General features: G+C 39.5%; 3 protein-coding genes across 5 annotated transcripts; all 3 read right to left on the bottom strand.

The window, feature by feature from the left end:
* Positions 1–33,158: 33,158 nt before the first annotated feature.
* On the bottom strand, positions 33,159–35,715 carry DRD5 (dopamine receptor D5). The gene is made up of 2 exons (XM_072620224.1): positions 33,565–35,715; positions 33,159–33,468 (listed from the first exon to the last, which is right to left on the bottom strand). Exon 1 carries the CDS (start codon positions 35,027–35,029, stop codon positions 33,593–33,595), a length of 1,437 nt encoding a protein of 478 aa, XP_072476325.1. The 5' UTR covers positions 35,030–35,715; the 3' UTR covers positions 33,159–33,468; positions 33,565–33,592.
* Positions 35,716–80,093: 44,378 nt separating this feature from the next.
* OTOP1 (otopetrin 1) lies at positions 80,094–112,750 on the bottom strand. Its single transcript, XM_072620223.1, has 6 exons — positions 111,647–112,750; positions 96,246–96,382; positions 95,851–95,909; positions 88,761–88,891; positions 85,833–86,749; positions 80,094–80,795 (listed from the first exon to the last, which is right to left on the bottom strand). The coding sequence occupies exons 1-6, from the start codon at positions 112,020–112,022 to the stop codon at positions 80,625–80,627; spliced, it is 1,791 nt and encodes a 596-aa protein (XP_072476324.1). The 5' UTR covers positions 112,023–112,750; the 3' UTR covers positions 80,094–80,624.
* An 8,299-nt stretch (positions 112,751–121,049) lies between these two features.
* TMEM128 (transmembrane protein 128) lies at positions 121,050–134,226 on the bottom strand. 3 transcript variants are annotated; one of them, XM_072620220.1, is made up of 5 exons: positions 133,358–134,226; positions 129,792–129,933; positions 127,779–127,937; positions 123,640–123,747; positions 121,050–121,723 (listed from the first exon to the last, which is right to left on the bottom strand). In XM_072620220.1, exons 1-4 carry the CDS (start codon positions 133,488–133,490, stop codon positions 123,648–123,650), a joined length of 534 nt encoding a protein of 177 aa, XP_072476321.1. In that variant the 5' UTR covers positions 133,491–134,226; the 3' UTR covers positions 121,050–121,723; positions 123,640–123,647. The 3 variants fall into 3 exon arrangements, with proteins under 3 accessions (XP_072476321.1, XP_072476322.1, XP_072476323.1); XM_072620221.1 differs by lacking the exon at positions 133,358–134,226 and adding an exon at positions 132,719–132,830; XM_072620222.1 differs by lacking the exon at positions 133,358–134,226 and adding an exon at positions 132,719–132,830 and having other exon boundaries at positions 129,792–129,930.
* Between the last annotated feature and the right edge of the window lie 9,953 nt (positions 134,227–144,179).

Raw genomic sequence — 144,179 nt, 5'->3', positions numbered from 1 at the left:
ATATAGGAAACTGGTTCTAATTTATAAAACTAAGAGCCATTCCCCCAAAATAAATGGTCAAAGAATATAAACAGGCAATTTCCAGAGGAAGAAATGCAAGCTAGCAACAACTGTATGAAAAAAAATGTTCTAAGTTATTAATAATTAGATAAATGCAAATTAAAAGAATTTGAGTTTCCACCTCACACTCACCAGAGAAGCAGTGATGACAAACAAGAAAAGTAACCAAAGTTGGAGGGACTGTGGGAAAGCAGGAATACCAACGCACTGCTGCTAAAGCTGCATTTTAAGTCTCACCTTTCTAAAATACAAATTTGGAACTGTATTCCAAAAGCCATTAAACTTAGAATATGAATTAATTATGTATAAGGTCAGAATATTTGATCTCTGAATGTCCTTCTGTCTCTAAGTTTCTATGGGTAACATGTGGACACTCAACACTATTCTTTTTCATGTGACCCAATGGAATCAGTGCTACATGTGACCAGAGATAGAGGTAACAACCAGTACTTGCATTAAAATACATACTCTCTCCTTAATTGTGATGGCCAGATGAGATTTTCAGGATTTCATGTCTTACTAATTGAGTTTATGGACCTGTACCTTTTCAAAACTCAATGTTAGGATTTGGAACAGATCAAATCCAAAATCTTCATTTTGAAGTTGAAGAAATAAAGCTTAACAACTTGCCAAAGATCATCCATGTAGCAAGTAGTAGAAAGATTTGGGCTCCATTCCTGTCCACTCCAAATCTAATGCTTTTTTTCTTGATTTGGCTTCTCAATCACCGCTCTACTTCCAGCTTGAAGTCCTTCTCAAAAAGCTCTCTCAAGTTTGATGGCAGCTTGGTCAATCAGTCAGTCTATTAACATTTATTAAGCACCTTCAATGTGTTGGGCACTGTGCTAAGCTTGGTGCTTCCCAAACTGCTGCATTTCTACCATATTATCCCAATACCGGCTCCTTCCCGCACGTATCAAACACAACAATAGACCATAGCTTCACAAATGCTCTTCTTGGCCCTGGCTGCACTTGGACATGCCTACCAGCTTTTAATCTCTGATTTCCTTCCATCTAGTCGTCGAATATGATAACTTTACTCCCAAACCTAGAAGGCTGGAGAGGTATGAGCTGTTTGGGTGGAGCACAAGCATTGATATTGACCCTTTGCTTTCAACCTGTTGTCATACATCTTAATACTAACAAATGCAAAAATGGGAATGCAAATGATGTAGGAAAGGAGGATGAAAAAGAAGAGATGTTATTAAGCAATTCTTTTCATTTCCCCAGGCCTTGGAAAACAGGGATAACAGCCCATCTGCAGCTACCTTGATTTTTTTGTTGTGTATGTTGTTGCTCTCTTCTCTCTCTCTCTCTCTCTCTCTCACTCTCTCTCTCTCTCTCTCTCTCTCTCTCTCTCTCTCTCTCTCCTCTCTCTCCCTCTCCTTCTCTTTTTCCTTCTTCTTCTCCTCTTTCCTCTCCTTCTTCTCCTTCTCCTCCTTCTTTTTCTTCTTCTTCTTCTCCTCCTCCTCCACCTCCTCCTCCTCCTCCTCCTCCTCCTCCTCCTCCTCCTCCTCCTCCTCCTCCTCCTCCTCCTCCTCCTCCTCCTCCTTCTTCTTCTTCTTCTTCTTCTTCTTCTTCTTCTTCTTTTCTCTCTCTCTCTCTCTCTCTCTCTCTCTCTCTCTCTCTCTCTCTCTCACACACACACACACACACACACACACACACACACACACACACACACTGCTATTTTGAACTCTCTCTAATATTCTTTGACTAATTAAATCTGCCACCATGAGGCAGGATATCAGAACAATGATTTCTCATATAATCATGACATTGAGAAGTGACATTGGAAATAAATGAATAACTCAGGACCCCTTCAGGCACTTAACACGTCAGATCTTAATGCCCAGCCTAGGTATGGGAGAGAGAATGAGTTCAGCCAGTACAATCACTTAGGCAGCTTGAGGCTGAAATTGAACCATGGCTTCATCATGCCTACATTCCAACCACCCAGTATAGTGTACATTGTCTCTGGGCTCTGGAGTATAAATGACAACCCTCCCCTCAATCCACACACAGACTCTCAGAAACACAACACACTCAACACAAGTTTCTCAAAATGAAATAGCATATGTGCAGAGCTTTGCAAATCTTCAAGTGCTATATAAGTGCTCATTTTATTAATTATTATTATTGGATAGAACCCCAGCACTATGAGTATTGCAGTTACATTACTACTCCCAGGCTCACACAACATATATACAACACAAACTGCAGCTCACCACCATATATATGACAGCCTTATCACTGCCATACCAGCTCTGTTCTATTAGTCAGTTCCCTGGTTAACTGCAGACCTTGATGATATTATTAATTAACTTCACCCAGATGCTCCCATTGCACTAACCAGACAACAGAAATCCAAGGGCATCTATATCATACCACAAGAGACAAGAGCTATATCCTTTTCTATCTGACTCTATACTGACATAAGAAACACCCTTCTTACCCCACATTCATCATCTCATCTTCACTTCCACACCCCATTGTGGGAAGGCCAGCCTCCTTCTATATTCTCTCCCAGAACAGGGATAATGCTAGGCATCAAGATAAGAGACGATGTGGCCTCTGAGAGCAATGGGAAGAAATGACCCTGCTCTAACTGTAGATGAGAATTGTATGTGGAGATGGTCAAATAATGTGCGTTTCACATTGGTAACAACCTTTCCTTCACATAGCCTTCCATTTTGGACCTTTCTGGTTCACTTATGCCATATTAATTATATCCTATCATATCATCTCATATTATATATTTTAGGTATCTGTTTGTGAGTTCTATGAGGGACAGTCTTGCTCATCAGCCCCGTCTCAATACTTGGACCCAGAACTCAGGCCATCCAAGTCCAGGACCATAACCATCAGGAGGAGCTGGGGAAACACCAACTTCTGATCCTTCCTGTTAAATATGATTACATGTTTGACCATCAACACCAGTTGGTGGCTAATTATTTTACTATTTTTTTCCAGTGCCTAATCAAGGCTTCTGCACAGAATATCCCAGAATCTCAGAGTTGGAAAAAACCTCAATGGCTGTCTCATCTAGACTCTGAGGACTTGAAAAACTCCAGTTATGGGCTACCCACTATCTCCTGAGGCAGAATTTGTTCTACCTTTGAGCATCTGTAATTATTAGGAAGTTTTTCCTTACATCCCAGAGTTTAGCACAGTGCTTGGCACATAGTACGTGCTTAAGAAATGTTTATTGACTAACTGAATGCTTAAATCTTCCTCCCACAACTTCTACTCATTTTCCTGATTCAGATTTCTGAAACAGTAGGCAATGAGTGAACAAGATTTATACAAAAAGGCCTAGGAGTTGGATATTAACAGATATAGAATAAAGGTTCTTAAGTTGGAGTCTGTGAACATTTCAAAAATTATTTTCATTGGTTTCCTTTGTAATTCCAGGTATTTTATTTTATGCTATTAAAAATATTATTCTGAGAGAGGGTCCATGGGCTTTGCTAGATTAACAAAGGGGTCTGTGACACAGAAAAGGTTAAGAGCTCTTGATTAAAGATATTTCTCTGAGACAAAATGATCATGCTATGTCTTGATTAGATCATATTTGAGATGAGAGAAAAGAGAACTTTTCACCCAGAAATTTCAACCAGGCAATAATAATTAAAATGGGGATATTATAGGATGATTCTCATCTTCTATAACTCAATAATTCTGTACTCCTTGTGAGTTTGTTGCCCTTTTTTCTCCTTACTTATCTCAAGTTACAGTTCCTTACCACATACAGATAAATGGAAATACAGTACAGTATGCTAGAATAACATGTGCAGCTAGATGACATGGTGGATAGAGTGCTGGACTTGGAATCAGGAAGACTCATCTTCCTGTGTTCAAATCTGGTCTCAGAGGCTTACAAGCTGTAAGACCCTGGACAAGTCACTTAACCCTGTTTGCCTCAGTTTCCTCATCTGTAACATGAGCTGGAGAAGGAAATGGCAAGCTACTCCAGTATTTCTGGCAAGAAAACCCCAAACATGGTCACAAAGAGTCAGACACGACTGAAATGACTGAATAACACCAAAGAGCCAGAAGGGCTGGGACATTGTCCTTACTCCCCCAGTGACCATTTCGTGTGTCATTGGGAAAGTTTCTTTACTTCTTTAGACTTTCCCTTCATTTATAAAATAAGGGGGTTGAAATACATTGTCTCAAAGTTCCCTCTACCTGTCAAAGGGTCCCTTTAACTGTGACTTTCTATGTTGTAAATCCCTTCTATCTATTACAATCTCTGTTCCATAACCTCTGAACTATTTTTTCATCTAAAAATTTTATATTCATACTGCAGACTAATCATAAAATTATAGGACTTAAATGGGAAGAAAACATAGATTATCTAAGCCAACCTCTTCCTATAAATGGAAAAAATAAGGCCCAGAAGAAGGAAGTGGCTCTGACTCAAGATCATGCAGGTAGTAGTAACAAAGCCTTAGATCTTGCAATTTCAAATTCAGAGCACCTTCCACCACCCCACCCCCCACCAGCCCCCACGCCCATAGATGCCTCTTAATTGACATGGATCAATTTCCATACTTGGGGATGAAATTTGTTCCTCATTTACATTGCAACTTCCATTTTGAGACCTTTATAAATAGCCTACACCATAAATTGGATTTGTTCTGTATATGAATTTTGCCATTAGAAAATGACTAATATAGTAAATGATCTTGCCTGCCTGTGATTGGGAAGATGTCATTTATAATTCAACAGTGCTTAGTTCTTTACATAAATTGGATATTTGAGATAATGGGTTTATGTAGACTTTTTTTTCACTGCCTGCTGATAGAACAGAACATGATTACACCCTATCAGACTACAGAGTCTTTAACAGAACATATGAAACAAGAGCATTCATTGGCCAATATTTATTTTCTCTATTACACATGGGTGGCTCTATTATTCTGTTTGAGTGCTGTAGTTTTGAGATAACAGAGAGCTAAGATTCAAAATGGCTAAGATTCTTTCAATGGACTGAAAGGAGGAGGTGACAGAAATCTGGTTTTGATTGTTTCAGTTGATGAAGGTAGCATATTGAGAACAATTCAGTCAGCTATTTAGTCTTCTGAGTACTAAGAATCCACTGTGGCAAATTATATTATTTTTATTGAGAATATCATCCTAATCTGTATTAAAGTGGCTGCAGAAACCAGACTATCTATGGCTGCTTGCTTATTTAAGTAAGATAACTACTTGATCTCATTTGAGAGACTGGGTTTTAAAAGTTCCCCAAGTCCAAGATTCTATGAGGGAAGTCTAAGCTAAAGAGAAACAGTATGCTTTCAAGAAAGTAATTCTCACGTGACAGACAAAAATCAATTATTCCAATATCAAGGCAAGAAGGGGGAAAATGCTTAAAGAGAGCACTATAGACATGCAGGAACCTCACTGGCAAATTCAGACCTAAAAAAACATGTAGAGAAAACAAAAGCAAAATTAGTTAACAGGATAAATATAAAGAGTAGCATGTTATTTTAAGAATAATGCTAAAGAAGATGGAAGATGACATTTTCCCAGTCCCTACAATCTCTGAAAAGAAGAAATTGTGCACTGAAAATAAACCAACTTCAGCTATTTCCATGGTCTAGGGTATCCAAAAGTCCAAAGAAGGTGAAAAATAAAACAAAATAAAACTCAGGAACTAATGCTCACTGATCATAAGCTCACTCAATACTTGTCTTCTTCCTCCTTTGCTACTGGCATTAACTACACTAGTAGATCCAAGGACACAACACAGGCTTACATCAAAACCTGCCCCTGCACTCTGGTCCCACCTCCCTGTTTCTATCCTGTGCCATAGACACCCCAGCTCCAAGATATAAAATCAATAATAGAAAGGGAAATTGCATTCCAAATAGCTACAAGAAGCAAAAATATCTGGGGGTTAAGCACACAAAAGACTTGCCTAGATCCAATGACCAAAGGATCCTTTAAGAAATAAAGAACAAGGTAAGTAGCAGAAGGAAGATTCAGTGCTCAGAGCTAGACCATGCCAATATTATAAAAATGGCAATACTACCAACATTAATCTATGCATTCAATGCTATGCCTATCGGATTTCCAAAGGGATACTTTCTAGAACTTGATAAAATAATAACAAAATTCATCTGGAAAAATAAAAGGTCTAGAATATCAAGGGAAATGATGAAAAGAAGTATAAAGGGGAAATAGCACTTTCAGACTCAAACTGTGTTATAATGTAGTGGTCATCAAAACCATCTAATCTCAATTAAAGAACAGAGAGATGGATCAATGGAATAGACCAAGACAAAAGAAATTCAGAAACCGTAAAACTCAATAACCCAGCCTTTGACTTTATTAAGTCAAAAAAAAAATGAGTCACTTAGGGAAATAACTGGTTATCTAAAATTGAAAAGCTTCTGTACAGATAACATTAATACATCAAGGGAAAGAAGGAAAGTGGTTGAATGGAGGAGAAATCTTTTTATCATATTTCTCTGATAAGGGTTTGGTATCCAAGATATATAAATGATAGCTATATAAACAGAGGGATGGAAAGATACATACATACATAGATAGATAGATAGATAGATAGATAGATAGATAGATAGATAGATAGACAGACAGATTGATAACCAATATAGATATGACTAATACTCATTCCCCAATAGCTAAATGGCCAAAGGATATGAACAAACAGTTCTCAAAGGAAGAGCTGCAAAATACTCACAATCAAATAAAAAAATGCTCCAAATCACTAATAATAAAAGAAATGCAAGTCAAAACAAACCTGAGGTTTTATCTTAAACCCTGAAATTGGACCAAATGACCAAAAAAAAAATGACACCTATGTTGGAAGAGTTGTGGAAAGATGATACACTAATGCATTATTGGTGAAACTCAGACCACTTTGGAAAGAAATCTGGAATTATATGAATAAAATAATTAAAGTGTACATACATACATACATACAAACATACCCTTTGAACCAGAGATTTTGTTACTGGACTTATAACACAAGGAAGCTATCAACAAGGGAAAAAAAGTCCCTGTATTCTCCATAATATGTATAGCAATACTTTTCACAATATTAAAAATTGCAAATAAATTAGATCCCCATCTATCGGGGAATGTTTAAGCAAATTGTGGTACATGAATGCTGTGATAAATAATATATATGATGAATACAGAGAAGCATGAAAAGATTTATACAAACTAATTCAGAATGAAGCAAGCAGAACCAAGAAAACAGTATGTATAGTAATTACAACAATGTTAATAAAAATGAACAATGACAAGAAAAAAATTAAAAGTGAATATTATAAAATTATAAAGAACAAATGAAATTCAGATGAAGAGGTTTGATGGTAGGTCAACAGGTGAGGAATCTTTGCAACCTTTCCATTCATCAATTTTATCAAAGACTTGGGCATGATTATAGCATGCTTATCTGATCTGAAAATGGCACAGTTGATATGATGGATCTCAAAATCTGGTTCTGTTTCATTTCATTTTCCTTTGAGCAAAGAGGTATCAAGTACCTACTACATATAAGACATATGGTACATTATAATACAAAGATAGATTTTGCATTGTAAGTTCTTCATGGGCCTTACAATTTAACAGAAGGAGAATATGTGTACACAAATACTAATACACAAGTCAAAATGTGATAAAGTGCAAGACAGAGATCTGGGAAAAGTACTACAGTCAGACTAAATCACTGTCAGCATGATGAAGGGGAAGAGGGGAATTCCTGGAGGAACTAGAACCTGAAATGGTCTCTGGAAGAAGGGAAAGCTTACAGTTAGCAGAGAAGGATTTGAAGTAGTCCATGGACACCTGCGTGAGCAAAAGTACAGAAAATGAGAGATGGCAGGGTAAGAACAAGGGATGAGGAGAAGTTGGTGCAATGTATCTGAAATGTAAAGTATGTGAAAGGGAAAAATATAAATCAAAGTTTGACATGTATGTTGGAATATGTACATTGGATTATGATAGGCCATTTTAAGTATCAGGATAAATAATTGAGACTCTAGTCAGTAGACACTAGGAAGCGAATGAACATCTTTGAGAAAAGCGACATCATCAGCGTAGAGAATTCAGAATATTTATCAAGCAGGATTAAACAATAAGAGCCAGAAGTGGACCAATTGCAGGAGGCATGGATATCGGTCCAATAGGATGGAAATAAATTTGAATAGAACTTAGTAATTGAATGTGTGAGGTGAAGGAGAGGTAAGCATCAATCATGACTCCAAAGTGACAAACATAGGTGAATGGAGAATGGTCATGCCATTAAAAGAAAAAAGTTAAGAAAAGAGATAGATTTGAGGGGAAAGTTAATAAGTTTATTTTGAGATCTGTTGTAATGGAAATGTAGAAGCGACATCCAGATGGAAATATTCAACAACAAATGTATTAAATGAACATTTATTCAGCATAGTGTGCACTGTACTATACTGGGTTCCAGAAGCAACATAAAGATTAGCTAAGACTTAGTCTCTATCTTCATGGAATATTCTATAAAAAGATAATTAAAGTAAAGATCTCAAAAAGAGCTTGAAAGATAATAAATATAGGCCAAATCAAGATGAAACTTTAAGTGAATAAATATACTTGGTTTCAGCAAAAAAAGCAACAGATCTGGTGAAGGAGTGGGGAGATGTCACTTATGCAGCAATTTCATATGAAAAATACCTTGGGATTGTACAAGCTTATTATGAGATAATGGGCTCCCCATCATTAGAGTTCTTCAGTATCTGAATGACTAGGGATGTCATAGAGGGAATTCAGCTGTTGAGCAGGGGATTAGAATAGATGCCACTTCCTTATATCACCCTGAAATCTGCCTAAGAGAAATAAATGTTCACGTCAGTTCAGGTGACATTTGAAACAGAAGAAAAAGTAAATATTTTTACCAGAGCCTTATTAAGTTATCATTCATCTCTGTCTCTCACATTTACTTCCCTCTCTTCTCCCTCTCCCTTATCTCTTTTTGTAGTTCTTGATGTTTTTTCCTTACTTCTCCTCTCTTCTCCCTCCATTCCATGCATCCCCTGTGATTGTCTCTTTGCTTTGTCTATCCCTGCCGTACCCAACACATTTGCCCTCATTGCAGAGGTTCAGTATAATCTCTTAAAATTCATCTGCTTTTATGGATTAAATGTTACTCCCAAATCAAAATCTGCCATCTTGAGCTCTACTCCCATATTTCCAGCTATGGAACGGATATCTCTACTTGATTTTCTCATGGTTCTTTTCGATTTAATATCTCCCAAATTAAGCTCATCAAAGGAGGGAGATCAAAGAAAGGTTAGGACCTTGCCCAAGGTTGGACAGGATGAAAATAACTGATAAGAGACAGACAGACAGACAGACAGATAGACATAGACAGAGACAGAGAAAGAGAGAGTCAGAAATAGAGAAGGCAAAGCTGCTGGACCCACTTTTGTTTCTCTCCCAAGGAGAATGACTTTGGATGAGAAAGGAAAGAATAAAAATGACCACAAGGAAACTGATAACCAAGATCAGTAAGGAGATAGTAGGGGAGTATTTAGCTGCCCTTAATGAGTTCAAGTCACCTGGCCCAGATGAACTTCATCCTTAGATACTGAAGGAACTGACAGGTATTATAGCTGAGCCATTATTAGTACACTCTGAAAGGTCATGGAGTTTGAGAGGGGTACCACAGATTGGAGAAGGACAAATGCTATGATTTCAAAACAAGGACAGATACCGATTGTGCAAACTACGGACAAGTGAGTTTAACTTTGATTGTTGGCAAAGTTCTAGAAAATATCATTAAAGGAATGGTTAGTGAAATTCCAGAAAAGAAAAGGGTGATCCCAAAGAGCCAACATGGCTGAACCAGAGCAGGTAATGACAAACTAAGTTTACTGTCTTTTTTGACAGGGTTGATAAAGTGGTAAAGACGCAGCAAGGTATAGTGGATAGCGATCTTGACTTGGAGACAGGAAGACCTAGCTTCCAATTCTGCCTCAAATGCATATAAGTATATGATCAGGAGCAAATCCCTTAACTTCCATGTTCCTCAGGTAATTTCCTAGGACTTAACTATGAAAGCATAGATGGCACTGATAGCAAAAGTTCTCACACTATGAGTTTTCCCCATTCTAGCAAAATCACAGGTCCTTGGGGAACGTACATATTAAGATGATAAACCAGGGAATTCTGTGAACATAGTTTACTTAGATTTTTACTAAGCCTTTTAAAGTCTTTTTTGCTCGTCTTCTGGAAAAGATGGAGAAATAAGTGCTAGACAATAACGCAATTAGTTGAATCCTCAACTAGCCAGTTGATTTAGAAGGTGGTAGCCATGGAAGTGCCCTATGGATCTGTGCTTAACCCAGTGCTGTATAATATCTTTATTAAGGACTTGGAAAAAGTCATAGATAACTTCCTTATGAGATCTTCAGATGACATGAAACCAGAAAGTATAACTAACACACTAGATAACAGAGTGAGGATTTTAAAAGATCACAATAGGCTAAAAACAATGGACCAACCTAACAAAAAAAAAAACAAACAATTTCACAAATACAAAATGGAGAGGCAGGCATAAATAACAAATCATCTGAAAAAAATGTAGGCATTTTATTGGCTACAAGCTCAATATGAATCAACAGTCTGATAAGCAGCCTAGAAAACTAATACATTCGTAGACTGTATTAGTAGAAGTATGATGTCCAGGACCAGAGAAGTAAGAGTTCTATTGAACTCAACCTTGGTCAGATGGCACATAGAGTATTAAGTTCAGTTCTGAACAATGTATTTTAGGAACCATTTGACAAGCATTTATAAAGGACCTAGTATGTGCAAGAACATGTGCTAGGCTTTGGAAACACAAAGACAAAAATGAAACAGTTACAGCCCATCAGGGAGAGACCACACAGACACGCATCAGCACATCCAGAGCAGACACAAGGCAATTCAAGGGAAGGCTGCTAAGTGGTGCAGTGGACAAAATACTAGGCCTGGAGTCAGGAAAACCTGAGTTCAAATATGACCTCAGACAGCTGTGTGATCCTGGGAAAGTCACTTAACCCTGTTTGTCTCAGTTTCCTATAAAATGAGCTGGAAAAGGAAATGGCAAACCACTCTAGTATCTTTGCCAAGAAAAACCCTAAATGTGGTCATGAAGAGTTGGATATGACTCAAACAACTGAACAACAACAAAATTCAAGGGGGAAAGGAGGCAGTAATAAATGGAGGTGGGAGTGGGGATCTATAAAGGCTTCATGTATAATGTGGAGTATGGGTTGAGTCTTGAAAGGAAACTAAGGACTCTAGAAGGCTTAATAGTAAGATGGGATTGCAGACAAGCAAAGCTAGAAATGGTATGGATAAGCTGGAGAGTACCAGAATAGGATAATCAAGATTGGGGAAAATCTGAAATAAAAAGATTAGTTAAAGGAAGAGGGGTGACAGCCTCCCCTTGTTTTTCATGCCTTAGAGCAGCTGGTACAGAAGGACAGGAAAAACATATGAGTGGAAAAATCCTCTAGCCCCTGAAACACTGCCTACCCATGTTTTAAGCTGTCATCATCATCATCTTCATCATCACCATCACCATTATCATCATCATCATCACCATCACCATTATCATCATCATCACCACCACCACCACCACCATCATCATCATCATCATCACCATCATCACCATTATTATTATCAACATCATCATCATCACCATCACCATTATCATGCTTTAAGATTTAGTGATTTATTTATAAGATTATTTCATTTGATTCTCTCAACCCTGAAGGTTAGGAGCTATTATTATCTTATTTTGGACATGAGGAAATTGAAATGAAAGAAGTTGAAGGGAATTCTCTAGAGTTATACAGCTAGTAAATCTCACAGGCAAAACTGAGACTTGCGTCTTCCTCACTACAAGACTGGCCCTTTATCCACCATGGCACCCAGTATGCCTCCTCTATGAATCCTTTCCCCAAAAACTTCTTTCTTCTGCATCTTTCTCTGTCCCCCCTGCCTTTCTCCATCCTCTTTGGTCATGATGTCAGAAGTGATCTTTGGCTCCGGAGAAGTCTCATAGCATTTAGTCCTGTTTCTCTTGTCTCCTTACTGGGTTTGATTCTGTACCAGAGCTGTATGCATAGATCTTCTCTTCTCTCCTCCATTGCCAGGGCCCAGGGCCTATATCTTCTGGAAGAGAAAGGATCACAAAATGGAGATCAGAAAACCTACATCCAAACCATGGCCTGCCAATTGCTTATGGTGAGACTTTGGACAAGTCCCTTAAATTCTCTAAGCTTCTGCCTCCTCCTCTATAACACAGGTATCTACCTCACAGGGTTGTCATGAAGAAAGTACTTTGTAAGTCTTAAGTGCAATAGAAATATAAGATAGCATCTCTATTGTTCAGCAATATTTTTTAACACAAGGACTTGTACACTGAATATATAGAACATGCCCTAATGGAAGGAAGGATGGAAGGAAGGAAGGAAGGAAGGAAGGAAGGAAGGAAGGAAGGAAGGAAGGAAGGAAGGAAGGAAGGAAGGAAGGAAGGAAGGGAGGGAGGGAGGAAGGAAGGAAGGAAGAAAGGAAGGAAGGAAAGAAGGAAAGAAGAAAGGAAGGAAGGAAGAGAGGAAGGGAGGGAGGGAGGGAGAGACGGAAGGAGAGAGGGAAAGATCAAAAGGAAAAAAGAAAGAAGCTTTGATTAAGTAAATGTCATGTGGCAGACACTGTGTTAAGCACTTTACAAATATTTTCTCATTTAATCTTTACAACCCTGGCAGGTAAGTGCTATTATTATCCCCATTTTACAGTAGAGGAAACTGAGGCAGATAGAGGTCAAATGACTTGCCCAGGATTACACAAGCTAGTAAGTGTCTGAGGCTGTGTTTGAATTCAGGTCTTCCTGTCTCCAGTCCCAGCATTCTATCCACTGCATCATCTAGCTGCCTCATGAATGAACTTTACTTTATGGAAAAGTTTCAACTTTTTTTAAACCACCATTCATTAAAAATGTTAGCAAACATAAAAGCATCTTTAACTGGCAATGATACAAGGGAAACACTTGACTTTGGTAAGCCACATGGCATTTAGGAGGCTCACTACCTGACTACCATTGTCTCTGCAACTTGTCTTAAAGGAATATGATACAAGACCAAGGGTGCAGAACAGAATGGGGATGAAAATATATTGAGTACAGTGAAAGAACAGAGCCACAAAACATTCTTGAATTAAATTCTTTTCTCTTTCTTTTTTTATAGTGTCATGAATTTAATCACTTGGAATCTTTATGAATATGCCACATGACTCAACTTTAAAAGAAAGATTTCCTTTTATGTGGTAAAGAATGTTTGGTCAAAAAGAAGGAATGCAAAGATTCAATGATTGAAGATAACATGATATAACAGAAAGAACTCAGGAGATCTAGATTTGAGTTTGATTTTGACCTTGTATTTACTTTGGGACCTTGAACCAATCATTTAACTTCTCAAACCCTCAATTTCTCTGTTTGTAAAATAAGGATGATAAATTCCCCATACCACAATTCTGTACGGATTCAGAGATAAGGGATATGAAATGATTACATAAACTTCAAGGCACTATATATGAAAGTATTTTATAGAGAAGGCATAGCCTGTAGCCACCTGATTCCAAATTGGAGGAATATATACATACAGCCTGGAGTCATATGAAAAGAGGAGACACCGCAGTTCACCATTATTCATTCAAAGTCAAAAAGGCATTTAACATACACCCCTCTGAATATAACCCTTTGATACATGGTACACAGGGTATATTAGAAAGCCACAAGCTCTAGGTGCAGTAAGAAAACAACTCATCAAAAAGTGAAAAATTCATGAAAAGATGTTTTGTTGTGTTTTTTTGCCTTAGAAACATCGTTTGATGAAAGTTGGCCAAACTGATTTGTATGTACAAGCATAGCCCATATGAAGCCCATGAGGGGGCTATCTCCACCCACCCCTCCCATAATGAGTTGGATGGCCTGAGGAAATGCAGACACTGGAGAAGCTGGATCTCCTGTTACTCACGGCCTTCTGTATTTTTTATTTTATTATTTCTTTTTTTTCTGAGCACATTTATTTCTCTTAGGCAGATTTCAGGGTGATATAAGGAAGTAGCATCTATTCTAATCCCCTGCTCAATAGCTGAATTCCCTCTATGACATCCCTAGTCATTCAGACACTGAACAACTCTGATGATGGGGAGCCCATTATCTCATAATAAGCTTGTACAATCCCAAGGTATTTTTTCATATGAAATTGTTGTGTAAGAGACATCTCCCCCACCCTTCACCAGGTCTGTTGCTTTTTTTTTTTTTTTGCTGAAACCAAGAATATTTATTCACTTAAAGTTTCATCTTGCTTGATTTGGCCTATATTTATTATTTTCAAGCTCTTTTTGAGACCTTTACTTTAATTATCTTTTTATAGAATATTCCATGAAGATAGAGACCAAGTCTTAACTAACCTTTATGGTGCTTCTGGAACCCAGTATAGTACAGTGCACACTATGCTGAATAAATGTTCACTTAATGCATTTGTTGTTGAATATTTCCATCTGGATGCTCCTTCTGCATTTCCATTGAAACAGATCTCAAAATAAACTTATTAACTTTCCCCTCAAATCTATCTCTTTTCTTAACTTTTTTCTTTAAATAGCATGACCATTAAATGTCTAATGCACAAGTCTGAATTTAAGAAGTGGGTGCCAGATTTCAAAAAAGAGGAATGAATCCCTTAATAGAGGATAAAATTGTTATTCTATCTGATGTTTCATGATCCCATTTCGGGTTTTCTTGGCAGAGATATAGGAATGGTTTTCCATTTCCTTCTCCAGCTCATTTTATAGATGGGGAAACTGATACAAACATGGTTAAGTGACTTGCTTTGGATCACAGAACTAGTAACTGTCTGTTGCTGGATTTGAACTCAGGAAGATGAGTCTTCCGGACTCCAGGTCCCATCCACTGCGCCAATCGTTGTCCCAATAGGGAACAAAAGTCAGGCTAAAAAGGGGCAAGGAGATTTGGAGCCTGTTGTCCTTACATGATATAGTGGTGAGCTTCTTGGACAATGCAGATGTTTGCTCCCCAGGTTCACCAAGGCTCTTCACCTATAGCTAAATGTAACAGGCTATTGAATTGTCATGTTCCTATGTTTGTTCTGGCCTCCTCTCAATTTTTCATATGTTCTGCATGTACTGACTGAAAGGCTTGTTCCACATCCAGCATCTATATCACACGGGGAGTACCAGTGTGGAAATCAGGGACCTTGGTGCCCACTATTGAGGAAAACAAGACATGACCCATACTTCTGCTTTATTTTAGAGTTTCTCTTAGAGTTTTAGGGTGAGCACCAACCAAAGAGAAAAAAATGATCCCCTTGGGGTCAGCCCTCAGGACCAAACCTGGTCTATGCAAGGCCAGAACTTGATATAAAACTTTGGGAAGAGGGCTACTCACTTGAGACTGTCTATTATTTTCCAAAAGTCCTATTGTAATTTCTGTTTTATTTTCTTCTGTTAATTGTGTGAACTGAGCACTTACAAAGGAGATGATTTTGTTATGCTTGTGGGAAAAGGGGGAAAGGACAATGATAATCAAAAAACATTTCTGGACTTTACCAAGCAAGAAAGTGAAAGCATCTCCCAAGCATAACTGGGCCCTGCGTGTCACGGGACAGGCTTTCACAGAAGGGTTACATTTGGGGTGTTCTGCCTCCCTGTAACTTCCTTTTTTCCCCCGTAACTGTGTCCCACAGGAACTCTGCTCCAACTCTCCTTTGGGGCCAATCAGAAAAAGTCTAATCCTCTTCCCTATAACTGCCCCTCAAACGCTGGTTCCTTTATTTGCAATTTGTCTGACTTTGGAGAAGCCTTTTAGCCTCACACAGCCTCCTTTTCTTCATCTGTAAAATGAGGGGTTTGAAATATGAAGCAACCTAGAGTTCTCTGGGGACAGAATGTCACAAGACAGTGAGGCCTCCTCTGTCTGCACTTCTCTTTCTCCCTTCCCACTTCCTTGATCTCTGAACTCCCATGCAGACACCTTCCAAGGCACACATTCTTTTGAAATCATCCTGAAACTGTTTCCAACCTAGGAATCAGATATAGGAACTGGACCCTTAGTGGCCTCCGGTCATTTCTCATATTTTTAATGTCAGCACTGGAGCAATTAGAATGTAGTAAGCTTGCATAAGTCAGGTGACTGATTGCATTTTGTGCTTATATTCACAGTGTCTGACACATAATTGGTGCTAAATGAATGCTTGTTGACTGATTAACTAGAATGGTTCCCCAAATTTATTAAAAAAAAAGGCATGACCACTATGGAGGAATGAGTTGCCCTGGTATGGAGGTGATAAGAACCCAGGCATCGCATACTTGGGCTAGGAGGAAAAATAAAGTGCATGATGAAATTTGGTGTGTCCATTCTGAGGGCAGCTAGGTGGCACAGTGGGTAGAATGTCAGACTTTCAGTTAGGAAGACCTGATTTCAAATCTGATCTCAGACACTTACTAGTTGTGTGACCCTGGGAAAGTCACTTACCCCTGCCTTGGTTTCCTCATCTGTAAAATGAGCTGGAAAAGGAAATGGTAAACCACTCCAGTGTCTTTGCCAAGAAAAACTCAAATGGGGTCATGACAAGTCAGGCACAATGGAAAAACCACTGAACAACAAACCATCAACAACCCCCCTTCCTCCTTTTGTCATGGCCTAAAGACAGTTGTACGTGAGGCTCTGGTAACCGAGAGCTACTGGTATCTACTCCCTTTCTTTATTGAGACCCAGTGGTATTCTTTGCACTAGATTTCTCTTCCTTCACCTATTCCCTTATGCTCTTCCCCCAGGGTGTTCAATTTTAAGATGTATATATCTGCTTTCACTATAAAGCTGCCGTGATAAAGGTCTATTGCTTTAATTGTCATTTCTATGCAGATAATCCTCAGATTTATTTGTCTAATCTTACCTTTCTCCTGACATCTAGTCTCACATCTCCACCTGCATATTAGATGTTTCAAACTGAATGCCATGTAGACATCTCAAACCAGCACATCCAAAAGGAATCCCTCCAAACCTCTGCACATTTTCCTAAATTCTCTATTATTGTGGAGGGTACTCCCATCTTCCCAGTCACCCAGGCTCAAACCTAGGTGCCACCAGTGACTCCATACTCTCTTTCAACCTCTCCCTCCAAATACAATCAGGTGTTAAATGCAATCATTTCTATCTTCCCAATATCTCTCATGTACACTTCCTTTTCTCCTCTGACCTTGCCGCCATCTTGATGCTGGTCTTCATCACATCATGCCTGGGCTATGGCAATAGTCTGATGGCCAGTCTTCCTGCCTTATATCCATTTTATAGAGGATAAAACTGAGGTTCAGGGACATGGATCAGCTTGCCTAATAGAGCTAGGATTCCAACTTAGGTGTGTATCTATCTCTAGTGTATCTTTCACTCGGCTCTCTAATATATCTTCCTGAAATACAAGTTTGAACATCACATACATACACATGCACACACACATACACACACACACATACACACATGCACGCACACACACACTCATTTAATAAACTCCAGTGTCTCCCCATCACCTCCAGGATCAACTAAAATATCTTGTTTGGCTTTTAAAGCCTTTCATGACCCTTCTTACCTTTCCAGACTTCTTATTCCTTCCCCCTCTACCTCATCTTTCCCCATCACAGACTCTCACTGCTCTTCACAAAAGATCCTCCATTCTCTGACACCAGGTGTTTTCCCGAGCTGTCCTCATGTCTGCAATGCTCCTTCTCCTCTTCTTGACCTCCTGGTTTCCCAGATTTCCTTCAAGTCTCAGCTAACATCTTGCCTTCTACAAAGAAGCCCTTCATGATCCCTCTTCCCATTGTTTACAATCTCCAATTTATCCCATATATGTCTCATTTGTACAGAAATGTCTGTATGTTGTCTTCCCTAGCTCCTTAAATCCAGGAACTATCTTTTACCCTTCTTTGTATCCCCAGTGCTTCGTGAGTACTTGGCACATAATAGATAATTAATAAATGCTGATTGACTTCTTGTGTTTTTTGTTGTTTTTCTGTTCTCCAAGAGAACTAATAGCATCACGAGGGTGATGTCATAAGTTCAGAGTGAACTGTATTTAAGTGAGTCAAACTGACTGACTAACTGAAATCTCCTAGTTCCAGAGGAAATGAAGGCAGAAAGGATTGGGGGTTCTTAACCTTCAGTCTGTAAACCCGATTTTTAGAAAAATGACAGTTTGGTGACTGAATTTTGGTATAATCATTTCATTTGTAATCCTCTATATTTTTTTTATACACTTAAAAACATCATTCTGAGATCCCTAAGATTCCTTAGCTTTAACATTCTATGCTACGTGGAATAATGGATGAGCACTGGATTCAGTCTGAAGATGTGGGTTAGCTCTGTCACTTACTAGCTCTGGGCAAGTCATTTCCCATCTACGGTTCTCAGTTTCTTTATCTGCAAAATTAGAGGGTTTTATTCAATACTTTCTAAGGTCTCTCTCCTACTGCCAAATTTTGTTATCTGAAATACTTTGAAACAACACTTAGTCTTCTCTTCTCTAGGCTATTATCTACTATTTTTCTTCCACGTATGGCACGGTCTCTGCTCCCTTCAAAAGGAGAGCTGCTATCCAAAGTGTCACATAAATTAATAGTTCATTGGCTAGCTGGCGTAATATTTGTCTCTGTGATTTATTATCTTTTCTTTTATTCAATCTTTCTTCAAAGATTTACTATGCAATTCAAACTTGAACTTTGCACCATTCTGATAAACAGTAAGCGCAGAGGGTAACCAGGGAAGCTAAGGTTTCTAAAGTAATTCCAATGCCAGCCAGGGGAATGGCCAAGAATAATGGCCTGAAGGCACACTTCAAAGGAAATGTAAACACTGGGAAGACATCCTGGAAGGCTTCTCCAAAGTTGGCACTGGCTCTGATCTGTGCACATAATATGGGTCTTTAGTACTTGCAGGGGATGGTGATAAGGCACAGAAATGACAACTAGGGGCTCATTACCTACTCTGCCCCAGGGAGCATTTTCATAGCACTTTACGATTGCAAAGTTGCTTCTTGAACAATCGTAGGAGATAGGCAGGATAAGGATAGTTATATCCATTTTATAGAGGATAAAACTGAGGTTCAGGGACATGGATCAGCTTGCCTAATAGAGCTAGGATTCCAGCTTGGGTCTGTTGAATCCTCGTTTCATGCTCATTTAACTAAATCAGACTACAAGTATTTATTTTGGGGAAAACAACCCCTGATTTCATTTGTAGACAGAGAGAGAGCGAACAAATGAAGGTTAGCGAATGTCACCTCCTACATGAGGCAATTCCTAATCCTCTCCAGCTGTTTCAATAAAAAGAAAGCCCGTTATTTATATTGTATATACTAATTCTTTATGTAGCACCCCTCTAGGGCTACTTCCCCAATTCCTTCATTTGTCAGATTGGATCCTCAGAGGATGACTGATTACTTCCCTAAAGGTCCTAAGGGTAACCTTGAAAGAGAAAAGATTTCCTAATACTGAACTGTCACTCATGATCCTCCAGTTAATCCAAATTAGGGAAGGGCTTTTAGTAAGATGGAATAGTAAAAACAGGCAGGTAGGTGGCACAGTGGTTAAACCAATAATAGAGAATTTAGGGAAAGGTGGGGAGGTTTAGAGGGAAAGATAATGAATTTCCTTTTGGATGTGCTAGTTTAAGATGTCTACAGGACATCCATTTTGGAATGTCTAATATGCAGGTGGAGATGTGAGACTAGATATCAGGAGAGGTAAGACTGGACAGATAAATCTGAGGATCATCTGCATAGAGATGCCAATTAAAGCAATAGACCTTTATCATGGCAGCTTTATAGTGAAAGCAGATATATACATCTTAAAACTGAACACCCAGAGGGAAGGACATAAGGAAATAGGTGAAGGAAGTGAAATTTAGGGCAAAGGATACCACTGGGTCTCAATAAAGAAAGGGAATAGATAGCAGTGGTCCTTGGTTATCAGAACCTCAAGTACAACTGTCTTTAGACCATGACAAGAGGAGGAAGGGGACTGTGGATGGTTGGTTGTTAGGTGGTTTTTCTGTGGTGGGTGAGGTCGCATTGTGCATTAGACAAATTATTTTGACATCCCAGTGAAAGACAAACCTGAGAAGGGAGAGACTAAACACCAGGAAATTGGTTAAGAAGCTATTACCAGAACCCAGGTCAACGTTGATGAGAGGCTGAATTTGAACAGTGGTTATGCAAATGGAGAAGGAACGTGCAGGGTGGAGAGGAGAAAATCTGATTCAAAAAAAAGTGGGGTGGGAGAAAACCCAGTGATAAAAAATAAAGAAAGCTACAGAGGAGCCCTTCATTTCCCAGTCTCTGTGAATCTTTTTGTTTATTTTTAATTGCAGTTATATTCCTATTTCCTCCTCCTGTCTCTTCTTTGAAATACACTTGCTAACTGCCACTTAGCAAATAAATATTTGCTTTAATTCAAAGGAAATAATAATAACACCCATGTGTATTGAATTTTAAGTCATGGAGGTAGGTAATACATACAGGTCTCTTCACCTTTTTTTGATAGATGAGGGGACTAAGGCTGAGCTAAGGCAGAGACTTGCCCAAAGTCACCTAGTTAGTCAATGTGGAAGATAGAACTGGAGTCCAGATCGTCTGACTCCAGTTTTAAGTTTTTCCCTTCACTGTACTACAACACTGAGGTTATGTGTTCCTTACCCAAGATTTCACATTTCTTCTACCTGAATTGCTATGTTTTTCTCCAAACTTCTTTCTGATCTCTATGTACTTTTGTGGTTCATTTTCAGTTGTGTCCAACACTTTGTGACTCCATTTGGGGTTCTCTTGTCAGAGACACTGGAGTGGTTTGCCATTTCTTTCTGTAGTTCATTTTACAGATGAGGAAAATGAGGCAAAAAAAAAGTTAAGTGCCTTGCCCAGTCACACAGATAGTGTCTGCATCTCTGTGCATAGAAACTAATAAAATTAGTGTTTGCTCCAATAAGAAACATAAGATACTATGTACTTATTTTATATGAAGCTGTTTTAATAAGAGGGAAGGGGAAGTATTATAAATTCCCTTAGAAGCATAATAACTCAAGAATACTAATGATGAAGGCAGGATGGAACATATAGCGACAAATGTAGTAGACCTAGCCCAGTTCCTGAAGCTATATCAATGTCTCCATGCTTCAGTGTGAGTAAGACCCTTAATCTCTTTAAGTTCCAGCTTCCTTAACTGTAAAATGAAAAGATAGGACTAACTGATTTCTAAGGTCATTCCTAGCTTTAGCTGTCAATGTTCCAAAGTACTGTTCAGTTCTTAAATCTCATAACTATAAGTGAGGATAAAAATGAATAAAAATATATTTGCATCACATTAGGCTTGAATTAGAGAGCTTTCCTATGAATTTATTTGTTTGGCTTCCTAAAATGTGGCAGATCATTCTCTGAATCTCTTTGGTAGGCAGAGAAGAGAACAGGGAGAAATGTCCTTTTAAAGTTAATCTCAGCAACTAATGCTTTCAGATTGCTGTGTACAAAGGTTTTAATGAGCTTTATAAAAATTTTCTAACATCAACACTATCCACTGCATTGTTGATTTTAAAGGTGGATAAAATATCGTTTGTATTCTATTTATTTGGAGAGGGTTGGATTTGCGCTGAAAACCTGTACCTAGATAATTTTGGTAGATACTCTGTTTATTTACAATAACAACAACTAAACAGAGTTGGGTTGGATGTTAATATCTTAAAGAAAACTGCATGAGCCAGCCTATCATACAAAATATATATAATGTCTGACATATAGATAGGACTTTCAATTTTTTGTTTATGTTGAAATAAATGGGGTTAGCAAGTATCATTATCTCCTCTTTTAAAGGTGAGGATTACTGAGGTCTTCTGCCCTTTTAGTTCCAAATCCAGGGCTTTACAGGAATAGAGCCTGGAGACAGTGTGGTGCAGTGGTGAGCTGGACTAGAGAAAGACAAGACCTGGATTCAAATCCTGCCTCAGACGCTTAGTAACCCTGAGCAAGTCACTTCATGTCACTAAGCTTCAGTTTCCCCATCTTTAAAATGGGGATAACAAGACTTGTAGTATCTATTTCATGGGGTTAGTTGTAAGAATCAAACAAGATAGTGACCATTAAGAGCTTTGCAAAACTTAAAGTACTATTTAATGTTGCTATTATACTATACTAGTCATACTATATTATCATTATTAACATAGAAGGGAGTTTAATTCTTTCATTTTATCAATACAGAAATTGCGGCCCAAAGTTGCATAGTTGGCCAAGGTCACCCAGTAATCTGGCAGAGCTGGGACAGGGACCCAGAACTCCTGATTCATAACAATAGCAGCTGGTATTTACGTGGGCTTTAACATTTGCCAAGCATTTAGCATATGTTATTCTACCATTTGAGAACCAACCCTGTGAGACAAGTGCTAGTTATTTCCATTTTATAGATGGAAAAACAGACTTGCCCAGGGTCACACAAATAAGTATCATAGGCAGAATTTGATATTTTCTTCTGATTCTTGGAACAATGGTCCATCCATTCTGCCTCCCTATTGGTTCTTTCCACTACATTTTGCTTCTTCCTCTGTACAAATACCTAAGGAAGGAATGGGGACATCAATTAATTAGACATTATTGTCCAAAAGAAGAACGAAAGGAAATTCCCCTTTCAGTACAGAGATATATGTCTATGCATTCTACGCTAATAGTCTTTGAGTCATTAGGTTTTTCAAAAAAGAAAGTAGCGAAATTCTCCCCATCCAACCCAGCATCAGATATTAGGTTCTCTGACTTACTTTTCTTTGACTCCAGATAAATAAATTAATCAGTATTGATATGGTTCTGCTATTCCCTTTATACCAACATTTGAACTGTTTCATTCTAAATATGGATCTGAGTATGTGATTCCCCTGCTTAAAAATCGTCAGTGACTGCTTTTTGCCTACAGAAGCAAATATGAGCACCCAACTAACTAGCCTCGAATGGAAGGTCTTCCACCAGAAGAACCTGACCTACTTTTCCAGTCTCATCTCATGCTACTCCACTTCATGTAGTCTATATTCTAGCCAAGCCAATCTATTATCCTTTCCTCAATCTGATTGTGCTTTCTCCTGCCTCCTCTTTCATCCATCCTAGCCAATTCTAATCATTCCTTTCTTCATCTCCATCTGTTGAAATGATTTTTTCCTTCAAAGCCCAGCTCAGATACCACTTCCTCCAATTCCCGCCACTCTACCTCCCCAGATAAAGTGTTTTTCCCCCCTCAAATTTGTATGTACCCCCTGCCTGGATATCTCTTTGTTTTATCATATTCTTGTATCTCACTAATTGTTGTACATACTATTTTCCCCTATTAAATAAAATAAAAAAACTCCTCAAGGGTAAAGACTTTTTCATCTACCCTCAGCACTACTACAGGGATGAGCACAGAAGTACTTAATGAAGCTTCATTTAGTTTGATTATTCACAATTCTGAAAAAGGTGAATCCCAAGGAATGAACAGCTTTCAAAATTATTTTAGGTTGGCAAAAGAATATTTTAGTTATCAAAAGATTGGTAATAATCTTGGCTGTTTCTTAATAGCTGGACAAAAAAAAAGTGCATTCACTGTTGTAGTCAAAATGTTATTTGGTTTAAATTAGTTCCAGAGATCAAACCACAAGCAAGATGAATGATTCCCAACCATGCTCAGTGCCAGCATAGCTGTTGGCAGCCTAGTATAGGGCCTTGTAGACAACAGTCGATCAATATTTATTGAATGAATGAACGACTTGACTGCCAAGTTAGACATAGTTTCCCAACACTGATGATTATAGTCATGAACCCCTATAATCCATATAATCTTGAAAGAAAAGTTCTGAGCCTAACCAATGAATGTGTTACCTTATATAGCGTAGCTAAAGAAGAAACTTCAACTAATGTTTGTAATGAGGAAAGAATAATAAGAAAATGCATACATGGTTCTCTTTTGAGTCTTTTTGTCCTTGAAACTATTTGGTTATTTGTTAAGTGAGATTTTCTGCCTTAGAACCCTGACTACATGAAAGAACATTAAAGTCAACACTGTATGTAAAAGATTCCCATTGTTACCCTCTTTCCCCTTCTGTCTTCTTCCATCTGTGTGTAAAGATTGTGTCCTCCTGAATTTAGAGACCACTATTTTTTGTATTTTAATTCATTTAGCTCCTTTTTTACATTTGTACTCTCCTCCTCTACCCAACATTCCCTATTTTATAAGTAATTAACTAATCCTAGTGGAGGTCAGGCTTCAACTTTTCCATGAGGCTACAACCACATTGGTAAATTTGAGAGCATCTAGTTATTTTTGAAGGCTCAGACACCAATTGAAGATTCTCCTCTCCCCACACTTACTTACAGGGTAGACCAAGACACTAAGAAGCTGTCAGAAGAAAATAATATTAATAATAAGCTGAAATTTATATAGCACTTTAAGGTTTCCAAAATGCTTTATATAGTAGCTCATTTGATCTCCTGAACAATAGCAGATATCTTTATCTGCTATTGTTATTCCCATTTTACAGATGAAGAAACTGAGGCAGACATGAGGCAAATGATTTGCCCAAGGCCATACAGCTATCAAATGTCTGGGGCAGGATTCCAAACTCACATCTTCTTCACTCCAGGTCTGGTACTCTATCCACTATACCACCTAACAGTCTCTTGTGAATTGTACTTCCACTACCTCTAATACTGAAAACACTTTTCAAACTCCATTTGCTGCCTGGTGACTTTTTTTTTTTTTAAGAAAAGAAGGCAAAAGATAAAGGAAAGATGTATCCAGAATCCCCTAACTTGGAACCTCAGTCACAATTCCCAGAGTTGTCCATCAGCATTAGATTAACAAGCATTGTCATAACCAATTAAAACTATCACAGGCTGATCTAGTGCTGATGGACAGCTCCATTAACCAATGGTGAAAAGGTGAATTCTCCTTTATCTGGGAACCAATAAAGAGGCTTTTTTTTTTTTGCATGTAACCTTGATTTACTAAATGGTAAATTGGGTAATAGTGCCATTTGTTGTCCACTTTTCCATTGAAAAAATAATGACAGCTAACATTTATGCAAAATTCTATGGACACAAAGAAGTTTGTGTATATTGCCTCATTTAATCCTCACCAATTTAACAAATACTTCTTTTGTTGATTGAATGATTGAAAACTTACCACAAGCTATTAATTGGCCCAATCATTCTAGAAAGCAATTTGCAACTCTACCCAGAATGTCATCAAACTGTGAATATTCTTTGACCTAGTAATAGCACTAGTAAGTCTATTACTCCAAAGAAATAAAAAGAAAATGAAGAAAATTGCCCATATGTACAAAAATACTCATAGTAGCTGCTCCTGTGGTGGCTTTCTGGAATGCTGTGATGCATTCCACCAGAAAGAAGCTAAGAACAATCACCAGGCATAGTTAAGGATAAACAGCAATTTTAGCATTAGAGGAAGTGGTAGGTAAAATCTATGACTGATCTGTTTTTGAACCAATGAATTTCTCTTCAGAGACAGTGTGCAGGTCAGTCACTTTTCCTAATATTGTATGGAAGATGGCAACTCTAAATCAATTAGTGGCTATTTGATGGGTTGAAGTAGGAATGAATTCCAAACAAGTGACATTTGTCAACTAGGGTAAATGTGCTTTGGGAAAGTGAACATGACTGAGTCCATAGACAGTCATATGCTTAGGAAAGCACGATGTAATGTATTGATTCATCTAATATCTAAATGGAATTTGAGTATAGACAATGCTCAGAGGTGAATCGTAGGATTTCAGAGTCCAAAAGAACTGGCCCAATCTCCCATTGAATTCTGTAATCCCTTCTGTAGTATCCCTGACAGGCAGTCACCTAGCCACACAAGGATTAATTAAAGGAACTAAGGATTTTTAGCTTAGAAATCTGCTCTAAAGGGCATGATAGCTGTCTTCAAGGATATAGAGAGTTGTCATATGGATAAAAGACTAGATTTCCTCTGGTTGGCCCTAGGAACCAGAACCAGGAGCAATAGGTAGAAACTGCAAAAAGGGAGCAGCTAGGTGACACCATGAATAGAGCACTGATTCTTGAGTCAAGAGGACCTGAGTTCAAATGGAACCTCAAGCACTTACTAGCTGTGTGACCCTGGGCAAGTCATCTAACCCCAATTGCAAAAGAAGGAAGGAAGGAAGAAAGGAAGGAAGGAAGGAAGGAAGGAAGGAAGGAAGGAAGGAAGGAAGGAAGGAAGGAAGGAAGGAAGAAAGAAAGAGAGAGAGAAAGAGAGAGAGTAAGAAAGAAAGAGAGAGAGTAAGAAAAGAAGACAGAGAGCAGAAAAAGAAAGGAAGAAACAAGGAAACTGTAGAAAGTTAGGGCTTGATGTAAAAAATAATCTTTGTGACAATTAGACAATGGGCTGTCTCATGCAGTATTGAGTTCCCCATCCCTGAAGTAGAAGATATAGGCCTGCTTCTTGGAGAAGGGGGGTGCTTTAGAGCAGATTCCTATTAAAGGCATCAAGATGGTGCAGCATGTACAGTATAGGAAGTGCAGTCAGGAAAATCTGAGTTCAAATCCTGCCACAGACATTCCCTAGCTGTGTTATCCTGTGCAAGCCACTTAATCTCTCTGATCTTCAGTTTCTCTATCTTTTAAAAGGAGGATCATAAAAGCACCTCCTTCCCAGGGTGGTTGTGAGGATCAAATGAGTTAGTATCTGTAAAGCATTTTGCAGGCCTTAGAAGAAAATAAAAATGTTAGCTATGATTATATCAATAAATATAAATAAAGGCTATACTATATTGATCTCTGAAGTTCATTTTAACTCTCAGATTCTATTATCAGTAATAAAGAGATCACTACCATGTGAAGCAAAGCATTCCATTGCTGGACAGCACTAATTGTTAGACATTATACTTGCTTACACTAGACATAATTTGCCTCCTTGTAACATGAATCCATTGGTCCTACTTCTCCTCTGTGAAGCAACACAGAATAAATCCTTCCTTCTTTCACCAGTCTTTCGAATTTTTGAAAACAGTGATTGTGTTTCCCTCTAAATGTAATCTTCTCTAGACTAAAATTTTCCCAATTCTTTTAACCCATTCTCATGCCATGTGGTTTCCAGACTTTGTGGTGTCCTGGATACAATCCCCAGGATCATCTTCAGCTTGATGAAAGTGGTCACTCATTGCTCCTTCTGGATACTAAGCTCTAAGATAACAAGAACTGGCTGAAACAAAGTGGAATGTGCCAAGTCAGACTTCTTTAGAACACAATAAAGTTTACATTATTGGAATTTAAAAGATAACAGTCAAGAGATTACTATCTAGCAAGCATGTAGAATAAAGACAGCTCATAGAGATGTACATTTGGTGAAGTCTTGTACCAAAAGAAGTTCTACACCAACCAGTATCTCAGAGTCGTCACCCTCTCCTCTGAGGTCCCACAGAACAAGTCTAGTTCCTCTTCCCAATACCTGAGGACAACTTCTGCATCTCTCTTGTGCCCCTCCCCTGCCCCCCCGCCAAATCATCTCTTCTACAGCTTACAACTCCCTGGGTTTCTGATTGCCTAAAAATTAGAAGTGGTCAAAAGTGGAATCGGTTGTCAGAAAGGTAGTAGACATCTGCATCACTAAAGGTTTTCCAGTGAATTCTGGATGCCCACTTGTTGAGAGTGTTGTAGAGGGGATTCTTGTCCAAGTTTGAGCTGGGTTTCATAGCCTCTGAGGTGATTTCCAGCTCTAAGACTTTGGAGTTCTATAGGACTCATTCCTCCAAATTCAAGGTCAAATTATGAAGTCAAATAATGAAGTAAAATTCTAACCTTAAGTCCAAAGCATCTTTGGTTCACTGTCCTGCCTAACATAACAAAGCATGAGTTATAATAACTTTAAGAACAAGCATGGCTAAAGCTCTGCACTTGAAGTGAGAAAAAACTTGTTCAAATTCTACCTTAATTACTAACTGTGTGATCCTGGATCAGTCACTTAACTTTTCTGAGTCTCAGTTTCCTCCTCTATAAAATAGGTATTCATAGTAGTGCCTACCTCACAAAAGTGTTCTGAGGACTATTATGAATATGTTTTGCATGACTATATATACAACTTGCATAGAATCGCTTGTCTTTTCAAAGTGGGTGGGGAGGGAGGAAGGGAGAGAATTTGGAACTCAAAGTTTTAAAAACAAATGGTAAAAATTGTTATTTACATGTAATTGGGGAGAAATTAAATCATAAATGCAAAAGAAGTGTTTTGAGGATTATATAGGATAAAGTATGTACAATGTCTTCTAAACCATAAAACACTATATAAACAGGAGCTATTATTATCATCCATTGAAAGGTAGCACAATGTAATGGAGAGAAGATTTTTACGGAAGCCAGGAAAACTTGGGTTTTAAGTCCTGCCATACTGGCTGTGTCACCCTGGGCAAGTCATTTATCCTCTCTATGTTTTAGGCAACTCTTAAAGATTCTATGTTTCAGAGAGGTTGCCAGTCTACACTGGTAGAGGCTGCTTCCTCACCTTATGGCCTCTCATGCTAATGAAAGCATAGGCTCACTTCCTATCCCCTAAACCTGAAACCATATATCACTTGATCCTATCATTAGCCTTTTCTAATTCTGTTCCTCCTACCTCGGTTACCCTTTCCTTTTCTCTCTACAAGTCCAGAGCCTTCATTTATTTCCTTCCAGACCCACCTTGACATCTCCTTGAAGCCTTCTGGGACAGAGCCCCACCTGTCCCAAAGTTTTCCTTGCTTTGAGTTTTCTCAGCCTTGGATGAGTGCAGTCTGCCTCCATACTACTGTTCAATTACTATGTAGTCTCTGGGCTTGTTCTTTAGTGTCAACTGAGTTGCAAGCAACCACATTATACTCTCTGCTTCCTTTGTGCCCCTTAGGGACCCTGGGTCATGCAAGTATCCAGACTTAACCAATGCTTGTTAAATCACCGTATCTCTAATATATATATGTATACCTTTGCACTTCTGTTCAAACGTTGATCCTTACCTGGAATATAGTCTTCTTAACTGTCAAAGATCTCAAACCTCAGTCTGCAGACATGGGGATGCTTCCTGATCTCCAAGCTATAGTGTGCAAGCCTTTTACCTTTGTTCAAGTTCAACCCAGAAAACATTTATTATGCAGTAGGTGCTTAATTTATTAAGGCACTATGCTAAGTACTAGGAGTGCAAAAGGAAAATAGAAAGTGCCTACATTGGAAGAGCTTATGGTCTAATGAGGTCTAGAGGCAGGAAGGATACAGCACATATCCCCAATTAGTATAAGGTAGATTGAGCTAGACATGAAGGAAAGATCAAGCTGAAGGACTTTAGGAAGATTTTGGAAGAAGAGAACACCTTCAGCTGCAAAATTCAATAAGGTGTCAACTGAGAGGAACCTGGGAGAAAGAAAAGATTTTAGCAGGTTGAATTCGGGTAGGAGATACATGGCATCAATAGAGAATGACCAACAATGGTACAAAGAGGAAAGAGAATGAAGTACTTTATGTGAGAAGGACCAGTTGTCCAGTTTGACTGGAACGTGAAAGTGCATGAAGGGAAACAGAAAATCTTGCTAAAACGATAGGTTGGAGCCACATTCTACAATTTGGCCCTTAAAAGTCAGGCTAATTAGCTTGCTTTTTTTTCCCTATGAGTTCCCCCACACCAATGAAATCAAACACTATCCCACCTTACCCCACCCCATCTCTGAATAATGAAAATTGGGTTTACAAAACCCAGTATCCAACTCTTCATGACCCAGGGCACTATGCTGTCCAAGGGGTTTTCTTGGCAAAGGTACTGAAGTGGTTTCTCATTTCCTTCTCCAGTGGATCAAGGAAAACAGAATTTATGTGACTTGCCCAGGATCACACAAAGTATCTGAGGCCAGATTTGAGCTCAGGGCTTATTGACTCCAGGCCCAACGCTCTATCCACTGAGCCATCTAGCCACCTCACTAAATAACCATTGGGAGCCACTGACAGTTCATGAGCAGGGATGTGCCATACACCCATGCGGTAGGACAGCTCACCCAAAAGCTCTACTATGGATAGGTTAGAGCAGTGAGAGACTAGAAGCAGGAAGACCTTCATGAGAGTTCCAAGAGCATAGGTGAAGGGTTATAATGGCTTGAACCAGGGTAGTGGAATGAATAGAATAGAAGGCAAGGATGGATATGAGAGGGATTGTGAACTTACAATCCAAAGAACCTAGCAACTGATTGATTGTGTGAGTGGAGGGGAGAAGAGAAGGGAAAAGTCAAAGATGAAGCTTAGATTTTGAGCCTATGTGCATAAATAATAGAATTAACAAGATTTGAGGTAGAGAAACAAAGTTTTTTATAACAGTGCAAATTGTAAGTTATACATTTAAAACAAATCTGCACTTTCAGCCTGAGACCACTGCTCTAAATTCCTTCAAAATCCAGCCGTAGTCTTCTACAGAACTTTCCCCAAACACTCCAAGCCACAATTCCCTCTCTATCCTCTGACCTCCTGTATAAGTCACCTGGAACTTAGCATATTCTACTAACAATTGTTGTTTGGAGTGGCCTCATGGGCTTTGTGTGACTTTTCCACTTACTGGCTGTGTGTCACTTAACTTCCATGTGCCTCAAGTAACTCCCTAGGACTTATTGGTGAAAGGAGTTCTCCATGGTAAGAAAAGCACAGATCCTATATTGTTACATATCTTGTAACATATATCTATATATCTATATATTTCCCAAACTAGACTCCATGCTCCTTAAGCACAGAGATCATTCCTCACAGTATCTTGCATGCATTTGATGGTGTCTCGGTAACAAGATTAAACAATAATTCCTTTCTAGGTGCCTCCCAAATATATAAACAAATTATGAACAGTAAAGTTAGTGGAGTATCAGCCCCAATAGAGAGGACAATATAAACACATTAATTCTTCGAATAAAGGACTGAGTTACTTGGAACTAAACGCACTAATATGTAATTACAACACCAAGCTCAGAGCTACACAAAGAAAGGCATTTGATCAATATTTGTTGAGTGAATGAACAAATGCATTATTGACCAGCAAATGACCATTGTTGCAGATTTAGGAATATTAATTTTTTAAACAAATTAGTGGCAAGATTTCTAGCATTCTCAAGCAGTTAATTCTGCATCACTAAAGAAAGCTGTGTATCCTGAGGCCTTGAAACAAGTCTCCTTAAGAATAAGATTTTGCCACAACAACCAGAAGGAAAAACATCCCCAAAATAATATTTTTCTCATCACCAGTACAGGCGAAAGAATCAAATCAACCATGCCATTGGGTTCAATAAAGTACATTATAATGAAAAGACTACTGGATTGGCAATCAGGAGAACTATATCTTAGTCCTAGCAAATTCTCTGTGTGACTTTGAACATAGTATTTCTCAATTTCCTCATCTGTATAATAAAGGGGTTGGGCCCAATAATCTCTAAGGTCCCTCCCAGTTCTGATATCCTGTATTCTGTGTTCTAAAGCTCTTTCTAACAAGGTGGTCTGGAGCATTGCTCTTGGAGTCAGGGAAACCTGGGTCCAAATCCTACCTCAGACAGTTATTAGCTTTGTGGCCCTGGACAAGTTGCTTAACCTCTCACAACCTCAGTTTCTTCATCTGTAAAATGAACCAACCATAGGTTTGGTTCAGGGATCAAAAGAAGTAGCATATGTAACAAACCTTAAAGGGCTATATAAATGTTAGCTATTATTTCCAACTCTGATGTTTTATGTTCTTTCATCTAAGGTCCCTTCCTTCTGACATTCTAAGATGCTCTAAAAGTAAATATATAAAACAGAAGAGAAAACAGAATTATCTTTAACACTAATGATGCCAGGTGTAGCACTTTGAAAGGCTGAAAATACAATTGCTTTTAAAAAGCAAGAAATTGATTATCTGCTTTCCAGAAGACTGATTCAAATCTTGGATTTATGTGTAAGCGCACCTTCACATTTGAGTTCCTTCTGTTAATTACAGTGCCATCTATCATCCATCACAGTAATGACTGGTTCTCAAAGGGAATGGTTCTGAGATGAAATATACTTTCTTCACTATGTGGAGTATTGCAAAATGAAGGGATTGAGTAATTTCTTTTAACACCACAATAGAAAGATTTTCAAATACTATATGTGCTCATCCAAATTTCATCTTGGGCACCTATGTCTTATTTAAAATGGACTTTATGTTTTCAAGTACTTAAACAAAAATTGAGGTAGTGTCTTTGGAACCAGGAAGTCTTGATTTCAAATCCCACTTCTGATCCACATTTCCTGTGTGGCTCACTTAACCTCTCAGTGCTCTAGGCACCTCTTGAAGGATTGAAGGTGGAAGCCTACACAGGAAGAGGAGAATGTCCTCACCCAGGAGTTCTCTGTACCAATGAAATTATACATCCACTCCCTTTACCCTTGAATTCTCTTAGTCTACAAGTGAGAAGTTCAATTAACATAGTAGGGCTTTATTAAAACTATATAAGCAAACCCATTTCCAAGCTTTTCAGAAAGAACAGTTAGTAAATAATCCACAATACTCTTATACTTGCCAATATTAAAAAGGAATTAACTATTTTAATGATATTTAATTTTTAATGCAGTATTTTAGCATAATTTTGTAAACCAATAGTATATGTCTAGAACACCAAGGAAACAGTTTATCTTTGCCATTATAACTATTGTTCTAGGAAAAAATTCATAGGAGAAAAATGAAAATTCAATGCCTGGTAAGTGGACATTTGCTACAATAGCCCTGACACTGGCTTGCAGTGCTGACTCAGAACTATAATACAGACATATAACATAGCATAGAAATTGTAACCCACCCCAACCCCCAGCTCAAAATGTAAATAGCATGAAGAGGCAAACTGAAAGCAATCATTCATTCCTGTGTACAACTTTAAGGCAGAATTGTCTGCTTACCCAAAAGCAAGATTTTTTTTTAACAGGGAAAATGTCTGTTTTTTAAACTCTCTACAAAGACTGGTTCCTATAATCCTAGCTAAGGAAGGTCAATGAAGAAAGATAACCCCATTATCAATATAACCTACATTTATTAGTCCTTCAGAGCAAATCAAGAAGGATTCCACAACCAATAAAGAAACCCAGCACTGGGTTTGTACAAACACATTAGAACAGACAATGTAACAGAGATAAATTCCCCCAACCCACCCTTGGGTCTCTGGTGTTTTAAAAACCAATCCAAACACTGGACAAACAGTTTGTAAAAATTATGTTTTAGTGTCCATGAACATTTCACCCTCCCTAGTGATGAAGAAGAAACAGGACAGTGGGACTGACGTTCCTCCTTTCACTTCCATGGTTTTGCTAAGCTCTTCAGACACTAGAACAGAAATACAGAAAGGCATGTGTTACCTGACCAACAAGTGTAGGTGGATGTTTGGGTTTATGTGTGTATCAAAACCTTTTGCAAACGTACCATTCCAAGCAGCAAATTCTTTAAAAGTTTAATGTAAACCATTTGGAGTGAAGGGTATTATTTTGCCCAATGAAATCTCTCCCTCACAGTCCAGCTCGCACACTGAGTCAGTTGCAAGATCATGATTTGGGGAAGTTTGGGAAATCTGCGACATCCTGTCAAAAGGACCATCATCATTTCCACTTACAGAGTCAACCACATTAGGGATCATGTTGACATAAGCAGTGGCAATCTCTTTGTGGAATACTGTGTCCTGGTTGTAAGAGATGAGCTCGTTACTAATGTTCACTGTCTCCACTGGGGTTTCAGCACAGAATTGGCTGCACCCCAGAAGGTTGGCAAATACCTTCCGAAAATCAGCATTGAAGGCATAGATGATGGGGTTGAGGGATGAGTTGGCCCATCCAAACCAGACAAAGATGTCAAAGGTTGTCTCACTCACACAGGGGAAGCCAGCTTGGGGGTCCCCAGGGTTGTCACAGAAAGGAACCAAGCAGTTCAGAATGAAGAATGGGAGCCAGCAGCAGACAAAGACCCCCATGATCACAGATAGTGTCTTTAGAACTTTGGTCTCCTTCTTGATGGAAGTCTTGAGGCTGTTATGATGCTGGTAGTCCATTCGGTTGCTCCGGCAGCTCTGAGCATGCTCCGCAGCCCTTTCCAAGGAGGAAATCCTCCGGATCTGCACCTGGGCTATGCGATAAATCCTCGTATAGGTCACAATCATGATGGCCACTGGTATGTAGAAACTGATCAAGGAGGAGGAGATGGCATAAGTCCTGTTGAGACTGGAGTCACAGTTCTCTATCCCTTCAGGCACGAGTTCCTCTGTCTCCTTTCCCCAAGGAGTCTCATTGGTGAAAGTGGATGGAGGAGACTGGTTTCTAGCAAAAGCCTCCTGGTCTTTATGCCAGTTGAGTTGCACAGGGATGAAAGAGATGAGGATGGACAAGGTCCAGGCTGCACTTACCATGATCAAAGCCACCCTTTGGGTCATCTTACGCTCATAGCGAAAAGGGCTGGAGATGGCCCAGTAGCGGTCCACGCTGATGACGCACAGATTCAGGATGGAGGCAGTAGAGCACATGATGTCAAAGGCCACCCAAATATTACAGAAGGCCCCGAAGGGCCAGTAACCGGCCACCTCTGCCACGGCTTTCCAGGGCATGACTAGGAGGGCAACGAAGAGGTCAGAGATGGCCAAAGACACAATGAAGATGTTGGTCATCTTGGAGCGTAGATGTCTGTATCGGATGATGGCCACACACACCAACACATTCCCCAGCAAGGTCCAGAGAATGAGCAGCGACAGGAGGCTGGCAGTGACTATCTGGGCCGGCCCCAGGATCTCCCGGTTGTTCCCACCTGCCCCTTCCGGACCCCAGGCGCCTGCCGGGGGCAGCTGCAGCTGCAAGAGCAGCAGCGGCGGGTACAGGGTCCGGTTCCGTCGGGGTGGTAAAAGCATGGCAGGGACTCCAGGGGCGCCGGGCTCTGGGCAGCAGACACTTCACCCGAATGCCCCTGGCGAGGCCCCATTGGAGTCCCCCACCTCCCCCAGGGCTCGTGCGCTCCGCGGGCAGGTGCCCTCCCTGAGCTGGGAGCCCGACAGCTGCCCGGCGGCTGCTCTGGGGCTTCGGTGCCAAAGCCGCGAGCTAAATCTCTGTGCTGCGCAGCAGCTGTCCGGGCCACCAGGAATCTGGAGCAGAGCTGGGTTTCTGGGCTCCAAGAGCCGGACTCCGAGGCTCGGCAATTTCGTCCTGGCCGCCTCGGCTTGGAGCTCAGAACTCGCCCTCGGTTCAGCTTCTAGGGTCCCGGCACCCTTGGGGAAGGTTAAGTGAAATTGCTAGCCTCGTGGGTTGGCTGGGGAGGGGGGGTCTCCCTGTCCCCCTTGTTCCCAGTCACTGCCCCGCGCGGCGGCTCTCCACTTGTTTCCTACCTTCCCCAGTCCTGGGCTCTGTGAGCGGCAGTGCGCACCTCGAGTCCAGCCTCCGGGCGCCCTTGGCGTTGGCGCTGTCACCTGCCAAAGCGCCCGCTGGCACGGAGGGGCTGCTGCCCCCCAGCTCTCTCTCCTGCCGCCGCCCCGAGACAGGGAGCTCCTTATAGCTGCTGCTGCCGCTGTCTGAGATCGGAAGTGAAGAGGGAAGAAAATGAAGAAGCACCTCTAGCCCGCCTAGCCTGGGAATAAAGCTCTCCTGCCTGCCTGCCTCCTCCTCTCCCTCCTTCCCTTTTTCCCTCCCTCCCTCCCTCCTTCCTTCCCTCCTTCCCCCGGGCCTCTGCTCTCCCCTTTTCTCTTCTCGCCCTCTCCCCGCTCTCCCCGCCCCAGCTATTACCTGTTTCTATCTGGTCTCCTGCCTTCTATCCTTCTGAGTGTCCTCACGTCAGCTACAAATTTTTAAGTCAGCAGTTGATGGCTAAAGGTGAGGACTTCTAAGGTCTGGGAGATGTCCAAAAGCCAGACCACAGGAGCCGTGCCAAGTCGTGCCCGGGAAGAGACCCGGAGACAATTTCCTGCAGCGTTGCCCCCCTGCCTCCTGTCTTGGCTTCTCTGTCCCACCACTCTCCCGGAGCCACGTGGAAGTTCCCGAGCTTGATGCGAGAGTAGTTTAAAAAAAAAAAAAAGGCAAGAAATCAGGTGTGATGAAAGGTGTTTACTATGTAGAGTTGCTTCGTGAGATAGCGGAAAGCCTTAGCTTCAGGGTGAGAAGACCTAGATAGCAACTTGCTAGCCATGAAATCTTGGGGAAGTTTCTTCACCTCTTAAAGCTTCAGTTATCTCACCTGTAAAATGGAGATATAAATAATTGCATTATGTACCTCACAGGCTTCCTGAGAGAACCTTTTATGCGTGAACTATTATGATCCTGGGAGAGAGGATCACTGCCCCCAGCAAGTATCTGATAAGGGAAGGTTTCCCAGATAGCCCTCTTTCTACTCCTAGGACTAAGCTCATTTTTTAAAATAATTTTTCACTGTAAGATTCAAGTCAGCATAAATTCTAGGGCTAGTTTCTAATATTAAATTATGATTCTTAGATGGGTTGACATAGGAAAAGGAGGGGAATAGGGAGCAGAGATGGGACAGAATCACTTCCCTGAAGGCTTGAACCTGAAACTAAACAAACATTTATTAAGATTTTTTAATCTGTATTCTTGGGATAGGTTACTAGAGTGGGAGAGTAAAATTGAAAAATGATCCTACCCCTGCCTTCAAATCTGACTTTTCCTTACAAGGGAAGACAAGATAAGTATAAGAAGTATAATTTGATGGGCACAAAGGAGAGAGTCAAGGTACTATGTGAAAATAGAGAAAAGAAAAGGAGAGAGAGAGAGAGAGAGAGAGAGAGAGAGAGAGAGAGAGAGAGAGAGCGCCTGTCTTTTATGTGATTCCACATCACTTTGTTTTCCTCTAGCATAATGATCATAATTTAATTTGTATTATATTTACCTGGGCACTATGCATGAGCAATACCTTATCTTTGTCTCTCCCCCACAGGATACATAGTGGAAGTTTAATAAGAATTTATCCAAAGAAAGTAAATGAATGAAGAGACATTCATCTGACTTTTCCTTTGTCCTTGAGCTGACAAATTTGTTTTGTTGAATTACTCACCATCCCCTTCCCAATTCTTACCCATCCCTATTTAGAATTAGTCCCAAGTAAATTTATAACTAGGGTTTTCTGTTTTGTTTTGTTTTGGTTTATAGGGTTATGGTAGCAATGTATGAATATGTTTTGGGGTTTTACTGGGGTTTTGTGAGGTCACTTATTTTACCATTTTAAAACATTTTATACACTTATAGGACCAGAAAATTGTAAGGGACCTCAGAGGTCACCTAATCTTACCTTCATCTAAAATAGAAGGTCTGTCTAAGGCATTTCTGACAAGTTCTGATCCAGCTTTCTCTGCCCCCAGTGATGGAGAGCTCAGTATCTTGAAGCAACCCATTCTTTAATGGTTATTGTTTAGTCATTTTTCAGTTGTTTCCCCACTCTTCCTAACCCCACTTGGGGTTTTCTTGGCAAAGACAATGGAGTGATTTGCCATTTCCTTCTCTAGCTCATTTTACCAAGGAAAAATCAGAGGAAAATAGAGTTAACTTTCTTTCCCAGGATCACATAGCTCATAAGTGTCTGAGGCTGGATTTGAATTCAGAAAGAGGAGTTTTCTTGACTTTAGGCCCAGCACTCTATCCACTGTACCACCTAACTGCCTAATTCTTTGATTGGACAGCTCTTATTGTTACGGAACTTTTTATCATACTGAAATTACCCTCCCTATATTTTTGGAGTCAGGCAAAAAAAAAGTCTAATCCTCCTTCCATATAGCAACCCTTCACATATCTCAAGATTATTATATCATCCCCTCTCTCCCATCTCAATGCCTTAGTCTTCAGACTAAGTTCTTTATCCTCAGTTCTTTCAGCTTTATTATTAGTCTACCTCTGGACCCACTCCAGCATGTCAAAATCCCTCTCTAGCAATTTGGAATTATGCCCAAGGAGCTATAAAACTGTGCATACCCTTTGATCCAGCAATACCACTACTAGGTGTGTATCCCAAAGAGATCACAAAAAAAGGGAAAAGTGCCCATATGCACAAAAACATTTATAGCATCTTTTTGTGGGGGCAAAGAATTGTAAATTGAGGGAATGCCCATCAATTTGGGAATGGCTGAACAAGTCATGGTATGTGGATGTAATGGAATACTATTGTGCTATAAGAAATGACAAGCGGGTGGATTTCAGAAAAATCTGGAAAGACATGAACCGATGCTAAGTGAACTGAGCAGAACTAGAACATTGTACGTAGCAACAGCAACATTGTGTGATGATGAACTATGATAGACTTAGCTCTTCCCAGCAATACAATGATCCAAGACAATTCCAAAAGATTCCTGATGGAAAATGCTAACCATGTCCAGAGAAAGAGCTATAGGGTCTGAATGCAGATGGAAGCATGCTATTTTCACCTTTTTTGTTTGCTTTTTGTGTATTCTTTCCCATGGTTTTTCCCTTTGGTGCTGATTCTTCTTTTACAACATAACTAATGTGGAAATATGTTTAACATGATTGTACATATATAACCTATGCTCTCTTGGGGAGGGGAAGGAAGGGAGGGAAGGAGAAAAACTAGAAACTCAAAATTTTACAAAAAATTTCAAAAAGTGAATGTTGAAAACTATCTTTACATGTAAGTAATAGGGAAAAAAATAAAATACTACTAAGGAAAAACATCCTTCTCTAAAAGTAGTACAGAGAACTAAGTCTGAGAGACAGAAAATAACAGAACTATTAATGCACTTTTTCTGAACACTATACTTTATATGGACACTTACTAACTGTGTGACCTTGAGCAAGTCACTTAGCCCTCTTTGCTTCAGTTTCCTCTCTGTAAAATGAGCTGGAGAAGGAAATGGCAAACCACTCTAATATCTTTGCCAAAAAAAATCCCAAATGGGGTCATGAAGAGTCAGACATGACTGAAATGACTTAACAAAATACTTGCTATTAACACAAAAGGGTAGACTGTGAACTTGGTTTTGTTTAATCACTTGTCCATTCAAATTTCAGGATTCTATTAGAATTAGTTTCCTGCCCAGCCCCTATTTTAAGATGTTCTTTCCCCGTCTCCAACCATAATTTCTATTTGCAACTACACATGTTGAAGGGGAAGTCAAACATGTTACTCATCTTTTCACACAAGAAAAGAACAAGATACACTCCCAGCTCCTGTTCCCTGAGGACATGCTGTCAGAAATTGACCAGAGACTACCTGGTATAGGAAAGCACCTTGGTCAGGGGCAACCTCACCTTGACTACTAACTAGTTATATGACCTTGACAAAGTCCTTCCTCTACACCTCAATTTTCTCAACTATAAATAAAAGGCATCAGAGAGTAAAAGTGAGCATCAAATAGACCTTCATGCATCTAGACCTGTAAGAAACCTTAGATCAAGTAATCCAGGCTTCCTATTTTATAATATGGAAATAAGAGAGTTAGCCTTGTTACAAAACTACCCTTCACAGTCAGAGATTGTGCTAATGTTGATGCTGCCATCAGGGCGCCTTGGTTTGACTTAGGAGGCTAGTGGAAGATGGCATTTGTTTTAACACTTTCCAGCATAATTATATGGCCAAGAATGAGGTGAACTCACATCAGAACCATCAGTTTGCCCAATTCGTTCAAGGTCATCCTGTTGTCTTAGCATGGTGAAACTGGTGTTTCCACTTTCCTGTCATTTGTCTCTTTTATGTAGCTGCAATTAGACCATGGCAAACCAAACAGACATTTCACAATCTCATATTGCTTGCAGTGTTAGGCCTGACATCATTCTACTTCGGACTTTAAACTTACCTAACACTCTCAGGTATTTAAAATTTCCTTGGCCAATACATCGTGTACCTTCTCTGTACAAAGCTCAGTTCAAGTAACTGTGAAGTACTACAGGGTCTATGGAAAAATCTAAAAAGGTCACAAACAGAAAGATAAGTCAGTCAACAAGCATTCATTAGATTTCAAGCTATTGAAAGACTGTGTGCTCCTTGAGAGCAGGCACCATCTCTTGCCTTTCTCTGTATCCTCAGCATTTAGTGCTGTGCCTAACACATAGTAGGCATTTAAGAAGTTTGTCAGTTGCTCGCTGTTGAGTGATAAGACCAGGTATTATAGAGCAATATTCTCCTCCTGGTATCTTATCCACTGTTATACCCTGTCCTGAAGTGAATCTAGTGAAGATTCCTTGAAAGGAATCTTTCCTCTCATGGCCAGGAGTCACAAGGTACTCCCTTGGCCACGCATATTCCCTACATGTGTACCTCATTAACTTTTTGGTTTAAGTTTGAGTCTCCTCTCCCCAGGGCCCAGGTGTATGCAGAGGGGAGAAGGAACTTCCTATCTGGGAGGGTAGACAGTGTTTTGTAATTTCTCTTATTGCTCTACCTTCTCTGTAGATTCTCTTTTTGTAAAAATCTAATTGATATTAACTGACTGATCTATATGATGGGAGTTTACCCAGTGGGGGCTCATGAACAACAACATCAGAAACTCTGAGAGTTAGCCTCTAGAAATCAGAGGGGAGGAGTAATCAGCCACCCTTTGAGGATCCAACCTGCCAGTATCAGGGGAGTCTGGAAGAATGAGTCCAGAGGATATGTTACATAATGAAAAGGACCCTGAAGTAGAGCTCAATAAATTGGGCTTCTAATCTTCACTCTCCCACCAACTAGCTGTGCAAAATGCCCTTCTCTGGGCCTCAGTTTCCTTACAAATAAAATGAGTGCTTTGAGGCAGCATGGGACAGTAGGAAAAACACTGGCTCTTAGAACACCTGGCTTCAGATACCACGTCTCATGTTTACACCCTATGTAACTTTGGGCAAGTCACTCGACTTCCCTAGGCCTCAGTTTCCTCATTTGTAGTGTAGGGGGCAGCTAGATGGCAAAGTGGATAAAACACTGGTCCTGGAGTCAGAAGGACCTGAGCTCAAACCTGACCTCAGACACTTGACACTTCCTAGCTATGTGACCCTGCACAAGTTACTTAACTGACCCTCCCCCAAAAATGAATAGGTTAGACTAGATGGCCACTTAAGTCCCTTCCTGCTCTAGATTTCTGGTCAATAATTAGATGGTTACTAAGGTTTCCAGGAGATTTAACAGTTAATGTTTGATATTCTAAGGTGCCTACCAGCTCTGATGTACTATGTTCTATTTGCTAAGTTTCCTTATGGTTTTAACATTATTTTTAAGCTCTACTATTTTATGATAGTTTGAAGAACCCTAACCATCCTGGTCAGCCTCCTCTGGACCTGTGCTGACCTGTCTATTTCCCTTCTAAAATGTGGCATCCAGAATCGAACTATTTAGTTCAATAAATTCTAGAGAATTACAGAGATAGGAATGATTGCTGGGATGGGATACGCAGGGCATTTTCTTGAGCCTCATGCACACATAAAAATTAATGGTGCTTAACATTTAAAGCAGTACTGAATAAAGATCAAAACCCTTTGACATCTCAAGGCATTTTAGAGAGATCTGGGTGTGGTAGGAATGAAAGTAAAAGACAAAGTGCAGGAAACGGGAACCATCAGAGAAGTCCAACTGTAAGATGTTTAATTCCCCTTAACTAACACTTGTTAATTTCCTATTCTGCTAGGTGCTGGGGAACATAGTGACAAAAAGAAATTAGTCTCTATCTTCATGGATTTTATAGCCTAAGGGAGTGGGAGGGAGGAGGAGAGAGACATCATGAATACAGATAAGTAATTACAAAATATATGCAAGGTGAATACAAAGTAACTAGGGCTGGGCTCAGGAAAGATAGTGTGTAGAAATTACAGGACTGAGTATCAAAGAGATCTAGCTAGGTTTTCCAAGAGGTGAGATGGACATTCCAGACATGGGCATACAAAGTACATTACAGACAAGAAGAGTACAAAGATACAGAGGCTGGAGATGGGAGGTCACATAGAGATGACAGCACTAGAACTAGAATAAGGATTGCATAAAAAAGAATAATGTAAATTATCCATAATTATATATTATGATATATAAATTATATAAAATTATATATATATTTATATTTATATATAATTATACACAAAATATATAAATAAAAATAATATATATTATATATAATATAAAACATAATAATCCAGAATGATAAGTGGGAACCACTCTGTGAAGGGCTTTAAATGCCAAATAGGGAGCCACTAAAGCTTCTTGAGCATGTGAGTGGTATGTGCTTTAGTAAGATCAGTTTAGCATCTCTGCAGAGAATATGTGGAGAGGGAAGAAACTTCCAGCAGGATAACCAATTTTAGAGGTGGAATTTTTTCATAACCTTTTCATTTATCAAAACCACCCTAGATTTAATTCCCATCTGCCTTGACTACTGATCTTAGTGCCACTTGAGAACTTACTGAGGATACATTTGATTTCTTTTGTTTCTTTGCTTTTTTATTTTTAAAAATATTGTTATATTTAATTTTTGCATTAAAAACTAAAAATACAGTGGTCTCATCTGAAAGTAACATTCCAAGCTCTAGCATATCAGCCTCACAGCTCTCTATTTTTAATTATTTTTAGACATCTGTTTTCTCTCTTTTCCACATCTATTCCATTGCGAAAACAGGGAAAAGAAAAATAAATTTCTTGCAACAAATATGCATGCTCAAGTAAAACAAATTCCTTCAGTGATTCCACGTGTGTGCATATATATACACATGCTATATATACATATATTGACTATGTATACATCATATGTACATGTAGCATTGACCACAAACAATGCATACGTATATGTTTACTATATACATACATATATAGGGCAGCTAGGTGGTGCCGTGGATAGAGCACCAGTGCATGCCAGGAGGACCTGAGTTCAAATCTCACCTCAGACACTTGACACTCACTAGCTATGTGACTTTGGGCAAGTCACTTAACCCCAATTGCCTCATCCTGGGTCATCTCCAGTCATCCTGATGAATATCTGGTCATTGGATCCAGATGGCTGTGGAGGAGAAGTGAGGCTGGTGACCTGCACAGCCCTCCCTCACTCAAAAACAAAGTCAAGTGCAAGTCATGTCATCATTTCTCTGAAGGCGTGGTCTTCTTTGGCAACAAAGGATGAATACACACATATATACATACATAGATCCTTAACTATATATACACTATATATACGTATATTGACCATATTCACATATATCATTGGATATACATATACACACAATATATACATACCTATGTATTAATTATATACGTACATATATACAAACATCATTGACTATATGCAATATATACATACATTATTGACTATCCACACTATATATACATATATCATTGAGTATATACACATAATATATACTTCTATGTTGGCTATGTACATATATATGTTTGACATACATACAAAATATACATATATTGGCTACATATAATTGACTAGATACATACACAATATATATGTTGACTACACACTTCCATATATGTCATTGACTATACATACATAACATATACCTACATGTTGACTGTATATACACATATATGTGTAGATTCATATATGTCTTTGGCTATATATACACATAATATATACATATATTGACTAGATATCATTGTCTAGATATACACACAATATATACATATATTGACTATACATACATACATGTTGAACATGCACACATATAATTCTGCACCCTAAATCTATCACTTCTCAGTCAGAACATAGACAGCATTATCATGATTAGCCATCTGGAGTCAAGGAAGGTCATTCAATGGATTAGTATTCTTACAGCTTTGAAAATGATTTGTCTTGGGGGGTGGAGCCAAGATGGCGGAGTAGAAAGACGCACATACACATAGCTCCGAACCCACAACCCACAGAACGGCTAGAGGGGATCAACTCATGGTGAATTCTGCACCCAGAGGCCACGGAATATTGGAGCGAGGGAGATTTCTGTTCTGGAGAGACCTGCAAACCTCTCGCGGGGGGTCCTTCGCGCTACGGACTGGGCGTCGGGACTGGGAGCTGAGTGCAGCCCTGCAGCGGCCGCGACACCGTGAGGAAAAGATCCGAGCAGGCTACGGAGACGGGATCTCCAGCGGCGGCACAAGCCCCCCCACCCACAGGTAATGAGGGTCGGTGAGAGAGTCTCTTTGGCAGGTCGAGAGGGGAGTGGGGTGCCCCCATGGCTCGGCCCCCCCCCCCCCCCGGGAGATAGAAGCTGAGAGGCAGCTGCAGACAGGGGCTCCCCAAGCGGGCGGGAGCCTGGATCCATTGTGGAAGGTCTGTGCATAAACCCCCTGAGGGAACTGTGCCTGAGAGGCGGCCCTGCCCCGACCTGACCATCTGAACTTAATTCTCACACTGAATAGCAACCCTGCCCCCGCCAAAAGCCCTAAGGCGGGAAGCAGCATTTGAATCTCAGTCCCCAAACGCTGGCTGGGAGGATCAGGAGGTGAGGTGGGTGTGAGGAGAATATTCAGAGGTCAAGCCACTGGCTGGGGAGAATGCCCAGAAAAGGGAAAAGAAATAAGACTATTGAAGGGTACTTTCTCGGAGAAAAGACACTTCCTCCCTTCCTTTCTGATGAGGAAGAACAATGCTTACCATCAGGCAAAGACACAGAAATCAAGGATTCTGTGTTCCAGCCCACCCAATGGGCTCAGGCCATGGAAGAGCTCAAAAAGAATTTTGAAAATCAAGTTAGAGATGTGGAGGAAAAACTGGGAAGAGAAATGAGAGGGATGAAAGAGAAGCATGAAAAGCAGATCAGCCCCCTGCTAAAGGAGAACCAAAAAAATGTTGAAGAAATTAACACCTTGAAAACTAGCCTAACTCAATTGGCAAAAGAGGTTCAAAAGGCCAATGAGGAGAAGAATGCTTTCAAAAGCAGAATTAGCCAAATGGAAAAGGAGATTCAAAAGCTCACTGAAGAAAATAGATCTTTCAAAACTGGAATGGTACAGATGGATGCTAAGGACTTTATGAGAAAGACAGATATCACAGAACATAGCGAGAAGATTCGAAAAATGGAAGATAATGTGAAATATCTTATTGGAAAAACAACTGACCTGGAAAATAGAATCAGGAGAGACAATGTAAAAATTCTGGGACTACCTGAAAACCATGATCAAAAGAAGGGCCTAGACCTCATCTTCCATGAAATTATCAAGGAAAACTGCCCTGAGATTCTAGAACCAGAGGGCAAAATAAATATTCAAGGAATCCGCAGAACACCGCATGAAAGAGATCCAAAAAGAGAAACTCCTAGGAACATTGTGGCCAAATTCCAGAATTCCCAGGTGAAGGAGAAAATATTGCAAGCAGCTAGAAAGAAACAATTCAAGTATTGTGGAAATACAATCAGGATAACACAAGATCTAGCACCCTCTACATTAAGGGATCGAAGGGAATGGAATAGGATATTCCAGAAGTCAAAGGAACTAGGACTAAAACCAAGAATCACCTACCCAGCAAAACTGAGTATAATACTTCAGGAGAAAAAATAGTCTTTCAATGAAATAGAGGATTTTCAAATTTTCTTGATGAAAAGACCAGAGCTGAAAAGAAAATTTGACTTTCTAACACAAGAATGAAGAGAACCATGAAAAGGTGAACAGCAAAGAGAAGTCATAAGGGACTTACTAAAGTTGAACTGTTTACATTCCTACATGGAAAGACAATATTTGTAACTCTTGAAACATTTCAGTATCTGGGTACTGGGTGGGAGTACATACACACACATGCACACACGCACACATACATAGAGACAGAGTGCACAGAGTGAATTGAAGAGGATGGGATCATATCTTAAAAAAAAAATGAAATCAAGCAGTGAGAGAGAAATATTGGGAGGAGAAAGGGAGAAGTTGAATGGGGCAAATTATCTCTCATAAAAGAGGCAAGCAAAAGACTTATTAGTGGAGGGATAAAGAGGGGAGGCAAGAGAAAAACATGAGGTCTACTCTCATCACATTTCACGAAAGGAAAGAATAAAATGCACACTCATTTTGATAGGAAAACCTATCTCATAATACAGGAGAGTGGGGGACAGGGGCACAAGCAGGGTGGGGGGAAGGATGGAGGGGAGGGCATGGGGAGGAGAATGCAATCCGAGGTCGACACTCATGGGGAGGGATAGGATCATAAGAGAATAGAAGTAAAGGGGGACAGGATAGGATGGAGGGAAATATAGTTAGTCCTATACAACACAACTAGTATGGAAATCATTTGCAAAACTACACAGATTTGGCCTATATTGAATTGCTTGTCTTCCAAGGGGAAGGGGTGGAGAGGGAGGGAGCTAAAGAAGTTGGAACTCAAAGTGTTAGGATCAAATGTAATGTTCTTACCACTGGGAAATAAGAATTACAGGTCAAGGGGTCAAGAAAGCTATCTGGCCCTACAGGACAAAAGAGAAGACGGAGACAAGGGCAGGGAGGGAGGATAGAGGAGAGAGCAGATTGGTCACAGGGGCAACTAGAATGCTTGGGTTTGGGGGGGGGATAAAAGGGGAGAAAATTTGTAACCCAAAATTTTGTGAAAATAAATGTTAAAAGTTAAATTAAAAAAAAAAAAAGAAAAGAAAATGATTTGTCTTTCCAAGGTTGTTGGTGTATAAAATGTTCTCCCAGTTCTACCCGTTCTATTCTTTATCAGTCTATAGGAGCTCTCAGATTTGTTCATTTCTATAATACTGATGTTATAGCATAAATTATTTTTCTGGTTTTGCTCACTCTTCTCTGTAGCAGCTCATCAATCCCAGTACATTTATACACAAGTATGAAATACTGGCCTCAGGCTGCACTGTCTGACTTCCTCTGATAACAACCAGAATAATCCAGCCCCTTGGAAAGTGCTCCTCCAACCCCGTTGCATTCCTCCCTAACTGCCTGGACCAGTCACCATGGACTCCCGCTCCCATGGAAGAAGATGGCCTTGTCCGTGCTACCTTCCTCAGCTCACATGTATCCAGTGCTCTAAAATGCTCTCTACACAAGTTACCTCATCTGATCCTTGAAACAGTGAAACCCATGAGGTAGATATGAGTATTATTATCCTTGTTTTGTGGATGAGAGAACTAAGATTCAGAGAACTCAAGTGACTTGTCCAGTACTCCAAGCAGAGCATCTAAGTCAGGACTGGAACTCAGAGCTTCCTGACTCCAAAGCCAATGCTCTAGCAACCACCTCCACTCTTTCCCTTAAATCATTGATGAAGAAATTTAGACTCTTAGAGGTAAAATGACTAACCCAAAGCCAACTAGATAATACAGGACAGAGACAGGCTTCGAACCCAGGTCCCCTGACAGCAGATTTAAATAAGACAAGTTTATTATGGAACTTATTATCTAGACATTTAAAAGGTGTTTTAAATATGATATTGAAAATGAAATTGAAAAGAGTAGTATTGGAAAATGCTCTTTGTGGAGTTTCGCAGGTAGTTGCTTATATTGCCTAACCCTGGTCACTGTGAGGCCTCACTCTTGGTTATTTTAATTTTATACCTTATCCTTGATCATGGCTTTGAACAACAGTTAGCAGGTTGGGGAGATATTTGAGGTAAGGAGGGAAGTAGAGGCAGGCACATGATGACTTGTCCCTAAAAGCATACCACATGGTCACCTGCCTTTTAATAAGGCCATCCTTTCAATATCTCCCCCATCCTCTATCACCCTGCCCTGACCCCCACCCACCACAGTTATAAACCCAGTATCTTATTCGCACAGGGCCTTGCTCTCTCTTAAAACCAGAGAATGTAAAAGCTGGGAAAGCTCTTGTCTATCATTCAGCACAATTATCTTATTTTACAGATAAGGAGACCGTGGTTGAGTCAGGGGAAGTGTTTCAGACCAGATGCTTTCACTGGTGTCTTCTCTTAGCCTGTGGAAGGTCCTGAAGACCTAGTTCCCAGGCTCCAGGGGAGTCTGGCTTCCTTGTTGCTACCATAGAACATTGCTTGGGGAACCACTTTGGGGAGGGGAGGGGAGTAGCAAGGAGAAGAGTTGCATTGCCTCAAGTCAAGTGAGGAGGGGATGTGGCCAGCAAGGATGTTGACTAAAGACCTGGGAGACAAACCATCATTTACTAAAACCTTGAACTTGCCTTTCCCCAGTGTTTTTCTGACCTTACTCAGGGTACCTCCCCCAGCTTTGGATCTATTTCTCCTGAACTCACACCATTTTGGAGCTATTGCCCTCATGGATATCTGGCAGTGACCTCAGAATTATTTGGTTGATGGTTACTCTCCTGATATCTGGAGTTAAATAGCAAGTCTCACTGAAACTACGTCCTTTTCTTACTAAAAGCAACAACAACTGCAAAAATTCACATTCCTGTAGCAAAGTTGAAATAGAATAGACATCTGTCCATCTAATGACTAAACAAGGTGTGTACATGAATGTAATGCAATATTATTGCATAGTAAAAAATGATGATGAAGACTGAGAAGCATGAGGAGACTTCTATGAAATGATGCAAAGTGAAGTAAGCAGAACCAGGAAAACTACATACTTTCTAGATAGATAAATATAGATATAGACATGCATACACACATATACACATATGCACGTATATACATTTGTATATGTATGTATGGTTGTTGTCCTTCATCTTCGAAGAGCACCAAAATGACATCACTATGATAAAGTGAAGTTTCAGTGTGTCCAACTGTGGCTGATCAGACCAATATGAGCTCAGAATGCTCTACCACAGGTTCGGCACAGATAGTCCATATGAATTTTTGGGATGGGTACTCCAAATTTGTGCATCTTGTGTTTACTTTGTGCTGTCTCAATTTCGCTTTGCTCAAAGAGCACAGCACCCTTTCTGATGTGGGCATGCCATGCTGAGCAGTCCTGTGTCAGTATCTCCCATGTTACACAGTCAAATCCAAAGTTCTTGAGAGAGACCTTGAGAGTGTCCTTGTATCATTCCTTCTGACCACCATGTGATCGCCTGCCCCATGAGAGTTCTCCATAAAATAGTCTTTTTGTCAAGTGTACATTTTGGATTCGAACAACATGGCCAGCCCATTGGAGCTGTGCTCTCTGAAGCATAGTTTGAATGCTTGGCAGTTCAGCTCCAGTAAGGACTTCAGTGTCTGGTACCTTATCCTGCCAGGTAATCCTCAGAATCCTCCTAAAACAGTTCAAATGGAAGTGATTTAATTTCCTGGCATAGTGCTGGTAGACTGTCCATGTTTCACAAGCATACAACAATGAGGTCAACACAATGGCTCTGTAGACCTTCAGTTTGGTAGTCAGTCTAATACCTCTTCTCTCCCAAACTTTTGTTCAGAGCTTCTCAAACACTGAGCTAGCTCTGGCAATGCGTGCATCAACCTCATTGTCAATGTGTACATCCCTGGAAAGTATACTACTGAGGTAAGTGAACTTATCCACAGCATTCAAAACTTCTCCTTTTGTTGTAATTGATGGTTCCACATATGGATGGTGTGGTGGTGGCTGATGGAGCACCTGTGTTTTCTTGGTGTTAATTATTAGGCCAAAATTAGCACAGTCAGCAGAGAATTGATCCATACTTTGCTGCATCTCAGCTTCAGAGGCTGCATTGAGTACACAGTCATCTGCAAACAGAAAATCATGCACCAACACTTCCTCCACTTTGGTCTTGGTTTATAGCCTTTTCAAATTGAAGAACTTACCATCAATACGGTAGTTGACCTTGATGTCTTTTTTATCCTCATTGAAAGCATTTGACAACATGGCTGAAAACATCATGATGAAAATGATGGGGAAATTCAGAAACTGCTCAATGAAAAATGAGAACTCCACAGGATATACCAGCAGCATAGTTCATCCACCTCTAAGAAGGAAGCATTTAATTCCATCAAAAGGGTACAAGCAAAACTTAGGGAGATGCAGGATTCCTGGCTCAGTAAAGAGGCAGATGAAATTCAGTTTTATGCTGATAGTAACAATCCAAAGCACTTTTATGATTCCCTGAAAGCTGTTTACGGACCAAAAACCTATGGTGCATCATCACTATTCAGTGCTGATGGAACCACATTAATTAGTGATGAGGACATGATCCTAGAGAGATGTGCTGAAATTGGTGTTCTCAACAGACCATCATCAATCAATGCTGAGACCATTGACCATCTACCTCAGGTTGAGGACAATGCCTCCTTAGCTGAACTTCCAACTGAAGATATGTGTGTGTAGTGACGATATAAATGAAAAGAACGATGCCAAAGTGAAACTGAAGGCTGTGTAATTATTACGACTAAAGAAAAACTATGAAAATTCAGCTCCCTCTCAACTCTGCAGAGGTTAGGCACTGCCGGAATAGGAAACTGACTATAATCTCAGACTTGTCTGAAGTATTGGATAAGTTTGTTGAACGTTTTCCCCCCTTCTTTTTTGTTCTCCACTATAAGGGATGGAAGATACAGAGGAATATATTGTGAAATGTAGATGGTATTTTTTTTAAAAAGCTATCTACAACAAAAATTTTTAACCAATTCATATTTCTATATTAGCTTATTTTATAGAACATTTTTATCACAATAGAACAATAGATTTCAATCTATTTTAGAAAAGAACAATAGATTACAAAAGATTTTATAGAACACTTCTCACAATAACTTTATAAGGAAAGCACTGTCAATTATTATCATCTCCATTTCATGAATGAGGAAACTGAGGCACAAAGAAGGACCTATCTGTCTTCACATAGTTCCTAAGAGTCATAATTGAGACCAAAGGAGGCCTTCTGCTTTCAAGTTCATTACTCTATAGGGCAGGTAGCCTGCTCATTCCCAAACAATCAATAACCCATCCTGGTTGCCCATCCTGTCCTGATCCCTCTCATTCCTAGCCCCTGTAAGACCTCAGTCCAGACTTTCCTTCCTAATTCCATTTCATTACACTCTAAGACTGGAAGACATCCTGGAAAAGATACCATTGGCTCCCCAGCCTTATCACTGAGCCTTGAATATGGTTCCAGGAATGCCAATTCTATCTTATCTCTCTCCTAAGTTGGGACTTCTATTCCAACCACATTAGCATTTTCTATTTTGTCCTACCAGAGGACCTAGAAGGGCCAAGGTTATATTAAGTGCTGACATCTGATTGACAAGACAATTTAGTTAAGGACTATTTGCATTACAACCAGCAGGTCAGGCAGCTGGCTTTTTAGTTATCCTGCTTCACACAGGAAAGTAATCTCAGAACATTTTATTACAACCCAGCAGTGGAATTTTATCATTTTGATGTCACAATCAGAAAGGCAGAGCAAATGAACTGCGGGATAAGAAAGCAGCAGCTGGTGCCTGCGTCAGCGTCCCACAACCTCTAGTGCAGCCACACCCCAGAGAATGGGGAAGGGTTTTTAGCAAGTGTGGTCAAGGGCACACTCACTGTTGTCCACTTGCGATATGGCAAGATTGTTGTCCCAGCTCTTTCATCTAGACATCTTTAAGATGTCTAGCCGCTTTCTGTGCAATCCTCAGGGACATATACAATGTGCAACACACAGAAAGATACGTGAGAAAACCCAGCCAGATAACCCAACTGTCTAAGTTTTACAGTGACCACATATGGTATTCTGCGATGGTCAGTTCTAGTGTAAAAATCAGCTTAGCAATGCAGACCCAGAAGCTCAGACTTGTTTTGCTTTTCTAAGTTGGCTGTAAGTCTTCAAGAGAAAATGAAGCTGGTGACTCCATCCAGGTTAATGGCTACAGCTGATGCCCACATACCCTAGAGCAGTGCTTCTCAAACTGTGGGTGATGACCCCCTATTGGGTCACAAAAAAAATTGGCAATAGTAAAAGTTTTCTGAAAATTCAATGACCAAAAATTAATTAAAACTAATGTGATGAATCCAAGGTGTTTCTGGCAGTACTTGGCCATGTTGCATCATGCAATTTCACTGCAGCCTTATTTCTGAACACAAAGCATGCCCACTTTACAGCTGCTTATGCCCTCAGGACATGTAGCCAAAGGGGTCATGAGTGGGAAAAGTTTAAGAAGCCTTGCTCTGGAGAACATTTGCCCTCCCTCACTCATTGTGGTAGCACATGATAGGTTAGTAGAGGAAATAAATATGTAAAACCAGCTTACTACAAACCAAAAACTTTATAAACTTCAATTCAAAAATTTTAATTTGTCAATTTTATGCCCACAATGTGCAAATTATTTTAGTGAGTGCCAAGGACGCACATATGAAATGATATATAATCCCTTCACTCAAATCAGTCGACAGTCTAATGGAAGGAATAAGACATTTAAACAGATGAAGTGGTAGCACGTAACAATGCTTCCTCCTCTTCTTTCCCTTCTGTTAATGATGGAGTAGGGAGGCAGGAGGGCACATGAGTGTTAGGAATAGGAGTCAGTTTCCCATAATGTTTCAAACTGGGGGTCACATACAAAAGAGAGGAGCATAGGCTCCTGAAGGAGAATAGAGCTGCTGGGAAGAAATCACAAAACAGCAAAAAGACCTCCAGGAAATGCAGAGAGGAAGGAAGCCATGAGCTGCCTGCAGTGAGTGGACAGAGACCATGGCTGAAAGATGGGCAGCCAGCAGTGCCTGATCCAAGGCACTGAAAGAGACCAAGCTAAGAGCTCCAAAGTCAGTGACAGCAGAAGCAGAGGCAGTGAAGGCAGCACCAACAAAGGCACAGCAGCAAAGGCCAGAAGCAGGAAAAAGGTAACTCACCCTAACTAGTCCCAGCACCCAGAACAGCAGTGGACCAGGCTCCTGGGACTTTACTCCTTGGTGTCATGGGGTTTTTGTAAGGACTGTGCTTACTTGGAAACAAAACCTGTGAGACCTAGCTAGGATATGACGCAGGTGAGTGGGAGTGATACAGCAAGGTTACTAAGAAATGTTGAAAGAGAGCTTCAAGGGAGCTGACTTTGGCAAGTGAGTGAGTGTGTATGTAGCATATTTATATATACATATACGTATGTATATATAACATATGCATATATTATATTATATATTACATTATATCTAAAACGTAAAAATATGGAGTGTATATATATATATATGAGAGAGCGAGCATGTGGGTGTATGCGTTTGTACATATATTAAACACCTAGCAAGCTAGTCCACAGTTTTCAAACGTCTACCAAACATCTACAGGATAGTCAGTTCTGTGGTGCTGAAATTGTAAAGGATATCTATGTGACCCAATGGGAAGGAAAGAAGTTTGTTCAGGTTTATGTTAATATTGGAAAGACCACTACAGAACCGCAACCAAAGGTGCAGGTGAGGAGCATATGAATTGCTCTGAACTGCCCCAGGCAATCAGAGAACTGTGCATGTAACATGACACGGCTCTATCTGTAACTGCACTTGTGTTGTGATTTAAGATTTACACAGTACTTTATAAGCGTTATCTCACTTGATCAGCGTAACCACCCTAGGAGGTAGGTGTTACAGATGAGGAAACTGAAGGTAAAAAGAGTTAAACAACTTGCCTAGCGTTATATAGCTAATCAATGTCTGAATTTGAATTCTGTTCTGATGGACTCCAAGTCCAGCATTCTTAGTACTGTGTCACCTGGCATAGAGACAGCCCTCCAGCTAACCAGAACTGTTCCAGTCAATCCAAGAGCTGGAAGCAAAGTTTGTTGACATAGTAAATACCAACAATGACCCTATACAGCCCCTTCATGGGTCTGGATCATCAAGACTCAAGTGCAATCCAAGCCACAGCTAATTAAACTCACCAAAGATGCTCGAGCTGGGCCTACTATCTCTGAGACCCTTATCCAGAATCAGACCTCTCAGAGGGTCAAGGAGGTTTGAACTCAGTGGCCAAGGCTGCTTCAGTAACAGCACCAAAACATTATACCCTAAGAGTATAACCAGTACATGACTGGTTGTGGATGAAAAAGGAAATAAGTGTGCCATATATATTCAAAGTAGGATTCTGGAATTATTTTGCCAGAAACAGACCTCCACCTGAGCAGAACTGTGAAACGAGGATGAGGTTAGGTATAGGGACTGCTCCACACCCCCAAGAAATAAACCATCCAACCAAGAAGAAATGGACAGATCCTAGATCTAGACTCAAGAAGATCAGAATTCAGTTATGGCCTCAGACACTTACTGGTTGGGAAACCTCTGGCAAGTCATTTAAACTGTTTCCTCCCAGGTTAAAAAAAAATGAGGATAATAATAGCATCTCCCTCTCAGGGTTGTAAAGATAAAATGAGATAATATTTGCAAACCTCTGTATGAATGCAGGCTAGTAAGAAGTTCTGTTCTAGAACTTTGGATACCAAGTTGTTCCCTGCTATGATAGTACATCTCTTTAGGAGTAATGCTCCCCATGATTCAATTCAATTAAAAAAACCCTTGATTAAGCACCTACTGTGTGCAGGGTAGCTACACTAGGACTACAAAGACATGTTCTCTGCCCTCAAGCAGGATAGTAGGAAGGATGTGATCTGTGCACAAATAAATATCAGGTAAGGCAGAAAGAAGGCAAGGCAAAGAAGGGATAAAGACAAAGTAATCTAAGAAAATTTGCAGAGAGTGAGAGAACTGTTTTGGTGGAGGGGAATCAAAGGACAGATTTTTAGAAGATACCTGAGCTGAACTTGGAAAGAAGAGAAGGGATTTCAACAGGAAAAGATGAAGAAAAGGTACATTCCAAGTACAGCAGAAGACCTGTGTAACACAGGGAGCCAGAAGAGGTCAGGACAAGCTCAGGAGTCAGGAATTTGGCATGGTAGTAGTATGGAACAAGACCAGGAAGGTCAGTTGGAGCCTAATAATAATAGCTAACTTTTATATGTTACATAGTATGGACCAGGCACTGTACTAAGTGCTTTACAATTACAATATCATTTGATGATCATAACAACTCAGGGAAGTAGGCGCTATTATTATCCCCATTTTACAGTTGAGGAAACTGAGGCAAATAGAGGTTAAGTGACTTGCCTTGGGTCACACAGCTAAAACGTGTCTGAAGCTGGACTTGAGCTCAGGTCTTCCGGACTCCAAGTGTGGCACTCTATCCACTGTGTCACCTCGCTGCCCCGAATAACAATAATAATAACGTAATAATAAAGGGGCAGCTAGGCAGCGCAGTGGATAGAGTGCCAGGCCGGGAGTCAGTAATACTCATCTCCCTGAGTTCAAATCTGACCTCAGACACTTCCTAGCTGTGTGACCCTGGGCAAGTCACTTCACCCTGTTTGCCTCAGTTTCCTCATCTGTAAAATGAGCTGGAGAAGGAAATTGCAAACCACTCCAGTATCTTTGCCAAAAGAAAACAAACCCCAGATGGGGTCATGGAGAGTCAGACACTACCAAAAATAAAGTAACAGGCTGAAAAATAAAATGCCCAGCTAAGGAAAGTCTATTTTCTCCCACAGGCAATGGGAAAGTACTAGAGGTTTTTAGGCAGTGGAGAGACATGATCAGGTCTGTGTATTACAAAGTTGATTTTGTCAGCCCTGTGAAGATTGGCATGAAAAGGGGAGAGACTGGAGGCAAGGGGACCGATTAGGAGGTTATTTTAATAGTCTAGGTAAGCAGTGATGAAGAGCTGGAGTGGGAGCCAGGCATGTATGGAGAGAAAGGGATAGAGACTAGGGATCTGGTGTTACTATTGTACCATGAAGTATGAAATATGGAGGCCTTTGAAAAATCAAAATTACGAGAAGTCTAAAACGCAGTGGAAAGATGTGTGCTTACATATAGAATGTTACCTGAAATATCAGAAAAGAAAGCAGTTATGTGGTAAAAATAAGATACAAGATATGGACATTCCCAGGGCTACACTGGTGCCCCTATAGGGATAGGGACTAATAATTTCATTGGTATAGGGTCCTTCCCAATGAGAAAACTCCCTGTGCTAATGCAGATTTCTACCTTTTCTTCAATTGACAGTTTTAGAGAGGTTTCCCTCCATTCCAGATATTAAAAGAAGCAGATAAAGCCCCTCCACCCCATGCATTGGGTGAATTATCTATGAGAATAGGGACAAAACTCACACAAGATAAGAAGGGGGTGGTTTAAGGGGAGCAATCTGTCCTGATGGAATAACTATTGAAGTCAGAGTCCCATCAAAGAAGCAGGATGGCATGAGGGTTTGGATTTGGAGTCAAGAAGACCTAAGTTCCTAATGCTGTCTCTGACACTTGTTAACTATGTGACTCTGGAAAAGTATTCTGAGCCTCAGTTTTTCATCAATGAAATGGATGTTTTTTAGAACCCACCTCATAGGATTGTGAGGATCTATTGAGAAAAAGGTCAACCTTAAAATGCTATATAGAGGAGAGTTATCAAAGTAGTTATGAGTCAGCAATCCATCAGCAAATATTTGTTGAACATGTGGCTTGTACAAGGCTCAATGCTTAGATATTTCAAACTGGGCCATTGGGTGGTTTAGGACTGAAGTTGGTGACCTTTCCAAAGTGACTTGCCACGGTTCTGACCCCTCTCCATCTGGAACGGCAGAAGGAATCGTGAAGGAGAATGCTGACCACACGTACTAACTCTAGTGTGTAGGGGACCAGAGTGACCACAAGCCAGCTGCCCACAGTAGGTGGTTAGAGGCAGCTTTCCAAAACAGCAGGAGGAAGGACAGTGGACAGTACAACTCTCACGTGCAGCTGAAAAATCAGACCTCATATTTCTTTAAAACTTACAGCATAGGTTTGAGTCTTTGTTTAGGAAGACAAAATATAAGGAATGATATTCAACTCAAGAGAGCTGGGTATTTCTAAGAGGAAAGAAAGGAGGAGGCAGGAATCTCAGACTGAAAAGTCCTAATGAGATGTCTTCATCTGAGGTTCTGTTATCCTATGACATTATGAATTCTCTGTAGAAATAGTTGATAGAATAAGGACAGTTCTTCATGTCAGAGCTGGTATTTGAAGGATGGTGAAAGGAGTTGTATTAAATGAGACAAAATGATTCATTACCACAGCAAGTAGGAGAAGCAGAACAGAAATGGGGATATGAGGGAACTGAGACCCAAGATAAAGGTCAAAGCAGAGTAATCTATGCCCCTGAAAGTGTAAAAGTGAGGAAATAATGGAAGTCAAGCAAGGATAAAAAGTCAAGAGGTAAGAAAGACAGAAGAGTTTCCTGACAGTCTTTAGAAGAAGGGGGTAGGGATGGAGGAAATGAGGGAGATGAGGGGGGGAAGGGAACCAGAGAAGTGAGCAGCCAGTCCAAGAGGTCATTGTAAGCTTATCTTACCTAGCTAATCTTTCTAGACCCTTTCTCCAGAAGTAATTCCTAATTCTGAATTTTAAGATATAATTCCCACATCTCACCGTACTGAGGCAGGTTTTCTTTGCTTTTTACTTTGAAAATAATGTCAAGTGGGATACCACCAGGGACACAGAGATCACTTCATTCTCTGTATAGGGATCCCAGTCCCTAGCACAGTGCTTGGCACATAACAGGCATGCTTATGGGTGGATTGATATTTCATTCAATTATTTTTGCAACAGCCATTATTAATAATAGTTCATACCGTAAACCCTAAAGAACCATAAAAAAGCAAGAGGTTATTAAGCACTATTATGTACTAGACATAGGGGATATAAATAGGTAACTTAGATAGCTTGACCTCAAGGAGTTTGTAGATTAGTAAGGGAGATAAGACATGTATACAATCTGCCTTGGTGCTTGAGAGCACGCTAGACTTTAAGATAGAAAGACCTGAGTTCCAATCCTGTCTCACACACATTTTTGTATGACCCTAGCTAAGTAATGCAGCTTCTCTCAATCTGTTTTCTCATCTGTAAAATGGGGTAATAAGAGTTTCTACTTCAGAGGCTTCTTGTAAGGAGTAAATTAAATTCCTGCATGTAAAAGGTTATCAAGACATTGAAGTGCTATGTAAATATGAGTTGTTATTACTATTATTTATTAACCACAAAGCAGAAAGTAGTAGTGACCTCAAGGAAGATTCAGACAAAGTGCTATGAGGGCTCAGAGGAGGGAGAGATTAAAGAAGTCTTCCTAGAGTATTTGTATGTGAATTTTTTGAAGAAGGGATAGTGGATGACTTTGGGTGGTTTCCACTAATGAGGGTAGGGTGGTCTATACCTCTTTCTTTCCATTCCCAAAGGTACAGGACTGGCATTGCCCCCAGGAATGCTCTGTCCACTGACAAGAGGGAGGTTTGAATCCCTTTGGCAAATTGCAGTCTGAGAGATAGCTGTAATGCCATTGCTAAGGACAAAGGTCTATCAGGATGCCCTGACCTGTCAGCTGTCTCATGACTCCCTCAAGGCCTCTCTTGGTCAGCCAGGACCTGGCCGTCAGTCACTATGCCCTTCTCTAAGGATACCACAGTAGAGCTTTTACTGGATCACACAGTTTGGTGGTAAAACGTGGTGGGGGGGAGTGCAGGGAGGTCAAGGAAGGTATCTGACCCTGAAATAATAATGACCACAGACCCAAGTCAGTGATTATTTCCTCCATCTCTAAGGCATGGGTCTTCAGAACATCAGAACAGTAGCTACTTTTCAGTGCTATATGGTATGGTGAAGAGCACTGGATCTGGAATCAGCCTGGGTTCATAATCCTAGCTCTCCTACTAATGACTGGTGTGACTTTGGGGGATTCGCGTCCCTTCATCTGTAGAAAGAGGACTTTGGACTAGATGAACTCCAAAGCCTCTTCCAACTCTAAATCCTCTGTGTGCCTTCTGTCCACTTTGATTACTTAACATTGGGAGATTCTCTTTCTCTCAAGCTAGACAGCCCCCCAAAATACGCCTATACTAAGGGGAAGATTTCAGCAGATAGATACAGGAGTTGGAGGTGGGGGTGATTTGAAGGAGGAATTTCCTAGGGAAAGGTAGGGAGGAAAGGAGCTGTGTGTTTGTCCTTCGTTGCCAAAGAAGACCATGCCATCAGAGAAATAATGACATGACTTGCACTTGACTGTGTTTTGAGTGAGGGAGAAGGCTGTGCAGGTCACCAGCCTCACTTCTCCTCCACAGCCATCTGAACCCAGCGACCAGATATTCATCAGGATGACTGGAGATGACCCAGGATGAGGCAATTGGGGTTAAGTGACTTGCCCAAGGTCACACAGCTAGTGAGTATCAAGAGTTCGAGTTGAGATTTGAACTCAGGCCCTCCTGACTCTTGCACTGGTGCTCTATCCACTGCACTACCTAGCTACCCCAAGGGAGGAAAGAGGAGAGAGGGCAAAGGGAGAGGAGAGGAAAGGAAGGGAGGAGAAAGGAAGGAAGGGCAAGGGAAGGGAGGGGAGGAAAGGAGGAGAGGACAGGAGAGGACAGGAAAGATGGAGAAAGGGAGGTGGAGAGAGAATCTCTCAGCTTATTCTCTGGACTTTTGCACCTCCTCACTAGCAGCCTTCTCACTTGAGGAGACCTCTTCCCTTCAGTCCTCCCCCTGTGAGTCCCAGACTTCCACCACTCCATGTGGTGCAAGTCACACTCAGTTCGCTCCCAACTTTACCTTCTGCCTCCCAGCCCCCTGCTTTTCAGCTCCTTTTTATGCTTTATCTTTCTCCCTTTAAAGTATAAGCTCCTTGAGAATAGAAACTCTTTCTCCCTTGTTTTTTCATACTTAATAGATGCTTCCAATTAAGTATTTCCTATGAGTCCGGCACAGTGCCCAGTACAAGTACTGGGTATACATCCCTATAAAAAACAAACAAGCTGGTCCTTGCCCTCAGGGAACCTAGTGGAAGGAGAGCTGCCATTAAAATCAAAGGACCTGAGTTCAAATGCTACTTCTGAACTTCCTGTGTGAACTTAGGCAAGTCCCTTGACATCACTTGACCTAATCTATAAAGGGAGATAGTTGACTTCCAAAGACCCTTCTAGTTCTAAATTGATGAGCTTATAATCTTTAAAGTACCATGTAAATCTAAGTTGTTCTTACTCAATATTAATTTTTCTTCTCCCATTTTGAAAAAACCCATGTTAATTCCAGTAGGTGGGGACAGGATACGGTAGTAAGAGGGATCAAACAGAAGATGCTGTAACAGGCCTCCAGACTACGGCAGTCATGGAGGGGTCCAGAACAAGGTGCCAGCACACAGGGAGTGCTGCATCTCTCTTTTTCCTCTGCACAGCCAGACAGTACATTCCTCCTGGAAGACAGACCATAGTTGCTGCTTCTTTTTTCTCCCTTCCGTCCTCTTAGCTCGTGTCTGGCCACACCACAAAGCATAGAGTGTCAGACTGGACAGAAGCTCAGGCTGCCAAGCAACCTGGGTTCACTCCCTTAAAGTGGAGCCAGACAAGGTCTGTATTTCCAGGAAATCTATGCATTCAACAAAGTCCAGTAGCATATCTAAGCAGAGAAATGCTGGTTTTAAGAATATTATAGAGGAAGAAGTGCAGTAAAGTCTGTTTTATCCTAACAGATGCTTGGTTGTTGCTATGATACTAAAGTTGGGGTGCCCAGACTCTTCTATCCTAGGTAGAGTCAGGACCAGTCAGAACTCACAACCACAATACTGGGCTTCCAACATAGTTCCCTTTTCCCTACATTACAGGGTATCTCTACTTTTTCTCCAATACCTTCCTCATGTACACATCTTATCTCTACAGCTAGATAACAAATTCCTCCTTGAAGACGGATGATCCACATATTTCTCTTCCATCCCTCATGGCGTCTTAGCACATGGCTGGGCACACAGCAGGCCTTCCATAAATAATTATCTATTTGGCTCATCAAGTACAAAGATGGGAAACCAGAGGATGAGTCGCCTCCTCAGCTCCCCAGAACTCATCTTGAAGGGGAGAACTGAACTCCTTCTGTGCATGTTTTGAATACTATTGTTGACTCCAGGAAACCAAGAGGGCAACCCCCCAAAACTAATGTTTATCTAAGGGAAAAGAGTGTCAAACTTTAGGATTTCTATGCCAGGAATTAGGGCAATCCCAGGCATGGAGGATAATAATAGTAGCTAACATTTGTATTGTGCTTTTAGGTTTACAAAGTGCCTTACATAAATTATCTCATTTGGTCCTCATAAACACCCCAAGGTTGTTATTATCATTATTATTTTCCCCATCTTACAAGTGAGGAAATTGAGGAGCAAAGAGGTTAAGTAACCCACCCAGGGTCACACAGCTAGTAACTGTCTGAGGCAAGATTTGAACACAAGTTTTGCTGACATCAAAGACAACAGTCTAGCCTCTACCTGTAAGACCTAGCTGCCTCTGACTATCCTTGAAGAAGGCAAGGGAGGTATTGCTCAAGCCAGGAGAAAAGTGAATGAAATCTGAAGTCCAGGCTAGGTCTATTAGCAGAGTGACCCTTAATGAGCTTTCACCCTGACTATTATAACTGTCCTCTTTGCTTCCAGGTTCTCCCTCTCCCATACATGTAGCACTACGTAAATAAATGATGGGTGATTGACCTTGGATAACTCTAGTCATACTAAATCAATCTGAGTTGGTAAGGCTGTAAGGGCTGGGACCCCAATGGAGTCTGCTTAGGCTCAACCAGGCAAGTAGTAGATAGGAGTGACTCCCTATCAGCTAGGAAGCAGCTCGTAGGAAAAAGCAGTGGCATAAGAGGTAAATTCTAGAGATTAGCTTCATGGTTTTGCTGAGGGCTGGCCCTGGACACTGGACATAGGCATCCCCATGCCTTCTCTGCCCCTACCTCTTTAGAGAATACCTGAAGTCACCCACAGCCACCTCTACATCCCAGAAGGGAGGAAGGCAGCAGCCCCAAGATGAGCAGCTTTGTTCTTGCACATGAATCTCCTCCACTCCCAGCATAAATCCATTCCTGCTGTTAAAAGGATATGGTTACTTATTATCATCCAAGTCAAATTCTCCCACAAAGTTCCTTGCAAACTGGAGAGTGGGGAGTGTGGTGTCAGGGAATGAAGGTGGCTTTGGGAAAGATGAGTTCAAATTCTAGCTCTGACATTTTTTCATTGTGTCACCCTGGACAAGTAACTGAATCTCTCTAAGACTCAGTTTACTCACATGTAAAATTAAGCTAATGATACTTCTACTACATGCTTCACAGGGTTGTAAAGAAAAAAATCACTGTGTAAACCTTGAAGTGGTAAGCAAATTTTAGCTATTATTATTATTATCACAGAAGGTACTGCCCAAGTACTCAAAAAAAACTTTTCAAATTCTTATGACACATCTATAAACCTTCTATGATGTCCCAAGGTTAATCATCATGGTTCCCACCAGTCTGGATGGCCACTGATGCAACCATCTTTCCATCAGATTATACAGAATTAGAACTGGAAGTAACCTTGGGGACCATCCAAGCATGGTACTAGGGGCAGGGCAGAAGCTCTGCATTTGAAATCAGTGAACCTGCATTCAAATCCTAGTTCCACTGCCTGCCATCTTTGTGATCGTAGGCAAAACATTTAACTTCTCTGGGTCTTGGTTGCTTTATCTGTAAAATCAAAGAATAGAAGTCTCTCCCAGTCTTAAGTCTGCGATCCTATGATCTCTTGGTAAAGGAAGAAACTCATAGTTGGACCAGTTTAGTAACTGGTTCACACTTCCAGTTAGTAACAAAGCCCAGAAGAGGACCCATTGCTTGACTCCCAATGCAGTGCTCCTTCTACTACACCTTGAGTGACAACTCTACCTCCTTGTATAGAGCACTTATTTTTGCTAGGCTTGTGATTCATCCAGGGAAGATAGATCCAGGAGAGTACTTTCCTCTCCCAATGCAAACTCTACTGCTCTACAATTTAGAGTCATAGAGAATTGCCTAGGACACTAGAGGTTAAGTGATTTACTTCTTCAGAGTCACATAGGACAGTATGTGTCAGCGAAAAGACTTAAATTCTAGTTTGTCTGATTTCAAAGGCAATCCAAATATTAACTGTAGAAAACTATTAGATACATATATAAAACAATCTTCCACAGTTAATATATGTGATTAACTATTAATTTATAATAATATAAAATAATATATTAATAATGAATTATAGTTAATATTAGTTAATATATATTTCTAGACACAAAAGGACCACTACCAAAGGGTGAGCCACTAGGTAATGATTTATTTTGGTGATAGTCACTCATGAAACCATTTACTAGGGTAAATCGTATGGAGAAGTATCATGGATACTGAAGTAACTGGCTGTTGTCCTTCACTCTTTAAGAGGATCAAGATAACATCACTATGTTGGGGTCATGAAACAGTGTGTCTGACTGTGACTGATCAGGCCCATATGAGCTCAGAAGGCTCTACCACAGTTCAGGTACACGTAGTCCATATGAGCATTGGGAGCGGAGATGTTTCCAAATTTGCACATCCCGTTTCTTTTCAGCTACCACAATCCTGCTTTGTTCAGAGTACAGTACCTTCTTTGATGTAGGCACGCCATGCTGGGCAGTCTTGTGCCAGTGTCTCCCCATGTTTCACAATTAATTCCAAAGTTTTTTAAAGAGACTTTGAGGGTGTCCTTGTATGCTTCTTCTGATCTCCAGGTAAGCACTTGTCTTGTGTGAGTTCTCTGTAAAATAGTCTTTCAGGCAAACATACTTTTGGCATTCAAACAACACAGCCACCCTATCAGAGTTGCACTCTCTGCAACAGAGTTTGAATACTTGGCAGTCCAGCTCTAGAAATGACCTCTATGTCTGGTACCTTACCCTGCCAGGTGATCTTCAGAATCTTCCTAAGATAATTCAAATGGAAGCGATTCAGTTTCCTGGCATGGCACTGGTAGACTGTTCAGGTTTCACAGGCATACGGTAATAAGATTAGCACAATGGCTCCATAGGTCTTCAGTTGGGTAAGCATCTAATACTTCTTCTCTTCTACCCTTTCCTTTGGAGCCTCCCAAACACTAAGCTAGCTTTGGTAATGTGCACATAACCCCCACCATCTATGTATACATTCCTGGGAAGTATACTGCCGAGATAAACTTGTCCACAGCATTCAAGATGCCTCCGTTTGCTGTAAACGATGGTCCACATATAGATGGTGTGGCATTGGCTGGTGGAGAATCTATGTTTTCTTGGTGTTATTGTCAGGCCAAAATTAGCACAAGCAACAGAAAATCAATACATACTTTTTTGCATCTCAGTCCAGTACTAACTCTCCTTTCACTTTAGCCATGGCTTGTAGCCTTTTCAAGTGAAATTATTTAGAGTCAGTGCCAGTGCAGGAGCTAACCTTGATGCCACTTTCACCCTAACTAAAGATATCCAACAACATCACTGAAAACATCATACTAAAAAGTATGAGAATAAGCACACAGCCCTGATTTACTCCACTGATGTCTGGGTAAGTATGAGAGCATCATCCATTACCCAGAACCTGCTTAAGCATAACTTTAGTGGTCTTTCCTGGTAGTACCCAAGATAACCACACTAGAGACCAATATTTCCCCCCAAAAGGACAGCTTGGCTCAACAAATGGGAATATGACTGTCTCCTCCTCCTGAAGCAGTGGGATCAAGCTCAAATAGAAATTGGGACAGGTACCTCTCAAAGGGCTACATATTGACTTAGAAAACCACTCATGTTCTTATATTTGTTTTATTAATACATCAAATACAAATTAAAATCAGAAAGGAATGACATTTTGATCTGATTCAGACCAACACCCTAGGAATTTTGTGGACATCATGTGGCTCATGGACAGCATGCTTGATATCTCTGTCCCAGGACAAGCATTTGCTACAAATCTCCTAGAAGATACGGAATTTATTCCCTGGCACAAATTCTTGCTATGAATTTTTCCCCTCTGCCTCTTCCTCTCTCATTCCTATTGATGCCAAATTTCTAGCTACCTAAGAGTTATTACAAAATTGAATTGTTGTATATAAACAAGACATTACAATACATGATAATGAGCTGTCTCTTCAATAAAAATAGTTGACCTTTACACAGCACTTTAAGAAGGCAGCATGACATAATAGAAAGCATGACAGAATTCGGGATCTGAAGACCAAGGTTCAAATCCCACATCTGATTCTTATTTCTATTGTGACCTTGGAGAAGTCCCTTCACTTCCCTGATCCTCCGTTTCCCGATCCATAACAGTAGGGAATTGAACTAGCTGGGCTCTGAGGTCCTTCCCGACTAGATCAAGGATCTTATAACAAGTAATCCTGCTTTGGCTATTTTGACTCTGGGCACACTGGGAGGTTTTCTTCTGAAACTGAGAATTAGAAGGAAAAGAGGTTTTGGGGGATTTTTTCCCCTAATCTCCTAATAAATAGGCTTCTCTTCAAATGCATTGATTCTCTGCTCCTAAAGGTATTATTTTAATTGGATTAGTTTGACAGAGACAAATTTAAAAATCAATTTGTAAGGCAACTATTGCTGACTTCAGAAATAGCTGGGAGGGGTTGGCACCATAAAAAACTCTATCCCTAGTGACAGTCCCTGGCCCTTAACTGCAGCCAGCTGTCACAAAAATGTACTGCCCTGGTCACCACAGGGATGGACCCCTACGCGATGGATGACTCATTACTGAGGATCCCCCAGCACTGGAGAAATAGCTTCTAATGCATGCCTAGCTGACATTAGCATGGGGTTATCTTGTCTAGTACAAAAGGCAGTCCTTTCATTCACTTACTCTTTAATGGGGACATAGTGATGACAAAGAGGAAGAAGATAATGGTAACAAATATAGAAGGTCAGTTTCATAGAACATTTTATGTGTGTGTTATGGTAATCATATCCCAAATCTAGAGCTGCAAGGGACCTCAGAGGCTGTCTAGTCCAAGGCCATCAAATTACTGCTGAGGAAACTGAGGCAGAGGAAGTGACATGCTTAAGGTCAATGAAGTATCAAGAATCACAGGCAAGAAATGAACTCAGGTCCTCTGCCTCCCGATCCAGTGCCTTTTCCATTGAATCAGATTTCATCCTTCTAATAGAAACTATTGTGGTGGTGCAGTGGTTCTAGAGTCAGGAAAGTCTGAGTTCAATTTAGCTTCAGACACTTAATTAGTTGTGCGACCCTAGGTAAGTAGCCTGACAAGCTGTCTACCTTAGTTTCCCTAGCTGTAAAGTAGGGATAATAAAAGCACCTTCCTCCTAGAAGGAAGGTGGTGATAGAAGCAATGCACACTCCTTAGCATGGGGCACACTCAAGAATTATGATCCCCGAGGCCCTTTAAGATCCTTAATCATTCAATTTTTGAAGCTAGCAAACTTCCTGAACTAACTAACCTTGTTTCCATCCATCTGGTTGCTAAGCCGTATCCAGTCACTGAAACAGACACTATCATGCCTTGTAGTAAAGACTCAATGCATTCCTTCCTTGGGAGTCCTGAATCCAATGTTTGGTCATTCAAAGTTTACATTCTCCTCTCCTCACTTTTCTTTCTTTTTTTTTTTTTTTTTTTTGAGGGTCAACAACCTACTTTAATTAAGCACATATATCATTCACTCAGTTCAGGAGGAAAAGTCAACACCCTGAACTTCAGGGAAAAATACAAACAGAAAGACCAGCAGGGCGTCCCACTTTCTGACCATATGCAATACATACGTCACAGATCAACAGACAGATCCAACTGTCTGACCATTACATGCATGCATAGTTACCAGACAGAGAAGCACCAACACCTGGGTTTTCAAAGCCAGGGGGCTCCTTAGTGGCTACCCAGAGTCTTGTCTGACCAAATAAACACTTCCAATGAGTAAGCCCCCTCCCCTCCTCACTTTTCCTTCCCCTCCCATGTGTTCATTTCTTTTATAGACCAAAGAGGTCTACCATGTTTGCAAAACTCTACCCACTGAGCTGAATTTCCCCCATTAAGAAAGTATTCACCTGAATTCTCTCTGAGTTACAATATCACACACAAATGATCCATGATTTCACCTGTTGGAACTCTTTCCATGCTCCTCTAAAAATTACTTTGAACTCTTTGGTCCTTACCTGTGATTTCATTAGAGAAGAAATTCCTTCTACCAGAACAAATCAACCACTATCCTGCTTCTCCGTATAGTCTTGGAGAATTTCCTGGGGATGCTACAAGGTTTAGTAACTTGGTTGCGGCCTAGTCAGTCATTCTATGTCACAGGCAGGACTTGAATCTAAAGCTTTCTAACTCTGAAGCTCTCTCTCTTTCTCTGGCAATCGGGCTTGAGTGACTTGCCCAGGGTCATACAGCTAGTAAGCATCTAAGGTCAAATTTGAACTCAGGTCCTCCTGAGTCCAGGGCCAGTGCTCCACTAGCTGCCCCTATCTCTTATGTCATATTTTCTCGCACTTTCAGCTTTGTATTTATTCAGTACATATGCTTAGCGAGAGGACAAAGGAAGCCAGGTGTTTAGGGTAATAACCCAGAAATAATCAGGAGAGATTAAAATTGGGTGGGTGTTTAAATTAAAGAGAAGATTCAGACCAGAGAGAAAACAGATTTCTCAAACAGATGAACCAATTGAAAGCAGACTCTTCAAACCACAGAATCATGAAATCTCAGTGTTGGAAGGGACCTTAGTTGGTCCAGCTTCTGTCTTAAGCACATGTTTAACCAGTGCTAGATGAATTGAATCAACTTGAAGTGGGGTACCTTCTCCCTGATTATAGGTAATAGAATGTTGAACTGAGCATTATACCTTCTCTAGTGAAATTTATATTTATACTTTTTATTTGTATCTATATACTGATATTTATCAGATGAAGAAACTCAGGCCAAAGTGACTTGACTAAGGTCATACAAGAGTCAAACCTAGATTTCTTGATTCCCAAAGCAATCTTCTTCCCATTATAGCAAACTGTCTCTTCCTCATTACTCTGTCTATACTACGGATGTTTTAGATTTGGTTGGGGATTTTTGATTTTTTCTGTAAATTCTCCATAGAGGATCTACCCAAAGCACAGGAGGCCTTCCTCTGTCCCTCTACTATCTTGGGGGTTGGCAGCGTAGCACTCAAATTATCTGATTTATCTATTGGCCCACCTCTTGTTGCCATCATGTACATCATCGTGCATGGGGCAGCTGGGTGACACAGTAGAGTTCCAGTCTTAGAGTCAGGAAGACTCATCTTTCCTGGAAATCTGGCCTCAGATACTTACTAGCTATGTGACCCTGGGCAAGTCACTTAACCCTGTTTACCTCAGTTTCCTCTTCTGTAAAATGAACTGGAGAAGGAAATGACAAAGCACTCCAGTATCTGCCAAGAGAACGAACCCCAGCGGGGGCACAAGGAGTTAAATACAACTGAAAAATGACTAAACAAAAATGTATCATCAATGCCTTATAAGTCTCACATATTATAGATTATATTAGGAATTTGGGGCCCAGTGAAATTAAGTGATCAGCCTGAGGTCACCCAGTTAATAAATGGGAATACTGGAATTCAAGTACCGTTACTCTGATCCCAAATCCAGCATACTTTCCACTGTTCCATACTGCTCATCCACAAGTCATTGTTGGTAATGTCTGCTCCAATGGATCTGTGATCTCATTAGCCATACGAATCACAACCTACCCTGGGCAGGTTTCGTTTATGTCCTATAATAGGTTAGGCCTAACTCAATTTAATTGGCTAGCTCACGTTAGAAATTAGAATGAAATGAGATTCTCATGAAAGGTCTGACAAACAAAGAGAGGTTTACTTGGCCATGATGGAGGAAGGCTATGCAGAGAGCAAGAGTACAACATTGATTCATTTGGATGTAGCTTCCCTGTCTTTGTGTTATTCATGCTGGTCCACTGAACAGAAGCTGAAGAGAGAAGCCCCTAACACCTATGTCCTGGAAAGGCCCCAGGAAACTGTGAATGGCCAAAGCCTTAGGGTCACACACACACACACACACAGCTCTTTGAGGCAATAAAGACTTGAAGTAGATTTCAAAATCTTATTAAAAAACCTAATCTAGCCTGAGGGAATTAGGGGCTTAAGATATTACTCCCATAAAATCACTAGAAGAGGTCTGCCTTTATCGTGGGGATCTTCCTGGAGCTCTTTTAATATGTTAAGAACACCACTGGCAACCCATGTTGATAACATGCTGTCTGGTCTTATTGCATCCTCTATCCCCACTGCCCTCTGGGTAACTCATAACTCGGATTCTTCTGTCATTCACAGTTATTTAGTGTCATTTGGAGAATATAAGAATATGAGTGTATATGAGCCACCAAACTCCCAGTTGCCACTGATAGCAAAGGAAAGATGTCTTCTTCTCCCAGACTGTCTGTCACTGCTTGATTCTGCAAAGAAAGAACAGGGTCAGTATGCTCTTGGGAAGGATTGTTACAGAGTCCCAGAGTCCATACAGGGACCCAGGCACAAGTAAGCAAAGTATGAAACGGGGATCTTTCAAACCTCTTACTAACAAGGCTGAGTGCGCCTGGACTGCATTTTTTTGAAAATGAGGTGAAGATTGCCATCTAGTGGCTAATGAAAAAATTAATGTGAATTTCAAATCATCAAAAGCACAATTGTTATTGTGTAGTCCTTTCATCTGTGTCTGATTTTTCGTGGCCCCATTTGAGTTTGGACTTTTTTGGCAAGGATGCTGGAATGATTTTCCATTTCCTTCTCCAGTTCATTTTACAGATGAGGAAACTGAGATAAACAGGGTTTGCCCAGGGTCACACAGCTAATAAGTCTGAGGTCAGATTTGAACTCAGGAGGATGAGTCTTTCTGACTCCAGGCTCAGAGCTCTATCCACTTTGCCACCTAGTTGTCTTAGAAGCACATATAGTTGGCTCTTCAGAAATCATCCTGAATCAATGAATCAAATACTTCCTTTAGTTAGGAGCGGATCTATAAGCTCATCAATAAGGCGACTTCTTTGAGTTCAGACAGCACCTGCATTTCTTATCCTTCTCATTCTGTCCACGTCTTCCCATAGAGGACTGATTCACCATGTGGTAGGAAACCTTCTCTCCAGGCCTTTTGACATTCCATGGCCAGCAATGAAGCATTCAAACTCTCCATCTTCCTTTCACTCACTATATGACTAGCCCACCTCTCTTCCCAATCACACTTTCCTTGGGTATCTTTTACACTATTTCTCCAATTCTGTTTCTTAGAGTATCCTTTTTCTGAAAAATGCTCGTTCATATTAACAGCAATATTGTACAATGATCAACGTGAATGACTTAGCTCTTCCCTACGATACAGTGATCCAAGACAGTTGCAAAGGACTCATGATGAAAAATGCTATCCACTTCCAGAGAAAGAACTGACAAAGTCTGGATGCAAATGGAAGAATATTATTTTTCACTTTATTTTTTCATGCTTTTTTGGTGTATTTTCTTTCATAACATGATGAAAATGGAAATGTGTTTTCCACGATTGCAAATCTATAACCTATATCAAATTGCTTATTACCTCAAGGAAGGGGGTGGAGATGGAGAAAAGAATTTGGAATTCAAAATTTTTTTAAATGAATGCTAAAAATTGTTTTATATGCAATTAGGAAAAATAAAAATACATATTTTTTAAAAAGAAAAATGCTACTGCCAACAATGAATCCTTCCATTTCCATTTGGATTAACCACACTTTTGACTTTTCAGAGAATGTAATTTTCCATGATTTGCCACCATTTAGCATCACTGAGAGGATACTAGTGTTAAGAAAATTAACTCAGGGATAAGGAACGTCTTGAAACATTTCAAAGTGCTTCACTCAAAAGCAACCACAATAGAAATCTGGAACACTATCTTCTATATCTATTCAATTATGAGTCCAAATTTTCATTATATAATTAACACAATGTCATCACCAAACAGTAACGTCTGGAGGATTTAACCATCTATAGGTACTTACTCTTCTATGTAGACACTGACCTGGCAAACAATTTTGGCAAATATGTTCTGTGATGAAGTCCATTTTATGGTTCACTTAATGTTGATAAAAATAGTATTATTGAACAAAATTGTATCTCTCAAGGCATATTGTCTCTCTTTTCCTCCACTCCAATGAAGGAAAGACTTTAACAATGCATTTTAGTCTAGTAAAAATGAATGAATGGATGGATGGATGGATGAATGAATAGGAAAGCATTTGCTATGTTCCAAGTACTGTGCATGGTGTAGCAGAAAGCACACTAGCTTTGGAGCCACAGAATTTGAGTTCAAGCTCTGCCTCTGACATCTACTACCTTTGTGACCCTGGGCAAGTCATGTAGCCTCCCTGAGTCTCTGTTTCTTCATCTGAGGAATGAAAGAGTTGCACTAGATCATCCCTTCCGCTCTACACCTATGATTCAGGACTTAGCATACTACTGGCACATTTTAGATGTTTAATAAATGCTAGTTGGCTGATTGGCTGATCATTCTATGATTAAAGCATTGGAGTGTAAATACGAAAATCAGTACAGAACCCGCCCTCAAAGAGCTAAAATTGTAAAGCAACACATAAAGGGGACTGAGAGCCAAGGAAGGGTGTGTTGGTCTGAGAAGCCACAGGGATGGTGAATGAAGTGGTAGAATAACGTATCCTTTCCAGAAATGGTACTATTCCCAGAGCAAGACATAGCAAGTAGAGCCAGGCAGCCAAAAGATTCAGGCACGGTCATATGGCATGAAGATGGTCCAAGTGCAAGAGATTGGGTCTGGGAATGGTGAGCACAAAGCCCCAAGGAAGGAGTTCAGTGTCAAATCAGAGCACAGTAACACAGTAACAAGGCAGGGAGATTATTGGAGTACAATTTATTTTTGATTCATACAATCATCAAATATTGTAAACAGGAGGATCTTGTATTCTCTCTCTACCTTTCAGTCAATTGTGTGTCTGTGAAGTTCTAGTCTACTGTAAAAAAATCATTTGAATAACCCCACGTTGCCTTCTCATCCTTTTACAAGTAAACATTTAAAATGTGTGTGACAGGACTTGGCCTTGCACTTGGAGATGTCAGGGATCTGCTTTTGGGAGAAGACAATTTGCATTCCCCTACCACATGGGTAAGAGATAGTCTCTTTTCATTGACTAGGTAACTAGAATAGGCTGTATTTCAAAACTATGAGGTTGAGAGAATCTTGTGCCTTCTTTTCATGGTCATGGGGGATGTTATTCTCCCACAACAAGGGCTAAGGTCTGTCTCGCTTTACAGATGATAAAACTTAGGTCCAAAGAAGTTAAATGACCTATTCAAGGTCACAAGTTAGTTAATTGTGGAGAAAAAATAGAAACCAAATGTTCTGACTTCCAATCTAATTCTTTTCCATTATTGGACTCAAGGAATCACCATGGCTCCAGTTCGTTTCTTCCAGTATCTAGCCCCAGGCCTTGCACAATAGTAGATGCTCGGTAACTTTTTTAAAAATTTAATTAAGTGGCTCTCATATATGAGTATCTCTTTTTCAGTCTAAGATTGCCACCTGGTGGCTTCTCCTTGGTACTGGCTGCAGAACTTGTTAGAAAGTCACCAAATCATTGGATTGATTATGCTGAATTTTCTTCTCCCCTCTCCCACTAATGTCTGCTGCCAATGCTTTGTTACTGTTTCTCGGAGGCTGAGTCAGAGAAAACAAGTTTTACGAGTCAGGTTTTACCAAGCGGAAAAGGCTTTGAGTATGGCCCCTGGGGTCCAAAGATCAGCCCTGATAATTCAGTTTAACAAATTTGCATTAATCACCTGTTCTGTGCCATCATGTACAGGAGATAGATACAAAGATAGAAATAAAGTTGTCCTTACCTTCAAATAGCACTATAAATATGTGCAAAGTGTTTTACAAGTATTATCTCATTTGATCTCACAAGAGCCCTGGGAGGTTCATGCTATCATTATTCCCATTTTAGTGATGAGGAAATGGAGAAAGACCAAGATTAAGTGACTTTCCCCAAGTTACACAGTTAATAAAAGTCTGAGGTGAGATTTGAACTCAGATCATCCTGACCAGTTTCAGCACTCTATCCACTATACCACACAGCTGCCTCCTCAAGGAGTTCCCATTCCAGGGGGATTCAGCTTATATCCAGATAAGTAAATATGCGATAATTTGAGGAGGGAAAGAGTATTGATAATTGTGGAAATCCAAAGGGTTTCATATAGAACAAGGATTCTTAACTTTTTCTTGTCTTTGACTATCTGGTAGAGCCGATGGACTCCTCAGAATAACATTTTTAAATAATTGAAGGAAATACTAAATTTTAATTCAAGGTTATTGAAAATAAAAGGGTCCTTTTTCCCATCCAATTTCATGGGACTCCCTGAAATCTATCCATGAACCCCTTGGTGTCAGTGGATTGGAAGTTAAGAAACTTTGGTGTAGGAGATACCCCCTGAATTGAGCTTTGAAAAAATCTCGGGATTCTAGAAGACCAGTGTGAGGAAGACATGTATCCCAGGCATGCGGGGCCACTGCTGCTAAAGAAACATGTATGAGTGATAAAATGCCAGGGTCATAGAATAACTAGTAATCTAGCATTTTCAGAAGGTAAAGTGCATGGAAAGAAATAATAGGAAAAACAATCTGGAAATGTAAGCAGAAACCAGATTGTTGGAAAGCTTTAAGCATCAGTCAGGAGAGTGTCTGTTAATCTTGAAGCAACAGAGAGCCACTGAAGGTTTTTGAGAAAGGAGCTGACATGGTCAGACTTTTGTCTTAAGAATATTATTTGGCCACTTTGTTTGGAGGATTGGAGAGGAGAATGGTGGCATAAGCCACAAACAGAGATGTATTAACATTTGGATTGGCCACTAAACGATGACAACCCATGAAACAAAGAAAAATCAATTATCACACATGCTATGTAAAGAAGTTTATAGACCTTAAAGCACTATGCAGTGTATCTTACATAGGCAGTTATTATTACGGAGTCACATTTAGATCTGTGCAGCCCCCTTCTGCTTCTGTAGAGTGGAGGCAGGACATGAGAATCCAGTTGGCAAAAATCATGAATCTTTTAAGTACTTAAGTATTTTATACCCTAAAATGCTTCCCCTGTTCTAATTTATTTCTATCAAAGATGTTACAATTTTCTCAGTCACCTAGGCTAAGAACCTTGAATTTAGATCCTTAAGAGTGAGGTCTACCATTTGCATTTCTTGGTATCCTAAGTCTAAGCACAGTGCTTGACACATGGTTGGCACTTAATAAATGCTTATTGACTGACTGGCCCATCTATCTCCTGTATCCATGGAATGTTAATCCAAGGTTAACAGGTGCATGTGGGGAAGAGTTAAAGATCTTCTCTGCCCATTAATAGACCTCAATGGCTATTGAGGCACTAGGTCAGAGGATCATGCCCTCTAGCTCTAAAAAGTATATCAATACTCTGATGTGAGGTTTTACTTTGGGGCTTACTCATTGAAAGTGATTGCTTGGCCAGATGAGACTCTGGGTAGCTGCTAAGGAGCCCCCAGCTTTGAAAACCCAGATGTTGGTGCTTCTCTCTCTGGAAACACAGGTATATATAGTCAGACAGTTGGATCTGTCTGTTGGTCTGTGATGTATGTATTGCTCATGGTCAGACAGTTGGAAGCGCTGTCTGTTGGTCTTTATTTCTCTGTTCGTATTTTCTTTGAAGTCCAGGGTGCTGACTTTTCCCCTTGAACTAAGTGGATGATATATGTGTTTGATTAAAGTAGATTGTTGTCCCCTCAAAAGTTGCTTTCCTTTTAGAAAAGCAGATCTAAGGAACTATATACATCAGGCTGTCCTGTGTATGTTGGGTCCTTGCTGATACAATCCATCACATCAAATCATTCTCACAGCAAATTCTCTTAAATAAATCTGTTGTCTCCCTTCTAGGTGTAGTTATCTTTCCCTCAAAGACTTCTAACTTGTCTCCCTATTTCCACTCTACTCCTCTCTTTGTCATGCTGCCATTAAAAGCTGGAGTTGCTTTCATTGGAGCATTTATCTTTCCATAGCTGCTAGGTATTTATATCACAGGCCTCTGTAAGTGTCTCAGAACACTCTCTTATCCTCAGTGTTTGTGAAAGGTACAGTGATAAAAATTAGTCTGAATGTGTGAAAGATGTTCAAAAACTAATCTATAGTCTCAAGAGGAAAGAATAGGAAAAAGTAAGAAGAATCTATAGAGAAAAGAAGCTGTTTCATAAGAAATTGTACCGGGGCTGACAGTGGAGAATGGCTAAACAAATTCTGATGGAATAATGTGCTATAAGAAATGATGAATGTGATGAATACAGAGAAGTATGGAAAGATCTAAATGAACTGATGCAGAGTGAAGAAAGTAGAACCGAGAAAACAGTGCACACAATGACAAGGTAAATGTAAAGAATGACCAAAAAAATTCAAAGAATATTGTAGAATTTCAACGGGCAGTTGCTGTTCAGCCATGTCCGATTTTCTGTGACCTCATTTTAGGTTTTCTTGGCAAAGATGCTGGAGTGGTTTGCCATTTCCTTCTCTAGCTCATTTTACAGATGAGGAAATAAGGCAAACAGGGTTAAGTGATTTGCCCAGGGTCACATACCTAATAAATGTCTGAGGCTGGATTTGAACTCAGAAAGATGAGCCCTCCTGACTTCAGTCCCAACACTCATCCCCTTTTAGGATGAATCTGGAAGGAGGGCAACAAATAGATTAAAAGTGAAAAAGACTGGCCAAGATTTCTATTGAAAACTATTTTCTTTTGTCAATGAAAGTAGAGCCACTTTATTTGGAGGCTGTCATCATAATCTTTGATATGTTGCGCAAGAAGAAAGAGATGACACTAAACAGGACAAGAACAGAAGAGCCACTGAACCAGACCAAATACACACTGAGAATCTATGCTGGAGGTGACAGTCCAGAAGGCACTGATGACTCAATTCTGAAACTATCTGAAAAATGGGAACAATTAGAAAAATAACAAGTGTTAATTCACAAAAAAGTTAATTGAGCATTTATCAGTAACTACTAACCCATATGTCTACTTTCTATCACTTTAAAATTGGTATTAGAATTTAGACACATATCAGAGTCACCCCTGGTGAAAATATTAGAAGAGAATAGGCAGACTCTTATAAACCCTGTTCTATGGCAGATCACAAATTTACCATCACACAACTAACTAATGGGTACAGAGAATGCAAGATGATGTTCGGTGACAATTTTTCTAAAAGCATTTAATTTAGTGGAACAAAACAAAACAAAAAGTGAAACAAAACAGTGCCTTAAAGGTTCTCCTCCAATAAATTGCCTTTCATGCTAAAAATTGTACTAGATTCCTTGTCAAAAAACCTTGTTATAAATATCATGTGAAGCATAAAATAAGGAGATATATGTTTCTTGTTATTGTTCATCACAAAGAACTTTTGCACAATCATGGAGGATGTCCACCACAGAGCCCAAATGGAATAGGGATCCCTATAGATAGTAAGGTCCTCCAGATCTTCAAACATATGTATGATCACTGTAAAGAATCCTAAATGATATCCATAATCACTCAGAATTTAGCTTAACTATTCATACAGGAAAAATCAAATGGATAAAATGTATCTATTACAATGATGTGCATTTGGATAAATAGACCAAAGAATTGGTTCATTGATGCGTTAGTTTTGGACAAAGAGTGCAGATGGATGGTGAGCTGGGACCATAATTGAATATGAAGAAGACTGTAGGTTGGATTACATTTGAGATATTAAATGAGATAATATATAAAAAGAGGTTAGTAAATCTTAAAGCCCTATGGAAATGCTGGTTCTCATCATCATTATCAAAATTGCGCAATACTTTCAATGACTTCAACCTTCTCCCTGAAACAAAGTCCATCTTTTGAAATGCGAATTCTTACTTCTTCTGGGTGAGGCTACAATACTGAAAATCATGATCTGACAACTAGAGCTATGGTCAGGTTTAAGGAGCTGGGGTGTTATACCCTCACCTTCACCACCTCCTCTGGATCCATGTATATAGACAGATAAGGTTCAGGACTGGGAGAGCCTGATGACCTAAAATAGGGTATAAGACTCCTTTTATTGTACTTTTCAGTTCATTATCCCCTGGTCCAGCACCCTAGGGAAAAATTACAGAAATCTTAGATTTGCTCATGTCTAGCCAAAAGGTGAGAATAGAAAGGTACTTAATGTCCATTATGAGCCAGGTATGAGATAAACAAAAGAAACATGCATAACACATATAACCCATAAGCCCACATTAGCAGAAGAAATTACAACAGGATTCAGGAACTTTTAGGTGGTGTTATACTCTCCCAGGAGGCTGATTCTAGAAACATCATTCCATTTGTGAGGCTGCTGAATTGACATTATATATTTTACCTCAGCTCTGTGCCATTCAAATAATTGCCACTGTGTCTACAACTTCTTGCAGTCCTGACCAGTTATTGATCTCTGCCCCACTGTCTACCCTTAGCATTATCTTCTCCAATGCAGAAACTCCCCCTGTCACCAGTAAGCCCCAAATAACTTAGGATCTCTATCCTTTCAAATTCACATGATTGCCGCCATGATTGGACATATCCATCTCAGAATCGCTAGTCATCTCTAATCATCTATAACGTATAATCAAACATTTATTAAGCATATACTATGTGCTAGCCACTTTTCTAAGTGCTGAGAATACAAGCCAAAAGACAGATCCTGCCCTCAAGGAGCTTATATTCTAATGAAAAAAATACACAAATAAAGAAGATACAACTCTGCTCCCAACCCTTTGGGACTACTGAAGAATAAACTATGAGGACTGTAGCAAGAGAAAAGGTGACTTGACAAGTCTGAAAATAGTGGGAAAGATGGAGGAAAAAGATAAAAACAAGATTTCCATTCTGACTTTTACTTCTCTCTTTTGTAAAATGTACACTACACAGATCAAATGAGAATACATGGGAATCAAATGAGATAATAGGGAGATGGCACAGTCAGTGAAAAGTACAGTGGTCCTGAGTTCAAATCCTATTCCTGGTGACCTCACTTAAGCTCCCAGGGCTTGCCTTATCTGTAAAATGGCTTCCCTGGTTTCCTTCAAGTTTCTGTTATAATCCCACCATCCACAGGAAGCTTCCTGGATCCCCCTTGGAACCTTCACTATGTTGATTGTATCCAATTTATCCTGTATATATAAAGCTTTTTTGTACATGGTTGTTTGTACATTGTCTCCCCCATTTTTTTGTATCTCCAGGACTTAGCACAAAGCCTGGTACGTTTTTGTTGTTTCCTCAGTTGTGTGTGATTTTTTGTGATCCCATTGGGGTTTAACTGGCAAAGACACTGGAGTGGTTTGCCATTTCTTTCTCCAGCTCATTTTGCAGATGAAGAAACTGAGGCAAACAGGATTAAGTGACTTGCCCAGGGTCTCACAGCTAATAAGTGTCTAAGACTGCATTTGAACAGAGGAAGATGAGTCTTCCTGACTCCAGGCCTAGAACTGTGTCCACTGAGTCACCTAGCTAACCTGGCACAAAGTAGGTGCTTAGTTAATGTTGATTGACTTACTGATTCAGCTACATGGTTCTGAGGTCCCTTCTAGCCTCCAGCTCTGGATTAATAACCCTAGGGTAAATGCTTTATAAAGTTTAAAGTTCTGTGTCAATGTCAGGTTTCATTATTGTAACAAAGGTTGACTCGTGAGAAGTCGACGTTTCCCAGTGACCTGTGAAGCAAGCCCAAGCTTTGCAAGTTAGGAGCTCTACCTCCTACAAGATGGGCCAAGACACTGAATTTCTAAGAGACACTACAATTACTTTGGGAGAATGCCAGTAATGATGGGGAGCAAGAAAGGAGAGCTGAGCATGTGGCAGACATAGCAAAGGAACCTGAGTCATGGAGTCAGGCAGGAAAGGAGTCCCAGAAGAGCCTGACAAACTAGACCCAGACTGCCAGCTGAGTACTCAGGATGTGAGCAAGCCCACACTGCTAACATCTGCTGGCATCATAGAGAGGCTGCCAAAAACTGCAGCAAGAACAGAAAGCCGACCAACAGTTCCAAGCCCCAGGTGCTCGAGGAAGCTGAGACTTCACCCTGTTTTCCTTGGTTTTTGAGAAGGAAGCTGGAGGAAGGATGCTTTCTTCTCAGACTATACTGGGAGAGAGAGGAGACAGTGAACCACTCACTTGCAAAATGGACAATGTTTCTAGTTTCCACTTCTATTCCAATTAATTCTTTTACTAAATCTGTTTATTGCTCGCCTAGATTTCTGTTAGCACTTGTAGCCAACTGCATGTCTAGAGGTGAGTTTAACTCCGGAGATTCCCAGTTTGCTTCTATGATGGGGGCTCAAGTCATGGGGAGGACCAAACAACACCATCTATAGAGCAAAGACAGGTCCAGCTGATACCCAGGCAACATTAGGAGGCCATCCCTAGTAGTCCTGTTCTATATTTGGCCACTAGACCCAGATGGCTCTGAAGAAGAAAGTGAGGCTGGTGACTTTGCGCAGCCCTGCCTCACTTAAATCTAATTCCCTTTCAAGTCATAGTATCATCTTTCCTGATGGCATGGTCTTCTTTGAGAATGAAGAATAAACAAGAACAAGGCAACATTAGTATACACTCATCATATTTAGTTTTATATATTATATGTTATATATACATCATATATATGTTTAATATATATCATTGGCATAATGCTAAAAAGCCCCACAAAGGTAGGAACTGCCTTTTGCCCATGCTCACCTCAACCCTAAACCCAGTGTTTTGTACATTTTGTTGCTCAGATATTTAGTTTTGTCTAATTCTTTGTGATTCCTTATGGGATTTTCTTGCCAAAGATACTAGAGTGGTTTATGTGGATCATGAAGGCAAACAAAGTTTAAGTGACTTGCCCAGGGTCTCACAGCTAGCGAATGTCTGAGGTCAGATTTGAACTCAGGTCTTCCTGACTCCAGGCCCAGTGCACTATCCATTGAGCCACCTAGCTGCCTCTGTTTTGTTTTGTTTTGTTTTTTTACATAATATATGCTTAACCAGGTAAGCACAGTCAATAAAATACTAGACCTAGGGTCAGGAAGACCTGAGTTCTGATCTGACTTCAGACACTCAGTAGCTATGGAAACCTGGGCAAATCACTTAATCTCTATTTGCGCTAGTTTCCTCATCTGTAAAATGAGGATAATGGTTGTTGTGAGGATTAAATGAGATCATATTTGTAAACTGCTTAGCATAATTCCAGGCATATACTAGGCACTTAATAAGGGCTTGTTTCCTTCCTTCCTGAATCATTCTTTGTTTAGTTGAATCAAATTGACTTTTGAAAAAAAAATGCCAACTTATAGAAAAAGAACTAACTTTATTACAATATAGAAATAGTCATTTAAAAGGGATATAAAAGATCCAAAACATTCATGAGTAAAAATGTGCACAAAATTCTATCAGCATCTATATGTGTACAAGTTACCCCAGAGAAAATGACAAATAACATATCTGTTCAAAAATTAAATATGACTTTCCAAACCAGCAATATATTCTCTAATTACAAAGCATATGCTATTCAGTGGAATTATTTCAAAAAAACTGAACTAGAAAAAAATTGATGTGATTTTATTAAATTTTTTTAAATTCAACTTCATTATGGATTTTTGTTCATCAAAAATTTGAACACTAATTGAGGATTTTAAAAATCCCTAAAAATATAGTAGACACAATGATTGCATATAAAAAAGAAAGGCAAAAGCACAATCTATTTACTTGTCCCTTTGTTTGCTAACGTAATATTTGCAGAACCTGGTGGTTCTCAGATAGCAGGAGAATGAATTTTGGGATTTGTTTGTTCCTCCAGCCATTCATGGGTACCGAGGAGTCTACGTCTTACAATAGACCTCAAATAGAGAGGCAGCTGAATGCATGCGGTAGAAAATAGAAAAGGGCATTGCCAGGTTAACCACGATTATCCAAGGTTCAAATCCAAAAACAATTTCTTCTAATCCGTTGTCATATTCAGGCCGGCATCCAAAGGCGGGTGGGATCCAAAGCTGTATGAGAAGGGAAAAGAGATGTATTGTCATCAGTTCTTGTCTCCTGAGAAGCCTATGCTTGGTTCCACACAAACCTCAGACAAAAATAGCCTCACATCTCCAGAGATGACCTTGGTTCTCTGTGAGTCCAAGTGGTTCATTTTACAGAAAGCTTGGGCCCACAGAGGGTAAGGGACTTACCATGAATCACAGAAGCTGGGAGCTCAAAGAGAGACCACAAAGGTGATCTATTCCAAGTCATACCTGAATAGGAATCCCTAGTAAAATTAAACAGTTTGAAAAATTTTGTACTGCAGAGAGTTGTGAGGATTAAATGAAACATGAAGAAAATGGAATGAAATAATTAAAAAAGTAGTCAAGGTCAGCTGCAGTGCTATTCCTGGTCAACTCAATATCTTGAAATCCCATGTTACATTTGCTTTTGCTCACCCTCTCTGACTCAATTCCTCCTCAGTGCTCACATAGCCCACTGAGAAGTACAGATAATACCCCCCAACAGGTTGTCATTGAATTCCTGAACCACCAATACAAGTGCTGTTACAAGTATTTTGTGGTACAAGGGGCCTTTCTTTTTCTCATCAGCCTCCTCAGAGTATATGCCTAACAGTGGAATCAGTGAGTCAGAGGATACAGATATTTTAGTCACTTTCTTCTCTTAATTTCACATTGCTTTCCAAAAATGGTTAGATCCATTTCAAGCTCCAAGAGTGTACTGGTGTAACTGTCTTTCCTTTTTCACTCTTTTTTTTAAAAATACTCATTTATAATCTGCCTCCCCTACTTTCCCTTTCTAAATTAAACTATAAACAATAAAATAAAAATAAAACCCTTGTGATAAATATGCATGATCCAGCAAAGCAAAGCCCCACGCTGGCCATATCTAAGAATGTATGGCTCATCCTGCATTTTAAACCCCAGACTTTCAAGTAGCAGGAATTACAGGCATGTAATGGATGCCCAGATCTTTCTGTTCATTGACTATCTACTGGGGAATGGTTTTTGGTCTTACACTTTTAGGCAGTGCAAATGTTTCTATCCTAATTTTGTAAATAAATAATCTGATGCCTAAAATAGTTAAGTGATTTTTCCAGGGACACACAGCTAGTAAACCAGCTTGAATCCAGATTTTCTGAGTCTAAAACTAATACCCCATCCATTGTATCCACTATAACACAAAACTTCTTCTCTATAAATATTGTCTTCCCCAAAAATGAGAGGGGAAATTTCACTATCCTTAATTATGCTCTATTTTCTAGCCAGGTACTGTGTATGGTAGACTGATCTGTTATATATTTGAAGTGAATGGAAATGAATGCAATAACAGAAGATGTTTATTTTCTTCCTCCACAACAATGCAGATGATATCAAGAAAGGGCATTGAACTTAGGATTAGGGAATCTGGATCTAAAGTCTGGCTGTGCTGTTTACTAGCTATTAGAAATTAGGCAAGTTATCCTTTCTGGATCTCAGTTTCCTCATCTGTAAAATGAAGAAGTTGAACTAGATAACTTCTAATGTACCTTCCAATTATAACTCAATGATGCATCCTCCAAGACCTTTTTCAATTATCCAATTTTTAACTTCTTCCTGATGCCTTCTTTCTGTTTAAAGGAAAATCTGGCCTTGAATAACAAGGCAAAACTCAGGAAAAAGACAACTAAGAGGAGTTTATTAAAAAATACACCAAACAGCATGTTGATGTCTTGATCACTAGAGATCAGCCAGAGATTCAAGATGGAGGCAGCTTTTATGGATAACTTTTATAATGAGATAAAAACAATTTGGATAGGCCAATGTCAGCAAAATGGGATGGGTTATTACATCTCAGGTCCTCCCCACCTCGCTGCATCATAAGGAAATGAGATTATGGATAAGGGAAATGGGTTTCTATGTGCCAACTAACAGGTAGGGGATGATCTGTTATGATCTGGATAGCAGGTAATACAAAAACTGCAGCCTGGCTGATGCCTTGCTCAATACTGATTGACAAGCGGGACTGGGAACAGTGCTGAGTCAGCAAAACTTTCAGTACTTCATTGACGCACATTGATCTCTCATTTTTAATAATAATAAGAATAGCTAGAATGCATGTGATGCTTTAAGGTTTGCAAAATGCTTTACACATATTTTCTCTTTTGGTCCTTACAACACCCATGTGAAGTAGGTGCTATTGCTAACCCCATTTACAGATGGGAAGACTAAGCTTGAGAAAAGTCCAATGACTTGCCTAGAATGAAACAGTTAGCTATTATCTGAGGTACTATTTAAGCCCAGGTCTTCCTGACTCAGTCTATCACTCTATCCAGTACACCATTTAGCTGATTCTTATGATTTTCTATAGCAAACTGCCCCTCCCACAGTCAGTCAACCTGGTGCTCTTAATTGTGATTTTCCATGTATTTCTTAGTACCTCAATGAGACTCCTTGAGGGTAGAGCCTATGTCTTGTTCTTTATATTTCCTCACTGCTAGTCTCTCCCACAACAGGTGCTCTACAACTATTTGTTGATTTGGTCAAGTGGTTTAGAGAATTCAATTTGACGAGCATTCATTGAAGGCTTTTCCCATGTCTCTCTCAATTGTAAACCTGCTTAGCAGGAGAACAAAGGGAGCCAGGTGTTTAGGGCTCAAGGACAGCCACCCACAGATGATCAGAAGAGGATGACATGGGATATGAGTTTAAATTAAAGAGAAGATTCAGATTAGAAAGAAAACTGATTATTTCTCAGACAGATGAAGGAGTGGGACCAAACTGGAGAATGCAGAATTAAAATCACAGAATCATGAAATCTCAGTGTTCAATAGGACTTTATAAGTCCTCAAATCCGACTTCTATGTCCAGCATCAATCCCCCTTACAATCAGCCCAGTAAGTCCAGTAAGTCTCAAGTGATGAGAAACTAATCCTCATAGGCAAGTCATTTCTGTCTTACACCACTCAAATAATAAACTTCAAAATCACAGAGTGATAGAGTAAGAACATTCATGGGATCACAGATTTAGCAAAGGAGGTACCACAGTGGTCATCTAACCCAACTCAGTCATTTTACAGATAAGGAAACTGAGACCCAATGGGGCTCCATGAGTGATCTAGTCCAATCCCTGTTTAAAGAGCATTGCAGTCCCCTCCAAATTATCCACTACCTAAGTAGAGATAATACTTGCCTGATGGGACAGGAAAGAATTATACAGAGTAAATGGCAAAACACACACACACAGACGCACACACACATGAAAAACAACAACAAAAGATATAGAAAGGTGGAATCTGTTTCTTATCTTTGTGCCTGTGATTGCCTACCCCTAGGAATAGTATGCTTTACTTGTAAAAAACATGATTCTTACTGTCTGTGGTAGTTACTGCTATGCTAACCAAGAAGCCTGGCAAGAGTATCCTTTGCTTCCACATCACACAATTGACTCATACTGAACTTGTATTCAACTCAAACCATCTAAAACTCCTCATCTAATACTGATGCAGTTTATTTGGGAAAGTCAAGTGCAAGATTTTATATCTAATACTGCTGTGTTTCACCACAACTTTACCCCATTGTTCCAGTCTTGTGATCACTTTTTGGATTTTGAGTCTGCCATCTAATATAAATTAGCAAAACTTTTCAGATAGGCATGCCATGGATTCCTTCATCCAAGTCATTAATAATATTGAGGAGAAATGGGTTAAAGCCAGAGCCCAATATCTCCCCACTAAAGACTCTTCAGGTTGACATTATTTCATTAGTCAAGACTCTTTGGGTCCAGTCCATCAACTAATTCCAAACTCATCTAAGTTTACTATTATCCAGTTAGTGCCCACCTCCCCATCTTATCATATCAACTACCAATTGCAGAACAGGAAGCAATTTTACTAAGGGCTTACACTTGTCTCACTCTTTACTGCTTCAATTGTATTATATTATTTGAACCTTACAGCACACCTGGGAAGGTATTACTTCCATTTTACATATTAAGAAATGGAGTCAGAGAGATCAATAATATGTCCACAGTCAGCAACCGTTAAGTAGTGCATCCAAAACTCAAAACCAGGACTTTTAACTCTTAAGTTTTATTATCTTTTCATATCATTCTAACCTTGATATCACCTCACTAGCTGGTTGGTAAAGGGAGGCAGGTAAAAGTCAAAGATTTGCAAAGATCCAGCTTCATTTTGAATGAAACTGACTGCCCTGGGAATAAAACACAGAATTTGTCTCTTGGGTTAACAAAACTCTCCCATGTCCAAGTGAATAGAGCCTAAAAGTAACCATTTTGCTGGAATTCCATTGTATCTGGCTTGGATTTTTTACCCAGAGGCCCCTTATCAATAATATTTATATGTTAGTTACTATTACTATTATTATTTTTATCTAGTGTTTATAATCCACTGAAGAAGGAAATGATAAAGCACTCCAGTATGGGAAGAGCTGTCCAAAGGGGGAATGGACTGCTTCATAAGGTAACATGTAACATTATGTTTAAGTAGAGATAGCAAGGTACTGGAAATGTTAAAAGGGAATTCCTGCACCCAATAGAAATTGGACTAGTTGACCACTAAGATCCCCTCCAGCCTTAGTGTGCTGAAGCCAGCTGGAGAGAATCAGTTGTTAAATTTTCAATGTAAGCCTCTATACCTCAGAAATCAATGCTACATATCAGAACTTGGTTTATTGTGTTGTTGATTGTCAAGACTTAAGAAAGTAAAGAAGAAAATGTTAATAATGCAGGTTAAACAAAATATATCCTAAGGACATTTGTTTTTTCATAGAGATGGTTGTTAATCATTTACCAGAACAAGGCTGCTTCCGTCTCTAAGAGTTTATCATTCTATGGCTCCATAACATTCAAGTGCTTTTGGTTTTCCTACCTGCTAATATTAGACAGAATATTCGTGTATCTTTTATTGATTTAACATTTAATTTTCCCAATTACAAGTAAAAACAATTTTAACATTCTTTTTTCAAATTTTAAGTTCCAACTTCTTTCCCTCCTCCCCCTAACCCATTTGACATAGTTTATGCATAATATTTAGTGTATCTTACTGAAATATTGCAGAGGAACAAAAAGGCTACGATATTCCTCAGGATTTTTCTCTTGGTGTTAGCTGGCAAGAAATGTGGACTGCATTTTGTAGCTGGATTCTGTTCTCTGCTATCTGTCATATAGTCTTCTCTCAAACAAATACTTCCATTGAGCATGTATGCCAATTCTCGGCTGTTGGAAGCAGCATCTCCTGCCATACCACTATTCTTTTGATGTGAAGGACTGAGTGGAGTAGAATTCCTATTGCATATGGATATGACCCTAAGAGTCCTGATGTTGTCATTATATTTCTCAGATTTGCGGTGTATGGATTCAATGATGAAAAGGTTTTGAATATATTTCTCCAGAATCACCAGGATAGAATAAGGCAGGTTGTACCATGTGTATGTAGGGCGTTCCTCAGCACAGATGATGGCCAAGATGGATCCCCAAGAAATAAGCCAGGACCCAAAGGCAGTTCCTATCAGGAGGTCTGAGTCAAGCTTTCGGGCAGGATTTTTGGACTCATCCAATGATGTGTCTTCTGTCCTATAAATCCAAACTCCTACAATACCAGCTAAGACCATCACCATCAATGAGACGGTAGCATATACATAAAACATGATGAGTGCAGACTCGCTGTTTGTCTTTGAACGCCCAATCTGGATCAAGTAGACCACAACAATGGCAATTGTGGTAGCCAGCACTGTCAGACCGACAACTGTGCCCATCATCACACCACGAAACTTAAATTGGATCTTTGGATGCTGGTGATTTTCAACTTTGCGTCCAATGTTTTTCCATAGAACATAGAACATTGTGGAGACCAAGATATGATACTCTATGTTGAAAGGATAGAGATAATAAATTCCTTGCGAAATTATGGAGCAGAGGGCAGTGGATGTACAATTACATTCAGGTGTGTGATCATCTAAGGCTAAAAGAAAAAGATAGGTTACACTGGGAAGAGAAAATCACTTCAGTCAGAGAAACAAAAATACAAACTCCTCAACATCAGTGATGGTTCAGAATCTACTTCATTCAAAGTTTTATTCAATTCAGAAACAGTTAATAAGCATCTACTCTATGCAATGAACTGAAACTTCATTTTCTTCCAGGCACACCAATCAGTGTTCAAATCCCTTATTAAAACTAGAAGGACAACGCACATCAATTGATAGACATTTTAAAAAATAATTTTAATATAATTTACTGTGCAAATAATTATAAGTTGATATCATAATTTTACTTAAAAATAAAATTTTTCATACTACCTATTTTTTTGCCTTATGGATTAAAAAAATGCACTATAACAATTGATAAAACTTGGTTCTTTAAGGCATTCTTAAATTCTGGTCCTTCTTGAAGCACTCACCATGTGCAATCTGGAAGGATCATATAAAGAGGAATGAGACATATACCCTGTATTAAAAGAATACAAGGACTTTATAGTCTAGTGAGAGGATGACATGAAAACGGATAATCATAGCAACTAGAATATAAAAGTGTAATGAGAGTTTAAGATGTAGTTATGTTAGTCCAAAAGAAGAAACCACTGCCAGGAGAAAAGAGAAGGAAGAGATCTAAAGCAGGCTTCATGGAGGAAATGGAATTACCTTTAAAGATGATATATAGAATGTCAGCAGGCAAAAATGAGGGGAGAAAGACTAAGGAACAATTTCCATTGGATCTAAAATTTTCAATATGGCTTCGCTATCAATTCAAATAGCTGTTTATGATTTCTGTTAAGCAAGAGATTCCTGCAAAGATATGCTCAAAGAGGATTTCTAAAGAATGCAAAAAAGTTAATATCTTACACTTATTCAGGGATTTCTGACTACAAAGTACACTATCTCCTTGCAATTCACACAAAAACCATGCTAGAGAGATAACAAAAGTATATATATTTTACATTTCACAAAAGATCAAACTGAGGATCAGAGAGTGACTTGTTCTAGGACTAGAATCTAGCTCTTTTGTTTCCAAATCTAGACTTCTTCCTTTTATAACTTTAATTAGCTGATTCGCACATATGTGTATGTATACATGTGCATGTATACACACACTTTTAAGAGAAAGGGGTAATATCTTAGGTTTGATTTAAAAGAAAATGAACAAATATGCAGTGAGAGGAGAAACACGTGCTTTAAGTAGACTAGATTGGGCCTTTAAGGGGGTTAGGGAACCAATTGACTTGCTTGCCACCTGAGGCATAGAAAACCCAGACCAAGAGGAGTTTGGATCAGAGGTTTAACTGGATCTCTCACTACCCTGCAGAGAATACTCATGGTTGATTGAAGTGCTGACTCTCTAGGCAGAGAAAAAAAAGTGTATTATCTGAGTCAGTATACTTTTTAGCTTTAGAATTTGTGTTCTTCTAATTTCTTATTATTAGGAAAGTTGCTTTTATTGTATTTTATAGACCAGGAATGCATTTTAAGCCTGAATCACTGATCTGGCCTAGGATGGACTTGGCCAAAATATATACATTTAATTCAAGTGCCAGTCTCTTATGCCTACCATACCTCTGCGTGTGGTACTGAACAATGTGGAATTTTATCTTTAGGCAAATCATTATGAAGCCCTGCAAAATCTTCAGTCATTAATAAAACTTTCTTTAAGTTCAGTGAACTCGATTTAATAATGAAAAGAATCAAAGTCCTACATTTCAGAAAGACTGTCAGTAAGTTAAGGGGATAAAAAGAAAATCCAATTCACCATAGCCTCATATAGGCAGAGAAGGTGAGGAAGGGGATGAGAGCGATCATTCATTAAGTGCCTACTGTGTGCCAGGCATTGTGCTAAGTTCTTTACTAATCATATCTCATTTTATCCCCATAACTGGGAGATATGTGGCTATTATTATCCCCATTTTATAGGTGAGGAAACTGAAGCACCATACCTATAAGGCAATGCCAGATAGCAAAACATTCACCACCAAACCTTACCTATTGTTATGTTTCCAAAGCCAAGAGTCATCAGCCTTTCCTTATGCTCATTGAGTTGGTGTTTTGACTCGTTCAGGACACCATTAGCCCAGAGGAGCAAATTTGTGAATACGGAATGGATCAGGCCGAACCTAGAAAACATTGCCATGTGCTTGATTAGCTCAGGGATAGCGGCTATCAAAGAAGAGTAACCAATGATTAGGGCTAAGGCAGGGACAATCAATCACTTTCTTTGGGGGCAGGCTAGAGGGTCCTCTCAAAATACAAAATCCAGGACTTCTATCCTAATTTCATCTCTGGCATAATCAGTCATTCAGCAGAGTTGACCATATGCTAAATTAATAATCTACAGCATTCCAAAAGCAGAGTTCCTAAAGCTGGAATTTGAACTAGCTATAGACATAGGCGGCTAAAGTTGGAAAGATCCTTAAAACATAAGAACATAGAATCTTCTAGCTGAAAAGAATCCTAGAATGTGGAATAGCAAATATTAGAACCTCAATCCTCTGATCTCAAGGTCTTCACCCACCTATTTCTCCTTTCCTCTAGACTCAGAAGACTTTAATTCCTTGTTCAAGTCCATCCACATTCTCAATCCTGTCCCCTCCCTTCAATTCTGTGAAGTTGCTCCATCTTTCCCTTCTTGTGAACCTTTATTCTTCCTTAGACATCCCTTACCCAAATAACAATTCCCTTGACTGCTATTTATCTTTTCTCCTCTCCTCCACTTTTTCAAATTTCTAGGAAAAGTCATAAATACTAGCTATCACCTTTTTCAAAATACATCCTCATTCCTCCCCTTAAAATCTGACTTTGAGACTCCTCCTTTCTAATGAAAGAGTTCTCTCTAAGGACACTAATGACCCCTTCTGTTCCTGCAATATTTCTCAATCTATCCCCACTAGAATCACCCTAAATGAGGCCCTCCACTTTTCACATCTAGGTCTTTGTAACAGCTTCCTAACTGGTCATCTTGTCTCCAGATTTTCATCAAACTGCTTCTCCAATCTACCTTCCACTACTATCCAAACAATTTCTCATGCCCCACTATTATCACATCACTCCTCTATTAAAAATTTTCAGTGACTCCCCATTGCCTGCCAAATGAGGCCAAGCTTCTTACTCTGTCATTCAAGGCCCCTTGTTATCTACCTCCACACTATCTGTCCAGTCCTTTATACTATTCTTTTCCATATGCCCGTCATTCTAGTTCAATTAACTATCCTTTGCTCTTACCCTGCCCTCTCTCACCTCTGTTCCCTTGCTGATGCCATGCCTAGAATGCTGTGCCCCTGCACTCTAATTTCCATCCACTGAAGTCTTTTCCCTCCTTTAAAGCTACTTCCTCCATGAAGACATCCTCAAATCACCCCCCTGCCCCTTTTTTTCTACCAGGTTAAGTAATAAATGTATGTCAAATCAAATTAGAGCTGAAAAGAATCTTATAATTCACAAAAAAAATGTTATGAATATAAGTAAACATAGAAGATGGATACAGAATGTTAGAATGGAAATGGTTTTTAGAACGTCTGTCTAAATATATGCATGTATACATATATGTATATAATCTTTGAGACTAATGGGATTTTAAACATTATCTAATCCAATCCCCTCATTTTATAGATGAAGAAACTGAAGCCCAAAATGACTTGCGGAGACAGAAGCTTTACTAAAACTTACTTGGACCCTAATGAAATCCTCTGGAGCTGTCCAGTGCTAACTGGAGAAACAGCATTTTGCCACCTGAATACAATATTTATCTTTGTCAAGGGTGGAATTTCCAGGAAGGAATGTAGAATAAAATAGAATGGTGGATGTATTTCTGAATCAATATGCATGTAAAATTTGTTTGATATGACATTTGTCTAGCTCCTGTAGATTTTCTCAGTTTAATGAAATGTCTGTGCGGTATTGTGTTGAGCAATTAACAAACACAGACAATAGTATTTGACTCAGACTGTCTTTCATTTGCTAATAATATGTATGGCTCCACTTTCTTCTTTTGTTCTTATTTCCTTGTCCAATTGACTTTGAGTACAATAAATTAATTTTTGCCCTTCCTTTGCCAACAGTCATTGCCTTTAGCAACTGAATCTGGCTATGTTCCCTGTGTTGGTTTGATTTGGAAACTTCTCTGGGACTGGGGGAGGGAGGGGATTTGCCCAAACTACCTTTGTTATTCCTTGATACTCATCACTCCAGAGCACAATAAAAAAGAACTCTCTTCCCTACAATTCTGGTTTCAACTTATATTTCCTTGTCTCCTTTCCAAACTGGGACAACAGTTAAGCCCCAACCACAAGAGAATAAATGAAGTTAGGTCCCTTGCTATAGATGGAAATCCTCAGCACTGAAAATTCCCTCTTCCTACCAGGAAACCCTTTCAGGAAAAACCTTATTCTTTTGCCTTTTTTTTTTCCAACAGGGATACATGCCTATAAGCATATTTGGAAAAGAAAAGACAAATGCTCTTTTCTGCTGGAATGATTAGGGTCTAGATGCTCTGAGGTAATATATAGAAAGGGCCACATAAATGTGAGCTATTATTGTAGGATGTAACAGAAAGAACTCACAAAAATCAGAAGATTCCAATCCCCATGCCAGCATTTGCCAGTCATGTAACAATAGGCAAGTCAATTAACTTCTCTGAGCCTCAGTTCACTCATCTGTGACATGGGTCTATAACTATTTGTGCTAACTACCTCAAAAGACTGTTGTGACAGAAGAACTTTGAAAATTGTAAAATACTACATAAATGCCCTGGGACCTCAGCTTGTTCCCTTCTTTACACTAGGGTCAGAGGTACAGTATACAGAGGACATTGTCTGGACAGAAAACTAACTAACCATTGTTGCCAAAAATCTAGGTGAATGATAGTGATGGTGAATGGGAACAGATTTAGTGAAGACTTCTCAGGGATATGCAATCTTCTCCCCAGAGTGGAAGAGACCTTAGGCCCAGGTTTCTTCCAGAGTCAGATAATTTCCATATAAGGCTATGTATTGCAGTAGGATCAATGATTGGATATGACTCACTAATTCCTCAATACCTAATTTGCATATGTGCACGTAGTCTGCAGTCCTCACACAGGTCCACCTGATTTGCATAAGTTCTCAATGCCCAATTTGCATGAGTCATCAATGCTTCATTTGCATATATTTTCAATGCCTAATTTGCATCTAATGACATGTATTTTCACGGGCTTTATAATGTCTGGGGAAGCAGGAAATTTGAACCAGGTTTCAAAAGGGATTGGTTAGATTTCATGCCCAGAATGTAAGACCGTGTTTCTCAGCCAATGAGAATAATGGTCAGCTGTGGGAGGGGGATTTCCGAGTCAGGGTCTATATAAATTGCCATTCTGCTTCTGTAAGGCGCCTTCCAACTCCAACTTTACTGGTGAAGGGACCAGCCGCTTCTTGCGAGAACTGAATAAAGGAGATTTTCTATTTTTACTATGAGACACTTCTGAGCAGTCAATTTGAGTAAGGGGGGGGGGCGGGAATCATGCTATCCCACACAATGGGAAAGGGTATTTTTTCTGTACAAAAAAACATGGGGTTACTATCTTATTACTTTCATGTTGTCAGAGGCAACATGAAACAAAATCACAGGTAAAATCCATAATGTTGGTATATTAATATATGTGTATGTATGTGAAATGTGTGTTTCACGTGCATTTGTATGTGATTTCATTAATTTAGGAAATTCCAAACATAGAACTCCCATCATGATAGCAGATGAGAAACTTGACTGGGTACACTGAGAGACTTGCCTGTGGTTACACTTAGTGTGTGTTAAAGGCTAGTCTTAAACCAAGGTCTTCATAACTTCAAGAAGGCCATCTATTACCTACTACATCATGCCATATGTATCTGAGTATATATACAAATTCATATACGTGTGTATGTGGATATAGCTAATGCTAAGGATGACAGATTGAGACAGGGACAGCAACACAAATAGAGATAAATTATAGATATGGATAATGATATATTTCTTTGCCTTTGCTCTTTCTGTTCTCTATGTCTGCAATGATCTCCTTTCACCCTTTCACCTGTTTAATTTCCATCCATCCTTTAAAGCCCATATCAAATATTACATTTCCAGGAAGCCTTTCCTGATATTTCTTCCCTCCCCCACCAAGTCTGTAAGGATATTAATAGCTAATAATCATTAGTATGTACTTAACACCTACAAATATCTCATTTGATCCCCAAAATAACCTTGTAAGGAGGTAAGTATCATTATTATCTCCTTTTTACAACTGAGAAAACTGAGACATACAGAGGATATGTGATTTGCCCAAGATCACACAACTCATAAGTGTCTGAGACTGGATTTGAACTGGTCTTCAAGACTAAAGACCCAGTATTCTGTATATTGTGGTGTCACCTGGCTGCCTTTGCTGACTTAGAAAAGCACTTCATTTTATGCCAATCCAATATAGTTCTTATTTATTATTTTTTACTATAGGTAGTTATGCTTGTATCATATCCTGCACCAGACTATAAACTTCATGAAAAGAGATCATGAATAATCTAAACTTTGTATTCTGCCTGTGATCATTAGCTCTTACACATTTAGGCACTTGATAAATGTTGGTTTAAATTAATTTGAACTGCACTGAATTAAAATGGCCTGAATTGAAATTATATTAGGTCACTTGTGGAGGGGAGGGGGAACCATCATTCCAGATTGATATCTGGAGAAACTGACTGTCAATAACTAGAGGAAAAATTTTTTACCATTTGAACCCACAGCACCTTCATTAATAGCAGAGATTTGTTTTTCTCCAGACATCTTAAAATCTCAAATCTTTAACCATTCACTTGAAAACTGTCCTATTCCTTGCATCCTTTTGAACTGAGCAAAACTGACCTCATGAATCAGTCATGTTCAAACCACTAACTGGCACAGTTAGACATGGTTAACTTGGACAAAACAGAACCTTAGCAAGAAATAGTGAAAAGAACCCTGGTTTGGAGCCAGAGAAAAATGGGTTCAAATCTTTATACTATTATTTCCAAACTCTATGATGTTGGAAAAAACACTGAATTTCTCTAAACCTCAGTCTCCTAATCTGTCAAGTGAAGAAGTTGGACTAAATGATCTCTAAGGTCAAGACTCAGTCTTAACTGAGAGAGATTATTTGATTTTTCCAGAGAGCTTTCCAAGAAAATTTATTCTCTGCTCCTATGAAAAAATTTTCCCCTATAATAATATGAAGAATGCTTTAGGGCTACAGGACCACATGCTATAGGTATAGAGTACATTTTTATATTCATATTACACAACTATCCCTTATAAAACTTAATCTAACATCTGTAACACATTTTTAGAAATCTATCTTCTTGCTTGGTGTGGAGATACATGCCCATAATCCCTGCTCCTAGGTTGGCTCGAGTTAATGGATCACTTGAGCTCAAAAGAAAGTCAACTGAGTATCCTTATCAAGTCCAGCTACAAGATGGCAAGCTCCCTGGAGTAAGGAGCCACCAAGGTGCCTAAGAAGGGGAAAACCAGCACATTAGAAATGGAGCAGTTTAAAGCTCCTGAGCTGATCAACAGCGGAATTGAGTTCATGAGTGACCCCTGTATTTTTAGCCTGAGTGAGATAGAGAAACCTAGTTCTACAATCATCCCCCCTAAAAAAAAAGTATGTTCTCAGTATTTCAATAATCTTGTCAATATGGGTATTCCCTCCAACAGGGCAGGCACAGCTAGCCTGAGCTTCCTCAGTTATGGCAGATGAGATAGACTAGGAGGGACAGGACAGGCAGGTGTGACTGAAGTGATGGAGGAGGGGTGGGTGTGACCAGCAGGGTGGAGGAGGGGGTATGATAGCCCTCCCAGAGAGAAGGACTCATTGTTAGCTGAAAGAGAAAGACAGGAAGGTGGTTGAGGCAAGAGGGGCTGGACTAGGTAGGGGGGATGCTGCAGTCTCAGGGGAAGGGGTAGATTCAGAGGTTCCAAAGAGAAAGGCATGACCACCCTGTTGGTGGGGGTTCAGGGAAGAGTCTTGACCTGCAAATTCTTTCCAGTGCTTAATCACTGAATGCACATTGCCTCCATCAAACTGAGACTTTGGAAAGACAGTTTCAAAAGGCCAAGGTCTCCCACTGCATTTGGGTTATCTCCAGTCATCCTGATCTGTATCTTGCCGCTGGGTCCAGATGACTCCAGAGGAGAAAGTGAGGCTGGTGACTTTGCACAGCTCTCCCTCCCTCCCTCCTTGAAATCCAATTCACCTGTATGCCACAGCATCACCTCCCTGATGTCATGGTCCTCTCTGAGGACAAAAGATTAACCACAACAACAACAAAGCACAGCTATTTCTTACCTTTTAATCCTGAACAACTCCTGTCTCTGTCCTCTCTGAAATCCTCTATAAAGGATCTATCTAATGCATTGGAGGCCTTCTTCTAAGTATCTTAACATTATGGTGGTGACAACCCACAAAACAATCAGAAGCAGTTGAAGGAAAATTGGTTTAAAGAAAACTTGGCTAAGCAAGTCATTCCAGGGGTATTAAGTTTGAAACTAGATAAAGTACAACAAACAGATAAAAGATGGAAAAGATCTGTAAAGAGTTCTATAAACAAGTAATTTCATCAGCAAAAAACAATGGAGTCATTTAAATTCTAAAAAGAGTTCCAGATGAGAAAAACAATTTGAGTAGATTAAGAGTGTGGTGTATGGTGTGGTGTGTGTGTGTGTGTGTGTGTGTGTGTGTGTGTGTGTGTGTGTGTACAGAGAGAGAGAGAGAGCATAAAGGATTGATTCTCAAAATATATGAAGGAAGAGAAGACACCAAAGGCATGAGAAAATGTAGAATCTTATTACCCAAAAAAGATAGCCAACATCGATAATATAAATAACTGTGTCTTCCCGTGGCCTCTTTTAAAATCTCCCTTGAGAGGAATAATCACATTTATAAGCCATTATCTAAAGCATTGCATATATTTTGTTTAATGAAGCATTTCTAAAAGAATATCATATACAATATACATATGTATATGTATTTCTAAAAGAATATCATATACAATATACAATTTTTAAAGCAATTATTCTTTTTTTTTTTTTTTACCTTTCAAGTGTTTTGAAAGACTGGATAATATCCTTTGCATGCCTCCAAAGGAAGTATACCTGGTTAGAAATAAATGCAGGAAAAAAAGTATCAGTTGAGAAGTTATCGCTATCTTTGAATACATGAACCTATAGAGAACAATAGCAGAAAGGAGGGCTGAAACTGAGAGGGGATAATTCTAATTATAAGAAATCCATTCCAATAAACATATATTGTATATTCCATGAGGGCAGAAAGGTAAGAGAGAAATCACACCATAGGGTCAGATCTTCATTAAACTCAATGTCTCCTCCAGGTCCTAACACAGTCCTCTGAACACAGCAGGAAATTAGCAAAGAAATATAGAATACTTATTGAATAATCAGCTTAACAGGAAGAAAGAAAGCTCATTTTACCTGTGAGAGAGTATGTACTGAATGTGCAACTGGAAAGACTCCTTCCGTTGCTGACAAACATTCCACAAAGCCAACAAAATATCCAACTTTAAAGCAACCTAGGACAACAGTGATGGCCGCAAAAAGCGTGATACTCCCTGAAAGAACAAAAGGTTAATAGGTAGCAAACATTTCAGAATTATTTCTCAATAAACAAGAACATTGGTCTTGAATAGCTTAAGAAGACAACTGAGCAAGAAAAACATTGCATGGTGTCTCTTGCTGAAGACCTTCTTAGAACCTTCTGTTATATCAATGGAGCCCTGCCACTGGACCCAATAAAAGTGAGCACAAAGGACCTTGTATCACATAGAGCATGCATTAAGGCATCAAACACAGTCATCTACGGCACTCACAAAGGAGAACAATAAAAGTACAGTTCTTGATCTAAGAATGCTCCAATGAGAAGTAAAATAACCACTCGACATTCTATTGTCATTGTTCACCAGACTATAGGAAGAAGAGCAAAGAGTTTTCTTTTGTTTTTCTGGAAAGAAACCAATGATGTTGGGATCCTTGCAAAGATTCAGGTATCGGCCACAGTTCTTTGGAATAATAAATGTTTCTTGAAAAGCTAAACTGAACTTGACATCAATTTCCACTCAACAGATACTTATTAAATAGCTGATAGGAGGTATAAGCATGGTGCCACATACTAGAGCCCTGGACTTGTGGTCAGAAAGACCTGGGTTCAAATCCTACTTCAGACACTCAATAGCTTGATGACCCTAAGCAAGTCACTTAAACTTTCTCAGTCCCAATGGCCTCTTCTGGATATGACCAAAAGACATAAGGATAATGAGGAAATAAGGACAATATTATCTGTAGCCCTCATTTCATAGGATATGAGGATGAAATAAGATGATGAAGCTAAAACCCTTTGCAAACTTTAAAAATTCTAAGTAAACAGTAATTTTTGAGGTAGCCAAAGTAGAGGGCCAGAGTATTAGAACTGAAACCAAGAAAGATATGAATTCAAATCCTGCCTCTTACTTTACTCTTCTTAGTTATGCAGTCATAGGTTAGTCATTTAACCTCTTGGAAGTCCATTGGGTTTTGTTTTAATTCATCTGTAAAATGGGTAGAATAATAACTAGACAAGATGTCCCAAAAGTCTTAGTGCAATTTTAAGTTTTAATAACTTTAATAGCACTAAGACTTTTGGATCAACTTGTATTACTTTCTTCATGGTGTGGTTGTAAGGTTCAAATGAAATCATTAAGTAAAACATTTTGCAATTCTTAAAGATATATATATATATACATATATATATGTACACACATGCACCTATACATATATATTTGTGTTCACATATATGCACACATATATCACTATATACATACATATATGTATATATCCCTATACAGTACTTTAAGTGCTTGTATTTGCATATATACATTTATAGTGTTTTAAATGTGTACATATGCGTATACATATAAATATATATGCATATGGGTGTATATACACCTGTATGTATGTGTATATATATATATATGCATATGCATATACATATATATGACAATGACTATTATGCACAAGGCTCTGTGTTTGGTTTACTGTTTTGAAAAAATAACAAGCAATGTACATAATGAGACCCTTACTGCTCCATTAAAGTCTTCTTCTCATGGCTGACTTTGCTTTTTTACAGGTCAGGATAGCAGAGCACAAGTTCTGGTATTTTGGATTGAGCTGAACTCTACAGCCAGGTGACAGTCAGTAGGTCTGTCATCTAAAGACTAAGATAAATAAGAGTAGGAGAGATCATCACCAGCAGGTTTACCACCAGCTAATGAATTGTTTGGCTACCACAGCTCATGTAGACCATTTATAAAGCAGGGAGCGAATACTATCCATATTGGCCAAACTCACCTTTCAGTATTAAAGCATCGATCATGGAATCTGAGTTAAGGACAATAATAGTAAATTGATCATAACTCTGCTACTTATTACCTGTATGACCACGGGCAAGTCACTTAAACTCTTTGGGCCTCAGTTTCCTCACCTATAAAAATGAGAAAAGTTGCACAAGATGACTCCTTAGGTTCCTTCCAGCTAATGTTTTATCAGTTTGCAATTATATGTTCCCTGGACCTAATCTGAAGTGGTTTTTATTTTTTGGAAATTACTTAATACAAAAAAAAAACTACATAAAGACTCATTGGTGCCACACTCATTTGATTGGCAAAGATGATAAAAAATAAAAATGAAAAGTTTCAGAGGGACTGTGGGAAACAGGTACATTAATGCATTGTTGGCGGAATTGTGAGCTCGTGCAGCAATCCTGGAAAGCAATTTGGAACTGTGGCTGAAAAGTTATTGAACTGTGCATATACTTCAACCCAGAAGTATTACTACTAGATTTATACTACAAAGAAAGAGAAAAAAGATCCATATTTACAAAAATAATTATAGCAGTTCTTTTTTTCACAAATAGTATTTTATTATTCCAATTACATGTAAAGACGATTTTAATATTCATTTTTAAAAATTTTTGAGTTCCATATTTTCTCCTTCCTTCCCTCTTCTCTCTCCTCCCTAAAACAGTAAGTAATTTTATTTTATATATGTGCAACCATGTAAAGCATATGTTATGAGAGAAGAAACAGACAAAAAGGGGAAAAAAACACAAAAAACTAAAGTGAAAATGGTATGCTTCAATTTGTATTCAGATGACATCAGTTCTTTCTCTGGACATGGGGAGCATTTTCCATCATGAGCTCTTTGGAATTGTCTTGGCTCATTTATTGCTGAAAAGAGCTAAGTTGCTCATGTTAATCATCCTACTTTACTACTGTTACTGTGTACAATGTTCTTCGTGTTCTGCTCACTTTACTTTGCATCAGTTCATGTAAGTCTTTCCAGGTTTTTCTGAAATCTGCTTGATAGCAGTTCTTTTAGAAACTAGGAACCGCCATCAATTGGGGAATGGCTGAACAAATTATAGTATATAAATATGATGGAATATTATTGTGCTGTAAGATATTATGAAGGAAATTATTTCAGAGAAACCCGGTTAGATTTGTATGAGTTGATACAAAGTGAAATGAGCAGAACTAGGAGAACAATTTATATAATAACAATAATATAAAAACAAATAATTTAGAAAAACTTTGGAGCTCTTTTCAATGCAATGACTAACCACAATTCCAGAGGATTCATGATGAAACACACTAGCCACCTCCTGACAGAGAGGAGACGGACTCAGAATCAGAATGAGAATTATGGTTTTTGTAAAGTTTTTTTGAACATGGCCAATTTGGGATTTATTTGCTGGGGGGGGGGGGGAAGGGAAAGGGACAGGGACAGGAAGAGGAAGGGAGGGAGAGAGGAAGGGAAAGAGAAAGAGAGAGAGAAAAAAGAGAGAGAGAGGGAGAGAGAGAGAGAATAGATTTTATTTTTCTTACTTTCTCAGTATAGAGGCAAGAGAGGGTGGGAGGAAGAGAATTCAGACTTGAAAATTTAATTTTAAAAAAATGACTTAAAACTAAAAAAAAAAAATACTTATTGGTGTTATGATGCAAAAACTCATGGACTTGGAGTTAGAAAACCTGAGTTTGAGTTCAAACTCTGCTACTTACTAGCTGTGTGACCTTGCAAGTCACTTAACCCTCAGTTTTTCACACATAAAATAGGAGGGTTAGACTCACCTCAGGGCATCTGGGTAGCGCCATAGTGCACAGAGCACTGGACTTGGAATAAGGAAGACTCATATTCCTGAGTTCAAATCTGGTCTCAGACACTTAGTAGCTGTGTGACCCTGGGCAAATCATTTAACTCTGTTTGCCTTAGTTTCCTCATTTATAAAAATGAGCTGGAGAAGGAAATGGCAAACCACTCCAGTACCTTTGCCAAGAAAACCCCAAATGGGGACATGAAGAGTTGGACATGAGTGAAATGACCAAACAACCAAGCAACAAAAAGACTCATCTCTACTCTAGGTCCTTTCTAGCTGGGACAGTCTATGATTCTGTGATCTGGGTGTCATAAGGAAGGAAAAAAGTATAAATGACAGTATTTCTATAGCAATATTTTGATTGGCTCCATCTTTTCTCCACCCTAGACCACAATTCCCAAGAAGAGTCTGAGATAGCCTGAGAAATAAATGACTGGAGGAATCCTGGGTAAAACTCAATCTTTGGAAGAGAGATGAAAATGAATCCATAGCAATTCAGAAGGCTGGAAAGCAAGTGGGAGGGGCAATTCTCTCCCATAGAGATAGATTCTACAAGTCAACAGCCTTTTCTCTCTCCATGGAATCAATCATGCAGTGATTTCCACTCCCATGGGAAAACACCATAGTCATGCTACCAAGCCTCAGAATTGTCGCATTAACCCTGTAGACAACTCCACCCTGGTCTATCCTCAGATGAACCCTGATCATGTCTCGCCATCTAGTAACCCAAACTGCAGGATGCAGATGCTACATGTTATCTCTTAGGTATATGTGTCTTTATTCCCACCTTTTCCAGGTGGTGTGTTTGAAGGCCCCTACTCAAAAACGCTTTCCCTACTGGCAGGAAGTTGGCATCTAAACTTCCCACCATTTGAGTTTTGTTGCTTTGTCTTAAGATATCAGCTGACTCTAGGTGTTGATTTATCACAAACTATCACAAATTTAGAGCTTTAAACTGCCTTAAATATCATCTATCTGGTCCAATCCCCTAATTTTATAGATAGGGAAACTAAAGAGATTAAGGGACTTGCCCAAAGTTACACTGGTACTAAGGAACAGACCCTGGATTTGAACTCAGGTCCTCAGACTCCAGATCCAACACTGTCACTGAATGCTTCCTACTCTGATCACTGCCTGAAGGCAGGACCCTCAAGCAAAGAACCCAGGACAGCCAGATATGTATATTCTGATTTGCATTATTTGCTCTTGATTTGTAATTTTTATTTTTCTTTTGTTTTTCATTATTTTATTTTTTTGGAAAATTTTAAAATGTATTTTAAACTTAAAATATAAAATGTGAAAAGAAAAAAAGAAACATTGTCATGTACACACAGCAGAATATAAGAGAGGTTCAATATAAAACAGTATGTTTCCATTTCAAGAAAACCTATATAATAAATACTACACATTATTCTCCAAGTTGCCCAGTTTTTCTTTACTTCCTTGTTGGTTTTCTTTTGTTCTTATTATTTATTTTTGTATTTATTACTTTATTTTTACCTTCCCTTCCCACCTCACCCACCATAAAGACGCTTTCAATTAAGCACGGATATATATTTATACACATAGATATCTATAAACATTCACACATCACACATATACACTCATGTACATATATATAAGACCATACCATACTTATTTCCACCTGTCATCTATTTCTCTGAAGGTGGATAGCATCTTCCTTTATAAGGCCAAGTCTTTCCATGTTTTTCTAAATCAATCCTCTCATCATTTCCTACATGACAGGAATATTCTAACCCAATTACATCCTATCTGAGAGATTGTCTATAAAAGGTTTTTCCCTCCAATTTTCTGCATTTCTTCTATTCTTGGCTACTTAGGTTTTGTTTATACAAGAGAGTTTTAATTTAAAATAATCAAAATTATCCATTTTACACTTCAACAGTGCTCTCACCTTATACTATAGTTTAAGGTTTAATACTTCTGAATCTGCTTCCTTTACATCTTTTTTCCCCTGATTTCTTTGAGTTTCCTGACCTTTTGTTCTTCCAAATTAATAGCACTGTTATTTTTTCTAACTCAGTAAGACTTTTTAAAAATTTAATTGGGATGGTATTGAATAAATAGGTAAATTAAGCAAAATTGTGATTTTTTTATTATGTTGGTTTTACCTATCCATGAACAATAAATATTACTTCAATATTTAGATATGGCTTTATTTGTATAAAAGAAGTTGTATGTTCACATAGTTCCTAGGTCTGTTTTGGCAGGCATACTCTCAGGTATTTTATACTGTTTGGTTATTTTAAATGGTCTATTCAATATAGATAACATTGTTGACACATGGTGTAGTTTCCCTATTTTTCTCTTTTGATTAAATCTGCTTTAGCTTTACTTTGTGTGAGTCATGATTACTACCCCTACTTTTTGTTTTTTTACATAATAAATCTACTGCTTTATTTTATCTTTGTGTATATCTCTCATTTCTATAGCAACATATTGTTAAGCTCAAATTTTCAATCTGTTATTCATTTCCATTTTATGTATAAATTCATTCTATTCACATTCTAAGCTATAAGCACTTATTGTGTTTTCTTATCATTTGCTTTCTGGGACCATCACTGTTTTTATTTTCCATTAACTCAAAACTCAGTTTCCTTTTTTTTTGTTTGTTTTTTTGAGGCAATTGGGGTTAAGTGACTTGACAAGAGCCATGTAGCTAATAAGTATCTGAGGTTGGATTTGAACTCAGGTCCTCCTGACAGGCCTGTGCTCTATCCACTTCATCACCTTGCTGCCCCTTCAGTTTCCTTTTATTGAGAATCAGGAAAAGAAAAAAGTAGAAAATGGCTCCTGGTTCTGTGTAGTTTCCTATTTCTGCAGCGACAGTAGCAAACTACTAAAAAAGGGGATAGAAGGTACTAAGAATCCCACCATTTTTAGAGAAACAATATACTTGTGTTTTGCTGTTGGCATTCTAAATGTAAGATCTACAGAAAGATTCAGTAGGATCCATGGACTAAAAAATCTATAAGAATTTTTAATTTTTATTTTTCATTTTATTATTATTATTAAAAATTAAATTTTTAATTTTAATAAGAATTTGCCAAGAAAGAGCCAAAGAAACTCTGCTGCAGATAAGTAGGATGGAATTGATGTGTTGGCTTTTTTCTCTTCCTGAATTCCTTTTTTTTCCATTTTTCTTTTTTAAATCTTTGTCATAATGTAAGATTCTTTGAGGAGAAGAGGGTGAGGGACATATTAGAAAATGAGTGTGATTTTAAAACAAAAGACATTACTTTTAAAAAGTGGCAGAGGTTTATAGAACATGGATAACATTAGACTGAAATTTTAAAAACCCCATTTAAAAGGAATGAAATTTTGAAATGTCAAAAAGAAATAATTAAAAAGAAGAGGAAAAGGGATTGCCTAAAAAGCTCCATTGAGTGCACAGAGAACTTACTGCTTCTCTTCATTATTTTATTTTTAGAGTAAAGTTTGAGCTACATTGAGTGTCACAAAATATACTCAAGACTCTTAAGGCCCAGGCTGCCCCTTCCCAAATTTCATTCCTTGAAGAGTGGGTGGATGCCAGAGGAGCCCAGAAGTATTAGCAAAGAGAAGCGTTGAGGAATGAGAGATGAAACAAAGAACTGAGCAAGATAAAAACCCAACTGTGTGGAGAATGTGGTGATTGAGAGAATACCCCAAATGAGGGATGATCTGAAAATCAAGTACGTTGGTTTAAAACAACCCAAGGACACTAAAGTGCCTTTTATCTGTGTAGCCACATTGAGCTTTCTTGGCAAAGATACTGATGTGGTTTGCCATTTCCTTCTCCAGCTCATTTTATATATAAGGAAACTGAGGCAAACAGGGTTAAGTGACTTGCCCAGGATCACACAGCTAGTACCTTTCTGAGGCTGGATTTGAACTCAGGGTCTTCCTAATTCCATACCTAGCACTCTATCCACCAAACCACCTAGGTGCCCCAGGGGTAGCTATGCCATTTTTTTTAAACATGGCAAAGAGAAAAGGCCTGTATAGGTCATTTATACAACAGTCACACTACCATCTTCATTAGGGGGAGGAATCAGGAGACTTGGTTGCCCAAGAGCCTTTCTCCAAACAACACTTTGGTTAATACCATGATACGTCCAAAGTCAAGAAATCAATTTGTGTTCAATATAAAAGTGGTTTGGGCAAGTAAGGAAAAACAGGTTCCATAGCCCAAGGTACCCTTCATTCTTCTTATCATAGTGTCCAGGCCACTGATTTCCACCTCCTCCATTTTCAAGGTTGTTTGGTGAAAGAGATGATAACTCCAAGGGGATAGAACCAGTCTCGTTAATGGACATTGAGATCCTTATCTGCTGCTTCTTGTATTGGTCCTGGAGCACAGCCAGAAAGCTCTTAATACCATGATCTCCTGGAGATCCATAGAGAAGTAGAAGTGTTCTTTCCCTTTCACTGTAATTACTGTGGGGTTTTTTTTCCTGGATGAAGCCCAATGTACTCATCTGTTGCCTCTTCCCCACACGAGAGCACATCATTTGGTTGTTCCATATGCCATATTCTGAACTTAGGCACAAATTGGTGGAAAGGGATGTACTCAGGCCAACAGGTCACTGATTGACTCGAGTTACCCTCAGTTTGAATTAAATTGTCTAGGTATAATGTCACTTCCATATTATCCATATTGGAGGTGAATTTCAGCAACCTTTTATTTCAGTTTTAGACCATGTACTGCACTTGCTCTCTGTAAGATGTCCAGGTTTCATCATCCTTAGACCAATAAAGACTGAGGAAGGTGGAAATAAACTTGTTTCTTGACAGGTAATCCTTCAAGCTGAAATGAATGGAGAGACTTTGAGGAAGAATTTGTAATCATTTGCATGAAGGATGGGGTTTTTTTGTTTGTTTTTTAAGTATGTCTTTTGCCAGTCCCCCGGCTGAGTAAATCCTGTAAAAGTATCTGTTACAAGAGCCATCTTCTTGAGGCCTTTTCTACCCAGTTATAAGCTGAGCTGGGCAGTTATGAAGAGGATGGGTCTCCGACTGGGTGGTTGGAGATGACTTTCTGGGGGTGGCTGTTGGGGAGACCAGGCTTAAAGTTTTGAGGGACCTAAATGAAGCAGCAATGGCAAACTAACATTGCCAATGGGCACAATTAGAGAGGGTACTAGAACAAAAAGGAGATGGAGCTCTGAATTTAGCCTCACTGAAGTTGGGAAATAAATCAATTCAAATGACTTAGAGTTGTCAAATAGGTTTATGGAGACTTTGCTGAGATCTGAGAAGGACAGAAGATTTGGCACAACAGTGTCAGTCCTGGTGTAGCCAGACCCAAGCTTCCATTCAACCTCTTATCCTGAACCTGCCAAAGAATGTTCTGTGAGTTCTCAGAGTTCTCCAGACTGCTTCAAGAGTAACTCTGAGGCTTCAACAAGGAAGGAATTGGGCAAGTTCTGGAGATGGAAACTTGATATGAAGAGAACCAGCTTGATGGCAGTCAGGTTAAATTATGTGGATGAAGTGACGATTCTGACAAGCAAATTTCAGCCCCTTTTTGCTGAGAAATCTATGTTGAATCATCCCATATTTGAATGACTGATTGCTTCCTAGTAGAGATTTCCAGCAGCCCTGTAGCAATGCCTTATCAAGCCCTCTGCAATGTCACATGTTAACCAAAGAAATTGAACAATTCAATCATTATTCAAAAAAAAAATCTCTTTCCCCAAATATGATGCAGATGAATTTTGGATGTGAATGAAGAATTAAATATTGCAAAGTACACAAAACTCCTAAAATCCTATATATTTAAGTGTGGTGTCTAAATAACTACAAAGAATTTGAAAATTGTGTTTTGATTTTATTTGAGAGGGAAAAAAAGCCAGCATTTTTACATATATGAAAATGTGATGAGTTAATGAGACAAGAAAGGCTAAAGCATGTTTTGCCATAAGTGTTGTGAAAACACTGACGAAATCTGCTCTTGGAATTATCTTTAAGCTTGTCTACTAAACCTCCTCCTCTTCTCCTTTTAGCATCAAAGGATCATCAGTCCAGAGCAAGAAGGAGCCTCCTTCCTTATTTTATCATGGTATTAAAAGTCACAAAGAGGAGAACTTTCTAGTGTACTAGCAAAGTGCTTTCAGTTTTCATCATGTAGTTTCTAAACTCCTGTCTCACGAAATCATTCAAATTTTCCTTCTAAATAAATAACTTGGATTTTTTTAAGGCAATCAAGGTGACTTGCCTAGGGTCACACAGCTAGTAGGTATCTGAGAGCCTTGAACACAGGCCTTCTCAACTCCAGGACCGGTGCTCTATCCACTGCACCACCTAGTTCCCTTATATAACTTGGTTTAAAAAAAAAAAGACATAGAGAATATGGAAGCAAAGAAAACTAAGGAAAAAGCATGGCATAATTCTCTAAGAATAATGTTAGAAGCATGAAAGCTGAGGCTTACAAAGAAAGCTAAGGATAGCTCCCCCAAAAAAGTTTTAGCTTTACTAGGAGGAGGAATCATAAAAAACGGAGGGCACCACCAGAAAGTGGGATGAGATTATGATTTAGACATAACAGATGAAAAAGGAGGGAGGGAGGAAAAAAGCATTTATTCAGGTAAAGCAGCTTAATTCACTTTCCTTCTACTTTTTCAAGGAAAATTATTTTGGGATATGAAAGGACTGAACCCAAGTAAAAGAAGAAAGAAAACATAGCATGCCGTTGTTAAGTACCTACTATGTGCAGGCACTGTGCTAAGCACTTTGCATGTGTTATCTCATTTGCTCTCTGGGAGGAAAGTGCTATTATTATCTCTGTTTTACTGCTGAGGAAACCAAGGCAAACAGGGGTTGAGTGCCTTGCCCAGGATCACACAGCTAGTAAGGATCTGAGATTTGAACTCCAACTCTAGGGTCCTATTCACTGCAATACTTAGCTACCTTTTAAAAACACTTCATTTTTAATTTATGGGAAAAAAACAAGAATTTATTTCCATAACACAGTACAATAAAAAAAGATGAGTGCACATGAAACGGCAAATACTTTATGCACAATTTTAGACCAATGGTAAGTGTTCAAAGTCAGCAGGCTATGATAAGTTATATCGTGGAATACCAAAATTAAAAAAAAACAACACCCTAGCTTTTGAATCACTCTCATTTACCTATAGAAGGTACTAGAGAATAACAGTACTTCAGAAAAAGGGAAGGGAAATAGAAATAGAGAAGAAGGAATAGAATAATTTTATAAAAAGGAATGAGACTATAGGCTCGTGACTGATTCTTGTAAAATACTACAATGTATTATTAAAAGAATGGCCAGTGGACATCCAGGTGAGGAAGCAGTAAACCCAAAGACAGAGCATAGCCTAACTGAGAATGGGGCATGCCGAACCAATCTCATTTAATTTTTTGATAGTTACTAGACTGCTAGACCAGGGAAATGTCATAGTGATCACTTACCTAGATGTTGGCAAAACATTTAAAAATCTCTTGTGGAAAAATTCTTGTGGAAATGATGGCAAAACTTGGGATAGGCAACAAGACAAGTGGATTTGGAATTGATTGAATGGTCCCACCCAAAGAGTAGTCCAACGTCAGCCTGGAAACTAACCTCTAAAGGAATACTTCCTGGATGTGTGCTTAGCCCTGTGTTATTTACCATTTGTATCAATGACTTGAATAAAGGCATGTGGCATTGCTATCAGATTGCAATCTAGAAGAGATAGCTAACTTGCACAGTCAGAAGGTCTCAATAGCTAGAAGGTTGGACTGAATCTAAGATGACGAAATTTAATAAGGATGAAGACAAAGTTCTGGGCTTCCAAAATCAATTTTCTAAGTAAAAGATGGGGGAACTATGACTAGACTTCACCTGAAAATTATTTAGGAGTTTTAGTAAGTGTCAAGTTCAATGTGAGTCAGTGATGTGATATCAACCAAAAAAAGCAAATGCCGTGTCATTGAGACTAGGTAGGTGATATCTTGCTATACTTTGCCCTGGTTAGCCTACATGAAATAGTGTTCAGTTTGGTGCACCAGTGTTTAATGATATCAGTAAAATGGAGGGCATCCCAAAGGAGATAATTAGGATGATGATGGCCCCTGAGATCACACAATGAGATGATAATTTCCAGGGGCTGGATGTTTAGGCTGGAGAAGACATAGGGATGACATAATAAAACTGATAGCTTACATTCATACATCCCTTTAACATTTAATTTACAAAGAGCTTACCTACAATTCTCATTTTTGTCCTCAAATATCTGAAGAGCCATCAATGAACATAGAACAGATGGTTCCACTTGGTTCCAGCAGAAAGAATTAGGACCAATGGGTAGAAGTGGCAGAGTGACAAGTTTCATCCCAATACTGGAAAATCTTTGTAACAATTATAGGTCATCCAGCATTCATTTATGTTAAAAAAGGATTCTTCTTTAGATATAGATTAGTTAAGTTGTCCTCTGAGTTTCCATTCACAGTTCTAGAATTCTACCCATGACCACCCAATAAGTTGATTGCATACAGAGGGATAATAGAGATACAGTTTCAGTAGATAGAAAAAATTGCTCAGAGCTTCCAGACCATGCCAGACTATACCACACTTACGTATATTTTCTTTTTACCAAGCTTTTTCAAATTGAACACTGTTTTAGCAGAAGTTCAATTTTTAATTGTTGAGGCTTCTAAGTAAATCATTTGTGAAACTCCTTAAAATTTCCCACGATCAGAATTTGATGAGTTTTCACCATTTTTCAGCGTAATAGAGTTTCCCAGTTACTCTTCTCAGTGCTTACTACTAAGATAACTTCATTAACATGAATGAATATTCATGCCTTGGGTATACCTACAAAATATCTACCTTGGGGCCTGGAGCTCATGATATTTTTCCAGGATAATTAGACTAGTTTATCTCTGATTAAAAAAATAACAATAACACTCTTCCTTAACTACATCCCATGGACCAACTTCCTCCTTCAAGAACATTGCTTTTCTTTTCTTTTTTTTTTTACATTTATTATTGTATTTTAAATTTATGGAATAAAACAAGCATTTTCACAACATAGTACAATAAAAAAAGATGACTGCACATGAAACTGGGAATCTATTATGTACAATTTGCCATTCCTTTTAAATATATAATAAAGATATCACGTCAATTTTTCTTTTTTTCCTTTTTTTTCTCCTCCTCCCCAGCCTTGAGATGGCTACCATTAGGTACTTTTCCTTGAACATCCCTGGGGTATGGAATCATTTGACCTTCCTACAAGTTCAATAATAGCTGTCCCTGGCTTACAAAGAATTCTCAGTTTCTCTTACTCAGATTCATTTCAGTTCAAGATGAACTACTTGTAAGCCACCAGCCAAGGCCAGCCCAAGAAGTTTACGTAGTGAAGGGAAACTGTTAACCAGCAGTGTCTAGCTACAACTCCAAACACGTAGAGGAAAAGTAGGAGGAACAATTTTCCATGCACCCAAATGCTTCTGATACCTGAATACTTGTGAAATACAGTCAAATGATACTCCCTACCTGTAGCCCCTTCCAATTTATCCTCCATAGAGATGCCAAATTTTAAATTTTCAAAATGCAATTCTGATCTGATTACTCAAGAAAATCATCAACGGTTTCTCATTTCCTTTAGGATAAGATACAAACTCCTCACTCTGGAATTTGAAACTTTTCGAAACCAGGATCCCTGTCTACTGTCCTAGTCTTATTAAATATCATTCCCCTTTGTGCACTCTCTATTCTAGTTAGGTAGGGGAGTTAAGAAGATCTGAGTTCAAATCCTGACTAGTCATGTATTAGTTGTATGACCTTGACAGTCACCTAACTTCTCTTAAACTCAGTTTTCTCATCTATAAAATGGGAATAGTAATAACACCTCCCTCAAAGAGTTATTGTGAAGACAAAATGAGATGAGATAACATGTAAAGTTCTTTGCAAAGCTTAAAGTGATTAAAATATCCTATATATCCAACATTCTACCTCATAATTTTAAAAATTAATATATGTCACACAGCACTTTCAAAGGGGGAATCATATAAAACAGAATGGGTCCTAAAACCACCTTCCACACCCCAGACAAAGCTGGGGATTATCCTGGCTGAAGTTCATAACCTTTTGTACATCTGGCACCCCCTTCTGTTGAAGCCTATAAACGCATTCTCAGAATAATGTTTTAAAATACATGAAGTAAAATAAAAAGGATTAAAAAGGAAACCAATTATAATGAAATAAAGTTATCAAAATATTTTTAAAAAACAAGTTCACGGTCCCCAGCTTAAAGAACCTCTGATCCTTATAGGAGAGACTAATAAATAAAGGAGATGAAAATCTTGATATTTCATGAATTTACAACTTGGTCTATGGGGCTATTGCAGGTGATGACTCTCATGTCTTAGCAGACAGTTTTCTTGACTTTCTGCAGCTGAAAATATTCACACACACACACACACACACACACACACACACACTCAGTCACTCACATACCAATGACTATTCATCTGATGACAAGCTCTGAACTCTTCTCAGTTAGGTTGGTCCTCTGCTGGCAGACAGTAATCTGTCCCAAGACCTGGACCTGAGCCTTTTCAGCCTGGTAGGATCAGGTATATTGGAAAAAGAGTGGACTTGGAGCCAGAAGACCTGAGTGACTGTAGACAGACCCCTTCACTGATGAAATGGGGAATATGATACTTGAATTTCTTGCCTACTAGCACTTTATAAACTACTATGCAAATGGAACTATAACCATGGTAATAGAAAATATTTCTACTAAATTCTTCTCTGATGCCTTATTATGGTATATAGGTGATTATGGGTTGTTGAAGGTTCTGCTGGTGGAGTCCTAAATCTGGCAAGGTCCTGCTCTGCTGAAAAGGTTTCTAGTATGTCTAGGTGAGAGCCTCCTCTGTCATTCAAGTCTCAATCTAAGTATAGAGAAGCTCAACACCATCAAATGGTGACCTTTTTTGGCCACAGAAATTCAGGAAACATTTACAAAGGCCATGTGAGTGGACAGAGGTCTTAGGGAATAAAACTTCAATGTAGTGACAAAAACACTGGCACTAAGTCCTACTTTTATACAACAGTTTTGGCATTTATTCCTTTGAACTAGTCACTTTAATTCTTTGTGCCTCAGTTTCCTCACCTGTAAAAGAAGGACATTGGTCTAGATCAGGGGTTTAACTTTCTGTGTTATTTATCCCTTTTCAGAATGTTTTTAAATTCATAAAATATATAGAATTAAAAGGAAACCAATTATATTTTAATAAAGATGCAATATTTTCCCATCCAAGGTCACAGAACTGCTGAAATTTATCCACGAAACCCTTGGGCTAGCTGATCGTAGGGTCATAGATTTAGTGTTGAACAGAAGTGTAAATTACATAGTCCTGGCTTTTACAGAAGGGGAAACTGAGATCCAAGGACGTTGAGCCATTTGGCCAAAGTCACATAGGTAGTTGAATAGAAGAAGATCAGGGCCCCACCGCCATACCACAGTCCCTTTCCACTGCACAGGACTTCTAAGGTCCCTCTCAACTCGAACTCCTATGCACTTCTGAAGTATAACTATGTAAGGAGGAGGAGGAGGACTTCAGGACGCCCTGGTGTGCCCAACGGGGGCACAGAGCCCATTCCCCCATGTTCCTCACCCCGTGCGTCCTCGGGAGGACCAGCTCGCCCGGGGCTGGGAGAAGTGGCAGTACTCACCCCGCAGCCAGCGGGCCCCCGCGTTCGTGTCCTTCTCCTGGATGAGCCTCCGCTGCGTGTGGCTGCGGCTCACGTACCACAGCATCCACAGGAGCTGGATGAGCATGAGGGTGATGAGGTAGGAGAGAAGGTCGCCCTTGCTGATGCCCGTGGCATGCACTGCCCAGGCGAACGTGAGCAGTAAGCCTGCCACGAACACATTCAGCCCGTACTGGCTGCTCAGCACCTCGGCCAGTTTCTGGGGGTAGCCGATTGGACCAGCGACTGGCGGCGGGGGCAGCTCCCAGAGCTCTTCTCCCTGCTCCCACTGCAGCCCCTGCCCCCCAGACACTGCCGGACCCCAAGTAGACACGGGCAGGTGGCGGTTTGCAACCATGCCTGGCAGGCACCGGCACCAGTAATAAGGAAGACCCTCTGGGAATCCTTAAGGAAAAGTCGAGCTGGCCTTTCCCCCAGCCCTCCCCACCACCCCGGCCACCACCACCCCTACCCGCCCTAGCCTGGAGCGAGTGACCCAGCCTTGTAAATGCCCTAGCGGGAATTGAGGCGCTGTCCACTGTGCTGGGGGACTGTCTAAAGGGCGCACTATTTCTGCAGCCCACGACCGGGAGTCCTCCCAACCACTGACCCCGAAGTCAGTGAGAAAGAAAAATGAGAGAAAGAAAAGATCCCAGTCGGCGGGGGTTGGCTTAGAAGAGCCGCCAAGCAAGGAAAGGATAATAACACGGCAGCTAATAGCTACTTTCCCTACCCTGTGCTGCCTTTTATATCAAGTGCTCCTCTAGGCTTCCCACTCTTTTTTTTCGTCTGTCTTCCTCACACGTTTGTCCGGTTCCTGTTTAAGTCTATTCGACTCTGGCTTATCTGCGTTGACTGATTGACTTTCCAGTTTGTTTGTCAAAGCGGAGTATCCAGCTAGAAAGACACAACCTAAGGTGCTACTATGGTCTTAACGCCCCGCGGGCTCAGCTCCGAGAAACAAGTATGAGAGCAAGAGTGGGTCGAGAGTCAGAAGTGAGACCGGAGAGACACAGACAGACAGGCAGACAGACAGACAGATATAGACACAAAGAGACAGAGAGGTGCATGAATGAGTATGTGTACATACAGATGGTGCGTGTGTGCACTGCAAAGAAAACCAACTTTGAAATATTTTAGAATTCTGATCAACGCAATGTCCAATCATATCTTTAGAGGACCTATGATGAAATATGTTATTTACTTCTTCACAGAGAGATAATGGATGGATGGACTCAGGTACAGAAAGAGACATACACCTTTGGATAGGGAAACTATGCAGATTCATTCTGCTTGACTATGCTTAGTACAAGGGCTTTTTTTTTTTTTTTACTTTTTTTTAAGTTGGGGGGCATGGGGAGGAGAGGGTAGGCTAGCAATACAGATGCCAAAAAAGCAGAGGACCATGGAAATTTTTTTAATATTCATAGAAAAGTAGTACTCATGGAAATGCAGGACACGTTTGAAAGTAATATGTGGAATTTATTATAAACTTTTTTAAGCCACATAAAATGGAGGTTCACAATTTCATATAAAATTCTCTTTTTATGTTCTGCTGCATATATGGAAATGGTTTTTGGGGGTGCTCAAGTTTTTTAAAAAAAATGAAAGTGCACATGATAACTTCACATATATAATGGCATCAGACTGCTAGCTTTCTCAACAGGTGGGGGAGGGACTGGAGGGAGGAAGAGAATTTGGAACTGAAAATTAAAAAGGAAAAATAATAAGAAGAAAACAAGAAAGTACAAGTGACTGTATGTGTTGGAGAAAAAGAGAGTCCCTTGCTAGCTTTCCTCACTCACTTCCCAAGATCCTCTTATAAAAAACAAGGAAATGCCCAATGCAAAGAAAGTCTTAGAACCTGAGATTATTTAATAATATTTGTAAAATGCTTTCCAAACCTTAAAAGTGCTACATAAATGCTAGTTATTATTATTAAGGCAGCTACATGGCAAAGTGGACCTGGGGTCAAGAACCACCTCTTTCCTCTCTGGCCTCTAACACTTATTAGTTCTGTGACCCTGGACAAGTCACTTCATCTTTGTCTGCTTCCTTTTCCTCATCTGTAAAATGAGGGAAATAATAGTGCCTACATCTTCCAGATCTTGTGAACATAAGTGAGGTCCTTCATTCAAAAGATGACAAAAAAAGGCCAAAAGAGGCCCAGAGAGAGGGATTCAAAGCTACACAAGAGAGAAAGGAGACAATGTCCTGAATCACAGTCCATTTTCTCTTTCCACTATACCTCCCCTGGCCTGAGTAATAAAGGACATCAGGACAGCTGGGAGAGTCTACCCGTAGGAGTAATAAGTGGCATTTATATAGGGTTTGACATTGTTTCATTTGGTCTTCACAAGCCTTCTAGGTATAAGTCCAAGCATCCCCATTTCACAGATGGAGAAACTGAGCCTCAGAAAACTGAAGGGACTTGTCCAATATCACACAAGTAAGCATCAGAAGCATTCAAACCCACCTCCTTTAGTCTGTGTCCTGAGCTTCTCTAATCGATCACAAATTCTAAGATGGTGGGGCCATGAACTTTCCATCCCAGTTGAACCAGTTCCTCTTTTTTTGTAAGAATCAGATCAAGAATAGAAATTTCACTCCACTCTCATTGGTTTCTCCATTTTTTGTGAAGAAGAAATTATCATTAAGGTACATCAATAAATCATTAACTGCCCCAGCAAATATCTACTTGATCCTTTCTGCATGTTGCTAAACTGGTCCTCAGGCAGCAGACAACATTGGCTCTACTTCCAAGATTCTTCATCCAGGTAACCTGTCAGAACTTGAACTCTCCTAGCCCAGCCTTTGAAAGCAGAGTCGCCTGTACCACAGTGATGAGGCAACATCTGAGGACTTCAGTCTAGGACATTAATCATATGATCCCTAAAGGGAAACGTGGAGAAGTTATGGGGAGCTAGGAAGACAAGCCTTCTTTTCAAGGTAAATTTGTGCTGGCATAAATCTGAGTGAAGATAGGGAAGAGAAAATGGGTAGAGAAAGATCAGTCAATAAAGAAATGAACATTTATCAAATACCTACTATGTGTCAGACAGTATGTTAAGTGCTGAGAATACAAAAAAAGGCAAAAACACAATCCCTGCCTCCAAGGAGTTCACATTCATGCCACAAGGTTTTGTAAGTTTTGGCAGGACTTTCTTTTGAAATTTCCACTGGAATCAACAAATGTTAGAGTTATAAAACACGTTAATGTCGTCCTTACTCTTTTCATAAGATTCAGCTCTTGGAATCAGAGAAGTATTACTGTTGCTTTCTACTTGTTTAACTTTGACCAAATCATATCACTTCCCTGGGCCTCAGTTTCCTCACCTGTAAAAGAATCTGGAGAAGGAAGTGGCAAACCATTCCAGTATTTTTGCCAGGAAAACTCCAATGGCGTCATCAAGAGTTGGACACAATTGAAATGTCTAAACAACAACAATAAAGGTCTATTCTAGCTCTAAAAATATGACCTCATCCAAACTTGACTTTTAAAGCTCTTCATAATCTGGTCTTTTCCTACCTTTTCTAACCTTCTTACCCTTTGCTCCCCTCAATATACTCTACAGCCTACTGTACTGTCCCTCTACTCTCAACCTGGGGCACTCTTGGTGCCTGGAATACTCTTTCCTCACTTCTGCTTCCTGGCTTCCCTGGTTTCAAGTCTCAGCTAAAATCCCACCTTCTACAAGAAGACTTTCCTGCTCCCCATTAATGCTGATGTTTTCTCTCTGAGGTTACTTCTAATTTATTATTTATACTGTATTGAGCAGATGGGATATATATTACATATACAAAAGATATATGCATGTACATACATACACATAAATCTATCTTTTCTGTACAGTTATCTGACTGTTGTCTCCCTGTTAGAGTATAAACTCTTTGAGGGCAGAGCCTGTTTTTTGCCCAGCACTTAGCAGAGTGCCTAGAACATGATGAGTTTTTAACAAATACTCTTTGACTCATTGACTTCTTAAGATCTTGTTCATGAATGTCTCCCATACCTCATGGGTTAACTTCCCCTACACAATTTTAAACCATGAAATCCTTTATCTGAACACTTTAAAATCGACTTTCTTAAAATTCTAAGATGGGGTGGTGGTGGTGGTGGTGGTGGTGGTGGTGGTGGTGGTGGTGGTGTGTGTGTATATGTGTGTGTGTGTGTGTGTGTGTGTGTGTGTGTGTGTGTGAAAAATTATGGCTGAGGCAAGAGCTTGAAGTGACCTTAGAATCATCTAGAGCAGTGGTTCTCAAAGTGTGATCCAGGGACCCTTTCAGTAAGTCCTAAGGTCAAAACTATTTTCATAATAATACTAAAATACTTTCATTTCAAATATGATATTAGACAAACATCAACAAAATTTTGGGGGGGAGGGGTCCTCAAATTTTTTCTGAGTGAAAAGGGATCCCAAGATGAAAATATTTGAGAACTGTTGTCCTATGTAGGCTGGCCACAAAGGACCATACAAGGCCAACTCAGATAGGAACCATGTACTTAAGCACCTTAGGACCTCTCCTCAGTACTGCCCAAGCTACAGAAAAGTTGTGTGTGCCACTTTTCTCACTGTATTCTCATTTACTGCCTTTCATATCTCTGCCCTGGGCTTAATAAGGATTTTTAAAGTTTTTATTGATATTTTTGGTTTCTTACATTACCATAGTTATCCCAAGTATCCCTCTCCTTCACTTAGCAACTTTTTAATCAGAGGATTTAGAGCTAGTCTAATGCCTTCATTCTATTCTCTTGCCTCCAAATGCAGTGCTTCTTCCTATATTCTCTCTCTCTCTCTCATATGTATATATATATATATATATATATATTCCTATATATACTTTGGCTGGCCCTGAGTCAACACTCTGAGTGTTCCTGTTTGCTATACTTTCTTCATGCCTCATCATGATCTCTGTTTCTGATGCCAGTCTGCTCATTTTTTGCCTGATGGTTTGGCTTAGTCTTCATGACCTTGGAACCTATCAATCTCTGATAAGCCCTTCTCGAGACAGCTCTCTAGGACTCGGGGGGTGTTAACACCATGTGGAAATGAAGAGGGCTGCCTATAATAAAACTGATTTGAGTTTCATCTTCTTGCTCATATATAACCTTGGCAAAGATGTAGATAGACTGGATTGACCAAAAGGGTTCAGTCATACAACTGGCATTAAGTAAACTACTTATTACCCCAAATGCCAGTGTTGCAACGTTATCTTCTCCTGAGTTAAAATGATGGTGAGGCTTATCACTTCAAGCAGGTGGAGGCCCTGTGTCACCGACCATCTGAGAAAACAGAAAGACCTCAGCCCTCAAGGTCATTAGCTAGCCCCCAAATAGGTCGGAAGCCAAGGCTGTCACTGAGGCCCTGGTCCAGAACTTACTCCATCGTTTACTATAACTGGAACTAGGATAGTGGGGGCTTTAGCTCTACTCCCGGCCCCTCCCTAGGACTGAATTTGAGGCTTCTTTGGAATGTACAGCCAAGCACAGGAGCACCTAATCTGCCCTGTGTCTGAGGAATATAGGGCCTTTCCTCTCCAGTACCCACATACCAGGCACCTATCAAGAAAACCCTGTTAAGGATCAGGATCTCAGATACTGGGGCTAAATGGAAACTAACTGCATCCTCCACCTATAGGGTATCTCCTGGGTATCTTTCAACCCTTTTGATCTGAGGATAAGGAAAAAGAACTGGCACCAAATATGAGTTGTCAGGCCCCTAGCACCTGATTATCATTTACTCTATAATAACAAATTCACCTTCATCTCAGTTCTCTATTGTTTGGAAAGAAAAAATAAAAAGGCTTATCCCACAGTGCCATCACAGACACTGTCCTCCATTACTCCAGTCAGCTAACTTCCACATGTGACCTCAGAAGGTGGGTTACCCAGTTAACTAGCACTTCTCCCCCATACTGTGGCTAGCAAATTCCCACCCCCTCTGCTAATCCTGGTAATTTAATTGCCATCTTCTAAGGCAAATTTTTCTTTGCATGGCCTACCCAACCCTAACCTACTCCAGCCCTACCCCTTCTCAGTCCTTATCTCCTCTGCCCTGTCTCCATTGGGCCCTCTATACACTCTACTATTAACATAGCAAATTCCCTTTCATCTTCTTCCTGTCACACTCTTTCCCTATTCTCACATTCTTGGGAATGTGTCTTCCCTCTAGAAGACACTGAATCCCTGGCCACCCTCTCCATTCCTGGCCCAGGGTGTCAGAAACAGGCATGATTTGCTAATCACTGCTGCATCCAGGCTGTGTCCTCTGATGTCATCATTAACACAACTAAGGAGTACCAGGCCTTTCTATTATCACCCAGCCCTGAGCCCAGATGCTGTAACTACTGACCCCCAGGTCACTCTCCCAAACTCCCCTCACACTTTGGGACTTTAGAATGTATGCTAAGATGCCCTCTGGTACTCTGACTTAAAAGGTCACCAACCTCAACTCCTACGACATGGAGAAGAAGCATCAGACTCACGGCTGCTGGTCAGCTCCCCAATGCAAGCAGGATAGACGAAAATGTAAGGAAATATTTAACAAGATGTTGTGGCTGCAGGGATGTTTCTATTTGAGTTCCCAGATCTCTCCATCCTTAAAAACCTTCATTCTGCCATTCCCTCTTGACATCGTGGTTACCTCTGGCAGTGCCTCCACCTCTTGTCTTCTCCTCTGATTAGTGTGTTCCCAAGTCTCTATCTGAGGAAGCGCCCACACCAATCACGCTTACTCCAAACCTGGTCATATCCCAATGGTGTCCTTCTAAACCTCATCCCAGCTCAGGTTCCTTCCCCACCCAACCCAACTTGCTTTTCAGTGCCCATTAGAAGGTAAACTCCAAGGGGGCAGAGACCATCCCTACTTTGTGCTTGTATTTGTACCCCCAGCACTTAGCAAAATTCTTAGAACAAAGGCGGTTGCTTGATTGTTGTTCACTATTCTTGAAGAGGACCAAAATGACCTAATTACACTAGAGTCAAGTTACAGTGTGTCCAACTGTGGCTGATCAGACCAATGTAAGCTCCAAATGTTCTACCATAGGTTGGGCACAGATATTCCATGTGAACATTTGGGGGAGATTCTTTGAGTTTGGGCATCTTGCGCTTCTTTGGAGCTATTTCTCAGAATTGTCTGCTTTGCTCATTCAGCACAGCACCTTCCCTGATGAGGGCACGCCATACTGAGTGGTCCTGTGCCAGTGTCTCCCATGTCACACAATTAATTCCAAAGTTCTGGAGACCTTGAGAGTGTCCTTATATCATTCCTTCTGACCACCATGTGATCTCCTGGGCCATGTGAGTTCTCCATAAAATAGTCATTTTTGGAGCTGAAGAGGTCACTAAGGGTGTTCCAGCAACATGCTTAAGGTGCAGGAGATAACTGATCCAGCTGAGGAGACTGAGAGGTTAGAAAGAAGGACTAGGAGAGAGCAGTGTTGTGAGAAGTCAAGGAGGAGAGAATGTCTAGGAAGACAGAGTCAGGCAACTATGAAATCTGCAGAGAGGTCAAGGAGAATAAGGATTGAACAAAGTTCATTGCTGAGGTCCTTAGAGAATATAGTTTGGCAAGTGTACATTTTGCATTCAAACAACATGGCCAGCCCATCAGAGTTGTGCTCTCTGCAGTAGAGTTTGAATGCTTGAATGCTAGTATCTTATCCGGCCAAGTGATCTTCAGAAAGTTCCTAAGACAATTCAAATGGAAGCGTTTCCTGGCATGGCGCTGGTATACTGTCCAGATTTCACAGGTATACAACGAGGTCAGCACAACGACTCTGTACACCTTCAGTTTGGTAGTCAGTCTAATACCTCTTCTCTCCTATACTGTCTCAGAGACTCTCAAACACTGAGCTAGCTCTGGCAATGTGTCAATCTCATTATCAATGCATACATCCCTGGAAAGCACACCACCAAGTTTAGTGCGTAATAAATGCTTTAGCTATCCATCTATCTTTGCAAACCTGTCTGCATGCTCCACCTCCACTTCCTCATTTCCCACTTACTTCTCCACCCCTTACAGCCTGGTTTATAATGTCACTACTCCACTGACACTGTCTTCTCTAATGACCTCAACAATGAACTCTGTTCAGTCCTTACTCTCCTTGACCTCTCTGCAGATTTCACAGTTAACTGATCCTGTCTTCCTAGACATTCTCTCCTCCTTGACTTTTCACAGCACTGCTCTCTCCTAGTCCTTCTCTCTAACCTCTCAGTCTCTTCAGCTGGATCAATTATCTCCTGCACCTTAAGCACGGGTGCTGGAACACCCTAAGTGACCTCTTCAGCTCCCATGTAGTCAATTAATTCTCTCCATGAAGACTCCCAAATCTTTACATTTGACCTTAAATTCTCCTTACCTCCATTCACATGTCAAATTGCCTGCTGCACATCCAAATATGTCCGAGGTACCTCAAAACCAACATGTTCAAAATGTCTTAAGTCTGCCCCTCCTCTAAATTTCACAGTTATTCTCCTATTCAGAGATGTTTGCATCCTCAGTTATCCTTGACTTTCTCCTTGCCCCCTATCAAATCAGTTACCAAGTTCTATCAGTCCTAACTACCCATCTCTCCCCTCTTTTGCACTCATAACCACAATCTAGTTTCAGGATAACTATTTCCTTAGTTCAAGACCTAATCACCTCTTGCCAGCATGACTAAAATAGCCTCATTGGTCTTCCCACTTCAAGACTTCCTACTCCAACTCATCCTCCCAATGAATACCAAAATAATCGTCCTAAGGCAACAGGTCTGACCACATTAATTTGAAACTCAAAAATCTCCAGTGGTTCCCTAGGATAAAATGCAAAATTCCCAACCTGAAACCTTCTACAATCTGACTCCAACCTAATGACTCTGTGTACTCTGTGCCAGGGAGCAAGCACCCAGACTTCTGTTTCCTCATCTGTATAATAAGGGATTTGGACTAGATGGGCTGAGGTCTCTTTCAGTTCTAGATCTAAGATCCTATGAGGTTCACTATATCTCCTTAGGGGTCAGTGCTTTCTTCTTCAAATTAACTTGTATTTAGTTCTCTGTGTACACAATTCTTCCCACCACCCGAGGATAAGATGCAAGCTCCTTGGGGAGCATTTGAAAAGCACTATTTCATTTTTGGGTAAGGGATGGAGAGGGACAATACCAAGCCCATAATGTGTGTGGAATTGAATTTATCACAGTAAAAACAATAAACTAGGTTTTTTTTCACATAACATTAACGCCGTATTTTAAATTTAAGCATTTCTATATTTAAATTAGGAATGATTTTTATGTGTCCCTGAACATTTCTCCAACCAACTTAGAAGGGTTTCTCTCTAAAAGGTGACAAAATTCAAGAGTATGCATAATTAATAAACACATGTAAAAAATAAAATGAGGCACCTTTTGCAAAATGTAATTTAATGTTAAGAAAAAAATGTATTAAACTCATTTTAAATGGCTAAAAAACCCTAACATTAAACAAATACAGAAAATTTGGCATAATTATTTACACAAGAAATAATTTAATATTAAGAAGTACAGGAAAAGTACTACTTTTAATAAGAATTCCCATTTAACAAAAAAATTGTAAAAATAAAGTATACCATATTTACTCAAATGAGTTTTAAAGGCACAGGACAATGTAATTCTTTTAAAGACACATGAAGTCAACATACAAAATTACAAATCTACCCTGAAAAAGGGGAAGAAATAAATTAGTCATTCAAACAACATATTGGGAATGCATTCTAGAGCTAGAATATAAATTTCACTTTTACTCACAGACCTGTTAGAATCTTGAAATTATAATATTTTCCCCTAGTCATTAAAACTCAGACTGAAAATTTCAAAAAATCATTTAGATGTTAACAGTAATCTGTGCCGTTCCACAACTCAAGTTCAGGGCTATGCTAAAAAAAGAGAATTCACCCTGATTTCAAGCAACTGTCCATCGTAAGACTTTTCCAAGTAAAACTCTCTTTTCAGAGGCCGGAAATACTTGATGGCTTGTTCTGTCCTTCTTCCACATTCTGTTTTATTGGTTTAGTGTTTGCACATTTGCTTCCAATCTAAAACCTAAAAGAGAGACATTATTTAAATCTCACCAAAAAAGGAAAAATTTTAAATCAACTATGTTTTTTTAAAAACCTAAATATTCAAAATAACATTTTCTGATTTCCCCATCACTCAAAGCCTCTGATGGCCCAGACACTAGGCATCATGCCACCCTGCTACATGTGCCCAAGTCAAGGACCAGAGTTTTAACCATTCAAGAGAGTGAAAGCCGTCCTTAACATGAGCTCCAATCACTCCGTCCCTCCCTGCCCTCTTAGTCTGTGCCCCCACTCTGGTCTCACTTTTCTCCTTTCCTAATTTTAACCAGTTCGATTCAATTCTGTTTTCTATCCCAGAACTACATCACCTGGTACAACCCACTGGTGCCCTGCCAACTCCCAGACTAGGTTACCCTCACCATCTCCATTCTCTCTTCCTACTCTTGTGCTGAACAAGGCAGGAAAAAGGCAACTACGCAACTCGGTCCAGTACAAGTGTGTGTTGTCTAATCTCATGAGTCCTCAGTGCTGTACAGCAGTGTTATTGTGCTTTCCTGATTAACCTAATACGTTCTATACAACGGCTATTCCAAACCTTCTCTTGTCTCTTCAAGCCAACAGTACTGCCATCCCTAACAGACAGCCCTTACTCCTTCACTCTCTGATGAGACAAAGGACCTTACATTAAGTTTTATGAAGAAAACAGAGGGTATCTGTCATGAGCTCCCTCTGCATCCCAATTACAAACCTAAAACACCTCAACATCATCCTCTACACACTAATCACTGACAAACAGGTGGCCACTCTCCTTGCCAAGGCCAATCCCTCTACTTGGGCCTTGATCCCACCCTGTCCTATTTCTTCCAGTACCTGTCTCTTTAAACATCCCTTCTCTCTCTAATCTTTTTTTAAATAAACTTATTCCTTCCCTTCTGCTAACACGCCCAGACATCCTCCATGCTTAAGAAAATCTTCTCTTGTAGGTTTCTTTACCATTCCCTCAAGCTAGTCCTCCATCTCTTTTTCAGTTAAACTCCTAAAAAAGTCCTTTATTCTAGTTGCCTCTATTTCCTTATCTTTCATTTTCTTCCAATCCCCTATCATTCTACTAAAACTGCTCTTTCCAAGGTTATCAATGATCTATTTGCTAGATCCAATGGCCTCCTAATTTTTGACCTCTCTAGATAGCTTCTGACGCTGCTGACTACCCCTTATTCCTTGATATTCTCTTCTCTCTGCGTTTTAAGACAACGTTTTCTTTTGTCTGACTACATCTTCTCAGTCTCCTTTGCTGGATCACTATCCATGTCTCACCTAGTAGGAATAAGTATACTTAACGGCTCTATCTTGGGTTTCCTCCCTCTATACTTTTTCAGTGAACATCTATTTCTATGGGTTTTACTACTATCTCTATGTAAATGACTCCAAGTCTAGGGATTTAAACAACATCCCTCTCCTGAACACCAGTCACCATCATCAGCTGCCTACTAAACCACTCCAAATGGATGTTGGAATAGACATCTCAAACTCAACAGGTCCACTACAAAACTTCTTATCTTTCCCCCTAAACCCATTCTGCCTCCTAAATTCTGTTTCTTGAGCACCGTAGCTCAAGCCCTCATGACTTGTAGCCTACATGTTTGCAATAGCTTCCTAATTGATCTCCATGCTTCCAGTCTCTCCCCTGCCTCTAATCTATCTCCACAGGGCTACCACACTGATTGATATACTTTTGTTCCAAATCTGAAAAGATAAATAAAAGGAAAGGCTCACTCTTCCTTATCCTGAATCACAAAGGTTCTGATTTAGTAATATCTAAAAAGAAACCAACCATTAATAACATTTCAAAAGTATGTTGCTAAATTTTTCAAATTTAAAACAGTATGAAATAAAACAGATTAACCTGTAGCTTAAAATTCATATTTCATGAATTATTACCTTGAATATCAGCCAAGGAGGGAGACAAGCATTATGGCACCCATAAACTGGGTAAATAATATCAAAGGAGTGAAAAGTGTCCAAACAGGCCATAAGGCAATGTTGAAACTGAAAAGAAAAGGAAAAAATTATCTAGTTTCACTTTTTTAATACAATATCTGTACAAAGAAATTTTTATTTGCTGTTTATTATTATTATTATTACATAAATATTAAGTTGTTTAAAAACTCACTTTATACACTGCTGGAAAAATATTCAAAAAATAGCTACCACCTTGGTTCAGGCCCTAATTACATCTCACCTAGATAACTGCCTTCTAATTGGCCTTCTGCCTCAAGTCTCTCTCCATTTCAGTCTAGTCCAGTCCAGTCCAGTCAAAAAACATTTACTAAGCACTTAGTATATGCCAGGAACTGTGCTAAGTGCTGGAAATGAAAGAAAAAGGCAAAAAATAGGTTGAATTTTTACTTAAAATTAAGTCATCTTTTGTTTCAAAACTTATCTTTTTTTTTTTTTAACATAATGTCTTTCTGAGTGGGTGAGAGTAGAATATGTTGGGAAATAGAGGAAGTAAAAAAATTTAAGTAAGAAAACAAATTAACTTTAATTATGTAAAAAACTTTTAAATGTGTCAACTGTAATTATGTCTACGATGTTTACAGGAGATAGAAATAGTACATTAGACATGAAATAATCTAATATCATAAAATTTGGGGCTGCACAAGTAAATTTTATATAATCCTATAATTAGTTTCCCTGACAGCAAAGCTATAAGAAACAAAAGGTACTATTCCACCGTTCCTTTCTGCTCTTTTTCCCATATCCTGATGAGGTTCCAATGAAAGAAAAGAAATGTATTGTATAAAATGTTAAAGTACTTAATTCAGCCCAGAAGATAGGAGAGGGTGATTTTGTGGTAAATTGTCTGGACGCTAAAAGGAATCAGTTTTATCCTCACTGTATGTTATCTCATACCCTGTCTTCCTAGTTACTGAAAGGGTTTCATTGAAAAAAAATGTTTACCTTAAGTGAGCTTCTATAAATGTCTTTCTTTAGTTTCGAGGCTGTATTAAGTTACATGCCTAAAACCATAGTAACAGATCTCAGTGTAGAAATATACCTTTCACTCTATCTAATGCTCCAAAAACTTGTAGAGATCTATCTGACTAGAGGACAAATGAATTATGTTGAGCAAAAAAATAAATACTCTTAAATACTAACTGGTCCAAATGTTCAACAGTGGGGTAAATAAGTGTAGTTCTAATACTTTGCGTTCCCCCAAAACCTTGCCAGAAAACGGTACTTCTGTGGAGATGAACAGATGACTTCCTCAGGTAAAAGCATAAAGGTTTTGCACTCTGGAAATGTAAATAGTTTGAATTTTTTCCCCTAGCATAGTTAAATTAGATCACTTCGCCTAGCAATATTTATTTAATTGTAGTCAAGTGTAACTCTCAGTACCATTTTGTTGGTAACACAATAATAAAAATTAATACTCATTAATTCCAATCCTCTTCCTTCAAGGAACTTCAATTTTATTGGTGTCAAAAAATGCCCTCAGTGATGCAACCAATATTCATCGTCTTCTGTCCAACTTTCTAATGATGAGCTGCTCCTAACTTAGCTGTGATTGGTGCTTGCAAACAAACATTCAGTAAAGGGAGCTTCTACTAGTTGATTTAAAAATCAAATCAATTATTAACTTTCCCACTAGACATTTAAAAATATGCAATTCTATCTAACTCAGATACTACATGAAGATAAATCTGAAAAACATCCGGACTTCTGTGTTTTAAATGGGATAGGAAAATCAATTAGTAGTCACTCAGTCTCTTTGTCAAGTAAAGAGTCATGGCAGCTAAGGACTACAGCAGTTTACAAACTTTCTTCCCAAACATCATAGAAGATGATGGAAGTATATTACTTTACGTATCACCTTGCAATACAGTCACAAACAGGAGTGGAAAAAATGAGCCTGTAGAAAACTTGGCATAAAGCATTAGGCCAAATCATCCCCAAAACATTATAATGAAAGTGAAAGAAGGAAAATAAAGAGGCAAAATATAATTTGCCCACATTTCTACAACAAGCCATTCTTATCATCAAAGACACTGAACCCACATGAACTCTAAACCATTAGTCCCTGATGCCCATATAGAGAAAGTGAAAATGGCACTAAAGAAAATGAAATTGAGAAAAAGGGATGGACTGGAGAGTAGGTAAAGATAAAATAAATCTGTTCTGGAAACAAATCATTTTGAAAACATTAAAGAATAAATTTCCAAAACTATATAAAAGAGAAGATACTAAAAGACTGAAAAAAAATCAGATATTATTACACATAGAAGGGTGATCAATATCTTAATTATCTCTACAAAATCTTTATGAGAATTGGTTATGCACATATCGAGCTTATTTGATATAAACATGAAAAGGGAATAGGCAGGCTTCTCTACAGAAGATGACATCTTCAAAGTTACACAACTGACTTAAAGGTAGAGAATATACAAAATCTCTATGGTTTGATTATAAAAATCATTTGATGAGGCAAAATGCAATCTTAAAAACTGTCCTCCAACAAGTTATCTCTAATGTGTATGTTAAAACCACATGATATTTTTGATGGATGTAATCAGATAACTTTATTCAATGATCTTATTAATATAAAGCAAGACGTAAAGCAGAGAGACATGCCAATCCAAGTTATTTTGATCTCAAGAAAGTGTCTTGCACCAAGTCCCAGGCAGTAGCAGGATTACCTAGAGACAGTAAGGCTTTCCAGATCCTACTTGTAAAAGTGGGATGGTATTAATCCCTATCCCATAAGGGCTTCTTAACAAATAGATGAAGCCTGCAGCTATGAAGATAGTACATCAAATCAGGCCTAGAGCTGAGCAAAAGAAAGGGAGACAGATTGCATGTGGGAGATTACAATGCAATCTCAATCTGTTTCTAAACCTAAAAATCCATTTATTTCAACAACCACATTTATGATTATGCTACATGGATGGAAAACATTACAACAATTAAAGCATGTTTGTTATAGGTGGCCCAGAGGAAACAGAGAAATGAGTGATGTGAGTAAGAAGGCAACATACAATCAGTAATGACTCACATAAAAGAAGTGGTGTAAAAGATCTAAGTAAGACATGGGCTAGGAATATATAAAAAAAAAAATGTGGCCTAAGTACCGTGATGGTCCCCTGGTAAGGTAAAATACAACAAAACCACATAGAGAAAGGTACCCAGCATGTAGGGTGGGTCCTTTACTGAAAATCTATAGGACAAGAATTGAACAGGAAGGGAAGACACAGATAGCTTCTGTCTACCTCACAGGGGGGTCCCCAAACATCAATTAGATCATGGATCCACTAAAATAGTAAAGTAGGAAAAGAAGATGACAACTGTAATCTCAGCAGAAGAAAAAAAACACAATTCCTTCTCAGCAGAGAGGGGAGGCACCTGCAGACACAGAACACTGCAGACATTGTCAGACAGTCTCTGGGCTCTTGGTTTTGCTCGCTTTTTCTAAGGGCTGGGGGGAGGGCATAATGGGAAATGATTATGGCTTAAAAAATAAAAGGCCCTAAAGAAACTTTAGGAAAAACAACTATATTGCCGAGAAGAGCACAAGTATTATACTTATGGATATAGAGGAAGTGCCGCAATATGTGAAAAGGAAATCTGTAGGTTTCCATGACAACTTCACTTCCTCTACCACTAATCCAGGTAAATTCCTCCCTGCCTGGCCCAGCGCTGAGATGAACTTTGTTCCAGGTGTACTTCCTCCTCCCTGGGATCTGTCCTCCACCCAGTATTGCCTCTCTCTGCCAGCAGTAGCCAGTCCTTCATCAGTACAGAAACCTCACAGAGTCCTGGAGTGGATTTTCCTGCTCAACACAATCCCCACCACACATGCCCCACCTGTAAATACTGCTAGTTCTGTCAGATTTCAAATTTTAAAAATTTATAACTATACCAAAAATCAATGCTGTATAAGATGTCAGAGTCTCAGATACAGAAAAAAAGGAGAGGGATAAAGATCTACTTTGTATTGTATTTTGTATTGTATTCTATTTGTATTTTGAAGTTATTCTAGAAATGAGAAATTACTGTGTTTTACATCAAAATTTACTTACCAAATTCCTGCTAAAATGAAAGTAGCAGTTGTAAGAGGTATCAGTACCGGATATTTGACATCATAGTCTCCAATTCCACAATACCATTCCAGATACAAAATGCAGTAGAATGCAATAGCTAAGCTTGTGATCAAAAGACCGATACCAACCAAAAGCCACCTGAAGGAAAAAAAGAACAGTATAGAAGAACAGTGAACAAAAGTTACAAACTTCAAAAATTTCATCCATTAACAGGAAATCAAAACCACTGCTTACAAATTATCCACTAAAGGAAAACAACAACTACTGGGGCTGCTGGAGAAAATAAAACAATCTGAAGACTGGCCATGCCCTTGGGAACCTTGTAATCTTGTTGGGGAGACAAGGCGCAAACACATGAAAGAAGTAAGTAGCCACAGGAGATAACAATTCTGGAGTGCACCAGAGTACAGCGACCATGAAAAGGGCACAGAGCAGGATAAGCCAAGATAACCAGGAGAACCAGGGGATGGAAGTGTCATGAAAACACAGCTTGGGGAGGAGGGAATGGTGAAAAGTGTCAAATGCTGCAGAAACCAAAAAACAATGAGGATACTGGGCATGTTTAGAGTGAAGTAAACAGAACTAAGGAAACATTGTACAAAAAGACTGAAATAATATGTGTTGAGAAGATCCAAAAAAACCCCAACATTTTGTTTAATGTTAAGTAATTCATTTTAATGACCACCAAGGCCCACAGAAGACCAGAACAAATGTAAAAGTACGGGCTATGACCTTGTGATATTAAATATAGTCAGATACAATGTATTGGTTAGTTTTTCTAAATTATTTTTAACTCTATTTAAAAAAAAAAATCTTTGTTAAAAGGAAAGAAACTGAGGCTCAGAGAGATGAAGCAACTTTCCTAAGATAATACCAACTTACTGTCTGATTCCAAACCTGTTCCTCCTACTGCCCCCTCTCTCTCAGAAGCTCATTCTTCACCTCCCTCCATTCATGGCCTGGCCACACTGCTCAGGCCCAGCTCAGCGATGAAGAGCTCTGAAGCTTTTCTGGACAGCACCTTCTCATACCATCCCCTTTTCACCCAGTGCTCACAGAGGAGCTCTGAGAACAGAAAATCAGTCAATGTCCTATTATTCTTTCTTCTATATTCACATCATATTTCATGAAGGAGGCTGTAAGGTCCCTGAGGACAGGAACTGTCTTCCATATTTCTTTTATATTCCCCACAGATGACAATAAGTAACTGCCAAACTGAATGTGACTTACATAAAAAAAAAAAACTCAGATTCTATTAAAGACACTTTTCATTCCACTAAACAAAGATATCTTGATTTTTAAAAAAATAAATCACAGAAATAAAAAGACATATAAATGTGTAGAGGCAGCATGTAAAATGGATAAAGTTGATCTCAGAATCACAAAGATTTGGGTTTTAGTCCTACCTCTGAGCCATACCCACCAGCTATATGACCCTGAGAAAACTGACCTTTAACCCCTCAGTGTTCTGGACAACTCTCTAAGATCATAAATTGCAAAGGTGCTGATCTGCAGTGGTACAAGGAGTCATTTCACCCAAGGAATTCCTTCTTACCTATGAAATCACATGTCCGGTCCCTTTCTCTATAGAGCTATAATGTTATAGTATGTTACAGATATGACTTACTTTTTAAAATGCATTGTTACAGAAAAATTAGCTGCAATGTGAATTTAATAAAGTACACTTTCCTCTTATAATAATAATTAGAGATGATGCTACTCAAGAAATATCATGCAAATTATGCACTGAAAACTTACAGTAAAAAAGGGATTAACATGGTAGCTGTCTCCAACATACACTGCATAGTAGAGTTGAAAAGTAGTGGTTTCAAAATAATGGGTTTACTTAAAAATATCTAGATTACATAAAAATCTTCCCAGTGGAGTCTTGAAAAGGCACTTACGCTGTTTCATTTGTTGACAAAAACAAAACCTTAACAATAAAGTAACAGATTCACCAAAATGTTTCCTTACAAAACTGAATTTCCTTACCCACTTGTTTGTATGTTTTCCTTCACAGTTTTAAAAAATTCAACATAATATGTCACAACAATGGATGCCAAAATCCAAAAGGCAGAATGGATATTAAGTCTTGGAAGGGGTTTTTCTTTTTTCTCAACAGCTGTAGATTCTTCTGCAAATAAGAAGAGGCTTTGTCTGATTACTTTATAAAATGAAACAATGTATCATCTATTTTAAATAGTCATATCACTCCTAAAGAACCTAAATTGTCTCTGCAGTAGATGAAAGTAAATATTAGAAAAAGAATATCACTCCAGACTTTTAACATGTAAACATATTTGTGAGAAAAAAAAACAGGAGAAAAAGAATATTGGACTCATTTCATCTAAATAAATATTTTTGAGGCTCATATCAGTTATACTTGGATACCTTCAGAAAAAATGAGACATCTTACAGAGCATGGATTATTTTGTCATCTGGAAAATGATGCTGATTCAGTTTATCATCAATCAGAAGCCTGAATCCTTGGTAAAGGTTAAAAAAAAAAGGAAAAAATGTTGGCAAAACAAGAACATGAATTCTGATCAGTCCCAAAACCCTTCTATAACTTCTTACTTGCCTTTTGAAATGTATTTTTTTAAAAAGTAGTTTCTAAGTTAGTGGAAAGAATACTGGTCTGGAAATAAAGGAGACTTCGGTTCTAGTCTTGGCCCTCATAACAACTCTTACAAGTCGCAAATTTTGTAGGACCTGTTACAAAGTGAGGGGTTGAACAGATCATCTCTAAGTTCTTAGCAGCTAAGGTATGGCATTCTATGATTCTGATTACTGTTAAGGGGGGAGAAGAAAGGAGGGAGAGGTCAAGAAGTCCATTGACCTTGTCTTAGCTTTAAAAATCACTCAGATACATGACAGCCTCATGAAAATAGGGGAAAATCCTTTTATCTAATAGCTTTTGATGAAACAGATTCATATATGTGGATATAAAAATCTCTGTGAATAATTACAATAGTTATTACATTGAAAAATTAGAATTTTTCTACTCTTCCTAAAAAAAATAAAAAATTTTCAGTTTGTTCAATTACAGACATGTTTAAAATGTGAAATGTTGATGTCCGTGGCAAGTAAAGACCTTCAAAGTCAAAGTATATATCCAACACTGGTTCCTAATGCCAGCAGGATCCCTAATTTGCCTTGTGGCCTTAAGCAAGTAATTTCACCTTTTTGTGGTTCAATTTCATCTGTCAAGCAAAGGGCGTGAGGATGGAATGAATTTTAAAGGCCCTTCTAGCTCTAACATTCTACGACTCTTTAGCTTTGGGAGTATATGTTAAAAAATAGATTTCCCCCATATCCTATTTGATGCAATTCTAAAAAATTAAGCAACACAGCTCCTCAATGAATGAAGAAATATCCATATGGCTTAATGAATAAGTGATCAAATTAAAAAGCATTTGTATAAATTTTGCAAAAAATCCGTATAGCCCTTTATCTCATTTGATCCTCACATTAACCCTGTGAGGTAGATACTCTTATTAATTAAGGAAACTCGGGCAAATAGAGGTTAAGTGACATGCCTAGGATCACAAAGCTAGTAAATAGGATCTAGGACAAATTTAAACTTGTGTATTCCTGATGTGGGCAGCTAACTGGCACAATGGATAGAGTGCTGGGTCTGGAACAAGGAACAAACCTAAGTTCAAATTCAGCTTCAGACACTTACTAACTGTGTGACTCTGGGCAAGTCACTTAACCCTATTTGCCTCAGTTTCCTCTTCTGTAAAATACGCTGGAGAAGGAAATGACAAATCATTTCAGTAGCTTTGCCAAAAAAATGCCAAATGGGATCATAGAGATTCAGATATGACTGAAAAATGACCAACAGCAACAACTTTCTGATGTGAGGTCAGGTTGGTAGGCTGGTGGTTGTCCTTTGTTCTGGACGAGGACCATCATAATGTGAAGCTTCAGCGTGTCCCACACCGGCTGATCAGACCGATACCAGCTGGGAACGCTCTACCACAGCCTGGGCACGGATAGTCCGTGTGAATACTTGAGGTGGTTATTCCAAACTTGCACGTCTGTGCTGTCTCCATTCTGCTTTGCTCCCAGAGCACAGCACCCTTTCTGATGCGGGCATGCCATGCTGTGCCAGCGTCTCCCGTGTCTCCCAATCAAATCCAAAGTTCTTGAGAGAGACCTTGAGTGTGTCAAGGACTGTCTCTATAATATACCACCAAGCTGCCAAAAGCTCATTTATGTTAAATTTTCAGCAAGGGCACCCCCTTCGGTGCCCGCCCTTGGCCCGCCTCTGGCCTTCCCTGGTATCCCCAAAGCTCAGCACAGCGCCGGGCACACAGGAGGCGCCTACTACTTGCGGAGCTCGCCCCAGGGACGCCTGTGGCGGGGCCAAGGCCTTTCCTGCCTCGTTTGAGGCTGGCGGTGTAACCAGGAGCGGTCCTCCACCAGGATTCGAACTCGGATCCGCAGGCTCAGGGCTATCCCCCCCTCCCATCTTTTTGCTTTGAAATAAGCTCTAGAAACGCGGGTCAGGGCACTGACTTTTCCGATCACCAGAACACAAGATCTTGGGAGCCTGGGGGGAGCCCTCGTTCTCCCAGCATCTTCTGGGACACTCTCGGGGCCTCAGTTTCCCCGCCTGTCCGCCTGGGTCCCCTTCCCGCTCTAACACACCCCGGGAGACGGCGGCTTCTCTCTGAAAAGAGGCCCCAAGCGCCTGCGCGCTCCCGTGAGGGGCGGGGAGAGAAGGGGCCTATTGGAAGGGAAGAGGGGCGGGCAGAGGCGGCGCGCGCACCCGCGGGAAAGGGCGGGGGAAGGGCTCGCGCCCTAAAGGGGCGGAGCCTCTGTCAGAATCCGGGAAGGGGTCACTTCCTCTCCGGCTCAACCCCGGGCAGTCAGGTGCCGCTCGGAGGAGCGGACGCTAGCCGACACCTTACCGGCCTCTGCTCCGTGGCCTCCGAGCGCCGAGGCCCCCAGCAGGGACTCGGCCTCCTCCTGGAAGCGCCGCCGCCGTTGCTGGAGTTCTCTGGCGTCTATTGCCGTCGCCATCTTGGCCCCGCTACGGAAGTGACGTTTTCGGGAGGTCTCGGGTTCCGCCCACTTTCTCCAGGACTTTAGGTATTCCAAATTACCGGGAAGCCGGAAAAGTAGCCGGCGGTGATAAGCCCGTCCGGCCGTGTGGTTTGGGAAGAGCCGAGTTCAAACTCCACCTCTAACGTAGACGGACCGCTAGGCCCAAGCAGACGGCCTGGGTGTTCCAAGGCGGAAGTTGTTTGTAGTCAGTTACACCGTTTCAGGCGCCTAGGCTGATCCGTGGTGTTGAAGGTTGTATTTCCCTCCCTCCAACCCCAGTGCAGGCAGTAAGCTGATCGCTGGTGTTTCCCCAGGGCGAATTCACTTCGCAGGACGAGCTAATAGATTCAGGTAACCCGCGTGCCACGGCACAGCTAAATCAAACCTATTTAAAAGGACGCTGAGACGATCCCCATTGTAAATGCCTCCCGCAGCCACCTCAGCCCCCATCCTCTGCAGCCCTTCCTTTGACCCCTCAGGCTAACTCCGTTTTGCCATCTCACCTCCGAAAGACGGAAGATCCTTTGGATAACATTTTCTTTTTAGCCCAAAGACACAGCACCCTAATGAAGAGGTGATTTTGAAGATCAGATTAGAAGTAGAAAAAGCCTTCGAGAAAATAGAGCCTTCACTCATGTTAAAAAAAAAACCCACTAAAAAGGCATAGGAATAAGTAAATCCTATCTAGGGAGGTTATGTAGTATCTGTATAAAACAATGAGCTAGCATTATTTGTCATAGAGATATACTAGAAACCTTTCCAGTAAGATTAGGGGCAAAGTAAGGATGTCTGTTGTCGGCAGTAAAAAAAAAAAGAAAGGAGGAAGTGAAAGTGGGCAAAAGAGCAAAGTTATTTGTATGTGCAGACCATCTGATGGCTTTACTTAGAGCATTCCTTGCCACTAGATTAAAGGTCCTTACAACACTACAGTTTTGTGAGGCTGGAAGTCGTAAAGACTGAGTGAAAAAAATAAATGAGAATACCTTCATTCAAGTAGCAAGCTCTAAAACGAACAAAAATCATCAGCCTTTTTACATGTTACTAACAGAACCCAACATTCCATTCAAAAGAACTACCATATAAATAAGACATCTTGAGAGTTCAACTAATAAGATACATTCAGGGCTTATAGGAATACAGCTACAAAGTTCGATGGAAATAAAAGAAGACAAAATCTTAAAAGATGCTCATTGTGTAGGGTAGGGACAAAATAAATCCAAAATTAATTTGTTGGATTAATTTGATCTTCAGAGCTCAAGAGTCTCAAAATGAATTATGAAAAAAGAAAGAAATGTAGAGGAGCTAGGATTATCAGCTCTCAAATTGTATTTTTAAAAAAACTAAGCAAGACCCAGAAGCAATTAAATGCTGTAGCCTACCTTTAAGTGAATCTTAAAACACAAACTAATGATAAGGAGTGCCTATTTAATTAGAACTGCTAGGAAAACTGAAAAGCAGTTTAAAAGAATGTTTATGTTTAGGCCATCACCTTGTACCATATACCACAGTAAGTTCCAAATGCATAGGTAACTGAAATATAATAGAGTGTATTTAAAAAAATTGGAGAAAATAAAAGTGGGTACCACTCATATCTATGACTAATATTTTAAAAAATTTATTTTTCAAATTAAAAGGCATTTTTCTTTTTTCTCCCTTTCCAACTGAACAAAAAAGAAAAAGAAACCCTCTTAAAAATAAACATGATTACATAAAACAAATTCCCAAATTGGTCATGTCCAAATATGTATTATTTTGCATTTTGAATACATCACCTCTCTCTCTCTCTCTCTCTCTCTCTCTCGGTGGATACCATGCTTCATTTTTGTTACTCTAAGATTTTTTTTAAAATTGCACTGTTCACTGTTCTCTCAACTTTCTAATTCATTTTTCTTTATAAAGCAAATTCTTAAAGAAGGGATAGAAGTGATCATGAAAGATAAAAAAGAATTTTAATTACATAAAATGTCAAAACTTTTGCAAAAACAAAATCAATACAAAGAAAATAAAATTAGGGGGAATCTTTATATCTAGTATCACTGATAAAAGATCTGATATCCAAGATATAGATATGGATTCATATATACGAACAAGAGCCATTTCACAATTATTAGTCAAATAAATGGTTTTTTCAGTGAAGAAATTCAAACTATCAAATGTTTTAGAATTATGCTCCAAATCATTAATAATAAATGAAATGAAAATTTATCAGTCAAAAAAACTTTTTTTTAAACATGGACTATGTAGGATACAAAGACATAAGTGAAACTATCTCTACCCTCAAGGAACTTGCATCCTATTGGCTGAGACAACATATAAGTATGTACAAAATAAAATAACTACAGGGTAACTGGGGAGAGACACTAGTTTATTGGAGATGGCATTCCAACTGAGCTCTGAAGAAAACTAGGGAATCTAAATGGTAAATGTGAGGAGGGAGTGCATTCCAGCGGTTGGGAACAGGGGAATGAGACAACCTGTGCAATAGCGTGGAGGTGGAACGTTATACACTGTGTTGGAATAAGAGTAAGAAGGATAGTTTGCTAGGCCAAAGTAATGTATAATAAGACTGGAAAGGAACTTTGGCACTGGTTTGTGAAGGGCTTGAAATGCTAAACAGAGGAATTTACATGTGATCCTAAAGGGAGCAGCTGAAGTTTACTGAGCAGAGAAGAGACATAGTAAGACTTTTACTTTAGGAATGTCTTATTGGCAGCTTTGTGGAGTGGACAGAGACTGAAAACATGGAGAAAAATTAAAGGATATTGCAGTACTTGAGATGAAAAGTGATAAGGATCTGAAGCAGGGTGACAGCTGTGTGAGCGGAGAGAGAGAAGGACAACTCAGGTTTCACCATCAGTTTAGCAAAGATGATAAAAGATAAAAATGGTAAGTGCTATAGGGGTTGTGAAAAGAAAACACATTTACTAATGAATTACTGGTGGAGTTATGAATTGGTCCAACCATTCTAGACAGCAATTCAGAATTAAGAGAGAAAACTAAACTTTTAAACAACTAAACAGATTGATCTCATCAGTGGTCATATATCCAAAGATGTTATAGACAGAAGGAAAGGTCCCCGATATGTAGAAATATGGCAGCATTGTGTGTTAGCAAACAGCTGAAAAACAACAGGATGAGTATCACTGGGAGAATAAGAATGATTGAACAAATTACTCAAGTCTCCCCATCCTTAAAACCCTTACTAGACTCTACCATCCTTTCAAGCCACCTCCTCCTATATACCTACATATCTCCCCCCTTTTCAGCCAAATGCCTCAAAAAACCTGTCTACTCTTGGTGCTTACACTTTTTTCTTCTCAACTCTTTGCAATATAATTTCAAATCTCATCACTTAACTCTAAGTGTTCTCTTCAGATTTACCAGTTATCCTTTAATTTCCAAATCTGTTGGCCTGGGCTCAGTATGTAGTTGTAGGAATAGTATGACACAGACTGTTCAGGGCTGGTTTTATACAAATTACTGTGCTTTAGTAAATACTCATTTCTAAAAGAAAATTAAATATGTCACTAATTGATATCAATTGATAATCAGGGAAAGAAGCCCACCATCGCGCACTTGTAAGTTTTGGCATTAGAAAGTCACTCCCAATCCCTCAGTTACCTCTCAAACATTGAGGGGAGATTTGGTAGCCACCCTCTGGGGATGCAGCTTACCAAGGCTAACAGGAGACTGGGATGGTAGCCATAAGAACATTCACTTTGTGTAAAATGAGGGACTTGGCCTAGATGATTTCTCATGTCTCTTCCAGCTCTAAGTCTTTCAACATAATATAGCAACATAACATCCTCATTCGACAGAAGTGGAAACAGTCTCCGGCAGATGAGAGGGCTTCTGCCATTTCGTACAAGGATCATATAGGCAGTGAGGGTGAACCTGGGCTGACTTTTTAGTAATACTGTGGTACCAATTTCAGCTTTCTGTTTTATTTACTTTAATGAAAAATATATCAACAGGTATGTTTTTGGCATTTCCATAATAAATATGAGATTAATCATTCAAAAAATTTTAAAGTAGGAATTCCAATTCAAAGAAAGGCATTTTCCCTAGCCTTTCCACCAATATACCTTTGAACAAAGGACTTAAGAGCTGGGTAGATCATATCACCTTTCCCAACAATACCTCTCTTTTTATTTTTCTTAGTTTCCCAAAGATGCCCTGTTCACCTTTCCAAAACCTTCTCTGCCTCTTCTTCCATCCCACCCCTCATGCAATTCAATTACAAGCAAGAGTCTATGGCTTATATGGTGTACATTCCTGCTATCAAATGCACTATTATATGTATTGTCTCCTTCCTAAAGGGTCAATTCAGGGTTAGTCAGTAACTCAATATGCCCCTGAGAATTCAACCTTGACTTCAAGAGTTTGTGTATGTGTAATGTGCAGATCAGATCGAATTTTACCCTTTAATGGTTTCAGAGATTTGCATTTTGTCCCAAAGAGCTTTCAGCTTCTTTTCCTGATGTTTTCAATGTAGCTCACATTGATGATACTTAAGGAAGCCTAGAGACAAGTACTATTAAATTGCCTCTCCTCCGTTTCTGTATATCTAGGGTCTTTTAGCAAACTATCAAGCAGGAGAATTGTGAGCCCAACTTGAAATTCTACTAACATGTATAGAGCACTAATAATATTCTTTGTAATTTTCTGTGGTTTGTAAAAAATACTATAAGATTTGGCATATCCAGCTAGCATAACATCCTACATTGCTTTGTATTCTTTTATAAACAATACTATGCATCATCACTGTGTTAGTCTTCTATCCCCAAGAAGATTTTTGAACTATTTGTATTTTATATATCCCTTACTTATTATTTATTGAACTGATAGTACCTGCCAGAGCTCTGGTCCAGAGAGGAAATATGCCTTTCTTATGCACTTACCATCTTCTCTTTGTCATCATTATTTGAGAGGCAGTGGGTTATAATGATAAAAGCATTTGTTTGTTCATAAGATAAAAAGATTTAGGGCTATAAGGAATCTTAGAGATCATCTAATCCAATCCCTTCTTTTTCACAAGGGAGGAAACTGAAGCTCAGAGATGTTACATTACTTACCCAAGGTCACACTAGCTAGTTAAGTGGCCACTCAAATTTGAATTCAGGCAGTATGATTATAAATCCAACACTCAGTGGTCACAGGATACCAAGGTACTATGACATTTCTAGCTGCTTTTTATCCTCTTTTCCCCTATTCCCTTTCTCTACCCACTTTTCTGTGAATGAGAAGCAAGATAACCAAACTTGTTCAATCAATTTCCATGTTTTCCATACAATTCTAGATCAGTAAGGGTCTAGTACAGGGCTTAAAAGTGAGTCCATCCTGCAACATAAAGTACACTAGCTTTCTGATAGCCATTCCCAGTGCTTATTTGCTTACTTATACAAACCTTGGAGGTTTGTGGCTGTATTCTATATAACTAAGGTTGTCAGAAATCTATCCTCCATATAATTCCTTTCAGTTCAAGAGATAACTGATAATAGCTAACTCATTATGTTCTAGGCATTCAGGGAGCTATTAGCAGAGATTAGCTGTGACCCAGTTCCTACATACATGAAGTTCACATGCAAGCAGGACCAAATATGGTACATACACAAATTAAACAGAATACAAATATAAATTCCTTATTAAATTAACTGGATTATTGTTTTACTTTATTATTGTTAGCATCCTAATTCAAACTTAAAACCAAACCCTAGAAGGTATTGGAAACTTCAGTTTAAGTCTTGGGGGATTTCTTCCTCACCACATTTGCAATATCCACAATGGAGAAACTCAATACATTGAGTAGCATGAGGTCTTTCCAGAAGTTGATGGTTACTGGAGCAGGTTGGGTCAGTGGGACAGTACTACAGAAAAGCTTCCCATACAGCAGCTTAAACAATACCTGCTCTGTGGGGAAACAAAGAACTGACCTTTACATCAGTGTCAGACCTTCAACTTTAATGAACATATGTATTTTCTAGGTAATTACAATTAAAATGACCAAAAAAAGACCTTTTAATAGCTTTGTTATCAAGGAATAAATTAAGGTTTCCCTAGATTTCTTAGTTAACCAAGTGAAAAAAGAAGTTGAACTACTGTTTTCACTCTGAGTAAGGAAAACAAGGAAGCCTCTATTTCCCTGAGGCACAGACGTTTGTCTTAGAACCCTCTATCCACTAGTTTCAAAACAAAGCAAAATAAAATAGCCTTGAATGAAGACGGACAAAAATGACTATAATCACAACGTCGGTCATTCAGAGCAATCATCCCTCCTAGTGAGTAGGGAGAGAATCTGTTGGTTTTCTTGAGACATTAAAAGGATGGGAATGGGATATTTGACCTGAGGCTGATACTTAAGAATCCATCATATATTTGCAATAAGAGACATAATCAAAAAAAATACAATGCCCATCAATATTTATTTGAACATAGGCTTTTCTACCTTAAAATTCTTATTGACAAATGGCAAATATTTCTCATGAATTTTGGAAACTGATAGCAATCTTTCAGCAAATTCATGAAGTTACAACATTTGTTGAATCATTCTTATATTTGTAGGGGGTGGGAGTTCCTATCTCACCTAGGCTAGCTGAAATAATCACAACATGTCATAATAAAAAACCAGAAGTAATACTAAGTAATATGTAAAGGAAGTCCTTACCCTGTTTTCCCTTTATAAAGTGAGAAAAAGTTTTTCTCTTTGAATCAGGAGACAAAAATACTGGACATTTCCCTGGTAGTCTTAAAAAAGACTGCCAGCTTATGCAGTTAAGACATTTGATGCAGGAATCAATTTTGTAGAGTATGACCCCAGAGCCTTGACAAGAGGCACCAACAGAGGGAGGGAATTTTCTCTCCTCCCCCATGCCATTTACAGTGGAGCTATTTGCCCAGGAGGAGATACTGCATCCAGCAGGAAGCATGCAGACATACTGACTCAAGGTTCAAGGCAAGAAGCAGCTTCAAGGAACAGGAAAGAGAGCCAGTTATAGATTCAAGGTAGAATTCACCTAAGACTCTTATGAAAGTAAATAGGCCATCATGCCCCTTTCTACCCCATTACTTGAATCCTGAATTGCTTTGGCTAGACCAGATGATCTCAGTGGTCCCTTAGGATTTCAAGCTAATAGGGACTTGGAGGTCATCTCCTCCACACTCTTTTTTATTGGCAAATAAACTGAGACCTAGAGAGGTTAAGTCACTTGCCCAAGGCCATACAAGTAGCAGGTTAACATATATAGAATTCAAACCCAGGTTTTCTAACTTCACATCTAAGGCTCTTGTCACCACACCAGTTAGCTTACCAGCTCTAAAAACCTATTCAATTCTCCCTAAATATTGTATAACAAGATCTACTAGATTTCAGTTCACATAAGTTATGACATTTAATAAATAGAAAGCAGAATTAATAGTTTGAGATATATATCATTATCCTTAAAAGCCATCTCAAAGTTAAGTGTCTTTGCATATAGCTTCCCCCTCCCTCCTTACAAATAACACTCTTGGCTGCTATGTGCTTGAATTGTCCTGTGTAGGGAAACTTTGCTTCAGAATTGCAGAGACTTGGGAAAGAGAGAAACATAGAGGAGAGACTGGGTGAGGGGCAAGACACTGACTTTTAAGGGTAGACAGGAACCCTTGGAGCCACAGGCATATGGGAAAAAATAACATTTCAACATGTTCCTTATTTCCAAAGTCTGAACCCTAGAGACTGCTAAGCAAAGGTATGTGCACACATACCTATCTTATGCACTCCAATTGATTTTAATCTCCTGGAGTATTTATTTTTATTTTTAACAATTATTTATTAAGTGTTCCCAGTATTGTGCTAAGCACTTTCCAAATACCTCATTTGATCTTCACAATGACCCCGTGAGGTAGTTGCTGTTACCATCCCCACTTTACAGCTGAGAAAACTGAGACAGAAAGAAGTTAAGTGATTTTGCCCAGGGTCACACAGCTAGTGCCTCAGACTACATTTGAACTCACATCTTCCTGAATCCAGCCCAGGGCTCTGTCACCCTGACTCGATGGCTGCCTCTGGGAGTACAGAATTCTCTCTTGGCATAGTAGTGAGGAAGACCCGGCTTTGAGTCAGATCAAGTCAAGAAGCATTTATTATGTATGTACTATGTTCCATGCACTGTACTAAGTTCTGAGGATACAAAAAAGGCAAAGAACCATCCCCACTCTCAAGGAACTCACAGTTGAATGGGGAGGACAATACACAAACAACTCTGTGTAAATAAGATGCAGACAGGATAAATGAGAGTTAATCTTAATGTTTAATTAGCATTAAGGGAGATAAGGAAAGGCATTTTGCAGATAGTAGAATTTTAGCTGGAATGTGAAGGAAGCCAGGGAAGTCCAGAGGCAGAGATGAGAAGAGCTTTCCAGGCACAGGTGACAGCCAGTGACAATTCCTAGACTTAGTAACAGAGCTGGAACGGACTTCCAAGTCTCCTGGTCCCCAATCTGTGGTTGTTGTTTGTCCTTCATTTTCAAAGAGGACTATGACATCAGGGAAGTGATGCCCTGACTTGCAAGTGAGTTGGATTTAATTGAGGCAGGGCTGTGCAAAGTCACCAGCCTCACTTTCTCCTCCGGAGCAATCTGAGTCCAGGGGCAGTGTGATATAGATCAGGAAGACTGGAGATGGCCTTGCATGCAGTGGGAGACGTTGGCTTTTGTAAGCTAAAGTCTTTAACAGGTCTCTGTTTGACTGAGGCAACACCCATTCAGTGATTAAGGCTAATATTTATTCCTCTATGCCATACCATCATTTTGTAAACAACGTATATTCACCTATTCATTTGCCAAAGATTTATTAAGCATTGAGATGCTAGAAGTAATTTTACCTTTCGTGACGTCTCCTCTGCAAGAAGGGTTTGGGCTCAATAACCTCCAATGTTTCTTCAAGCTCAAAATCTTCCAGCTCTAAAATTCTGTAAAAATAGAACTTGAAAAACTGAATCTAAAATTTCAGAACAATGTAATCTCCTTGAGGGTAGGGACTTTCATTTTTATATTTATGTCTCTAGACCAGGGCTGAGGAACCTATGGCCTCCAGGCCAAATGTGGCCCTCTAGGTCCTCAAGTGCAGCTCTTTGATTGAATCCAAACTTCACAGAACAAATCTGGATTTGTTCCAAGGGTTCCCCACCAAACACTCCAATATGGTAAGGTACAACTGCAGATCTATATTACTGATGTGTCTCTTTACCTGAGGTTCATGAAGTCACAAGTCTTGGGGGGTGGGAAGTGGGGAAAGGACACTGATTCCTTGATTTGGAAGGGGCCAGAAGAGGTCATCTAAATCTAACCCTCCCTGAAGGATGTTTTTTCTCAATGGCTCTCCCTCCACTCACAGCTTTATAGATGTTAGCTGAGGGGAAGAATACAGAGCTTAGATGACTTTGATGAACTGCCTTGAAAGCAGGAAGTGCTCTCTTCAAAATCCCCAACAAGGGTTTCCTACAGCCTCTGCTTAAATCCCTGGGGCCCAGTCATGCTTGTGTACTTGCATACTACACATTCTATCTTTGGATAACTACTGGCTAAGAAGTTCGTTCCTACAAAGAATTTATTTTCTGCATAGATCAAAAAACTGCCTCCTGAATTCCTCATATACTGGTTCTAGTACTGCCTCCCACAGTGACAGCTAATTATCCCAAAACATGTGTTGTAACTGATTCTATGTGACCCGGAGATATATATTTTAGTAACAGTAAACCTAGGTGTAAAATTGCAAGTGCCTAGGGCATTCTGAGAAACTGTAGGGCCATTGTTATACTTATTGGAAAGGCAATAGAAGTCTATTCATAGAGGTCAGAACCCCGCCAGCCCTCTCAAAATGAGTTTAGTTAAGAACACATCCCACATTTTAGATCAGCGTTTCCCAAACTGTGTTTTGTAGAATCCTCATGATGTGAATAAAGGTTTTGTCAGGGGGAAAAAGTTCAGCATCATTCATGATTTTGTTGGACAACTCTGGGATCAGTAACATTATGTGAGGCATAAAACAAAGTGTTTGCTATCAGGAGGGACATGAGTGCAAGTGAAAAAGGGATTCCCTTTTTTTGTTTGCTCCTGTTTACGGATATACCATGTTCAATGCATCAAAGTCTGGAATACTGTAGAGTTTCCTAAATGCATGAGGATAGAGTTCAGTCTAATCATCCATGTAAAAAAACTATAAATGAAGAGTACTCGTTGTCCAAACTAGTGGCACCAAATTCAGACAGAAACAAGGCACACCTTCAGGAAGCACGCTGACTTAGAGAACCACATATTAAAATTATATATTCTTTGTTCTGTTAACTATCTCCCATTTACAAATGCAGCCAGTGGGTTGTCTGACACCTCTGATCTAGACTATGATATGCAGTTGGATAACCTTCCAGTGATGCAGATTGGCTGTTATATTATGCCTGGTGCTATGTGGCCTGAAGTTAGGTAGACTCATCTTCCTGAATTCAAACCTGACCTCAGACTGTGTGATCCTGGCCAAGTCATTTCCCTCAGTTCCTCATCTGTAAAACAAGATGGAGAAGATGACCAACCACTCCAGTGTCTTTGCCAGGAAAACCCCAAATGGGATCACTAAGAGTCATACGTGACTGAAATGACTGAACAACAAAAATCCTTACTCTTGCCCATGTCCTCATATACTATCTCAGAGACATGCCATACTCCTGGATTTCATGCCTCAGGGTTGACGGGTTCCATCAATAATTTTTCAAACCCCCATGTCACCAAGTACCTTTCCTCAATAGTTAAAAGACTAATGGAATTTGTGGATTAGCTCCTTTCATCCCAAAGCTGATTTTAGTAGGTGCAGGACAAAGAGATACTACAGTTAGAAACTGTCACTCCAATGAAATTTGGAATTCAATATAAAGTGACACTTCCTCCAAGTAGTAAAGGGAAATATAATACACTCTCTATCCCTGGATGACTGAGCAGAAAAGAAATGAGGCCATATTCTGGTTATTTCTTCAAAGTACAATTAGGAGAAGGGATCAATGCTGAATGCATTGATTGTGAGAGCTGCAAATGTACAGTACGTACCCCCACACACACTTTTCTTGTCCTTTACTCACACTTAATGTTATCACTAAATTCCCTCATAAAGGAAAGGGCTACCACTTGAAAGAGTACTTCATTGTAACAGAGTATCCAGGGAAAACAACCAGCACAATCTACTGATTATGTTGAGGTCTGAATACCCTGTGCAGATGGAGTGGGATTATAACACCAGATGGGAGGATCAAAGAATGAAGACAAGTAGGTTGTTAACTGCTCTTGTTCCTAGAAATGCCC

The sequence above is a fragment of the Notamacropus eugenii genome, chromosome 6, assembly GCF_028372415.1.
Source record: "Notamacropus eugenii isolate mMacEug1 chromosome 6, mMacEug1.pri_v2, whole genome shotgun sequence".
In the NCBI taxonomy this organism is placed as follows: domain Eukaryota; kingdom Metazoa; phylum Chordata; class Mammalia; order Diprotodontia; family Macropodidae; genus Notamacropus; species Notamacropus eugenii.
The sequence above is the reverse complement of the archived record's forward strand: the minus strand, read 5'-3'. Positions and strand labels throughout refer to the sequence as shown.

What these genes read in the sequence shown, in the direction of transcription:
- DRD5 (XM_072620224.1), bottom strand. Translation starts at nt 35,029, where the DNA reads ATGCTTTTACCACCCCGACGGAACCGGACCCTGTACCCGCCGCTGCTG.
- OTOP1 (XM_072620223.1), bottom strand. Translation starts at nt 112,022, where the DNA reads ATGGTTGCAAACCGCCACCTGCCCGTGTCTACTTGGGGTCCGGCAGTG. An exon ending in GGGGGCCCGCTGGCTGCGGG is followed by an intron (nt 96,383 to 111,646) that starts GTGAGTACTGCC and finishes TTGTTCTTTCAG; the next exon opens with GGAGTATCACGCTTTTTGCG. An exon ending in TGTTCCTCTGCAATATTTCA is followed by an intron (nt 80,796 to 85,832) that starts GTAAGATACACT and finishes CTTCTCATACAG; the next exon opens with CTTTGGATCCCACCCGCCTT.
- TMEM128 (XM_072620220.1), bottom strand. Translation starts at nt 133,490, where the DNA reads ATGAGTGAAGGCTCTATTTTCTCGAAGGCTTTTTCTACTTCTAATCTG. An exon ending in GGATCTTCCGTCTTTCGGAG is followed by an intron (nt 129,934 to 133,357) that starts GTGAGATGGCAA and finishes TCTTATTTGCAG; the next exon opens with AAGAATCTACAGCTGTTGAG. An exon ending in TTCATTTTAGCAGGAATTTG is followed by an intron (nt 123,748 to 127,778) that starts GTAAGTAAATTT and finishes TTTTCTTTTCAG; the next exon opens with TTTCAACATTGCCTTATGGC.